Raw genomic sequence first — 128,390 nt, forward strand, 5'->3', positions numbered from 1 at the left:
CCAGGCCACGGTGGACGAATTATTGTAATGTGTGTCCCGTCACTGGACATTCCTGCGATCGCCATGGAATTTACTTTGATCTTGTGTAATTGGCGATTGTCCAAAGGCAACTGGATAAACTGTTGGATGATGTGGGGTCTACAGTGCGTTGATAGTTTGATGAATTAAACGGCTGACTGATGATTCCCAGTGTCGTCATTTGCGTTTTCCGCAAAGCCAAATAGGCTATCTTTATGTTTCCAAACATTTTACTTCGGGACACATCATTGTTTAAAGGCGTCATTGCATCCCGCGCTAATTCTACGACAATATTAATACCTTCACGGTTTAAGCAATGTCTGTTATCAATTCCAAGTTGGCTGCAGCCATCTTACGATATTTTGTGAATAGGTCTTAGTGATTTAGGAGTCCTCATGAGGAGTTTTAAGCTGTCCTAGACTTAGGTGCTACTTTTAGGGATAAAATATTTTGTGAATTGCTCTTAGTAAAAAAAATTAGGAGTCCTACATTTAAGACTGACACGCCCATTATTTTTAGGAGTTTCTCCTAAATTCGCCACTTATGAGCTACTTTTAGCCCTAAGATTCTTTGTGAATACGGCCCCTGACCTCCAGAGGACATTTTTGGCCTCAGTCATGAACACCAACGCTATGTTCCATTTTCCCTACCTACCGTACCTACACAGTACACAGTACACACTCACTAGGTACGCAGATTCTCAGCAGGTGAGTGCTGTTCCAAATCTAATACTCCGTGGCGCACTTAGCGGAAATTACGATCGCGACAAGCCCCGCGTTCGTCTTTTTCGAGCTGAGCGGCTCTGCCTGGGTCCGCCTCTTCCGCTACGTTGACAAGATGGTGGCCGTTGAGTGTGGAAAGTGTACCCTGGTTCCACACTCAGCGTTTTGACCGTTATGAGTACAGATACGGGTCCTTTGGGTATACTTCTTTTCGACGCGGAAATGAGAAATCGGAAAACGGAACACCCTACATACTCAAACTAAGGATGGTAGGTACGGAGGGTATGGACAACGGAACAGAGCGCAAGAATAGCGTAATCATTGTCAAACATTTTTTAATGTGTTTATATAGAATTTTGTTTCGATTTCGAAAAAATTATCTTTGTTCTCTCTTAGAGAATGGAGAGTTTTACGAATTTTGCAAAGCTTAAGACTAGCGACATCATCACATTCAAGATGACTGTGAACCGTGATAGTCTTGGTAAGCATGGTTTCTATAATGATAAAAATATCAAATACATACAGATATGATATGAACAATTATGTACAGTAATGCAAGGTAGGACTGGAAACAAAACATTCTTAACAAGTTTTACTAGGTAAAGGTGTTTCTGCAACGACTGGCTGGGATAAGTTTCAATCCAAAAAGCAGTCATGTAAGTCTTGAGGTACCTAATCACCTGGGCTAGATATGTGCAGCAGAACTGTTATATCATATTATACAGCAGTGATTTGCTTCTGAATTGCAGTTCTGTATTGCTCGCTGAATCGTTTTTGGGTGGGTAGACACACCAGATCCCCTGATCTACAGATGTAGTTGTAGCACAGAGTGGACAGTCTTGAGGCTATGTGCTAATACTGGCCAGTTCCAATAGGGGGAGCTCCAGAGACCCGTACCCGGTCAATGTGTTCTGTGAAGGGTCAATGCCATGCACTAACTGCTGGGGGCCCGTGAAGTTGGTCAGTTGAGACATTTTCAGAACACCAAATGCTGTGAAAAGAATTTAGAAAGCCAATGCAATACTTCAACCCATATTTAAAAGCACAGATACTACTGTACATACATTGCTGTTAAAAAAAGGGTGTGAAATTCAAATATTGTAGTGTTTGCTAAACCCCAGGCTTTTACTTTGGCTCTAGAAAATAGAAACATTTTAATTACACCCTGATAATGGCCTAAACAACACGGACAGAGGTACTACTGACTAGTTTGAGCTACAACCACCTTCCAAATCTATGTGTTAGAAGCAAAGTAGTACAATTTTCATAACAAGTTTCAGTCATTCATACCTAGGCTTTCATATCATCATTATTATTAATATTATCATGTCACTGATATGCACATACACTGCTCAGAGTATATTATCACAGCCATAAGGTATGAGTAAAAGTTGTGTGCCAGCAGTGCACACCCTTTTCCTGTGGATTTCTGCCAAGAGATGAGAAACTGGACTGGACTACTGCAATTCACTGTTCACTGGGATCACTAGCAGGAACATCCAAAAGCTGCAGTACATCCAGAACAGCACTGCCAGGATCCTGATGAGAGTCAGGAAATACAACCACATAACCCCCATTTTACACTCACTGCACTGGCTCCCTGTCTCATCCCGCATTGACTACAAAGTCCTCCTACTCCCCCACCAATGCATAAACGGTCATGTCCCCCCTTACCTGCAAGAACTCATCACTCCTCAAATATCAAACCGCCCCCTCAGATCCAATAACAGTTTGTCCCTGCAGATCCCAAACACCAGGCTACGCACCATGGACGACCTTCTCCGCTGCAGCCCCGCGACTGTGGAACAGCCTCTCGGACCACTTAAGGGCAACACAGACACTAGACTGTTTTAAGACTGGCCTAAAAACCTTTTTATTCATAAAGGCATTTCCTACTTTTTAAAAAATGTTTACATTTTCTTAAACTGTCCTTTTGTCCTTTAGCACTCTGAGATTCTGCTTGAATAAAGAGTGCTCAACAAATAAAAAAAAAAACTGCATTGTGTCTGCTATGACTTCTACACGGTTTTACATTTTGACCACTGTAAGTAGATTATGTTTGAATCTCATTATATATATCATGTGGTCAGCACCCCAACCATCCTGTCTAATACCTATTCATCAGCTGGCTGGTGTGTGCCAGCTGGTGGATAACACCAAATATATGCAGATCTGAATGTTAAATGCAGAAATAAACTTGGTAAAACATACACATTAATGAGTTCCAAGCACACTTACAGCATTTTTTTTTTTACTTTACATAAGTTTAATTCCTTCGTACTTAGAACCTCAACCTTTTCCGGGAAAGAGCTGTGAGAGTTGATGTTTTATCACTGACACAATCTACTGTTTGGTCACACCTCACTGAGTGTGTCTATATTCACTGGAAATGTATGAGAGTAAGCTGTGACTGCCTACTTCATGTTTGATTTCCTGACAGTGATACATTTGTGCTGCGATACTGAACTGCTCTAATATCTGTGCTAGAATCACTTTTGAGTCAATGAAGGTAAGACAAACTCTACTCTTTACTAAACCTGTGGTCCAGCAACAATGCTGAATGCCTACAATTCTACATTCAAATATTAGTTTACAGTATTGATAATTATCACACTGGCAGTAATGGTAGTAAATCTTCTATACAGTGCCAGGGTGTGCTGAGGAAATTGTTTTACTCCTGTGTCATTCTTTAGGTTCAGCCGAATGCAGACAATATCTCCATGCCTTTGACAAGCTCCTCTACATTTAAGTGACCCATCTGGGGACCTCCTGAATACAAACCCTTTGACTACCACGACCATGTCTTCCAACATGTCTGATACGGTCTCTAACACTACAATTGAAGCTCTAAGAAAGGCAGACATTATTGTGCAAAGTCTCATATTTTCCATAGGTATACCTGCAGTGAGCTTGGCATGTTACATGATAATACGATTAGTCAGGGTTGATCATACCACCCCTGTCTATGTCATTAACCTCCTTGTATCAGACTTTCTTCAGCTGTTGATCAGACCCCTGCTCATAAAACGTGTCCTGGAGAGAACAGACAAAAATCTCAGTGTCAGACATTTTGTGTTTCTGCTGGGAGTGTTTGGTAGCATTGGATTCATGCTGTGCATAACAGTAGAGAGATATGTGGCAGTGGCACGTCCTCTTTGGTACCAGCAAAGGCACACAATCAAATGCTCTATCCTGATCTGTCTTGTTGTATGGATTTTGACACTGACTTTAACTTTGCTGAATGAATTTCTCATGTTCCCACAACAGTTGAATATCAGAGTGTATTTTATGAATGCTGTCTTCTCCCTCCTGCTGTTTGTGTGTCTTGTTATTTGCTACTTAAGAACACAGAGAGCAGTAAGGTCAGTTCGATCTCTACCTGACGAGGAGAAGAAAAGGATTATGAACTTGTTGGGAATGGTTGTGGGAACATATGGAGTGCTTTTCTTACCACTGTGCATCCTAAGTTTTTACATTTACATTGTTAAACATTTTTTCTTTATTCCCATGTATTTTGCAAGTCTTCTTGTTCAGCTGAATCCCATGGTGGATCCTTTCTTGTACATTTTCATCCGAAGGGATGTGAATGTGAGAGGTCATTGTTGTGTGACATCCTAGTCTAACAGAGGAGCCAAGGGAGGACAGAACAACTAGTAGAAAGCATTGGTAAGACAAATGGCTGGAATTTAAGTTGCTGATACTGAACCGATTGAGAAATATAGTTAGATTAGGAGAACACAGTGTCATTCACTGAGGTAATTTTATTATCAAATGCGGTTTCATTTGTCGATAGTCAGACGTATGTGTTGATAGTCAGACGATAGTCAGATGTATTAGCAAGTACAGTCTGTCAATTTCTGTGAAAAATGCTTTTGTATGAGCTGTTCTGGTACTGTTGTACTACATACAGTATATACGGTTGTGTTTGATGATGAATGTATTTTTTACTTGTCTTTTTTTCATTCTGGATGTCATGGCACTCCTACCTGTTTCTGTTATTGATGTTGTTGTTTGATTGTTTTGAGGAATGGAAGAAGTTCTATAAAAATGTTATGAATCGTCAACTTCTTTAGGGAACTCCTCTCTTGACACATGTATGTCCAACAAAACGCAGCTTCTATAATATCTTGCAATTAAAAAATAGATTTGATGTTTATAATCTCTGTGTGTATTTACTTTGGGGTTATCAACAGAAACAGTAGGAATCAAACTTTAAGTGAACATTGCTATTGCTGCTATATTGCTTATACACTGTGGACGTAGTTCATTTAGGCATCATCCTCTATAAGCAAATGCATGCCCTTTATGGAGAACCCTTAAGCTACATTCCAGTATGCATTTTTATCAGAGTTTCTTTTTTGATCCACTGAATGCCTTTCGTAGTCTTAAAATGTCACCTCTTAACATGTGACAGTTAATACATGGTGACTTCCATGATCATCCTGCATGATAACAACATTACAAAACAAACTACTTTTAAAATATAATTTTATTATACACAAAAAATACAATGTTTCAACCCACTTTTAAAAACAGTAGCTATGGTACTAACTGCCTTTTTCTATATCTCACTGCACTCTGATTGGGATGTCACAATCCAAAAGAACGACAGAATGGAATACAAAATATACATTGAAATTAAACACTGTATCTCATGTGCCATGTATCATGTCCTTGAAAAGAAGCAATATAGCATGTTATATCTTTTAAGGTTTTGCTACTGTACTGTATTTGATGTTGAGAAGAAGCAAATCTCAGAGCACAGACTGACAGTGACAGAAACACAGATCAAAATTATTTTACAATATGAGTCAGTGTTCCCGCCATGATCTCACACATCTAGCTTTATAGATCCGTAACGTGCATTCAGTCAAAAAGATGGCACTATTACATTGCAAATCAACACATCTTTCAACATCTCCACGGTGTAGCAGGAAACATCTGTTATTCCAAATCTCAAGTTGTTATCAGTCAGTGCTTTGTTATGGGCAAAAAATGTTATGAAATGTACCGAACACTTTTTGATATCTGGGTATTTATACATCATCTTACTATTACTGATATTGAACAATAGACACTAATGGTGTGAGGTACATAGTAATAACAGAGAACTATCTAGTTGTTATAGGCCTATCCCCTTACATGGAGCTGTTTTTCCCAGACATGAGAAATCAGTGAATAACACAATGTGTTTGTCCATGTGACTGCCACAGACTGATGTAGGCATGACAACTTGGAAGTGTAGCTGTTTAGTATCTTGGATCATTTAACATTGCCAAAATGTACCTTTTAGTTCCTTTTCTTATCACTTTAAGTCCTAATTTAACCCCCTGTATGAAATGCATATGTTGCATATACAGTTGACTTCCTTAATATTTTACAACAAATACCACTTAGGACGTTTGGTATGTTCAAGTACTTTAACATGGGATATATCAAGCTCCCTTGCTGTGCAGAAAAATATGCTTAAAAGCACTCAAGATATATTTTTGAAGGATTCTTAATCCAAATCCCAGCACAGGCACCATCATTTAAAACAACATATTCCCATGATTACATGTAACATGAGAGTATCCTTTCCAATGCAATGTAGTTACTTTCACCTTGACCTGAATATATTTTGTATTGTATTGTATTGTATTGTATCACAACCCCCAAAATTCGAAATGGGTTTATTAATGGGTTAATTCTATTAGTTCTGCAGAGTGAAGTGGCGAATAATGCACAAGTTTGATCACCTCATGCAGCTCACAGTATGGGGCAATTCTGCCCACACCTAAGCTGCAGTGACTCTGTGGAGTCCTCTTCCCGCAGGGTTCTACCTCCAATGCTCCGAGACCGAGCTGGTCGCTCCACTGCAGCGCCCCCTTCTGGATGAATCTTTCCATCTGGAAGCTTGAACTCCACTGAGGCAAATGAGGAGAAACTGCTGTGCTTTCTTGCCCATGTTTTTGAAGGTTCTTCTTGTGGAGAGACCCTGTTCCCCCTCATGATGTCTCCTTGCCTATTTCCATTGCTGCTCTGGTCGTCTCGGAAGGGGTCTGAGTCACTACTGTGTGGTATGGCGAAATATGTGCATTTGGGTGTTGGTGGTTTTGCCATCTCCTCTAGCTCTGATGAAGATATGACAGCGAGCGAGGGCTGATGGTTCAGATATTGTGAAGAAGATGCATATTCACTTATGTTGTCCGGACCTGAGTCTGCAGAGGACGTGTCCATTTCACCATACATCCCCATGGACAAAGGAGGAGATTTTCGAATGAGGTGGTTTTCCTTCAGCAGCCACCTGCCTTTGTCAATTAGCACACCTTCACGGAGGTCTGTTTGAGAATATAAAGATAAGCACTGCACAGATTCTGAATCTCCGTTAAATGTACCTGATGTGTTTAAGTGTGCACTATCCTGGTGTGAGGCTCTCGATATACTGTCTTGATTAGAGTTAAGGCTACACATACTCTTAAGATCAGACTTTGGGGAAAAATTCGATTTTTTAACATAGGGAGATGTTACAGATTCATTCTCAGTAATGGAACTGTTTTTGCCATATGACATTTCACTATTTTGATCTACATGACTTTGTGAGGTTGACACCCTGTCTGCCTCTTCCTCTCCTACATCTGAAGAAATGTTAAAAGACACCTGTGACTTACGTTCCACACTGTCTGCTGTGTCAGGTCTGTAGTCAGTCAGGTCTGAGGTGTTTGGGCTTGGCAGTCGTTTAAGACCATACTGACTCTCTATGTTTGTTTTACCTGGAAATGTTTCTCTAACAGAATTTGCTTCACCTATTGGCTGTATTTTCAAAATACCATTGGAGTCATAGGTGAATGTCAAAGAGGATGAGAGCAGAGCGTTGTTGACGAAGTCCAGCAGCTCCTGAGATAACTCCACAGGTTGGAGCAGACTATGGTAGCCTTGTGTATCTGGTTGCTCGTCCTCCATCTCATCAGGATGGATGCTATTTTCACTATGAGAATCCTGACCCTCACATGAACCAGAACCCTTAAGTGAGTCTTTCTGTCCTTCCACAAAGCTAACCACTTGTGCAAGACTATCAGCCTGCTCTTCATGACAGATTTCCTCTTCTGCAAGGCCATGGACATCTTCTGTTTTACCAAGGTCATCCGACTGTTGCGCATATCCACCTTCCTCCTCTGCGGCAACATCTTCATGTATACTTTCACATTTGGCTTCTTCTGACTGATGCTCTTTACAAGACTCTGACTGATGGTCTGTGTCGTGACCTTTACAAGACTCTGACTGATGGTCTGTGTCGTGACCTTTCCAGGACTCTGGCTGATGGTCTGTGTCGTGACCTTTCCAAGACTCTGACTGATTGTCTGTGTCGTGACCTTTCCAGGACTCTGACTGATGGTCTGTGTCGTGACCTTTCCAAGACTCTGACTGATGGTCTGTGTCGTGACCTTTCCAGGACTCTGTCTGATGGTCTGTGTCGTGACCTTTCCAGGACTCTGACTGATGGTCTGTGTCGTGACCTTTCCAAGACTCTGACTGATGGTCTGTGTCGTGACCTTTCCAAGACTCTGACTGATGGTCTGTTTCGTGACCTTTCCGGGACTCTAACTGATGGTCTGTGTCATGACTTTTACAAGACTCTGAGTCCCTGTCCATGTCTTTCGGCTCAGACTCTGTCACAGGTGTGAGAAACCGTTCAGAATCCATATCTTCTGATTCTGCTGTTCGGGATCCTGTTTCTTCACATTTAATACTTCCTGCTTCATTACTACTAGCAAGACTTATTTCTTCTTCTGTAGTCTCTCGACGTGAAGCTTCTTCAGTGGTCCTTGTGGGTAGTTCTGCTGCATCATGATAGGTAATCTCCCCCTCAACAAGAGATGATAGCTCCTGTCGCAATTCTTCAGTCATGCTCAGCTCTTCCATCAGCTGTTCAATCCCAAATGGAGGATCTTTGCTTTGGTCACCTGCCTCTGAATGGACATCTAGTCCGAACTCCTGCTCCAAATTCTTTGGTGATGGTAGGGGATTATCATCGATGTCATACTTCTCTTGGAAATCTCTCCAACTCTCCTGGAAAGTGGGAGATGTAGAGTTACGTAGATCTGAAAGACTGGCCTTGAGCTCTTTCTCATCCTCTGTGTTAGTAAGCTTTTCAAGAGACTGCATCACCTTTAGGGCCTCTGGGGAGCTGCTTCTCCCACCCATCAGTGAAAGCTGTGATCCTTGGCTGGATGAGCCATCCTTCAGTGTCATGACTGACAGGAACGAGAGGAGTTTAGTAGAAGAAGCACCAAAAACAGAGGCCACCTGGCCAGAGAAGTCAGGGAGGCTGTGGGTTTTCTCCAAGGGTACCGGCCGTGTAGGGCTAACGGCCAGTCTGATGGATTTCAGGGATAAACATAGCTGGTGTAAAACTGGTTTCATACCTCCCTGAGAGTTTGACTCAATATCCTGTGATGGCTGACTATCAAGAGGAAAAAGGGCTTCAGTTGACTTGTGCGTTTTCGTGTGCCAGTCCTGATCAGCAGGTTGAATCCGAACAGTTGGCATAGATCTACAAAAGCTTCTCATTCTTTGTGTTCTGTCTTCAACCAGCTCTCTATCACATTTGATCAGTATGAGTGGTGCAGGTCGTTGTCTTTCATCAGCATTTTCATCAACAGATAAACCCTCTTCATCAGGATAAACATTTCCAGAAGCCCTCATTTCCTCAGACCCCTCTGATGAGGAGGTGCCGATTTGAAACACTGCCATTTTCTCTGGTGGGGTTATCTCCTCCATATAGGGAACTGACTCAGGGTGGGTATTTTCAAGCCAACTACCTACATACTGATGGACATCAGAGGGAGGAGCACAGAGGAAAGGCGTTGAAACACTTTCTTTTAGGTTTTGTTCAGGGGATTTCAGTCTGTCCCCATTTACAGACTTTGACTTTGTCGTAATTTTTTTGATTCTACCTGGAGTAATTTGTGTCAGTGGCTTCCTTACTTGAGGCACAGATCCCTGTGAATCTGCAGTTTTTACTTTAGGCGATGAGTTTCTGGATGTGGCCACTCCCAAATGGAGTGCCTCAGTAGATGATAAAACGTTCCTTTTAACAGTGTGTAAAGATGTGCTGCTTTTAATGGAAGACTTTTTACTTCTGTTGCCATTTCTTTCTGTCTTTGATTTGTTTGTCGTCTGACTCTTAGCACTCTCTGCCGAACTAATTTTTTCAGAAATAACACCACAAGAGCTTTCTGCTTCCTTTGTCTGAGCCACACTTTCCAGGTCAAGGTCCTGGCAATTGCAAAACTCAGATTCTTCCTGCACTGACTCCATAATCTTAGATTCTGAAACTAGACTCTGATGACATGAAGAATCTGTGTCATGAGGAACATCCTCTCCATCTTCCTCTTCACTTCGGCTTGGCAAGCCCTCTGCACAATTGCGATCCTCCCGATCAGCTAAGCTAAGCTGTTCTTCGTTCTCTGTGTCGTGGCTTGGGAGTTCTTCCCCACTGTTGCATTCCTCATCAGCAGATAAACTGTGTGGATCGTTTGTATGGCTTCCATCTTCATGTGTGGAAGCCGCCCCCTCAGGTTCTGATTTGGGAACGCTGCACAAAGAGTCATCATTTGCCACATCACTGGTCTTTAGATCAGGTGAGTTTGAACAAGATGAGGCAGCTTGTGTAGTCACAGAATCGTCCTCTTTTAGTTGTGAACCTTCCTCCGCAGGGCTTCCTGCAGGAGACTTAATACATTCTTCAGAATGCTCTGACTTTAATTGTGTGGCTTCACAATAACTAATTTCTCTAATTGTCTCTTGAATCTCTGTAGAATCATAATCACTACCTAAGCTGCACTCCTCCCCTGGCGGGCTTCCTTTGTTTTCCTCCTTTAATGTGTGCTCCTTGCACTGATAATCCACCTCATATCCTTCTTTCATATTAGCTATAGACATCATTTCCACTACCTCACTGTCCTCTATAACATTGGCCCTAATAATTGTGCTTCCGTCTGCAGTCTCTGGATGTGAAGCTTCCTCAGTGCTCCCTGTAAGTAGGTCTGTTGCATCATGATACATCATCTCTCCCTCAGCTAGAGATGATAGCTCCTGTCTCAACTCTTCAGACATGCTCAGCTCCTCCATCAGCTGCTCAATCCCAAATGGGGGATCTTTGCTTTGGTCACCTGCCTCTGAATATACATCCAATATAAATTCCTGCTCTGAAGTCTTTGGTGATGGTAGGGGATTATCATCGATGTCATACTTCTCTTGGAAATCTCTCCAACTCTCCTGGAAAGTGGGAGATGTAGAGTTACATAGATCTGAAAGACTGGCCTTGAGCTCTTTTTCATCCTCTGTGTTAGTAAGCTTTTCAAGAGACTGCATCACCTTTAGGGCCTCTGGGGAGCTGCTTCTCCCACCCATCAGTGAAAGCTGTGATCCTTGGCTGGATGAGCCATCCTTCAGTGTCATGACCGACAGGAACGAGAGGAGTTTAGTAGAAGAAGCACCAAAAACGGAGGCCACCTGGCCAGAGAAGTCAGGGAGGCTGTGGGTTTTCTCCAAGGGGGCGGGCCGTGTAGGGCTAACAGCCTGTCTGATGGATTTCAGGGATAAACATAGTTGGTGTAAAATTGGCTTCATACCTCCCTGAGAGTTTGACTCAATATCCTGTGATGGCTGACTATCCTGAGGAAAAAGGGCTTCAGTTGACTTGTGCGTTTTCGTGTGCCAATCTTGATCAGCAGGTTGAATCCGAACACTTGGCATTGATCTACAAAAGCTTCTCATTCTTTCTGTTCTGTCTTCAACCAGCTCTCTATCACATTTGATCAGTATGAGTGGTGCAGGTCGTTGTCTTTCATCAGCATTTTCGTCAACAGATAAACCCTCTTCGTCAGGATAAACATTTCCAGAAGCCCTCATTTCCTCAGACCCCTCTGATGAGGAGGTGCCGATTTGAAACACTGCCATTTTCTCTGGTGAGGTTATCTCCTCCATATAGGGAACTGACTCAGGGTGCGTATTTTCAAGCCAACTACCTACATACTGATGGACATCAGAGGGAGGAGCACAGAGGAAAGGCGTTGAAACACTTTCTTTTAGGTTTTGTTCAGGGGAATTCAGTATGTCCCCATTTACAGACTTTGACTTTGTCGTAACTTTTTTGATACCACCTGGAGTCATTGGTGTCAGTTGCTTCCTCACTTGAGGCAAAGATCCCTGTGAATCTGCAGTTTTTACTTTAGGTGACGAGTTTCTGGATGTGGCCACTCCCAAATGGAGTGCCTCAGTAGATGATAAAACTTTTCTTTTCCCAGTGTGTGAAGATGTGCTGCTTTTAATTGAGGACTTTTTATTTCTGTTGCCATTTCTTTCTGTCTTTGATTTGTTTGTCTTCTGACTCTTAGCACTCTCTGCCGAACTCATTTTTTCAGAAATAACACCACAAGAGCTTTCTGCTTCCTTTGTCTGAGCCACACTTTCCAGGTCAAGGTCCTGGCAATTGCAAAACTCAGATTCTTCCTGCACTGACTCCATAATCTTAGATTCTGAAACTAGACTCTGATGACATGAAGAATCTGTGTCATGAGGAACATCCTCTCCATCTTCCTCTTCACTTCGGCTTGGCAAGCCCTCTGCACAATTGCGATCTTCCCGATCAGCTAAACTAAGCTGTTCTTCGTTCTCTGTGTCGTGGCTTGGGAGTTCTTCCCCACTGTTGCATTCCTCATCAGCAGATAAACTGTGTGGATCGTTTGTATGGCTTCCATCTTCATGTGTGGAAGCCGCCCCCTCCTGTTCTGATTTGGGAACGCTGCACACAGAGTCATCATTTGCCACATCACTGGTCTTAAGATCAGGTGAGTTTGCACACGGTGAAGCAGCTTGTGTAGTCACAGAATCCTCCTCTTTTAGTTGTGAACCTTCCTTCGCAGGGCTTCCTCTAGAAGACTTAATACATTCTTCAGAATGCTCTGACTTTAATTCTGTGGCTTCACAATAACTAATTTCTCTAATTGTCTCTTGAATCTCTGTAGAATCATAATCACTAGCTAAGCTACACCTCTCCCCTGGAGGGCTTCCTTTGTTTTCCTCCTTTAATGTGTGCTCCTTGCATTGATAATCCACCTCATATCCTTCTTTCATATTAGCTATAGACATAATTTCCACTACCTCACTGTCCTCTATTACATTGGCCCTAATAATTGTGCTTGCGTCTGCAGTCTCTGGATGTGAAGCTTCCTCAGTGCTCCCTGTAAGTAGGTCTGTTGCATCATGATACATCATCTCTCCCTCAGCTAGAGATGATAGCTCCTGTCTCAACTCTTCAGACATGCTCAGCTCCTCCATCAGCTGCTCAATCCCAAATGGAGGATCTTTGCTTTGGTCACCTGCCTCTGAATATACATCCAATATAAATTCCTGCTCTGAAGTTTTTGGTGATGGTAGGGGATTATCATCGATATCATACTTCTCTTGGAAATCTCTCCAACTCTCCTGGAATGTGGGAGATGTAGAGTTACATAGATCTGAAAGACTGGCCTTGAGCTCTTTCTCATCCTCTGTGTTAGTAAGCTTTTCAAGAGACTGCATCACCTTAAGGGCCTCTGGGGAGTTGCTTCTCCCACCCATTAGTGAAAGCTGTGATCCTTGGCTGGATGAACCATCCTTCAGTGTCATGACCGACAGGAACGAGAGGAGTTTAGTAGAAGAAGCACCAAAAACCGAGGCCACCTGGTCAGAGAAGTCGGGGAGGCTGTGGGCTCTCTCCAAGGTCTCAGTATGGGTTGGGATAACCACCCGTCTTATGGACCGCAGGGATAAACATAGCTGCTCTAAAACTGGCCTCATGCCACCCTTGGAGTTTGCCTCAATATCCTGTGATGGCTGACTGTCAAGTGGGAAAAGAACTTCAGTTGATTTATGCATTCTGGTTTGCCAATCTTGATCAGCAGGGTTGATCCGAACACTTGGCATCGATCTACAAAAGCCTCGTATTTCTTGTGGTTCGTCATCAAGCAGCTCCCCTTCGCATCGTACCTCAATTGGTGGTTGTTGCACTAACCTCTCCACAGAATGATCTTCTTCGGGCAAATTCTCCTCTTCCTCACTAAGTATTTCTGAAGCACTCTTTTCCTCAGACCCTTTTGATAAATCATTACCCTCTTGCAACATAGCATCCACAGTCTCTGTTAGGTTCAACTCCTCCATATAGGGAACTGAGTCTGATATTTGTTGAAGCCAGGTGTTCACGTACTGTTCCACAGAAGGAGGGGAGCAAAGCAAAGGCATTGAAATACTCTCACTCAGTTCCCTATTTTGTTTAGGTAATTTAAGCCCCTCATTACTCATGGACTTTTGCTTTAGAAATGTGTTTTTGGTGCAACCTGGAGAGAGAGATGTTAAGACATTCTGGACATTTTTTCGGTGTATTTTCTCTGGCTTCTCAGATTCAGGTTTGTTCAGATTATGAGACAAATCTCTGACTGCAATCTCATCTGAATTTAGCTTGTGTTCTGCGGATAATGCTGAGATGTTGGTTTTACTGGCAGTCACTTTCCTTCCATCATCCTTTTCACTCTTTTTCACTATGCCCATTTTTTTACTTAGAGCACTTCCTGCTGAACTCCCCGTTTTTTCAAGATTGTCAGATGAATTCATTATTTTGATGGTCTTTGAGGATTCTGTCAATATAGTCCTTTGTCCTTTGTCTGACCCAGAAGACAGAGGAGATGCATCCTTCTTTGTTCTAGACATGACTGTTCTCTTTTTCTTTCTGCCAGGACTTTTATTCCTAGTGTTCTCGTTTGCAGATGAGGATTCATGTGCAGTGTTCCCACTACTGCCTGTTGCTAGTTTGGATCTAGATTTTCTTCGAGGAGACGTGCTTTCTGATGACAGCGAGAACATCTCATCTTTCTTTCCATTGAGAGATTCTGATGCTGTCGACATTCGAGTAAAATCTACATCACAGTCATTATTTGACGAACAAGGCCCTGAATCTGTGGAACCTGGTTTACTATGTGGCAGGGGTGAATTAATATGACTGGGTGTCTTTTGTGAGACATGCTGAGGATTTGCAAGATAGTTGTCAAAGCTACCCTGTGGTTGGGAATCATATATATGCATGACAGTCTCTCTAACCTCAAGACCGCTATTCTCGATCTGGAGGACCTCTGCGACTCCTGAAGCTTTGAGTGAAGAATGTAATGTGCTTTTGTTGCCATCTGCAGATCCCGTTTTTCTGGGTTTTGGTACAGGTTTGATGTTGCTGGTACTGCTCCGACTGACGACACAGTACCCTTCAGTAACTTCTCCCTCTGATGTACGCTCCATGTAAGAGTATGAACCAACAGTGCTCTCTTGAACCTCTGTTTCAGTTACTGTAGTTGCGCTCTCCACCGACGCGCTATTGCTTTTCACACGTGCCGGCCCTGGTGTCGGGGTCCTTCTACTGGTCCTCGGGTTTTTGGAAGTCTCAGCAATGGTGCTGCTGCAGTAACCCCCTCCCCGCTCCTTGAAAGCAACTGTCCTCTCAGCTGAGGTACGATGGTGACTCCCTTCGGGTGCCCTTTCTGAGCTGTGGCCTCCAGCATTTTTGGATGAATCATCGTTGACATCTGGAGAACTAGGACCTGACAAGGGCTGCGAGGCACACACTTCCATCTGTTGGCCGGTGACACTTGTGCGGCTTAGTGTAGTAGTCCAGTGTATCATCTCCTCCTGTTTTAATGTGAGCCGTACTTTCATTTCAACTGTCATGCTGCCATCCTGGTTTACACGAAAGGATTTTTCTATGTCATCCTCTGTTGGCATTGTTGGACAATGCCTTTCAGCAACACCTGCCATGATGTCACAGGGCTCCATGTCAACAGATTCTGAAGGTCGGTTTAGCTCAGTCTCTAAAGATCCGGAGTGGTGACTTTCATGCTCAGACAAACTTTCACTGAGGGACTTCTTTATCTGACTCACAAAGTATCTTTCTGATGACAGTGAGAATTTCCTTGATCCTGTGCTGCTGGTGGGAGATTTGTTTTTATCTTGATGTATAAGTTGAATGTTTGCCCATGCAGCCCAATTCCCGGAAAGAGAGGACAGCAAAAAGGCAAGAGAATAAAGGGAAAGAAGTTTTAAAATACAAATATGAATCCAGCACAAATTACAAATCAATTGATGGAATGTGCAAATTTGTTTTGCAGAATCAATAAAGTCTACCATATGGTATTTGGTATTGCTGATTTTCAATAGCATGTGCAAAGATGAATGAATGTATAATATGTTGGCTGATTATGCTTTGTATATTGACATTAGCATAGTAATCATGATTTGCATTAGAACTGTGAATCTATTGACAATATGCAAAATATGATTCGGCTGAGTATATGACAATACAGTCAAAAATATTAGTCGAAAAAAAAAAATAGTATCTTTAAATATTAAGATCGACTGCATCCTTACATATTTGAGGTTGGGCTCTGGTACGTTCCGTTGACAAGCCTGACTGAGTCGGAGGTGGACCTCCTGAGAAGTTGAAGCTTGATAGCTTGAAGGGTTCGTTACCAGCAGCTACAACAACACCAGAGCACAGTATGAGGCCAGCAAGGCCCTCAACCTGTTGGATGAAGAAAGAACGACATGTTTAGTTATGGTAATGAACATTGAACACAAACTACAGCTTTAAATGGAAAACATAGGAATAGGAACGATAGTATTTTCCAATATTTCCCAGTATTGTGTGCAATCTTTCTTTAGGGTATTTATATGTATTAATGTTAGTTGATAGGGATAGAGAAATGTGGTCAGGTTTCTGATAACACACAGGAATATTCTGACAAGTGTGTTGTTACCAAGCCTTCTGGATGAGATAATTGTTTTGGATAGTCCAGAAACTTTTGTAAAAAACGTTTGTGAAAAAAAAAAAAAAAAACTACTGGAAATGGGAAATGCACTGAAAATGATGATCATGGTAATATTAAATCCAGTATTAAACCCTGACACGTGCATGGATCCTGTGCCCACAGTCCTGTGCCACAGCCAAAGCAAGGCAGATGGTGACTATATAAATCTCAGTGTACTTAGTGCCACATAGGTGTGCGTGACTGTATGACAGAACGGAAAGAGCTCAACATCAGTAATGTGAACAGCACTATTCTGATGTCCTGCATACTGTTGGCTACTAAAAATATGACACAAACTTCTACAAGACAAGACTACAAATATTGGGCATGCACAACATATTTTTACAGATTATGAGAACATGACCAGTGTTCAATTTTTCAAGTCTAATTTACGTTTTTGCAGAAAGATGTAATGAAAATGTTAATAAAGAAGTTTTGATGTAAATATGATGAACTTGTCTTTGATTCAGAAATGTCAGTGGTAATACAAAGTTGTTTAATTTTTTTACCCGTCTCCCATCTGCACTGAACAGCTTCACAACTGGGAACTGCATAACCTGAGAAAGATAATCCAAAAGTGCATCAAAAGATGGGGCAGTCCTCCTTTGCAACACCACTATGCGTTTCACAGTCGGATCCTTATTCTTGTAAACTACTAGTCTTTTTGGTGTCCGCACTGCAACTGTTCTATTAATCATTCTTTCTGCCCTGATGCCAAAATCAGTCCTCCTGGGTATTTGTCTCATGTTTCCTCTACGTTTAGCACTGATGGGTCTGGTGGTATTCCAGGGGACCTGTCTCAGGTTGGCCTTCTCGAGGTTCAGAGGTTTGACTCGCTTCTTGTCTGTGCACACGTAGGAGCCCCCATCCTGAAGTTCCTCCAAGGCACGAATAGAGTTTGTCCCCCTTGGTGTGGTGATAGTGCGCACCCCAAATGGGAGAGGCACTTTCTTGGAGAGGCCATCCAGCAGGGCATCAAAGGTTTTAAATGTGCGTCCATTGATTACCATGCGCAGGCCACCAAACTGTGGGTCTCCGCTCTTGTAGAAGCAGACCCGTTTAGAAGTCAAAGGGTTGGAGGTGGGGGGAGGCCATAACCGGGAGGCCAGTGTCTGCACACTCCCTGGGGACACCCCAAGCTGCAGCAGGTCTGGGTTGGGCACACTCCCCGGGGACACCCCCGCCTGCGGCAGGTCTGGGTGGGGAGTGGTGCTCATGGTGCTGGTGGTTTGCTAGGAGGCAGAAAGGTAGAGTTTACTGAGAAGATAAGGAACATGTCTGAAACCGACAGTTATGCAAGCTGACGGTATCAGCCCTCATAAACAGAGATTTGAATTCTTGTTGAGGACATAAGATAAAAAAAATAGTTTTTACCACTCTTACAATTCTGTCACCTATCATACATTTTGACAGCTAAACTGAAAGACAGAAAGTATGATACAAATAGGACACTTTCAAAGGTGTTTTAATGTTTAAAAAAAGACACTATGCATTCAAACCCCAGAAGAGAATCCCTGTTAAACAAAGCATTGAGCAACTGTAACTTTCATCTCAAGACAAATATTGATTTAAGAAAAAGAGCATAACTTTAGACTTCAGAAACTTAAGTCCTTAAAATGGATTGTTCATTTTAAGTCAGTCCAGCATTACGTTTAGCCACTGCATTTCTTGTTGCCACTTGTAGCAACTTCATACATAGCAGTCTTGAAGTAACAGCTATTCTTGTTGAATACAGCTCAGTTCAACCGTAAATAAAAACAGATGTTTAAAACCAAATGTCTACAAAATACCTTATCATACCTGATTTCACATTTTGAAGAAGGCAGTTTCTTCGAATAAGGTTAAATAGCACGGCTGATTCCCATAGCCCAGCTAGTGAAAAGCTGATCAACAATGAATGCAGGGCTATTTTGGGATGGGCGGCGTCAGAGTCAATTTGCATAATCTATGGTCGTGGTTAATCAGCATTTCATAGTGTTATTGTATAGAGAATGTAACAGACAAAACAGACTGTATTTTGGAGCAGTTTGTCTTCACTCAGACATATGACATAACCATTATTATAATCTTTTTCAGGAAATACAGTCTTTGAGAAATGAGAAGGTGGAGCCGAGTGTGTGCATTTGTGTGTGTGGGTGTGGGGGGGGGGACGACGACCAGAGAGGGATTATTCTGTTATCAGCACCTCCATGGCATGTTGTATATTTACGAAACTCACTTAGTGAATCAGATACATTAATTGTTTTCTCAAACATAAAGCCTGGCATTTCTTCCTGCTTTCGTGCAAACCCTGTGACATCATGGTGGTTAAAACAGATTCTAATTTTCTAGCAGAGATGTAAGTAGGTTTAAAGAGTCTTTGGCTAATAGGGATTACATGAGAGGTTTTACCCCATGACTGACTGCGAGGGAAAGGGAAGTGTACTGGGGGGGAAGCATCTGCTTCTCGGCAGGAGGGAACAGACACATCCCTGGGTCAGTGCAGGTACATGGTGGTGGCCACAGAGTCACAGTACAGACATCACAGTTCCTCTGAGCACAGAACAGGGGATGAAGACTGTGTGATGGCACACATATAAAGCCAATCACCTCTCAGTAAGATGTGTTGCTGCCTCCTATTGGCTCCCAGTCACAGCTTAGATGTCTGGAAAGAATGCTACTGGATTTCTAGAGGCATGCTAAATATACGCTCAGCAGTATTACATTTAATTGTATTTATTTATTTATTTGACAGAAGGTTATTATAAAAACAAACTCATGTTAAGTGGTATGCAGAAATGCTGACCTGCTTCTTCCCATGATGTGTCTGAAAGTAATGAAGATGTAATTAGGTTGTACTTTTATGGTTGTAAAAGGATTAGTCTGTCAGTGATGCATTTGAGTGTGAGACAAGGGCACAGTTCACAGAAAGGGCACTGAAAGAGAGAGGCAAGAGAGTATTCCTTTAACAACTTCTGCATTTTAAGACTTACTAGATTTGCAGATAAAATATTGTTCCGTGCTCAAGGGGAAAGCACAGATAAAATGATATCTGTTCATTCAAGTTTTACCGTGTGGGGTTTTTCAGTCAGTATTCATCCGTTTAAGATATCAGCTACAGGTTTCATAGAATGTTGACTTAGCGTCAACCAACACGCTACCAAGTATTTCATGGTTATTTAAACAGGCAGAAACACGTTTAGTTCCTCTCAGTCGTGTGCACGTGTCAGACGAGTACATGCTTAATTCAGTTTACACTTATTATTTAGTTATTTAGTGTCTGCGGTAGAGTTGTTAGAAAGGGCGCAAGCACAGCCCCTTGCATTATCAGATGGCAGCAGCTGGTGATGTGTTTAAACTGGCACCATCCACTTCGGCAAGACAAAACAACGGTCATCATGCCATTATCAATAACAAACTTTCAAAACAGTAACCTGGTACAGCATCTGGAGTAAAGGGAATTGTACAAAACATTTTTTATTTATGTTTGTGTGTGTAATAATACTTACACTATACTTATTATTAGACAGCTGTGTCTGTCCCTTAATGTCTCTGCATCTACTATATCATATATGGGGAAGACAAAACATTGGAAAATAAATAGCTGGTATCTGATTACAAACAGGCCCCAAAACTTTTTATGTATATGATGGAGATAATTTCCAAGCAATGTTAATGACTTAAGAATATATGAATCAAGTGCCTTAAGTGTATTAATATATTCCTTGTATGAATCATGTGCTTATGAAAGCAGAAACATGGCTTTTCTGTGTTTCTGTGTGAGTGAGTGTAACTCGTGTAACGAGTGCTGGGAGTGAGCCCGATTGCTATTTTTCTTTGTCTAATAAAAGTACTTAAATGCAGCTCCGGAGTCCTGAGGTAACTAGGGTGAATTTTCACCTAACAGTATGTATAAATGTTGAAGCATTTTCTTAGGCTGGAGAGAAACGCACCCCACAGTCAAGTTCAACGACCGGCCTCTTTGCCTCAGCAGCCGACTGGCAGCTGAAAGTAGATCTGGGCAAGCAGCTGTGCTTTCCAGGGCACATCGCCTCGACAAGACTGCGTCCAGACATGGTCATCTTTTCGAATTCCACCAAACAGGTGATCATGATGGAACATGATGGGAAGAGTGCATGGATGAGTGCATGATGGGATGAGTGCATGGATGAAGCTCAAGAGCGTAAACGTGCCAAGTACCAGGAGTTGACAGAGGAGTGCAGGAGGCAGGGCTGGATCACTCGCTGTGAGCCTATTGAGATGGGATGTCGGGGCTTTTCAGGCCAGTCCCTCTGCAGAGTTCTGACTAAGTTATTGATGCCACAGAGAGAGCCACTAAGTGGCTCTGGCTGAAAAGGGAGGCCCAGTGGTCAAATGCTGCTGGGATGCAAGCTGCTGATCACTCCTGGCTGGGTCGCCTGGGGAAGGGTGTCTGATGTTCGAATAGACCCGAAACACCCAATGACCTCAGGATACATCACTGAGGATGCATCCCAACGCTTCCACAGGAAGTATTCTACAAGTTAGCAGTTCTTTAAAGGATAAAGGAGGTGGAAATCTATTTTCCCATGGTCCAGAATTCCCCATGAAGGTTCAGTTATATTTAGACCTGGTGATTGTAAAGGCATTTCATTTTGTTCAAGGAGTCATAACCATTGTTTTAGCAATGTGTCTAGGGGATAATTACATTGGAATATGGGGGACTAATGTTTGCACCATAGGGTGTCCTGGTCCTTGCAAAATATTTTCTAACTGGTGCCTGAGAGAAATACAAGAAGATCCCAAGGTACTGTTGTTTTGAGTAAGATATGGACTGATTTAATTCTTAAGTGATTTTTAGACCTATAGTCCATTGGTTATTAACAACCAATTGTCCTTCTCTAAGAACTCTGACTTTTCTTCATTTGTGTGGTTGCTGTGTTTTGGTGTTGGTCTTATTCAGTCATATTTTTGACACTGTTCCCCTTGACATTTTTGGTCACTAAAATAATGGAAATGTAGGCAACACCAGCTATTTGGTCCCTTTGGCACTCTTACCTCATCTTGCTTGGGAGACCTAACCCTCTTTTAAACAGACATATGCTGCTAATCAAATACAAATGAGTAGGATGAAATATTTCATATTTTGACAATTTCCCAGAATTGTTTTCGTTAAAACGTTAGTACGTTAAAACAAGGCCTCTTGTATAGTCTAAAATGAACAAGAATACTTCTGCTCTCTCTAGTGGAAGCTAGTAGCTAGTGCAAGCAGTACCATGGTAGGCTATGCTTAGGCAGAGGAAACCGGACTGGACCATAACAAATAACCAAAGTTACTCTTTCCTAGAATCGATCAAAAGTTATAAGAAGAAAAATAATTAAAGAAAGAAATAGAATAGAAACAATAACTAACTATAAAACACCAGTTGGCGTAGTGCTGCATGGTTTAAATGCTTGTATCTAGGCACTCTCATCACCTGAACATTCATCATAAACAATTTTTTGCAAACACCCCAACAGCCGAGTTGTCGAGCTGTGAAAGCTCTGCTTACATTCTCGCGAGGGGTAGCCAGAAATATCACAGAACTATAGTGCATAGTCTGGACAGCTAGTGGGAAACGGAAAAATGGGCAAATTGTTCGACACAACCGATTTCCTTCTTTAGGAAAAGGTTGCCTGATTGTCAACCCAACACCTGGTCTGCAGCCATGACCAAATGGCCTGAAATGACAAATCAATCATCGCGTGACCTCGGCAGAATGAGGCGTGGTTATCTAATGTGGCCACCATCAGCGGAAATAATAGCATTATAAATTCATAATTACATTATAAAATGCATTATAAGTCCATTGCATTTAATTTTTTCAGTGCATTTTATCTGATGAGCCATGAGCCACTTAGTTGCTGACCTCGTGGATGGAACTGAAAAGGAACTCATGAATTCTTATCCAATATCCAGGGGCTTTAAATGACTCCTGTCTCCATCCATACCCACACACTTCCTCAAAAATGTCAAACTCAGACACTTATGACCAGAGTTCCACCGAGAGTAATGTAAGAGCACAGCACACTCGACTCAGAGATATACCAACTCTTAAACATATTTAAACAAATTGAGGGCTAGTAAGAAGGTATCTGTTTATTGACCAGCCAGGCAGTGAGTGGAAGAGCTACTTCATCGATGTATTACTCTGTTCGGTAAGCGATTAGACTGGTCTGATAAATTAGTGTACGTCATGCGCTGCAGCTTAGCTCTCGGCAGCCCGCCGGTGGTTTGTTGTGTGGGTGCGAGACACCATCGTCGTTTAATCTGTTTTAATTTACGCCTTTATTAGCATACACAATGGGTAAAAAGGAAGAAGATGACATCGTTAGGATTGCGAAGAAGATTGATAAAATGGCGCAGAAGAAAAGTGTGGTGAGGTTTTTGACATGATTGAATGAATGCGTCTCCTCTGTCCCAGACAAGGCAGGATGCTAACATTGGCTATCATTGCATAGTTATCGAACGCTAGCCCTGTGATGTTGGGTGTAGCATAACATGTATCTTCTACACGTAAATACATTGCTAACATGCTAGCTATGCGGGATTGTTGACAAAATATCTAGCGACTGAGCAAAATACACCCTCGTCGGGTTGGCTCTTATAATCAGTAGCATTACAGACACGGAATAAGCTGCTAAAAAATAGCGGGAATTTTCCCAGCCAGCTGTTCTTGGAGAAAACGTGTGGACAATCCACATTGCTAGCCACTTGCGTTAGCCAGTCACCGAAGCCATTATGAAGGCTGGGTTAGATGACCCTTTCCCGCGAATTCACATGTTTTGGGGCAGAATATCGTTGGTCATTATACACGGTTGTAAATGTCTTCACATGTTAACTGTGTTCCACGTCTACTTTTAAAAAACTCAAGCAGACTGTCTCCGTTAGCAAATCTTAGCCACCACATGCTAGCTAGTTAGCAGTGTTGTTAGAATAGCCTCCGTTTACAACCATCATCCAGTTAGATGGCCTCGATAGACTTCTGGCGCGTGAGGTTGTGTTACCTGGCGAGAGACGCGAAGGTTGCTGGACATGCACCTACTACAAGTGCTAGACCTGCCAAGCGAGTGCTGGTGTACCTTGAAACAAATAAGGTTATAGTATCATACGAAATGTAGACCGATCTCTGGTGGCGTACTATGACAATTACCTCGTTTAAGCAATGTGGCTATCCGAGTAAGTTCTGAACTTGTCTCGTGTCTTAATTCTCGCAGCGTAAACTGACTATGGTAATGTGCAATCACACGCATCCTCCAGTGACCGAGGTTGTGTACTGAAGCTTGCTTTTATCTCAAAACGTCCCCTAACTCTTTAAATGCATCGTTTTCTTCAGTCTGGTGCATTGGATCTCCTGAAGGAGTTGAAAAGCATCTCCATGACGCTGGAGTTACTTCAGGTAATGTTAGGCCTGGTTATTATGTTCCAACCTTTTGTTGTCTGTGCTCGGACAACCTATCCTGACGAGGTCATACTCATAATTCTAGTCAGAATATGAACTTCGAGACATCAAATGTTGTGGGCGGGGATCAGTTTGGTTTGGTATCCAGGCTACGGACAACCGGTAAGCAGCCGTCTGTTTTTTCCCCTGCAGTCGACCCGAATTGGAATGTCCGTTAATGCAATTCGCAAACAGAGCACTGACGATGAAGTAACATCGCTCGCCAAATCCCTCATCAAATCCTGGAAGAAACTCTTGGGTAAGCTAAAGTGATTGATAAAGTGAAGTGTTTTCAGGCAAGTCTCTGGCCCAGGATGCTCATAAGTTATTTCAACTACTGATCGAGGTTGTGTGATTCCACAGATGAACCCGGTGGTGGTGACAAGTCATCTGACGAGAAACGGAAGGAGCCCACAACACCCACAGTCACATCACAGGGCAGCCCTGAGCCCCACGAAGAGAGGTATTAAAGCAAAGATTTTATTTCCTGTTTTGTCTTTTAGCTGTTATTCTCTCCTTATCTGCCTCCATGTACAGTACATGATGCATCTGTGTATACAGTGTCCTTATATATTCTAATATGGCTCTTCCCTATATTTGTTCCTTTATTCTCTGTCTGTGTCAGAAGCTCGAGCAGTAATTCCAGCAAGAGTGATCTCGCGGAGGCCACCCCCAACACGCTTATTGCCACCTTCCCACGAGCGCCTTCCACCTCTGACTCAGTCCGCCTCAAGTGCAGGGAGCTGATGTCCACTGCCCTGCAGACTGGAGGCAAGCCTCTCAACGCTTACACTGCACTTGACATGCATAGATCAAAAACTCAGTAAAGCGATTGTAATTTAGTCCCAAATAGGCAGGCCAAGTACGTGGTATATATTCGGGCTGGGCAATGTGGATCAAAAATCATATCTGTTTTTTTAGGCTGAACGGCGATGCACGATATAGAAGTTTGCTAAATGTTCACTTGTGAGTCAAAGCCACATATGAGGTGTCACAAGACCCAAGTGAAGCTCTAGATCACTGCTGTTAATTCCCGGGAATTTTTAGATGAAAGCTTAAATTTGATCACTTGGCATGATTTAACTGCATGAATAGTGCATTCATATTTTGATTTAAAAAAACCATGGAAATTTTATCGGCATTGACATTAGATACATAATATGATTTAAAATTTACCACACTATTCTTGAAGTATCAGAAGCACGAGAGAGCAGAGAAAAGTGATATAGTTTACTGTTAAAAAGCTATGCCATTATAGACCTGTGTGATTATAATGTGCCATCAAACACATAAAACCTTTATTCACCTTACCACCGGTAAACTTGCTGTAAGGCAAATATAAGGTCAGCACTGCAATCGGCAATAAGCTAAGTACATTTCTGCAGATTTTATGCGATCCCTAGTTGCCTACAAAAAACACAACGGGAAGTGCCAGTTTTTTTTTTTTTTCTTTAGGTGTATAAATACAAGTCCTGAATATGGTTTACAACTCTTTACATTCGTGGAAACATACCAGCCATTGATTTACCTCAAAAGGTTTATATACCGCCCAGCCCTAGTATATGTTATGCCAATGTTGTTGAAAGTTATCAACGCAGGAGAATCGCTAGTCATTGCTGACATAGTTCAATTCAGAAAATACTGAAACAGTTACCACTTTTAGCTAGAAGTTACATGTGTGTTTATGTCTCCCATCAGATGATCACATTGCCATCGGCGCAGACTGTGATGAGCTTGGAGCCCAGATTGAGGAAAATATCCTTTGAAGGCACAATGTGGTGTTCCATTGTTTTAACATTTATGTCTTTCAATTAGCAAAACGAGTGTGTTCCTTAACAAGCTGGCACGCATCTTTTTAGAGTTTAATCGCACAGATCCGAAATACAAGAACCGTATTCGGAGCCGAATTGCAAATCTAAAGGACACCAAGAATCCTAACCTGCGAAGGAATGTGCTGTGTGGGAACGTGTCACCGGAGCGCATGGCCAAAATGACTGCTGAGGTAAGGACAGTGGCGAGCACTGCTCACTTTTCATTTCTCTCAAAGTCACCTGAGCACCACGCTATTGAGGTGGCCTGTGGTTAAATTTGGGTCATCCTGTGTCACAGTTTTTTGTTTTCCTTCTTTTTTACCTTGGGGAGCTGCTTGAATGTTACGGTCAGGTTTTAGCTGTAACGGACATGCCCTTGCCACCCCTTCTGTATTCCAAAAAAAGAGGGCACTATCATGGCAAAAAAAAAAATGTCTATGTTGTTAGATGCTGGAAGAACTACTAAACGAGTGTTTGACCAGCACATCTGCAGCAAATACAGTATTGCATTGTGTTCAGAACGCAGGTCCGAGGACTCTAAACTCGTAAAGAGTTTGGTGCATTGGTTAGAGGGAAGGTGGTGGTGGTGGTGGTTGTTTTGTGTGAAATTTGGATACATTTCATCAGCCAATGAAAACTGAAAGATGATTCTCTTAAAGATGCTAGATTTAGCTCCATAGATGCACAGGGCTCTCAACTGGCTGTTGTAGGTTTGGAATTCAGTGCTATATATTAATGGTAGGGGTGTAAAAAATAACCGATACGTATCGATATTAGTTTTTAGCGTGTAAGATACGACTACATCGATGCGTGAAGTCCCGTATCGTTTTTAAAATGTCGTTGCCCGAATTTAAAAGTTATGAATCGGTTCAAAAGCATTTGTCCCCATGTCGTTTTTTTTTTTTTTTTAAACCCAAAACATTCGCTGGCCTGTTGCATTTTATCTCAGTCAGAATAATGACAGCCTGTCATTGGCCAAAGCCCGCTTAGCATAAACCAATCAGGCTGTATTCTCAGTATTAATGCAAGGACCTGGAGAGAATGACAGATTCTCAACAATGCTATGCTAGCTTCGCTATTCATTTTTAATGGCCGATGCTATGCTAGCTACTTCAGCCAAGGAAGATACATCGTTGTTGATTGCGTGTTTCTACAGACATCCTCGGATTTAAATAATTGATAACGACTCCCTGATGCCCGCAAATTTCTTAATCTCTCGGAACCAAGAGCGAGCGAACAAGACTGCGCACACGAGACAGACGTGGTCCAAACCGCGTTAGCATTTGTGTAGCGCGTGCACGACAGAGCGTGAGGGACCTACAAATTGTGCGTGTGTGTGTGAGGCAGTGTGCGTGTGTGCCTCATGAGCATCCTGATTAGCCTGTTTCGGTAAGTCAACCAATCAATTTTAAGAGTGGACAGGCTTTTATTTCTTCTGCCGAACCGAATTAATCAGTTCAGTGTATCTAGGAGCAGAGGCACCATGGCACAGGGACAGTGCCCCCCAAAAAGAAAATATAAGACATTTTACAACAGACTATACAAAGGTGTACTCCTGTCTTATAAAAGTAAATCACAATGACCGTCTTGCACGCTGTACTATCTGTTACAGTGATTTCAGCATTGCCCATGGTGGGTTAAATTACTCCAATAGACATGTTGAGGTGAGTTCAACAAGTATTATTTCATGTGCATATTATTCATGCCAGCTAGTTGCTAGGGCTACATGAAAACAACAAGCTCCTTAGACTTGTTTAAAGTTGCAATGGAATACAAATAAAAGCAGTTAACATAAATAGGATAGTATTAGCAGCATATAATAAATAGTAAAAGTAATCTACATATTTAAACATAATTTACAAAGAATTACATAGGACTATAGCCTATAGAATGATATTATGCTTTTATAACTTTTAGGGACCACAACAGAAATACGTAGGCCTAGGGGGGGAATACCTCCCTGAAATGATTTTTTGCAGGTTGGGATGTCTGACTTAATTTTTTCAATAATTGAACGGCATCGAATCGCATCGTATCGTACTGAATCGTTTTTTTATCAACGTGCATCTTTTGTCGTATCGTATCGTGCTCATGTATCGAGATACGAATCGAATCGTTTTTGTCATGAGAGATTTACACCCCTAATTAATGGGCTGTCTATTCATGTTCCTTTGTCCAGGAAATGGCAAGCGATGAGCTGAGGGAGATGCGCAAGAACCTGACCAAAGAGGCCATCAGGGACCACCAAATAGCCCAGACTGGTGGCACTGAAACTGACCTGTTTACCTGTGGGAAGTGCAAAAAGAAGTGCTGCACCTACACACAGGTAAGTCCACTGTGGTTTCCTACTGCATTGATTTTAACACATTTTCTATCTTGTTTTACTCATGTTTAATTGGCATGGTGTAAATCAACTTGCAAATCATTTGTCACATGGGTGTTCGATTTACTAATTTGAATGGGAAAGACAGTTGGTAAAGGCTGTGTGACTTCTCAGTGGAAAACCAGCTGAACTTTTTAGTTCAGTGTAATGTGTAATGTGACGGGCAGAGCACCAGATTTTTCCTCTACTAATATGTTCTCCTAAATATCCATCAGGTTCAGACTCGCAGTGCTGATGAGCCAATGACCACATTTGTCTTCTGCAATGCGTGCGGAAATAGGTGGAAGGTAAGAATATGTCTTCTGCACCGTATTGCATGGACTGTTGCCTGATCTCATTTTACCGTCTACGATTTGTTCTTACCTAAATACAATGGGCCTCATTCTCGACCTTTTTCTGTAATTCTTCAGAAATGTTTCTTACACGACTTCGCAAAAACAACGTAAGAGAAACGCTTCCGCTGCATTCCCGCACGCTTGAAAATGTGTTCATAAGCAGCCGAAGTCTTCTCAGCCGGGTTCCTTCCGATTAGCTTCTTAGATTGATGCGCGTTCTCGTGAAAGTGGATTTGCATACATACACGCCCTGCCAGCTCCTTATTAGGAGACGCAATTTTAGAAACGTCGCAATCTCCCGAATCCACCTCGTAACAGGTGTTCATTAATAAGGTGGAGATATTGTATAACGTTGAACGTCCGAAGTCCGTAAAACACATTTAAGTAGGCACTTTCTTTTTTTAATCGAAAAATAGGCACCATAGGTGTGAAGACCGGTCCCAAGTATGACTATAAATTGTAGTCCGTCCTGTCGTTCGAAATGGCCACCATAGGGGTGAAGACTGGCTACCAGTAGTAGTATAAATTGCAATAAATGCATGCCTTAGTTTTTAGAGATTGAGCTTAGTGTTTATTTATTTATTCACTTACATTTGCAGTGTTCATGTCATTCACAATCAGTCTCTTAGCAGACGCGGCCTTTGTCCAAAGTGACGTACAAGGGAGAGAACAGTCAAGCTACGAGCCATATAGACCTAGTGTAACAATAAACACTACCTCGTATAATTATGACTATAAATGTAAAACGTAATTGTTAATGATACAAATATTCTCGTATTTATTATTATCATAATTATTTTAATCCGAGGATGTCTGTAGAGTTGACGTGAACGCAATCACCAACGGGTTCTCACAAATTCGCCCGATAACCCTTTTACTGTAATACGGAGTTTTTTCAAATGTCATTCCTCAACGCGATTCCTCAAATAACCACAAGATGGCCCGTGGAATCCCATTTGAGAAGATTCCGGTAGAGTTACGACTGCTATTTCGAGTTCTGAAAGTTGTCTGAAGTTCAGAAGAAAGCACAGAAGAAAAAAATAACGAGAATGCAAATGTTTTCATAAATGTTTCCGAAGTGGAGTTCCTTCTGAAATCCTTCGGAAAGTCTTCCCAACTGCTGTCGAGAATGAGGCCCAATGATCTCATATGTATGTGGCGGTTAGATTTTGTAAACATCTAATTGTTGTGAAATTTAAAGGGCATTGAGCTCCAACTAACTTTTCAATGTTTATTTTTCATCCTTTATTTTTCCTGCAGTTTTGCTGAAGATTGAAGGAATGTCTTCAGCTTGCAGAGGTAGCTTAATTCCCAGACCAGGAGTCTGAATCGGTTACAGATAAGAACTACTACATCAGTGGTACCTGGTGCACAAATATTGCCCAAAAAAACACTGAATGTTCTTTTCCTTTGGTCACAGAACTTTCCCATGTTTTTATCTTGACATGAAAATCGGCTCAGCTCTCAGACTCAATGTTGTTGTGTCTCTCCGTTTATCTACCATCACTTTTTATATGTAGTTTTAACTTTTTGACAACGTTGATCACATTTACCTTTTTTTTTTGTTGCTCTAATGAGGACTTGTCACATTAATTTAAAACGGGAATGCAATGTTCCTTGAAATAAATGAAAAATGATAAACGTCCATGTCGTGTCTGTCTCTCTTGTCCGGCCAGTATAGTAATTGCCATTAACATGACTTCCAAAATTCCACGGGTTCAAGCTCTTTTCTTGGAGTTGCACAGTTGTGGTACTATCAGAAGAGGGCACTACAAGAGGCTGGCAGAGACGGGGCCATAATCAGGGTTTGAATATTAGCAAGATCTGGTGTCAAGAATTTCGCCCAAAATGGACCCTACAAAATTAACCCATTTTTATGCGCTATATAGATATGAACCCCGAGATTGATTGAGACAGCCATTGCTGTACTTGTGAATAAGATCCATCTATCATCTTTGTCTCTTGTGTGTATGCTTTCTGCAGTTTTTTTCTTTTATTTATTTGTTTTCTTAAGAGCCTGATTTTTCACTTGCCATATGCTGTAGTTCTACTTCAATAAAAGCTGAGCACAGCTGCACCTCTCTCACAAACAAAGGGCACTAAATACAACAAAGACCTGTTTTAAACAATTATGAACGCATACACTCAAAGGAGCTGTAGCTTCAATTTTGTTTCCTCGAAACAAAAAAAAGAAAAATAATTCAGGGTCCTGGCTGGCTATGGCCATGGGCAGATCGTGGGATGAAGCCCTGCTGTGTTTGGGCTGAGGGAGCATGCGAAGAGGATGTGCCTCTCCACTTCCCAGTTGAAGTGGCTGCAGCTGTAGACCACACAAAAGCAACATGCAGTAAAGCTCCATGTCGACAGTTAATGGAGTTCTGAGCTCAGCCATCATATTTTACTGAGAAGTTCAGGTCTCGTAGCTATTATGTGTTTTATTACTATTCAGCACTATGGCAGATTCATGCGTTTAGATTTAAGATGCCGGGCCTCTCGCAGATGGTGAGAAGCTTTGCCCAGGAGTATTTGCATGTGGACAAGAACTGAATAAAACTGACATGAATAGGACCACACTGCGTTTGATGTTCAAATGAGATACATGATGAAAAGGTGCAAAGATCACTTTGCATCAAGTGGGCTGTAGAACCAAAGAAGGGAACCCTTATTCCCAATTCTGAGATTATATTTATTGTATGATAACATTGTCAGAAACATGAGCAGAGAATGCAATACTCCCTTTTCAGCAACTGCTATAAGAGCTGTCGTATACATGTTTTGTACATAAGCTCTGATGTAGAAGCCCGTGCCATTCTGCTGTGGTTTGGAGATACATGGGAGTTGTACTTAGAAAGAGTGCACAGCAGCTGCAATGCCCCTGTGTCCCCATATAGGATCTGTCACAGATCAAATGTGATTTTTCTGTGCTTGATTTGAGGTTTTGCTAATGATATGCAGTCTGACAGCAGTAGGGATCATACCATTCCAGAATTATGTTTGTGGTATTTCCCTGCCTGCACACTGCCAGGTGGTGCTAGTACCAACAGACTGGAATTGTGTCTAGTTCCTCTTGTTAAGAACTGTCAACCTGTGACCATTAATGCAAGCATCAACCTTTTTCATCTTCTCATGCATACAGTTAAAACTGGTCCTGACAGGGTGTAGCCCATTAAGGATTGTAGTTGGTCTGCAACAATGGTTAGGTGGCATTCGTGAAATTGATGCCCACATGAATGGTTGGTTTCCTAGCTAACACAGATGCGAGTTCATTTACAAACAAAAATACTTTGCAAACTAAAGATTTTACTTTAGAGAAATGTATTCTCCTAACAGCTCAGTTTCTATGCCAATGTAGCCTAATATCGATTATCTAGGCTAATATTAAAATGACAGGTAGCCTTCAGTAAAATTAAACAAAATAGGCAGAAAGACTTCAGACAATACAATTTTATTTTACAACAGGCCTAGTTTTAAAAGGCAAGTGCTAGCCTACTTTCAACATGAGGGGGAATTCCACTGTTCTATCAGTTTTTGGTGTAATGTTAGACCTGTAAATCAAACAAAAAAGACGCTCATCAGTCATTATTAACATTAGGAATGGTTAGAGAAGCTCTTGTACCTTGTTGCATTTCATAATTTGGACCATTGACTGTATAAAGAGGCTCAACCCATTTTCTAGTGCATGTTGAAACTGCTGGACACGACGGTTAGAAGAGTAACGACTGTTATTTTGTTTTTATTGTTACAGCTCAAATTATGAAACAACTGAGTTAAAATGACCCAGCCGCTGGTTAGAGTATGTTACATGTGGTGCAGGAGAGGAGGAGGAACATGACCCAACAGCCTCAACCCAGAGTTTGAGTTGAAAAAACAACCCAGTACAATAACCCAGAGTGTCATAAAAAGGTTCTCATTGGACCAGGTAACCTTCTTCCATAGCTCTGAGGTCCAGTTTGGATTCCTGACTGCTCATTGCCAGCTCCGAGGTCCAATTCTGATTCCTGACTGCTCTTTGCAGACAATTTTTCATGGTGCACAGGAGTCAGAATGGATAGACTGCACTGGGTCTATGTAGCCTTGTATGCATCAAGGTTTGATTCACTGTGTGTAGTGACATATCCCATCATTCAAATGTTCTACAACTTTTGCCACAGTATCCCTTTTATTGACCTGGACCATGTCGACTAGCCTTCGTAGCCCTCACCTGTAATGAGCCTTGGGTTTCTCGCAAGCCTGTTGCTGGTTTGGGGTTTGTCCCCCTTGGTCCACTGTCATTAGACATTCACTACTGCTGCACTCTATAAGCCTCGCCATTTCAGCTCTTTTTAAAAACAGCCCTTTGCATTAGCGACTGAAAGATGTGAAATCCATGGCTGTCAGTTGAGCCTTGAGACCTCAAAAGTGACGCAGATACAATACAATGCACAATACAATACAGTGTAAAGTTGGCCAAACCAATGTTTCTGTCATAATGGCTCAGCTCTGTCCAACAATGCCAATGCAATATTGTATTCAGACCCTATCTCGAAGCTCATACATGCTATTCCATCATACTGTGGGCTGAGTTACAAGGCATTATGTTTTCAAGTACCTGGAAGAACTGGAGCTCATCATCCAACTTTTCTAATTTTATAGGTTTAAGATTAAGCTGTTTACAGCTTTATGTGTGTGTAGTATATGACCTAGTGAAAGAACACCTACTACTGTGCTAAACACTGACCTACTGCAATGCATTTAGTGGTCGAAATGACCATGCAGGTGAAATGCTTTCTCTGTTCAAATGTTCTTTTATATGCATGCTAGTGGGCTCTAATGTAATGTAATGCTGAGATGGGACCCTTGTGACACCATTCAAATTGTATTCATGGGTGAAAGGACCATCCAGAAAGAGAGCAGTAGAACAATGGTTGAGATCTGTTCCGGCAAAATTCCAGAGAAAAGTGTCTGATGTTTCCCCCTCCACATTTCATTTCCCCAAGGATGGCAGGTTAGCATACCAAGAGAAACCAGATACACAGCTACCTGGGCAAAAGTAATACTTGGTAGTGTCACAAAAGGTCCCTGATATAGTTAACATTTGTATGTTAAAGTCCCTAGAGTATGCTGGGATTAAGCTCCACATTTCTAGGGAGTATTAAAGAAACAGATGTAAAATCATTGTGCTTTATTTTATCTTCAAGAATCCAAAATGCCCACAAATCATTGTTTATGTTGGTTTGACAAAGATGAAAAAAAAAAAAACATAAATATTCACTGTAAACATTGATGTTATTCACCATATTGTAAACTCAAGTAACACATTTCTTTTTTTACAACGAATAGAAAGAAAAATGAACACAAAATTATTGGCAGTATCACTCTAAACCATTGGCTTAGATTGAAGTTTATCTGCATGGTGAATCCATCAGCTTAAATTGCACATAAAGTAAATTTACCCCAAGACAAGAAGTACCACCATGAAGTTCATATTTGATGACAGACAACTGGTTTCAATCAACCTGCTTTATGAATTGTCCTGAGCTCTGATATTACATAAATACAATGATATATTAAAATACCTCTTAGCTTATTACCTGTTGATGTAAAACATGTACTGAGATTTAAAAAAAATAAAATAAATAAATAATCAATTAAATAAAGAAATACACATATCAACTACTTTATTTCAGTCAATATGCAGGACAAATCACTTAGTACATTGATTGAAGGCCCAGAGTCCATCCACAGGATCTGTCCAAGAAATGGAAGCACTTTGGTTAAATAGGGACAAAGTAAACAGGCCAGTTGCATGAACTTGGTGTGGGCCCTGAGATCAAGAACATTTGGAGTCGCAACAAGAATGCCAGGGTTGCTTATATTGCTAACCTTCAAAGAGGGGCGATGTGATTCAATGACCAATCAGCTTGCTTGCATTTAACATAGCTTTCACAGCCCTGCACTTCCAGACACACCCATTGGTCTTCCATATAATTAGAAGAGTTTATATAATATATATATGAGAAGAAAGGTGTTTGAAATCCTGACGGCCTCCTGTGAACTACAGCCTACAGTTGGGGTCTTGTGCCAAACTATTCATTACATGTAACAGTGCAGACTTGCTCGTTCAGCTATTCTTACATGCAATGGACAAACAAGCAGCGGGGGATATGCTATGACCTGATGAATCATCTCTTACCTTCCCTCAAATGCTCTGGATGTAAGGCCCAGCACCTTAGAAATTGGTGCTTCCAATTTTTTGTCAGATCCTGCACATGACAAGGTTTGAACCAACTATTGCCATGAATGTGATGACAGAAAATGTTATATCAAGGCACTTCCTCTAATGAGGTTCTTGTCTTTTAGTGACGTGTACGCCAGGCAACAACATAATTAATCTACCATTAAAATGAGCTCTGAAAAAAAACACAGTTAATCAAATACTTAACAGTGGCATGAATTGAAAGGAATGATATCCATAGTAATAATAGCCAGTGCTAGTTTGGTCTCAGAACTCAAGGAAGGCTCACTTGACCTGTAAGTAGGAGAGTATCTTAAAAAAACACTGCCCTCCTAGCTTTGACTCCTGGTCACATCAAACTATTTCCTTTTTCTCCAACACAACAATAGCACTCAAACAAAGTTCACCACAGAGATCATCCAATCAATATGATAAAAAATACTGAGTGATTTCTGATGATGTTGACAACAGAATCCATATATGAACATGATTGTGTGATTACCTTTGCATTCCATTGTCTACCACTTTCTGCCATTTACTTGGTTGATTCTCAAAATACTGTAGAATTTGGTGACATCTCCTCCAGGCACCTCAGGGATCATGGTCACCTTAATATGTCAATTTCAACACTTTCTGTTAAGATCAAGCCATGCTTACAGATACAAATGGTGAAATAGGCAAACATAGAAGAGGATGCAAGGTCTACAGACACAGCAAACCCAAAAGAGCTGCCTATGGATAGACTGTTGCATTAAATAGAGCTTTGATTCTCATACACACTACACACATCTTGGCACTTCCATGCGCCCACAGTTCCCTTTCCTTTTAAATTATACTGTATAACAAGAAGTAATTCTAACAATTCTTCACATATTACAATTTTCATAAAGATATAGAACTATATAAATATGGCCCGGACAGGGCATTACATTTTCTCCTTTGAACAATAATAGAAACAAAATATTTGATCGATTAACATTAAATAAGGAGTTGAACACCCACACCCCACCCCACACACACACAAAAAAACGGCATAAATTCCCCGTGTCCATCCAAGCTGATCTGTAGCAGTACATGTTGTGGCGAGCCCTCGAGATGTTTGAGACCGTTTTTAATCCAGAAGCTTGGAGACCTGAGTGTGTTTTCCTTTCAGGTGCACATCAGTTTAGCATTAAATCCATGGAAGGAACCCGCTGAAGGTCTTCTGAAATATACCCTAAAGTTTCTCTAAGGAATGTTACCAACAACAAGAAGACCAGAATAAAAGGGAAGGGGCAAAATCAACAATGATCACAGAGACCTAAGATTCTGGCGACTGCTCAGCGAGTGTATTGAGCAGGTTTTTGTAGAATGGGGAGCTCAAGAAGCGAGGATATGAGTCTCTTTGCATTAGTGTGTAGATCTGTAGCTGAGCATCATCAAATGTATGCAAGTTGGGTTCCAGCATGTTGTGATTAATCACATCTCGAACTCGCGAGTCAAGGCTCACCTAGGGGAGAGGGAAATGAATCAGAACATCTCAGAAATGGAAAGCAGATAGTTAACCAAAGACACGTGCAGATATTCATAAGGGAATGGAAACTAAACTAAATACGCATACCTCTTTGGGTGAGAGGATGGAGATATAATCCTCATAGATAAGTCGGGCCTTCTCCTCGATGGCGCCCTTGTTGGTCTCCTTGATGAACTCATTGCAAGCAAGCCAAAAGAGCATGTTCTCCTCGCTGAATTCTGTTCGCAGAAATTGCCGGAATGCGCTCCTCCCAGCAGGGCAACACATCAGCTTGTCAAAAGACTGGCCCCATGAGCGTGCCTCCTCCACAGTGGGCTTTGGGCTGTCAGGGCAACAGGGTAATTCAAGGATTTTAGTCCCAGCTGAGGAGCTATTAATAATTTTGAGTGTAATGGTTTTAATTTCACATACTGCATATCTACATATGTTACACTGCCTGGCAAGTAAGTGTAAGAACCATTTTGATTATTCTTTATTACTTCTCAACAAATAACAGTGAAGGAAAGTGACTAACACACATATGTGCAGGACATTAAATATATCGTAGTATGTGTACGTGGCAAAGTGTTCTCATACTGACATTACATGGATGGCTATGTAGATGGCTGTGTGCACATCCAGTGTTCGTTCCATCTTGTAGTTGTGTGAATGTGCATGCATTAGTTGGTGTGTTTGAGGGAGAGAGATGGAGAGGACGGATTTTTTATGAATGTGCATAGGAGTGAGATTCTGTCTATTTGTAAAAGTGCTTTAAAATAGACATGTGTGTGAAGATTGATTGTTGGTGTGGATGTGTGTGTGTGTGTGTGACAGAGAGAGGGAGAGAGAGAGAGAGAGAGAGAGAGAGAGAGAGAAAGAGAGAGAGAGAGAAACAGAGCATTAACGTAAGTTACTAATGTAACACACTGACCTCTCCTCACAGTCTCCATCCTCCTCTGTTTTCAAGTCATAGGAGGCTCTGCTGTTCTTTCCCTCTTTGTCTTCATTCCTAACAGTGAGACTGCAAGGTGGTAAACAGATCATGATCCTAACACACTTTGTTCCATACTAAAACATGAAGGGCATCAGGCAGAGACTATGGGTCGAACAGGCTGACACAGTCAGTGTAGGAATTTTTACTGTCTGATGGGTTTGGTTTGGTGATGTTTACTGAATGGTGCGCACTGAATTTAATTACGTAAAAGATGAATTGTACCTCTACCAGAAGATATTTACATAGTAAATAGTTAGTTAACAATGAGTAGTTATAACTTTGAGAGATTCATAAACAACAGGATCACAGGTTACCCTTGAGGGAATGAAAAGAGATCATGAGGGCTTGTTCTCTGGAGATATGGATGATTCATTTTTAAGGTAAATGTAAGCACACTGAACCTCAATCCTAGCGACAAAACCCCTCAGTGCTTGGCTATACCTAGCAGAGGCCATTTGGGACTGGGTTCAACTCAGAGTTGAGTGATATACTGCAGAAATGGAGTAGGTGAAGTGACCTGGTGGGCCCCACAAAAGGAGAAGGAATGAGTGAATGAGCGCCTACCACGAGCAGCTGCAGCAGCAGCACCAGCAGAAGCAGCATGCGTTGGAGCCTCGGTTGCCCTGGTCTGGCTGCTCCTGCTGCGGCGGTGCAGCTCCACCCGCCACCGGCTCCTGTTGCACCGACATCTGCCTCTTTCGCATCTCCATCCGCTCTGAACCCATGGGCTGTGACAGGAGAGACACCACTCGTTCATAATAAAAATAATAATAATAACATAATAATAATAATGATACCTTAGACTTATATAGTGCAATCTAAGTGCCCAAAGACGCTTTATGGGACGCCTCTCTCAACCAACGTGCAGTGGCCACAGTCGACACGTAAGGGTTTTCGGAATGTTGCACTACATCACCTACTATGAATGCATTAAAATCCGCAGGGCAAATTTACTGTTATTTCACAACATCTAAGGGGAGCTGATATAGTTCATGTATGTTACGCAAAAGTTGATTAACTGTGTTAATCTGAAACTGAGTATCATGTTCAAGCTTGCCCTTAAGAACATCAACATGTTCAGGCATGGAATCTGCAGGTTTTGAAGACATAACATCACACTGCATCAGTCTCGATTACATTTGTGGAGAATACTGTAGTAGATTGAATTGCAGTTGGAATTGTGTGGAAATATGAATTTTTTCATCATCCCACTGAAAGCGATTGGGGAGCAACCTTCTAACAATGCACATAGAGTAATGAGCTTAAAAAATGACCTTTCCACCTGCCAAACATCTTACTTACATAAATCATTACATATTGCAAAGTTCTTTTGATTTCTTCCTTAAAACCCATTTCACAGTTCTCTCAATTTGGCTATTTCAGGTCAGCAAAGTATACAAATATAACACACATACACATTCACATGCACACACAGGCCAGATGGTTTGGCCCCTTGCTTCAATGTGGCTGATCTATTGTCATTTGTATGTTACTACAATGCTCATGAGCATTTACTCTAGCTTATTGATAGCAATGTTCATATTAAATTAATTAATATAAAAACAGCGTCCAGTAGCCAGTACACTTTACCATTATGCATAATATGGCCTTAATATTTTAAATTACACGTTTCATAAAGTACGGTAACCAAATAAATGATCATGCTCATTTAAATAAATAGCAAGCTCAAGGAAAGCATTGAGATAATGAGGATTATTATCAGTTGATATAAATAGAGTTACTTTTCCACATTAAGCAACGCGGATTTCAGACCATGGGTAGTACTAGCTGTTCCTGTAATAAAAACCGATCCAAGGCAAGATGTATTTCATATGGCGAGGGCGCAAAAGGGCGCAGCAGGCATTCAACTGCGGTAGCATCAAAGTATCAAAGCCATCCAGATCACATGAATTCATTAATCCCTCCATGAAATACCCCATACCCTTTGGCAAAGCGACGTGTAAACTACTCCCCCTTTCCTATTTTGAAGAGACGTTTATGTTCGAGACGTAATAGTAAATACCTATAAGCAGTCATACATTACCAACATTGCTCACGTACTAGGATGAAAAATGGGAGATTCCCACATTGGAAATTACTAGTGATTACGCCACACATAATGACACAAAGGCTAACTACAGAGGAGGACAGCTGTACAAAATCACATGTAGTATTATCTAAAGAAAAACGGAATTATATAACGTAATTGACACACATTCTTAATTCAGAAAGTGCCAGGATGAAGAGCGACTACTGCTTCTTCGCCTTGGACTACCACGAAAAAGACATTTCGGTTAGAGCCACCATGTACCTCAATCCTGACATGCCGCTTTGTTTTCATTTAAATAGATGCTATTCCAAATGTTAATCACAAAATATCCGCTAAGGTTACCCAAGTTCATTCCAATACTTACAATTTCACCATGTATGCCCAAAGACAAGAGGTAATTCTTTGCCTTTATTACATCCGTTGGTATAAGGATTTTTTAGACCGGCTGCTCAGTGTCGATGCGCATGCGTTTTCTTGCAAGTTGTGGCAGCCAGTGTAAGCGTAAAACCTCTGAATGTCACAGATTTTTCATGCGCTTATAACTATTCCCCCGCATTTCTCGGCTGCACGACGCGCTAAAACCCACGTCTTCATTACAGGGATAAGTAAGCGCTGTCCTTGCATTTGTCTAGAATGTCAAACCATTAACGCTCATATGGATGTGTCTACAATAAAAAAAGATTTAGTGTCTTTCTACCAGGACAATGCTGCACTAGTAAATCATCAACCCCCCACCAAATCAGCGTTATCAAGAGACCATGTTTGAGTTTTTTTTATTTTGCCAATTTAACTCGAATTGGAATATTGTGTGAAACTGAATTAATACTTTATTTTTGGGATGCAGATGCATGACGACGGCCGACTGTATAGTGCGTTCGAGGGGGTACATCAGCGGGGGAATGGCAACGGGAACGCTCCCCTCCCTTTACTACAATCTCACGGGAGTTCCCCTGTCTGTTGTGATGCAAGGATTTCCCTTTACGAAGACGTGAAAACACTTCACAAATACCCTACGTACAACGGATATATGGACAAAATCAATGGGGTATCGCTATTCGCTATAGAAGGATAGGATACATAATTTAGTTGTTCAAAGCCCATTGTATCACCTATATATACCTACGTCCTCAACATTTTAGTACACTTTGAGCATTTCCTCATATTGCGTAAAGTAGCTGTCATACTGACAACGCGCAGAGGCATCAATCATAAACTGGATGCCGTAGGGCGCGTTGGCATTGTTTGATCAATCAGTGTGCAAATCAAATCACCTAAAAATATACCACTTTTCATGAATTTTCGCATAAATCGTAAAAATATATATAATTGTGGGGGCAAAACATAAAGTAGGCAGATTTGGGTAACGGTGGTTAACCACTCAAAACACTAAATACATGCGTGTCAAAAGTTCCAGTTGCACAACGTAGGCCTAATAGGCTGGACTAATAATTTGATCATAAATCCATATGACTACGAAAAATGCTGACATATACAGGAACCGATGTGTGTCGCATAATCGCATTAGTAAGGCATATGTAGCCTTACATGTAAATATGTTTTAGATAACATATAGATGTTTCTGTTATGTAATGACCGACAAGCTCCTGTTTTCATTATGTTCCTCATAGAAAGCAACATCATCTAGCTTTGCGGGCATACACTAGATGGCAGTGTGGTGTCATAGTAGTTTATTAAGATGTAATCATTGATATTGGCAGTCTTCTGCTGACATGGTGGTAATACATCTTAAAAAAAAAAAAAACAGAAATTGCTGAATTCAAATGTAGCCTACCCTGGCAGGCGACTAAAATCTTACTCTACTTTCATTTTAAACAAGCAAACTATTGTAAATCTTTCCGTGTTGGTTTTCCTGGTTCCAAAACGATAAAGAAATAAACGTCATGTCGGAAAGAAACTTAAATGATATGGAGTAGGAGTAGGGCCTAGCCTACGTGCGAATAGCCAGAAATAGACCTGCAATAGGACTATATTGTCTACTATATTGAACTGAATCGATTGGTTTAAGCCTTCATTTATATAAAGCACATTAAATACAACACTGGTATTCAGTTACTACAGAAATAGAAAAGTTGTTGTCAATAACTGGCACTACGTGTTACTGTTTGGTTAGGCCTAGCTTGGATTATGATGCTTACTCATCTGAATCTTCCATACAAGAAGTATCCTATTTTCACAGGCTTGACAATTGTCAAGAGACAAAAAAAGCTACCACAAATACCACCACCTAAGCTTGGATAAACTATTTACATAAATATCATGAAACAATTGTTTCTATATCGGTCTGGAAATATCTTTATATAAAATATAACATATCTTGCATCTGCAAAATATTGTAACGTGCAAGGGGTTAGTGAAGCGTTTGCATTGTGTAGGGTAAGAGATGCTCGGTAATCCCAGCATGTAATGCAGTTGCAAAGTTGGTAGGGAATGGGAAAGTGTTTTAAATTAGAATAATGTGTTTCATGCTTCCCTTTTGTGTCCAGTGTTAGTGTGTGATATAATGGCATGTGCCATGTATTGAACAGTCATGTTTCCTCAATTGGGCCAAACCCAGACAACCTTAGTGCGTGGCCGGGCCTGCTGTGTCCTTGATCTTGCCCTCTCCAGGTTACCTTAGGGTTTACAGCCAGGGCATTTCGGCCCGACGATTGCTCTCTGGCTTGGGTGCTTGAGGCGTGTCAAGGTGAAAGGCAGGGTTAGCAGAGTCAGGTAAGAGAGGTTCAGCGCCAGAAGTTAACTAGTCAGTATCAAATAACCTACACGCTACCAAATTACTGCGGAATTAGGTCTCTGGTTAATATTTGGGCTTATAAAAATGTGCAGTGGTAGCTTAATCAACACGATTGTAACACCTTTGATAGGTGTCGTTCTGACTCATCAATTCCAACCATGCAAAACACTGCAGACTCAAGTTAACACAATATGTAGGCCATCAATAATAAGTACCATCTTATTCAGATTGGATGATCATTAACGCTAATTTATTGCAAGGAAGGGTCAGCTGGCCTGTCACTGGGGGAGCACTGCTTCAGCAGTTCGGCCAGCGGAGCTTTGCCAACAGTGCCAGTGATAAACTGTTTGCCCGCCACCAGAAAACAAAACACAGCCTGGGCACCTATGCCATTGATCATTGAAGTCAGCAACTTTTCCCCAGACACTGGAGTTTTACCCCAGAATGGAAATGCACTCATAGATGACCTCCTTGTTCACGCTGCAGGCGCCCTGGTTAACCTGAGTGACGTTTTCAATGCCATTCGCCAATCTGGTCTATGTCTGCACCCAAAGAAGTGTCATCTGTTCTGAAGAGTGACATCTTTCCTAGGCTATGTTGTAGGCACACCGGGGGGGGGGGGGGGGGGCTAGCTGCGGTGAGACTGGCCCACTCCCTGCAATGTCAGCACTTCACCAAGTCAGAGACTTCACCATCATCGCCAGCTCATTGCGACTGACACAGAAGGGGCAACCATTCCAGTGAAGTGGGGACTGCATTGCTGCCTTCGCTCGACTCGCGGGTCAGCGCTCATCGAGGCTTGTGTTTCCAAACCCACAGCGACTGTTCATCTTAGACACCGCTGCTATCAACTTGGGTCTCTTGGGAGGTGAGCAGCTCGTCGCCTACTTCAGCCGTTCCTTCATCCAACCAGATCAGAACTACTTCATCACCCACCCAACTACTTGGGAATTCACCACTTTTAGAGCCTACCTCGGCAAAAAGCGGTTTCTCCTGCGCACTGATCATGCTTCTCTAAACTTCAAAGACTCGGCAGGACAGCTGGCTCAGTGATGAGAGACTCTGTTGGACTACGACTTCAATATTCGACACTAAGCTGGCCGTCTTTACGCCAACGCAGGTGCTCTGACCCAACAGCATTATTAGGACAGGTGCTGGCATTGTCAGTGCATCGAGGACCAGGATGCAGAGACTTCAGTGAAGGCGGTTCTCCGCCTCTGCAGGCAACAGTGAGAGCAAACTCTGGGCTCGAGTAGCAGCAGTCATTAGTGACAGCAGGCTTCAGTAGCAGCAGTCAGCAATGGATGGAAATTCATTGACCCTCAGCAGCTTTAACGAGACCAGTGCCAATTGTGAATTGCTATGTCATCATGGACTATTTTACTAAGTGGCCAGAGGCGAATTATATGGGGTACCCGACCAGACTGGTGCAACCACCGCTAAGCACCTGGTCAGCAAAATGTTCTGGACTTTGTATATAAGGTGTGACTGTTCAAATGGAAGAAGGTGGTTGTTCTCCACCGTGACCAGCTCACACCCTACTGACCCAACCGACAGGTACACACTACACAGAGACTGAGGCTTCGCCTCCTACCCTACCTACTGGGCTTTCTCAGTGGCAGCTTCCCCAACACTTGCTAGACTTTGTTCTAAATACTTTTGGACAAGAAACCCCCTAGGTGGGGACTGTGTAACGCACACGGGGACAGAGAAGTTTCTGCATTGCCTAGGTAAGAGAGACTGAGTGATCCCAGCATGCTATATGGTAGCTCAGTTGTTAGGGAATGGAAAAGTGTTGTTAGTGCAGAATGAGACCTGTCTCCCGTTTTCCATGTTATTAATATTTTCATGCCTGTATGCTTTTTAAGTAAAAGCTTAAGGATACTACGCTTTCCACTTGTCTTTTTCAAAGAACTCGCCAATGATAACTCACTGCAGTATGGAAACTATACAGAGTGCATAGCTTTAAAGTGATACTACAGACAATGCATTTATTCTGCCTTTCAATCCATCTTTGCTGCCTCTCAATCCATCTTTGTAATCAAGTCAGACGAGAAATCTTCCTTGTTACTATAAAGCTTGACTTTCCAGCAGTATTTCAAAACAACAGCACCCTCACTCTTTAAAGGTTTTGAACAGAGTAAGAGTTTTGTCTGCTCCTTGTTCATTTGATCTGAGAATATGCTCACATTTGTCACATAGCAACAAGTGAATATAACCAAAGTAATTAAATCCTCTGAGAAAAAAAATCATGGTCAAGTACTCTTCGTTCTTAAATTAACTATAAATTAGAAATTCTACAACTGGCATTGTAAACACTGACGTTTACTGGCAGCCTTGATCATGTAGATGTCTATTTCCTAACATATTTCTTTTGATCGTACCTGAAAGGAGAGATCCTCATGGCTTCCTTGAGCTGAGTAGCCTTCATCGCGCCAGCAGGATAGGACTATTCGCTGTATCCAACCACACATCAGAGAGGGAGCACGGGGAACCCTTAGCCGCAGCAAACAAGAAGGCCTAAATGCCCAGCGTCTGAAAATCCTAGAGCACAGCATGTCCTGTTGGACACTGTCTCATTCTCTCTTTCACTTTCTCGATCCTCTCTAGTATTCTAGACGACATGTTTCCCGACAGCCCCATACTGCTTCAGTACTTGCTGTTGTCTCCCATTGCCAGGTCATGATGCAGGAAAATGGAGACGACACAACACTGAAACAACACTGTCTACAGTGGAGAGGGCAGGGGAGGATTATCGCCATGCTCCCATTCAGTCAAAGGCTGATCCTACTGTGGTTTATAGCATCTCACTAGCTTAGAGCAGATTAAGAGAGAAGGCTTGGGTATTTGTGTGCATGCGTATCAGATGAATCTCTGAGCATGCAAGAACATGAATGGCAAAGTAGGGAAAGAAAAATAAGCAACTGATATGGACACCTGATTTTGTTTCGTAATGTAAATTAGTCTGATATTCAGGCTAAAAATGATGATTTTTCTAAATTCTGTTTAATGTTAACACAAGTTTGTTAGTGTCAGGTTGTGTCAAATCTTGACAGGTAGCTAACTTTTACATTGCTGGCTGGCAAGCTCAAGTTTAACCGTCAAGCTAGCTAGCGTGGTTTTTAGGAAGAATAACAGAGCGTAAGTGTGAGTATAAGTATGATCTTTTCCCAGTTATAACTTCATTAATTAATATCTGTATGTATTTAATGTTGTGGAATATAAATGAATGCCATTTCAATGTAATTATTAAAAAAGCCAATACATTCATAATCATTCATTTGTATTCATATTTTCTCATTTTTCAGTAGCCAATAGCCTACACCTTTAATGATACTGATACACAGGAGAGTGCACAGATGGTTTTATAGTCCTCAACGGTAGTCTTGCACAGTGCCACATGCAGGGATTATATCAACCATACTCTGAGGTCTAAATAGTTTCAATGATTCTTAAAAGTAGAATTTTCGTGATTTTTGATTCAAAAAGGTAATATGATATGCTGTTTGTTCCGGGTAAAATGTGATGAGCAAATATATAATTTGGACCATACATATCATTACAGCTGGATCGGATCCTTAGATTGATAAACCTTCAAGGCGCACAATCTTACAGCCAACTGTGTTATCATTGATAAGGCTCCAACATACAGTCTTTGCCAGTAACAAATTGAGTTGATAACTAACAAGTGAGGTGTTGCAGTGTCATGACAGAACTTCAGCCAGCTTGTCAATCAGCCTGAGTGAAGGAAATGTATAGTTGACAAGTTCACAAAAGTTGGCTTGGTTAGGTGATAAATTGCACACAGATTATGCAGGTATCATACAGAGTTAGGTTTCTGAATATCCTGGCATTTGTCACAAAAGCAATGCAGGTAAATGCAGATCCAAGAAGACTAAAACCTAATGGACCTCAGTGAACCTCCAGAATTTCTCATTACAAGTTTGTCCTGATGCCAATGTTACCCAACATTTGAGTGACCATGTCGGCCTGTTGTATTGTAACAGTACTGTGACCATGTATGCATAGCGTACTAGAAAAAGTGCACCATGCACATGTGGCAAGTGACATTAGACTACACCTCCGTAGGGCTGCACCTTTACGCCACGCTTACCTGAGCTGTAAACCCAAAATACCCCCCTGCGGCGGTCATATAGCTTTAGTCGGAGTTTTTTTTTTTTTTTTTCAGTTTGCCGATTTTCTGTCAACGATTCCCGGGACACTGAAACACCGGGTGCACGAAATTTGGTGGGCATGTAGCCCCACTAGATTAGCGTGGAACCATTGATTTTCGTTTTGATCCGTTGCACCCCCGTCGGACTGGACCCCTTTTAAAGAGGGTGGGGCGATTCAGTTTTCTGTGAATAAGTCGAAATCCGTAGGGCCTAGGAGGACCACTTTTTTTTGTATGTTGGTCTTAAGAGGCCACGTCAACCATTCCACTACCACTTATTTCATGTATAGCGCCACCTAGTTACAAATGTTGTAAAAAAAATGGTAATTGTAAGTTGACAAGGTCAGAACAGCACAAAATCGAAGCTGTGGGATCATTAGGGGGGTATGCAATAAATTGATTTATGTAAGGAATAACGGCCTACGAGCTGTACAGTTCTACAAAGATAATGGACGATGCGGGGCTAAGAACTCAATGACGCGCAGTCCATTATCTTTGTAGAACTGTACAGCTAGAAGGCCGTTATCCCCCTTATCTCGCGTTTACAACATCCAAAAAGGTTTTTATTATTATTATTATTATTATTTAGAATTTCCTTTATCTTTAGGAAACTTAATATGCATAATAACCTGATGAATTCTTGATTTGAAGCCTAGTGCTCCCGTTAGAGAAGTCCTTAAAAAAAAAAAAAACCCTGTTACGTTGGTTGTCAATGGTAACCATTCAAGAGCATTGATATGGAACGGCGATTTAACTTTTCTACTGGGACTACGTCCAAGGTGTCTGGTTATACGAACTTAATGTACACCCCATTAGCCAATTAGAAAACAGTATTTCGTTCCAGAGGGAGATAAATAGTTATACACCAACTGGCCTGTATTTGGCGCGACACAGGTTTCTTCGAATATCCCGAGAACCGTAGGGCCTAGGAGGGCCAAATTATTCTTGCATGTTTGTGTTAAGGGGCCATGTCAACCCATACCATAACCAGTCATTACATGTATAGCACCACCTAGTTAAAATATTAAAAAGCAAAAATGAGGTGTTTTAATTGCATATATGTCAAAGTGCTCGAAAAATTACCAAAATTTGCCAGGGACATCAAGCCTGCAACCGTCCATCTCCGGTAGAGTTTTTGTCCATGGATGGAGCAAAATGGCTCTGTAGCACCCCCTAGAACATTGCAAAAAACCCTGCGCATTGGGGTTATTTTGGCGTAGCTTGACGGAATTCGGTACACGTCTTCATCATGCTTGGACGCACCAAAAAGTCTCTTGAGGCCATGGTGGCAGGTCCACAGGAAGTCAGCCACACACACACAGTTTTTTTCTTTTCTTAAACAAGTGTGCCAGACATCATCATGTATGGGCTTTAAATAATAAAGGTTTAAGTCGGAAGGTGTGGGCGTGGCAGACCCTCCAACTTTGCCAACTTGCCAGTGCTTGCCACAAAACACAAAGTCTCTTATAACTGTTGCGTACATTGTTTGATCCAGAGACAATGTCTTAGGGTGGACGCTGGATCCGGCCCGAGCGCGTACATATGCCTGACTGATATCACCTATAGCGCCACCTGTTGGTGGTTGGAAACTTCACTTTGTTTCCACACCTTGCATGTGATTGAACTCCTCCTACAGATTTAATGGTAATGCCTTCAAACGTGGCCAGGTTACTCTTCAGCAATGGGGAATTAAAAGTTATGAGAGTCTTTTACAAAGTTTGAAGGGTGTGGGCGTGGCAGACCCTCAAACTATGCACTCTTCACAACTCCAGTCACTTATAACTTATGCATATATTGTCGAAAGTGCACGAAATTGAAAGTGGTGGATCATTATGAGACCCTCTGAATGCATGCCACGTTTCGTGCAATTTTGTCCATGGGGGGCCATACAATATTTATTTTTTATGTGACTGTACACCAACTGGCCTGTAGGTGGCCTGAAACAGTTTTCTTCTAATATCCCGAGAACTGTAGGGCTTAGGAGGGCCACATGTTTTTTGTATGTTTGTCTTAAGGGGCCATGTCCACCCATCCCATAACCACTCATTTTATGTATAGCGCCACCTAGTTAAAAATGAAAAAGCAAACATGAGGTGATGTAATTGCAGGTATCTCTGGCTGACATGTTCAAAACTGCACCATATTGCACGGTCAAAACTGCAACAGATACACACACATACACAGTAGACATTCGTATGCACATACACACACACAGTAGACATATGAGTTTGGGTCAATTCAACTTTTCGAAACAACTTTATGTGACCTGTTATAAAGAACTACATTGCAAAAGAAAAATATACCAAAACAATCCACAAAAAAGTAGTACACAAAACATTACATAACCAAATCATCAAAATCTATCACAAATAATTCCTTTAATACATAAAAATGAAACACAAACCAATTTACACACACAAAACACATAAAAACATACAAACACACTGACAACCATGACTCATTCCGTGCCAAAACCTACTGAACAGTTTGGCGGTCATATTTTGTAACGCTTTGCGTTACGTCTAGTCAGGGGTGCAACTGCCCAGTGTCAGGGGGGTATGCAGCAACAATTTTGGCGCCCCCCCCCCCCCCCCCCCCCCCACACACACACACACAGTTTTTTCCTTTTCTTCTTCTTTCTGTGCCAGACATCATCATGTATGGGCTTTAAATAATAATGGTTTATTTTAAAGTATATCAGCCACTGCATGCCTACCATAATGGTAATGGTACGCTATGGTGCATACAGTATATACTGTACACACACACACACATATATATTAGTCTAGTTATAGATTATAGTTGTTTTCCGTGCAGAAAGTGCTACACTGGGTGATTTACGGTAAGCGGTGTAGCCCCATTCCATCACAGAAACGACCAGTCGAATACGGGAACTCACTCTCACATGTTTATGTCACATGATCATAGTCGTGACGTATTGTTTCGGACTGTCAGCTGAGAGGCAGCAGGTAAGGAACCAGTGTTTTTGTCGTGTAAAACCTCTTACTCAATTACAATTTATTGTACTTTCTCCTTATACAGCTTAAGGTGTAGGGGTTTAGGGGTTAGGACACTAGAATATGAGTCGAAATCAGAGCCAGTTCGCTTGATAGGGTTAGTTCGCCGTTTACACTAGCTAGCATGCGCTTACTACACTATGCTATGTTGCCTCACATTAAGTAGCATTGGCTCTTTTTCTAGATTTAGGGGCAACCGTTATATTCTATACAAGTAGGCTATTTGAGCTGACATTTAGTCAAGTAGTTAGTACAAGTATGCACGTTGTTGTTCAATGTCCTTGTCACAACTTAAACAGTGGTTGTACGAAGGTATATTCAAAGCTTGTCATTGCTTACTAGCTATACCAAGCTAGCAAATGTAAGATAGATTAACGGTAGGTGTCTTTCCAGAGAACGATTGTTCTTATTATTGTTTTATAAAACAATTTCTTGGTCTAGGTGTTTTGGATAAAACTCTGACTACTGTAAGTTCAAAATGGACATCCGAGGGGCTGTTGATGCTGCAGTTCCTACGAACATCATTGCAGCGAAAGCGGCCGAAGTGCGCGCTAACAAGGTCAACTGGCAGTCCTATCTCCAGTAAGTTGGAAATCCAAATAGTAAATATAACTTTCTTAATGCTTCAGTAATCTTGTTTGCTTAATCATTTAGACTTTGGGAATTTGTAATATCCATGTGATAATGTTGAGAAGAAATAGGCGATGTAACTAGCCTACGTCATGGGCCACAGTTCACCATTAAGCTAGCTATATGTACATATCCTATCTATCTACTACAGTTAAGAGACACTGGCCTTCATCAGACTTATTTTTTTTTTCAGACGTCTTGTATGTTGGTTACGTTTACCGAAATCGGTGTGTTTTTATAGTATTAAATGGCCTAGAAAATGTTTTACACCTTAAACATCAGTCTCTCAGATGTTATGCAGCATTATTTACATTTGCCTGGACATTTGTCTTGTAATACTGTAGTGTGTGGTTCATTTTTCTTTTTACAATGCATCTTTACTGTGACTTGACGCACAAAGTATGCCAGACATTTGTAGAGATAGTGCTATGGTTACTCAATCATCCTCTTCAATTAGGATCTGCATGCGAAAATCCAGACTCAGTTTAAGTTAGGTTATTACAGTATAGAAAGAACATAGTGAACAAAGCTTGGTTGATATTCTTACTCTACTTAGATAACATCCTCTTTTACATTAACAGTGGAAAATATAGAATGCTGTTATTTCCTCTGTGTCTACAACACTGGAATTTTTGAATATTCAGCAGTGACACACATGCCAGCTGTGTGTTAGTGGGGTTTTAAACTTCCTCATTTCTCTTAAAATTAGAAGCTCTCTCCCTTCCTTGATTTAAAACTCCAAGCTGAAACATGGAATCATGTTTGCATTTTTTAATTATAAACATGCTCATCGTTACATTTGTTGAAGTGATACTCCTCAAAATGCACCGCTCACTGTTCTCTCCTGGTATTAACATGTCTTTGATGATTCAATCACAAGTGGACAGCCCTAAGTGTTCACGACTGCCTTTAGAATGGATCTCACTTCCCTGCTCAGAACGAGATTTTCATTTCCATTTGCAAAGACCCCCCCAACTTCATTCACTTTTCCCCCTTGCGCTAAAAAAACCCCTCAAAGGGCTTTCATATTGATATTGGAAGACATCTAGCTTAAGAAAACCTGCCATGCATATAACATAACAATGCAACTTGAAGATTGATGAAAAGAGCATTAATGTTAGCCTAATAGGCCTATCACCTTGGGCCCAATGTAGTGTAGGTGAAACCGGGGTTATTACATTAGTTTAATTAAATCAGTCTCATGCAATTTAATAATCATTAAATTAAGTATTTACTATTTTATAATTAAATTACTAAAATAATGGATAGCTCTAGTTGTACCACTATGCTACAGTCTAAGTATGGTATCACAATACTATCGTACTACATCATCACTTCACTACAAAGTCTATCAAACTTCATGGAACAACTAGAGAAGTGAAGGCAATTGGAGTACTTGATGGCGGAAAATGGCTTTCAGTGGAATATTGGAACAACAACAGACAAGACAATTGTTTAAGTCTAAAACTATTTATTTAAAGTAACAGACAGTAATTAGTGGCTTATACTAGTCACATTAACAACTGATTATAACAATGATCAAGGCACAAAGTGGAGTTGGGAATACAGAGGAGGAGAGTGGAGAAAGGAGAGTGAGAGGGAGGCTATGCGCAAACGCACAGGCGATAGATTTTATGTGCTCTTGCTTAGCGTTAAACAGTGTTTTACGGAATTCCAAGGACAGCGCGGCACGCAGATCCGAGTGAGATATCCGTGTCCTTTTTCCTGCAACTCGTCAGTTGAACTCGCGGAGGCCTTGTTGGATGTCCGATAGGTTTAGAAGGATGTAAAGTTCTGTGTCGACGTGGAGAAACGAATAAGGGAAGCCGGTCGCCTTATCCTACTCAGAACACCACTGGGCTGCAGTATAATTCTACCGGTATAACTTAGGTTGCAAGTTGTTTTAAAGGGGAAATTGCGTCACCCTTTTATTACTTTGCTGTGACCAATACGGGGTCACTGAAATATAGATAAGGAATGAAATGTGATGAGGGAATTGTGGGTAATGTAGTCTATGTCCCATCCACTTACAGTTGTCAGATGATATGATGGTATGGTGTGATTTTCAGATATTCAAGCACTCTGGTGTTCAAATTAAATCTGGATTACTGTTAACCTTGTTTTTTCTTCTTATGAAACTGCTGATGTGCTGTGTGTCTTTTTAGCTACAGAAAGATAACATTAGTTTAGGATTTTTTTCTAACTAGCTAGCTCATCTTACATCTGAAATTTGATTAAACATTGAAAGAGACCATGCTTGGAGTCTATGGGATTTCTGTTTGTGTTTACTCACCCTATAGGCAACTAGGAAGCACAGGAGAGTGCTTAGAGCTACTAAAGCTTAATTCATAGTACTCCGATTCACGGAGTTGGAAACAGCCTCTCCGATTTTAACCGCTCTCTCGGAGCCCTCTCCGAGCACCTTGGAGAGGGTAGTATAAATTTAGTAGTATAAATTCCGCTTAAGACTCAACTTTTGATCGGATCACCCAAGAAGCATCTTGATGCCAGGCTTGTGATATGTGTTCTCTCAGGGGCCAGATGATTTCAGGGGAAGACTGTGAATTCATCAAGAAGTTTGAGGTGGCTGTCTCCGAGGAGAAACAGGCGATTCTCACCAATGAAGGCCATCAGGTAAAACACTGATGCTCAGTACCACACAAGGTTCTTAAGTAATGTAAGTAAGGTTTTTTGTGCCAAGTTTAAAAAAAGAAGAAAGCTTCTTCCACTTCATGTCAATGCAAAAAGTTGGACAAGAGAAATTAATTTGGTTCCAGTTGCGGTCTGTAGTGCCTTGAAAGTGCACTCCGTCACTCTCTGGCTCATTTGTCCCTTTTGGAGTCATTATATCATTAACCTGCACGATTGCTACCCATACTCTTACAAGATGTGCTTTCTTGCTTTTTGTGCATTTTGGTGCTGAAAATGTTATGTAGGGAATATACAATTATTATTTTTTTTTTTAATAAACTTACAACCCCATGAATACCACCAACCTCTGATTTTAGATTTCTCTGAGAATATAAAGAATATCTTTGTGGGCTTATTTGTAGTCATTCATCAAATCCTCTCCCTGTATACCACATAAAGTTATGGTTGCTGTGTCTGCTGTACATCTGTAGTGCCAGCTGGGCTGTTGTTGGTGTTTTGTAGGGTTTTTTCTTGTTTTCTTTAGCCCGCTAGATTTAGACCAAAACTCCATAACACTGCTTTAGGTATTCAAGTAGGCCATGGCCTACAGCAGGTTTAAACTAATCAGTTAAGATATACAACTTTCCCCCATGTTTTAGTGTGTGTGTGTGTGTGTGTCTCTCTCTCTCTCTCTCTCTCTCTCTCTCTCTCTCCCTCTCTCTCTCTCTCTCTCTCTCTCCCCCTCTCTCTCTCTCTCTCTCTCTTCTGTGCTCACCTCGACATGACATACAAATGGCATCTATGATTTTTACTTCAAAGTTTGCTGATAGATTATTGTTGCTAATGCTGGCAACTTGAGTTTGTTCCCTGCTTTTGGATTGATTCAGTTTGTTTTGATGTCTAGTGTGCAAAAACGTTCCTGAACCTAATGGCCCATATCTCAAAGGAACAGACGGTCCAGTACATCCTGACACTGATCGATGATACTCTGCAGGTAGGTTAAATGCAAGTGTATGTATGTATGCTGTGTATGTGTGTGTGTGTATATTAGTTAAACCATACTGGAAAGTGTGTCCTGTCTTGGTTTTGCCCTGGTTCTGGTCGAATTCGGAAGGCTCACCTCTTTCCATGAAAATCTGCAGTGTAATGTGTGAGTGTGAGTGTGTGTGTGTGTGTGTGTGTGTGTGTGTGTGTGTGTGTGTGTGTGTGTGTGTGTGTGTGTGTGTGTGTGTGTGTGTGTGTGTGTGTGTGTGTGTGTGTGTGTGTGTGTGTGTGTGTGTGTGTGTGTGTGTGTGTATGTGTGTATGTGTGTGTGTGTGTGTGTGTGTGTGTGTGTGTGTAAAATCCACTCTCGGGTGATGTTTGGCACAACTCTGTGAGGATGGTCCATGTAACCTAGTAACTGGTAGCATGTCAGCACAAAGGAAAAGACGCTATGAGAATCATGCTGAACCATTTTCTATGGCTGGTTTAAAAATCTAAAGCATTTAACTGTAACTGTCATGAGTGGCAGATCAGAATATGCTGCTGGGCAGAAATAATGGTTTATTTGTTGAACCTCAGGGAACATAGCTTTTAAATGGTGAAACTAATTACAAGGCTTATGAAAATCTGAGAAGGGAATAGGAAAATGTAAAAGATGTTGTAGCCTCCAACAGATTGCATTGTAAGGAGCCACATTATGTTTAGGGAATGGTTCTCAATTGTCATTAATGTTCAGGATGTACAAATTGATCAATTTTTAAAAGTTAATTAGCAAGTCATTAAGATAAGGGTTTGTACTCAAGGTGTCCTGCAAAAATTGTTACTGCAGTGTGAGATGACAAAAAAATAATTGGAATGATGATGTGTTGCTAAAAAAAAGTTCAGCGTAGGGGTTAACTGTGTGGAATGTAACAGCCATGTATTTACTTTTAACATTTTCAGATGTGACCGACTCAAATGTGCTCTGCAGCAGAAATGTTCTGACACCTAGTCATGAATGTTATGTCATAAGCAGGCAATCTAGGCTAGCCTGCTATCTTGGTTCTAAATCTCATATCCGGCCAGTTTCAATCTCAGAATTGCAGTTCTCTTATGAGCGCTAGTGTGTATACATCCTTGTAAGTCGCTTTGGATAAAAGCGTCTGTTAAATGACTAAATGTAAATGTACCTATGGATTGATCCTGTAAGATGGCTGTTTGGAATCGGCCATAAGTGTTGTCCAAGGATATTCGGTCTTCCTGCTGTTTTCTAACTTTAGCATGCATCTTCTCTTCTAAATCTTAGGAAAACCATCAGCGGGTGAACATCTTCTTTGACTATGCGAAGAAGACCAAGAACACTGCCTGGTCCTATTTTCTTCCTATGTTGAATCGCCAGGATCTTTTCACTGTTCACATGGTGAGTGGTTTTCCTTTTTTGGTAGATCATTAAAGCCTTTTTCATATTGCAGAGGTAACAGTCCTGAAACCGAAGTTTGATTTTGTTTTTAGTCCCTCATGCCTCTCTCTCATGCACTTCTTCTGGTCTGGTCCTGCCATCAACCGTCATACCATTGTTTCCTCCTTTACTACCAGAACACTTATGGGCGCTCATGATGGCTTAAAACAAACTGAATTAAACATAAAGACACTCTCTCTGAAGACCCTCTCCAGTCTAGGTCACCATGCTCTGTACCAACAAAGGGCCTCCGTGCCATCCTGGCACTAATTAAGTGTGGTTCCCTGCCAGACAGATAGTGTTGCAGGGGTGGTCAGGGACTCTTTGAGGTGACCTACTGCAACATTGTGTTGAAGATGACATCCGGGCAGAGGGGTTTGTGCACGTCCTAATTGAGGCCGATAAATCACTCCATCTGAGCTATGTAGAAGTCATGCAGTCAGAGCCTGTCCAGGCAGCATGTCGCCAGCTCTCAGTCCATGTAGCCTCAAGAGAGGAGGATTTTCAAGGGCAAACATCATGCAGATAGTTTTCAGCAACGGTGCAAATTGGTCCTGCAGTTTTTGCCTACTTAATGAAATGGAATAAATCTCTGGTATGCAGAGTGTCATCTGCCCAGAGACGGAGAGGTCCTGCCCCAGCTGTGGGGTGGGAGTGGGGAGGGAATACAAATGGGATGGCTGCAGATTTGCACACTGCTCACTTCCAGGCGTAAATGCACAGCGGGATTATACACACTAATAATACAGCTAAGGGACGCTTTAGATCCCAAATATCCCAAGGCTCAAACTCAGGAGGGAGGTAAGACTGGCTGGATGCCTTCATGAAAATCCATCTTAAAATATCCCCATCAGTCAAAGATGTCATTAAAATGAAAGTCAGCAGTCCAGTTGAGTCCAATGAGAAAAGCATTCATACTAATAATCAGCAACAATATTGCTTTATTTGAATAAACATTTGTGTCCATATCTACGAAAGGGTGAATAGCCTGCATTTTACTGGTTAGTGTTTAAGCCCTAAACACCTGTTAAACATGGCTTGTACGTGGCTGTTAGCTGGCCATGTCTAACTTGGCTCATCGCTCAACATGAATCACCCGCTGCATGAGCCCTTATTCTATTGGCTTAGCCAGATCTGTACGTTGTGGCCACATTATAGCTATATATATATATTAGGGATGGGAAGATTCACCGGTTCGCATCGATGCACCGGCATAAAAGCTCACGATGCGATGGCCCGGATCAAAAAAGTGTGCACCGGATACAATGTGGAATGAATCGCGATGCATCGTTTCTAACATTTTTGCATCGGTATAATCCGAATATAAGACCAATAATTTTATATTTAGATAGATTCTTCCTCTCTAACTGTTTCTTAAGCGCGCTCTCACCTCCACTGCTGTCAATGGCCGATTCTCGTGAAGTCTATAATTTTCTAAAATCTCTCTCTGCCTGCAATACCGCTCTCTGCCTCTACGCAACTTAATTAAGTGCAACTTCGGCGCTCTCACAGGCAAAGACAGTGGGATAAATTACTGTTAACGGTGTTTTTTGACTGGAAGTCTCCAGAAATCTGTTACCTTATTGAACGAAATTAAAAACAGTGAACGTGCCGTTCAGAGTCACCAGAATGAACACGTTCACAGTATCGTTCATCAGGCAGTAATACAGTAGCCTACGTTCAGTTCACGTTCACCAACATTATGAACGAGTTCAGACACAACTCTGGCGATTGATCCACGTTTCAAAAAACCTGACCTTCTTGGAAGACCACGGCACCAAGACAAGATATTCATTAAGATAATAGCAGAGGCGGTGATGATAGAGGAAGAGGTAGGATTATACTCCATATAGCCTTCCGTAGCTAAACTCTCTATTTGTTACTTGAATGTACCTGTATCTTCCTCAAATTGGAAAAGGAAATCTAGCAGCTAGTCTCCATTATACTGATTTTTGTCAGGACCAGGCAGATGAAACAGAATTTGACAGGAGCCCACACAAAAAGGAAGAGAGAGGTTTGTTCTGATAGGAACTGTGCCAAAAGTGATAAAACAATGCTTTCAGCCTAGGCAAAGAGCAACCTGTCCATCCCAGCAACAAGTGTTCCCTCTGAAAGAGTGTTCAGCACAACTGGTGACATAGTTACAGCACAGCACAGTTTGCTTTGTTTCATCCTGATCATGTGGATCAACTCATATTCCTAAAGAAAAACCTTAAAATAGGACAAATTAGTTAAATTTAGTGTGTGAGGCAGTTGATCCACTGGTTTAGGATGGAGAAAACTGTGTTGTGACTGGCAGGTATAGTTAAAAAAAAAAAATTACATTCAGAGACCACTAACACACACACATACACACATAGGTACATGTTATACTTTGTCAGAGACCTTGTTAATGATTTGTTGTATGACAAATAAATGAATCATTATGTACCATATTAAATTGCATAGAATTATATTATTTTGCATCGCATCTCGTTGAATCGCATCGTGTCGAATCGCACTGCATCGCAATAGGGGTGAATCGTATCGTATCGCATTAGTGGCTGCTTTTATGTATCTTGAATGTATCGGATCGTTGGCAGTGCATCGAGATGTGTATCGCATCGTCCTCAGTGATGAGAAGCACATCCCTAATATATATACAGTGTATATAGTCTGAAAAAAGCTATGGTCTTTGTGTTAGTCACATGCCTTGAATGCCTTGATCTATTGGATGTTCCTAAGAGTAAAATGTAGACGTGAGTGATGTGTGTGTAGATGCAGTTTCATTCTTTTTGTTGAAACAAAAGCTACTCATAGTCGCTGTACCAGAAAGACTTTCATCAGCCAAGCAATACAGTCCCACAGAGTTCTCATTACTTTCAAACAACCGTCTGAAACCGTCATGTTCCCACAATGATTACACCCCTCATGCTGCCTTTGCTTCTTTATACTGAACTTAACAGAGGTGGCATACTGATGCCCCAGTGGGCCCTTTTTCATAGCAATCTGGTGTGACATTTAACATAGCATCTAGCTTAATTTATAATGCCACACCACTTGGAACTCAGGTATTTTCAACTCACCAGATTGCACTAGAATAGCAATTGAAGTCATAGTTCTAACTCAGAAACTCTGAGAAAAACTATCTTCGGAGTCTGTGAGAAGCGCCATTTAATCTATTTGACCTTCTAACAGAAACTAACAAAGGCCAACAGATAGAAGGATAATCCATTGATGAGTTATGACCACATTAATGGGTTTGCATTTGACTTGAACACATTAAAGTCGGAGCTGGGAATTCCGAGTTGCCTCAAATGTGCCTTAACAATGCATTGAAAATAAACCTTTCATACTACTTAACAATGTTCAAACTCAAGCAAAGTTGGTGTGCATAATGTTCAATATGTTAATGCTTACAGGGCTCAAAATTAACTTTAAAAAGTAGTAAACTCTAAAAAGGCAATTCTGAGTTGTGAGAAGATCTTTGCTGTGATTTATGGCTAAGTGAGAATAGCAATACGTTATCGATTCTAGAGTGTTTACTTGTTACATTGTTCTGCCTCCTGTGGCTCCCTCCACTGCAGGCTTTTTTTTATACAAAATGGCGAGGCAGAATAACCTGAAAAACAATGTCTAAAAGCCTTCTAATGACTGCCTTGTGAGTTCATATGCTTAGCTTAGATTGTTTGTTTTGTTTGTTTCATTGGCCTTGTGTTTTGTTTTTTATTTCTATCTTAGGCTGCAAGGATCATTGCCAAGCTGGCAGCCTGGGGAAGAGATCTGATGGAAGGCAGTGACTTAAACTATTACTTCAACTGGATCAAGACTCAGCTTAGCTCACAGGTACAATATACGACTTTGATTTATCAAAAGTTCAGGTGATTTAATTTTATACCAGCCACCTGGATATTTATCTGGCTCACCTAGATGTATTCCTTTTGCCAAAGGATAGGTTCATATTCCCCAGAAATCCATTATTTAGTCAATCAAATGATGTTGCCTCTTTGTGATGATTTGAAGCACTTTCTGTGCCAAACATTGAAAAGGATTTGTCCTCAAAGAACACGAGGACTTTTAAACTTGCTTGTGTTTAGAAACCAACAGCTCTTCAGAGCTCACCTTGAACAGTTTCTTTCTCCTGAGGCAGCCTCTGTGGGAGAGCCCAGACACACTGCTGACTCTTTTATAACTACAGCCAGAGCCTTTAGAGCAAACCTTTGAGTATCACAATCTCCTTTGCACACTTTTCAGGACTGTGTTAATGGCTTTAAAGAAGCCTCAAAATAAGTGTCTTCATCCCTCTGAAACCCATTGCACCCACAGCTGTCACTGTCTGTGTAAAGTACTGTATATGTGAAGGTTGTCTTTTTGTGTTTGGAGACATTTGTGTGAAATGATGTGTGATAAGGGACATTGGTTCCAAATTTCCTGTCTGAATACTATGTGGGAGGGCTGTAGTCTGAGTGAGTATAATAGAGAAAGATTGCTAAAGGAATTACTCTTACAGCCCACCTCAGACGTAATCCCAGTCTTTTAAACTGATTACTTAAATTACTTAAATTGCACCAAAATGTGTCCTCTCCAGGGCCTGCTGAGGATGGGTAATAGCTTTTTAGGGGGAAAGAAATCTTTTATTTTTTTTATCTTTTCCGCTAGAAACTACATGGTACAGGTCCAGACACAGGAACAGGAACCATCTCCCCTAGTGAAGTGAGTAACTGCTCGGAGGCCTCGAAATGGCAGACAGGCCTCTGTGTGCCGGGATCACCTGTAAGATCTCAAGGAGCAAGTCTATCTGTTTCCTCTTCTGAGAAATGCTGCATTAACATTCACTCTCTCCAACGTGTCATTCTATTATATTTCCTGCCTGACTTTCTCTCACAGAAAAGTTACTAAAGCACTTGATTCCTCTTCTTTTACTCTGCAACAGTGACCCATGCTTGAAGCATTTGACTATGGCAAAGGAACTGACAAAACAACATTAATTTATACTATTGATACTTGTTCTGCTAGATATTTGACGCTCTTTTGCATACTGGGCCCACTTGTAATACCATGGTGCTTCTATCGCATGAGGGGAACAAAGGAAGCACAGCACCATAAAGAGACTTGTATCAGTCATACACATCTGCCACAAACCAGTTTGCTAGTTTTTATATTTTGCGAAATTGCTCCCATTTCATCACATCACTTGAGGTGTTTTTCTTACGCTGCTAATAGTGTATGGCACGTACTCCATGCCTCTCAAGAGACTTAGTTAGCAGTACTTCACCATCTGTGCCTCTGTTTTAGTTTTTTAGTTTTAGCACGCTCTAGGATTTCACCCATGTTTTGTTTCATCATCTTCCACTCCACTGCTAACAGATTACTTGGGTCCTCTCTCCTTTCCTGACTCTCAGCTACCCACCTGCTAAACCTCTCTAATAATAATGTTTCTCTTAGCATTTCATAGGGGCCTGTGCTTTCTCTGTGCTGTGGACTGCTTTCTCTGCTGTAGCATGTCTTTTCACTGTTAAGCTCCCGGGGATTGCTTGCACGCTGTTTAATGCACTCCCAGTGGATGCAGTTTGCATCAGGTTCTTTGTTCTTGCAGCTGTGTCCTTTTGGACTTTGATAGTTTTCACAAATGTTTGCCTGGTTGAATTGTGGCTGACGGCTCTGGCACACCTCACTCAAGTGTCCCCCCACTCACTGTATGTTTGTGTTCTGTCCTTAGAGCTCCCAGTATGTTCAGTGCGTTGCTGGGTGCCTTCAGTTGATGTTGAGGGTTAACGAGTACAGGTTTGCGTGGGTTGAAGCTGATGGTGTTAACTGGTGAGTTATAATGTATGGTACCATATTAATGGTTTTGCGTATCTGTACTTATATATGCGTGTCATAAATAAGCTTTTATAAATTATAATTCTCTTAGATTTGTGACTAATCAGTAGTGCAGTCATTCTGAATGTTTTTTTTATATATACTTATTTATATATAATTATATGAATTATACATGTTGCAGTTATGATAGCCATCCTTTTTAATTGCTTGAATTAATGATCCACATATTCAGAGTTGCTACTGAATAAACCAATACTTTTCGGCATACCTAGTTGAAATGAAAATTGAAATGAAAGACCTAGTGAAACAGAACATAACATCATTAGAATCCATTAAAGTGTGCAGAGTCAAGGCTTCACCTCTGGACTCCCAAGAAGAACCCAAGGTTTTGTTAAGTTTAATTTTCAGTTGGTTCTGAAACGGTTACTAAAGGTTTCTTGTCGGATTGCAGCTGTTGTCCTGAAGTGTTATTTAAACATCAGTGGCGTCCTATTTAAAGTAAATGTCTGGGGATATTTCCCATCGGTCAACGCTCTGCTCTTCCCCTTTCTACAGCATTACAGCGGTACTGAGCAACAAGTGTGGCTTCCAGCTGCAGTACCAGATGATCTTCTGCGTATGGCTGCTAGCCTTCAGCCCTCAGCTTTGCGAGCAGCTTCGCCGCTATAACGTGGTGCCCGCCCTCTCCGACATCCTCCAGGAGTCTGTCAAGGAGAAGGTGACGCGCATCATTTTGGCAGCTTTCAGGGTAAGTGGGACAGTCCTCGTCCATCACTGCGTGTCCACTTATTACAAACAAACATGGCATCCCTGACTTTATATGGTGGCCTCATATTTTTGTGGCAGAATAAATGAAAACATTATCTTAGGAAAACAAAGATGCAATTGAAAATGTGAATTATTGTTTGGAATTGGTATGATTCAAGTAAAAACTGTATGGCAAAATGAAGGACAAAACAATACCATCAGCTGAAAACAGGCATAACTGAGCTTTGCCAATAGGCCCAATCATTTTCACAGATGTTAAAATATCCTATTCTGTTTCCTATTTGCAATTTTGTTGTCTTGTCCATCTTAATAAATACTCCCAACATTCTCAAGACTTGAGGCTAAGCTTACCAACAGTTTTCCATTTTCCATTATAATCTGTAATGTGTCTATGTGGGTCACAAAAACATCACCTTTAGCAATGTTGATGGAGAGTGCTCATATGGAACACATTATGCACTGTGTGAGTTCACTGCTGCAGGCCCTTAAGCTGTTTTTGTTGAGGGGGCTTTTGAATGTACTTTTTGGCAGTTGGCGACCCTACTTAACATAAAAATGGTACGCTTCACCTATAAGCTGTGGTTGGGGACGAAAGGGGGAGAGAATTGCAGGAAAGTGGTATTCTTCACACCTCCAGATGAGAGCAGCTTATGAAACATGGAAGGGACGTCATTACCACTACTGTGCAGTACGTAGTCATTTCGTCTGGTCAACCACGTTTGTGTGGTTGAGTAATCATTGTCATCATCATGCCCAATGTTTGTTTTTGGGGGGGACAGCATGTTGTCTCCATGAAGGGAAGAAACCGCAGTTCTACCGCCCCTGATGGTGGGCTACAGTACAATGCTTAACTCCACCAATACCTATGTGTTCCAATGACAAAGTAGCCTATTGTCCACGTCTTTCCATCTACATTGTTTCCCTATGATGATATTTGCACAATGTTTGTTTCCGCCTAGGAATTAGTTGTTAAAACGTCATTCTTCTATATCGTAAGGTGGCATGGATGCACTTGGGAATTAAGTGATTTGACAGCTGGATTGAGACCAGCTGCAGTACCTGAATCACGCCCATTTTCGTATAGTGAAGCTGAGTTTACGGTATAGCGTCGTTTGCCAGGCAACTTAGTTTAACCTACCAGTGTTTTATAATTTCTTGTAACTGTTAAATTGAAAGTTTTGACAGGAAGGCCCTGTGGTGCTGTTGGTTGTACAACCCGACAATATTTTAGCCTTTATGTCAGATATAAGAATGAGAACAGGTGATGAGGAAAAGAAGGAATAGGAAAGCATGAGTGTTAATCAGGGCAGGAATTTCACCGGCGGCTCTTCTAGTTTAGACAATGCAATGCTATTTTGCATTCTTGTTAGTCAAATTAGGCTTGTTAATTCTAGTGCTTATGTTACCAATACGATAAATTATCCTAGTGTGAATGATATAAAGAGGTGTTCCGTCATCCAAACATTGCAGAATAAACATTGAGTCTATGTACACCTAGAATGTCATAAACGTTTCAAAAAAGCGCTGCACTTTGGCACATTACCTCCAGAGGTTTAAATAGTAGGAGAAGAGTGCAGTGAGTCAAACGCGCCTCTAGTGAAAGTATCACATGTCATGTCGCTATATTGATGTCGTAGTTCACATGCACAACGTCCAATACGTCAAGCATACCATCAGGGTTTTTCCTGGGTCAAAATGGCTCTTCGGTGCTCCCAAAAAAAAAATGTGCGCGCTATGCGCGCACAGTCTGTGTTTCCTATCAGCAGAAATCAATGTTTTGGTTTTTTTACATTTCATAAATGATGGAGGCTATGCTTGAGGTTATCATTTTGCTTCCACTTTAAATTAAAATAGATAGGCTAATATATTGACAATAGTCCAAGCCCCATGGTGCTATCATGTATGGTTCAAAGATTCAAGATCAAGGTTTACCTCGTATATGCAAACTACTGAAATCTATATCAATAGAATCTAGAACTAACCAGTGGTCAGAAATGGAACATACGAATTATGAAAGTCAAGTTTATCTATTATTACTATTCATGTTTATTATACAAACCTACATACCATTATTTTCACCAATGGAGGCTGCGTTGGAAATCAATACTCAAACTTTTGACAGTATTTTGAGTGGAAATTGAATGTGCATTTGTACAGGTGTATTCGTGTACGTCGGGCTGGCCCTCGCAGTGGAACGACAGTTTTCAACCGCACCGGTTTATCAATAATAATATTATTATATTCGAGATGCAACACAAACGAGTTGAGCTTTCAAAACCAATGCTGTTGTCTGCCTTCCCGAGGCCCCGCCGTTCTACTGGTACTCGTTTAAACGCGTAGACAAATCAAGTAATAGCCTACACCTGTGTAAGTTCTCAACATAGCAGATATTTTAATAAATTGAAAGCCATGAATATTGAAATCGCCGACTGATGAAGTCAGGATGCACCGCAGGTTGAGTAATTAAGTGATTGGCTCTGTCCATTCGCGCACCTCACAGAATAGATCAGACTTATCAACTCGATTACTATTGATCAAAACAGAACGAGAGTTCGGCTGTAGCCTACTTAAAACATACTATTCAGAACATATTCGCTGACGTGCATTGCATACGTGATGAATTGCTCACAAGTCTGCTTAAAACAACTAGTGAAGGTGTTTTAGGATAATATTTATGCCATATACAATAAGTGACTTTATGTAAACACCACTTATTAATGTTAGCTGCCTAATTATTTAGCACAATGGTAGCATGACTCTACCGTAATTCGATTTTGAACCAAGGTAGCCTATTGTAGGCTACCTATTGAGCCTGTTGATCGCGACCTGTTTACAAATCTGGTTAAAAAGATAAAGGTGAGCTGTTATTTATAGATACTAAATATTTCCCAGGCATCTAATGGCTTACAGCTACTAGTAAGCATCTAAACGTACAGAGTAAGGTAGGTTGACTGCTAAATCGGCAGCCACCAGTCTTTGGATAGCTCTCATAAATCAGTTATTGTACATATGGCATTAATATTAGTCTTACCATCACACATAGGATATATAGGTTCACGAACACACTGCTTAAATAAAACTTAAAGCCTACTATCAAAGTATTGTTTTTTTAAGATAATGTAGGCAACTGCTTGCTAGCTGCTTTATACCAAAAAAATCTAATTAAAGTGACTAATGTCTGGCGAATTTGGAGAAGCCTCTGTTCAATGATTGGCTGAGGGGGTAGGAGGCGGGATCTGCTGCTGCTGCTTGAATTCAACGTGAGCGCTTATAACACCATTAAGCTGAATTGGATGACAGTTTTTTTTTAATCGCAGACTTTTTTTTGCCTCTGGATTTTTCATAGGCGTTCGGGAAAACGGCTTAGGCGCGCGCCTACATTTTCTCTATGCAGGAAAAACCCTGACCATTGCCTTTAGTAGAGGGGCAAGAAGAAAGAAGTCTGCACATTTTGGTTGTCACACTGGAGTGACCTTGTGCTCCGGCAGGACAAATGTGACCATTCTGTTCACAGTCTGAAGCCCTGTCACTCATGTGTCACCTTCTTACGCAATTTCTTGAAGTGGTGAGACTGGTGGGAGAAGGGATTGTAGTGCAAATTAACTGATAATGGAAGGAACTGACTGTTACATCTAGGATGTGACCTTCACGCCCCCTGGGGCTATAGGAGAGATTACAGGATCATATCCCCGCAGAAATGTGCCCCCCGTCTTCACACCCCTTTCTCTCCCCAGACATAATTTTTTTTTCTTAAACCTGTAAACCTGAACACCACCATTTCTCTAGCAATCTAACATTTTTGAAGAGTCTAGCAGTCTCCACACGCCTTTCGAGAGGAGGGAAATGGATATGGACAGACCCTGTAGAAAGAGAGGCCAGCACTACCACTTGTCCCACACATCCACACTGTGATGTAGCCTCCTTCAGACATCTGCTTCTGTGATTTGGATGCAGCTGTGTCTTCCTCTCTGCGTGGAAAAATAAACTCACCTCATGAGGGACTCGCGCAGCCATCTATTAGTCTCCATGTTGCCCGTACTAGCACACTACTGCGGGCGCCTGCTGTATTTAATATTTAATTTGCTCCTAAAAAGCCATGCTCTGTTTTGACAGTGTTGCTGGCATGGTTGTTGGATAATGAATTCTTCCTGCGCGGTATTGAATTAGAGCTTGGCGGTGCATTCATATTATCCAACCTGAAGTGGCTTTTAACGTTACAGAGAACGAATTTGGTCTTTGTTTCACACTCGGTGTAATCATTCGGTACACATTCCCTCTGGCCTTTGACCAGGATTGCTTATAGGAAAGTGTGGTTTATATGGATTTAGGATTAGTTTCCAGTTGTGACTATGTTTCTCATTTCCATGTGCATCATCAGTGTGGTAAATTAAGAATGGGTTGTGTTGAATTACGAACCTTGAATCATTTTTTCAATCAACAGTGTACCCCCCTCATGGCTTACAGTTGCAACAGAGTTATTAACTGTAAGTGGGCTGCCTTTCAGCTGTATGGACATAAGGTACCATCCTCACATGGATGGCACCATAAATTAGTTTCATCAAATATAGCGAGGCTCTTTGGAGGTCTGAACAGTGGAGGTTGGCATTCTTATGCAACATTTAATATACCTGCCTTTATAATCAAAATAATAAAAAAAATGATATATAGTAAGACACACAATATGTTATCCAACTAAAGGGTAAGTGTGTGTGTGTGTGTTTGTGTCAGGGCTTTTTTCTTTTCTTTTTCTTCCGCAAGGGTTGCATTTCACAGTGAAAGTTAATTTTAAGTCACACAATGAACAAATTCATCTGTGGAGTCCCAATTCTACCTACACATTTATACAGGTGGGAAATTTGTATCTGCCATATTATCATGAAAATGTCTTTGTAAATGAATTGCTCTACATCGACAGGACAGGATAAGGCACACAACGGAAACACAAATAAAAAAAACTAAAAGACATCACGGCACCAAGAGTTTATTGGAAATTTCATACTCCAGCTTCAGCTAATCTGATTTAATGTTCTTTGTAGATGGTAATTACATGGCTACCTACTCTGTCCTTGCAGTTTCTCAGTGTTTCAGTGTATCCATTAGTGTTCTTCACATATTGTAATCGTTCTGTATTTCATTATTTCAACATTTAAGTTATGCCTTTCTATAAATAGCCTGTATGAATTTGGTCCTGCTACACCACATTTGCAGTTCGAACTGAGATCAAAACTAAACTAAATTCTTGAAATCTACAATACCCAAATGTATCAATGTAATAAAGTTAATGCATGACTTACAATATCTTAATTCATCATACAGTAAACCTTTGCAAAATATGTTTTAATCCTGAAGTGGATGTACATTTCAAGTTGGGCAATTTGTCTGTTTTCATTCTTCTTTCATTTTAGTGTCCTCTTTTGAGTCTCTACTGTGATGAGGTTACAGTGCTGCTGCTGCTGCTGCTGCTGCTGCTTTCAAACAGACTGTGAAGTCTGAAGCGACGGTGGAAGATTTAGTATGCCAGCATGGTAGATCACCCCTCAAAAACAAATTGGGGGCATAATTCAAAGGAACAGCTTTGTGCTCTATCAGCCTTTAGCTTGTGATGCCCAATATTGGCTCCTTCTTTGAACATAATCCCTGCTCTGATGAAAATCCTTCTTGCCCTTCACATTTGCTCCAGCATCACAGGATCTGAAGTAGCCATCATAATTGGTCAATTTCTGTAGAGCCCTCAGTGTGAACTAATGGAGCAGTTCAGCTAATTAAAAGCCATCAGGGAGTAATGAAGTATTGAATAATTGAGGCGCCATTATATCTTTTATGCTGTCTCGTCCCCAGTGTCTATAACTAGACATTACTTAACTAGGTACGTAACTAGGTCTGTGCTGTCTTTGGGCGCTTTGATGAATGGCCCTGGAAGCTTTTAAAAAAACCTGTTTTACCATTTACCCTCAGTGGACATCAGCAAAGACAAATTACAGAGCCCTTAAAGTGACATGCAGAGAAATAATTTTATCTTACATTTCATTCAAATTGTTTCATGTTCCCTCATGGAAAGGTGTCCTGCCCCTTTTCTACACATGTGCATTCACTGGCAGTGGTGTATGTATTGCGAGGGAATGCAAATACATTGCTAATACAGCCAGATACAGCAAAAGCATTGAGGGGACTCAAACATATTTTAGGAAAAAGAAATGTTCACTCTTTCCTTTCAGGTTGTCTATAACACAAGCACAGGAGTGGATCATTTAATTTGCTTGTTTTGAGGCCAAGCTCAAACAGCACAGTAGTGACCAGCGACTGCTCACTCTCTGTGCATGCAGAGATTGTGGAAACATAGTGGACTAAAGAGAATGTGTGAACTTGTGTGGTATGGCTTTTTTATTACCTATTATCCTAATATCGGAAGATGGGAGGGCAAGTGCCCATTATATTGAAGTGTTCTTGGTGCATCTCCTAGTTTTACTATTTTATGCCAAACATACACTTCACATGTGTAGATATAAGTGCCAAGCTTAAGTGAACCAGCATTTTAAAAGATTGCATCAGACTGCTTCTTTCAGTAAAGAATATATTCGGCTGTAATTGAATAACGTCAGGTTTGGTTTCCGTGCCTTTCTTCTTCTCTGTGCTCGTCCATGCACCTCCTGTAGTGCTTTTCCTAATGGAAACACACCTGGCAGCTGAGGTTTTCACAATAGCCATGATTTCACAGGTATGCTGCTGCTATTTTGAGATGCAGGAGGTGTGAGAGTGTTGTACATGAATCCACACGTCTTATATATATATATATATATATATATATATATATATATAACGGTATGTGCAGTTGAGAGTATTCAGTGTTCAGTGTAAAGTGAAGAAGAATGTTTTAAAATGTAGCTTTTCCATAGATCATTTTTCCTTTCTTGCGTGTTTACAAAGAGCTTTGAAAGAAAAAGGGCTATGTTGGTCTGTGTGTCTAGTACACTTTGGAAGTGGAAGTAAATTGACCTGGAAGGAAATCCATGGCAACAGTCATAAAAAATAATGTTGAATTACATGAATCGAATAAAAACACACAGCGAGAAACACACCACAGTTCCTGTAAGTTTTATCGTGGCTGTTTATGTCAATTTAAAACGTAAAAATTCCAGCTCCAATTATTAATAATATAACAATAAATTAATATTTCCCCCATAAATATTACATTTAAAAAATACTCACCTTCCAAATATATATACTTGTATTTAAATTAAATTTAATAATTATGCCCACTGTCTTTACCCCTACAAATTCAGTCTGCCAGATTTGAGTCGTTAACCTTTACCATCCATGTATCATGTTGCTCACTAACATAAAGTCCTGCTGCCACCTCCAACTGAGTATGTGCGTGGTGGGACTCTGCATTTGTAGTTTGGACGCAGAGTTGTTGTCAGGTCTCTAGTAACAGCACTTCAGTTAGATTCTTGTTGGCATGGCCCTGTTGTCAGGTGGGCACATGTGTAGACATGTAGAGTTGTTATTCACAGCCATTAGGAGATATTTATATCAGAATAGCTATTGAGTGCTGTGAAATTTACACATTTTTGAAGAGCTTGTCTGTGATTGCAGTAAATGGAAAATAATGTCAGAACTGATTGTGTTCTGTTATATTTCAACCAGCATCAAATCCTGTGTCATGCTTTGTATCACAAGGGCTTTATGTTGACAACTTGGTCAAACAGCAAGTTCAGTTATTCTTCCAAAGGTTTGGGAAAATGGCAACAGTGCCATTTATATCAGAGCTTGTTTGCATAACCACAGCATATTTACTAAGCAGTGAAAGAAAACCAGTAAAATTCACACAACCTGCTCATACTTCTGGGGGCTTCATAATTGTCCGTTGTGTCTGCAGAATCTCCTGGAGAAGTCTGCGGAGAAGGAGACTCGTCAGGAGTATGCACTTGCCATGATCCAGTGCAAGGTGCTCAAGCAGCTGGAGAACCTGGAACAGCAGAAGTATGACGACGAGGACATCACCGAGGACATCAAGTTCCTGCTGGATAGACTCGGAGAGAGTGTGCAGGACCTAAGGTGCTCACAAAGCAGGCATCAGGAATTCCACTCGCATCCTTTGGCTAGATCAGGGATTTGTGTTGGGTAGCAAGGTTAATTTATGCAGCAGATTTCAGGCAAATAGGGTTATCTCTAAGGGTCCTGTACACAAACATTGACGCGTGTGTAAGCGGTGTTACAAAATATACACCAAGAGACGGCAGTAATTTAACAAAATGAAAATAAAACAAAAATAATAAATAAAATGTTAATTAAAAAAAGTTTAATAAAATACAATATTATATTTCTAAATAAATAAAATAATATTTGATAGATCTTTGAAGCATCTGGCGACAGTACAATTAATTATAACACAAAGAAGTACCTACAGCTGTCGTTTTCTTTTATTAAGTGTAAGTTAAGTACAATGGTGTCACCCCTGCCATATGCCTATAACAAGAAAATCACTGCACCAGCAATTCAGTATCCAAATTAGCATTTTCTAACAACGGACATAAACATGTGACCAACAACATTAGACCCAAGAAAAGTCTGCAACCTCAAAGTCATACTGTAAGCGAATGGACACCATAGAAAATCAGACAAAAGTATCCGTGCACTGTTAAAATCAGTATTTATGACACATCTCAGTGAAAATATAAACGAAATGTGAAGTGTTTTGGGGGTAGATCAGTCAGAGTTTATTTTAAGATGTAAGGTATGTGCTGTGTATTTGAGAGATACCAAGTGCGAGTTAATTCAAATCAACGAGTGACATTTGCACTGTATTCATCTGTAGACAGAGCAGCTCCACCTGCAGCTGTGATGTACTCTTAACATGCAGCATTCTTTTCCAGACTGATTACAAAGCCCTCTCCTTCCCTCCACCTCTTTCCCCTCTGCCACAGCTCTTTCGATGAGTACAGCTCTGAACTCAAGTCTGGACGCTTGGAGTGGAGCCCAGTGCACAAATCGGAGAAGTTCTGGCGAGAAAACGCTGTGCGTCTGAATGAGAAGAACTATGAGCTCCTCAAGTAAGGCTGTGAAGACCCCAGGTTTGGGTCCTTGTAAAGAAAGAAATGGCCATTTCTGTCATATAAATTGACTTAGGACTAATGTGTTTTCTCTGCTGAGTGGGGCAAAAAGTACAAAATGTTTTCCTATGATTATTCTTCAAAGTTCTTCCTGTGTTCCTTTACTGGTTACGTGGATAATTGTAAGTCCATTTATACGTCCATGAAAAGTAGAATTGGTGGATGGAATGTTCTCTCAGAAGGATAATGTCAGCAGCAGAGCAGCCTGTAAACAACCCGTGGTACAGCTGACCTGCCTGTAGGCCACCAGTGGTACAGCTGTCTGTTCTCTTTCCCTTGCACACCTTTTAAAGGGCTTATTTGTCCTAATGGAGCTGAAGTGTGATCAGCAGTCCCTAAATTATACTCTAACAACACCTTGCAAGCACTTATGCGAGGTGATGGCCCGTCTGTAAACCCTCTCAGCAGAGCTCGCCTCGCCTCCCTTATCATCTTCTGGTCCCTATTGTCCCAACCAAATAACAGTACCATCCAGGGCTTTCAAACCAAAGATAAAAAGTGTCTTTAATTTTCCAATGTTGTCCTCAGTAGTATTCATCAGCGACGTCTTATGCTCTGATTCTTGAAATTTCTCTCTCAGGATTCTTACCAGGCTGCTGGAGGTGTCTGATGACCCTCAGGTGATTGCTGTGGCCGCTCATGATGTAGGAGAGTATGTGAGACACTACCCACGAGGGAAACGGTAAGGGTCCTCTCAACCCCGATTCCTGAGTATATCTGAACCTGTGCACGGTTTGAATTCTCCTCGATGCTTAAATGTCGTTCAGTTATCTAAGATTACTAATCTTGACTGTTTGCATTTCCACCATTCATAATAATAATAATAATAATGCATTTTATTTGTATAGCACACTTTCACATACAAAGATGTCTCAAGGTGCTTAACAGGGTCACAATAGCAATTTAAAACAGTGCATTCAAAACAACACAGAAAAGAAATAAAAGAAAAACAGAAACCAGGACTTTAGGAGAAGGCATATATAAAAAGATGGGTTTTGAGGTGGGATTTAAAAGAATTGATGGAGTCCAAAGCCCTAATGTTCTCCGGGAGCTTGTTCCAGAGTCGTGGCCCCAGCGAGGAGAAGGCACGATCTCCCATTCTGGACATATTTGTCCGGGGAACTGCCAGAAGGTTTGCTTGTCCAGACCTAAGAGTCCTTGGTGTGAGATGAGGGGTGAGGAGATCCTGGAGATAGGCCGGACCGGTGGTGTTTATGGCCTTGTGAACAAGAAGTAGGACTTTGAAGTTTATTCTCTGGTGGATTGGAAGCCAGTGGAGGGAGTGGAGGACTGGGGTGATGTGTTCGGATCTCCTTGTCTTGGTGAGAACCCGGGCAGCACTGTTTTGAACATACTGCAGCCTCTGGATGGTTTTTGCTGGAAGACCAGCCAGCAGAGAGTTGCAGTAGTCCAGACGGGAGCTGATGAATGCGTGCACCAGCTTTTCTGCAGCATGTTTGGGAAGAGAGGGTCTCAGCCTTGAGATGTTTCTTAGGTGGTAGAATGAAGTTTGGCAGATGGATTTGATGGGTGCATCAAAGGACAATGAAGAGTCCAGCTTGACACCAAGGTATGTGACGAGTGAGGAGAGAGGGGTGGGGTGGCCATTTATGGTGATTTGGTTGATACCAGCCTTTTTAATTTGGTGGGGCGTGCCAATAAGAATGGCTTCAGACTTGCCACCATTTAGCTGAAGTGAGTTGTTGCTCATCCAGTGCTGGATGTCATCCAGGCATTTGGTAGTCTGTGATAGTGCCTGTTGTTTGTCGGGTGAAGTTCGGATGTAGATTTGTGTGTCATCTGCATAGGAGTGAAATGGGATGTTATGACCTCGAAGTAGGTTTCCCAGGGGTAGCATGTAAATTAAGAAAAGCAGGGGCCCAAGGACTGACCCCTGGGGGACACCGGAGGTAACGCACCTAATGCTGGAGGTGATATTTCCAAGGGCAACATATTCCTGCCGTCCTGTGAGATAGGAATAAAAGGAGTCCAGGGCAGTGCCTGTAATTCCCACCTCCTGGAGGCGCCGAAACAGGATATTATGGTCCACTGTATCAAAAGCGGCGCTTAGATCCAGCAGGACTAGTAGGCTAGGTGAGCCAGAGTCTGATGACATTAGGAGGTAATTTACCACCCTCACGAGAGCAGTGTCGGTGCTATGGGAAGGTCTGAAACCAGACTGGAAGGATTCATAAAGCTGATGGGAGTGGAGATGGTTATGCAGCTGGAGGGAGACAACCTTTTCCAGGACCTTTGCTAGGAAGGGGAGGTTTGAGATGGGACGGTAGTTTGAGAGGTCCTCAGGGTCCAGATTGTGCCTTTTAAGCACAGGTTTGATGGCTGCCAGTTTGAGGGAGGGGGCAACTTCACCAGTAGATAGGGATCTGTTTATTATGTGGGTTGCAGTGGGGACAATGGCTGTGAGGCAAGCTTTCAATAGAGATGTAGGGATGGGATCCAAAGAGCTGGTGGAGGAGTTAATTTTTAAAACAATGCTGGACAGCTCAGCTTGGGTGACCTCAGCAAAATGATCAAGGGCCGGGCCATCACAGGGGGCAAGATCCAAGGGAGGATCAGATTGGTCCGGGGTGATGTTGCGCCTGATGTTATCAACCTTTGTTTTGAAAAAGTCCATGAAGCGGTTGCAGTCATCAGAGGAGGGAGTGTTGGTGGAGGAGCTGCAAGGTTTGAGCATCTGATTTATAGTGGAGAACAGGTGCCTTGGGTTACTATGGCCAGAGTCAATGAGAGTGGAGTAGTATGATGCCCTGGTAGCTCTAAGAGCAGAGGAATACATTTTCTGATGTTCTCTGAAGTACAGCTTGTGGACAGTTAAGCCAGTTCGCCTAAATCTGCGCTCAATTCTTCGACCCTCCGACTTAAGGGCTCTGTGATGGTCAGTGAACCAGGGGGCTGAACGCTGGAAGGACACCAGCCGCGTTCTTTCAGGGGCAAACCTGTCTAGGCCATCTTGAAGAGTGTGGTTGTAGCAGTGTACATTCTCTTCAAGTGAGAGTGCAGGATCAGGCTCAGTCAGGGCAGAAGAGAGAGCATTTGATAGCAGGGCATGGTCAATGTCCTTGATCTTACGGAAGGTGATGGAGCGCTTGCTGCTGGTGGCAGGTGGTGTAGCAAAAGTGTCCAGTAGTACCACACTGTGGTCAGATATGCCTAGCTCCATGACATGGGTGTTGGAAACTGAGACATCAGCAGTGATGGCAAGATCAAGGGTGTGGCCGTGTTTATGGGTAGGTCCTTGTACATGCTGAGTGAGCGGGAGGCAATCAAGAAGGTTGAGGAAGTCAACGGCCAGCGGGCACTTAGGGGCATCTATATGGATATTGAAATCACCAAGTACCACCATCCTGGAAAAGGTGGGGCACAGGGTTGTGAGGAGATTTGAGAAGTCTGATATAAAAGTAGGGTTAGCTCTGGGTGGTCTATAAATAGAAACAATTATCAGAGGTTGAGGGGTGAGGCTTCTGGCAGCTAAGCATTCAAAAGATGGGGAAACAGGGACCTGCAGTTCAACAAGGCCAAGAGTGTCCCGATAAAACACTGCCAGCCCCCCACCACGACCAGAGCTGCGTGCTTTTTCGATGTATTTATAGCCTGCAGGAGCCGCTTCATTTAAGGAGAGGTAGTCACCACTGTGATGCCAGGTTTCACTAAGACATAAAATGTCAATGTCATGGTCAGATACAAATTCATTCAATATTAGTGATTTGTTTGTGAGGGACTGGATGTTAAGGGAGGCAAATTTGAGAGCCTTCTGTTTTTGGGGGGAGGGTGCATGTTTTCTGAGAAGGCGGAGATTTTTTCTAGATCCGTGAGTGGTAGTGTTGGCACAGTGACTAGAATCCACTCCACGAAATTCATTCAGCAGCGAGTGCGAAGATCTCGGGGTGTTTCCCACATAGGAGTGCAGAGATCTCACGATACCTGTGTTGTTGTTGTTGTTGGCTGAGGCTACGGCGCTGTGATGGCGCGTCAGACGTGCGACAGGTGACCAGAGAGATGGGATGTTCGTCTCCGAGCAGCTTGGCTGATGGAAGATGAATTTTCTACCGGAGCCTCTGTGGATGTAGCGAGGGCGGCGAAGGAGTCCAAGTTCCTTGAGGATGGGGTTGTTTAGTCCAGGAGTGCTTGCGGGCTGAAGTCGGCAGAGTTGTGAGCTGGTATAGTTGAACACCATGGTGACCGATTAGGGGTGCTGCCTAGCCTCGCTAGCTACACTGAGGTGAGATGGAGGAAAGTTGTCTGGCGTCCAGTCGAGTATGATGGGTATGATGAGTATGATGGTTGCCCTTTCCCTTGGAGTCCTTTTCCAGGTGGGACGGACAATGTTAAGAGCAGGGCTTTGAACCAGAATTTTTTCCCAATTGGTTCGTTCCGAACAGAAACAGTATTTTAACGTTTCCGGTTTTCGTTTCAACCCTAAAATTGACGTTCCTGAACCGGTTAGAACAAAAAAATAAAGTTCCTGAACCGGTTAATAGCGTTCCATGTCAGCAGCGGTACATACAAATAAGTAGGCTGATCATTAGGACTTTAAAATGATCTTATATGTCTCTATCCTGTCATTAAACCTTAAAAAAGCACTATAGGCTACATTATGTAAGCGGCAGAACTGTAATTCTGACATTTTGTTAGTATTATACATGAGTTAAGACAAGGAAAATGTATGCTATGTTGTTGGGCAAACAAAAACAAAACAGCATTTGGCCAAACCTCGTCAGGGCCTAATCAGTGCATTTTTGTCAACAGAGACAATACAAATATTACAAAACTACAATGGTATCTACAAAGCTACCATTGTGAATATTTAACTCATTAACACATGCCCAAAACCTTATCAGGGCCCAGAGGGAAATGAAAAAAGGATTCTGCCTATACTGCAACAGAATCAGTGGCGGTCCGTGCATTTCACGTCTAGGCCTTCAGCGATGTCCTACACGATGTTAAACTGAGTGAATCCACCTCTTAATAACATCACTATGACGCCATGGCTCTCGAACCATATATTTATACAGAAAGGCAGTATAAGTGAGCATTGCATCACCTTAACATAGTCGAGTACAACAGACTGTATTAATATTTCCGGAGCATTTAAAATCAATACACCCGTATTAACAATACATTAAGAGTAGTAAACTCTCAGTTATATGATCGCTTGGCTATTACTGTCACAACTTAAAAATAAAAGGCGATTTTCAGAGATTAGTCTACAAAGTTTTATTAAGTCCAGCGAAAGTAGCCTATGTGAGCTTTAACAAGTTTGTCCACTAAACATCGCATTGTCCCACCTGCAAAGCAGTTTCATTAAACTTACCGGATTCTCACGATATCGAGTTTTTCTTGAAAGTTCCGTCTTGAAAATGTCGTTGTAATTGTATCAAAAACTGGAATTATCAAGTTGGTGTAAACTAGTTTATTTGAGTTGGTTAATGTAATTATATTTAGTCTTACCAATTGAAACAACTAGCATAATAAGCATTGAAACCGATGTACTTTTCGCATTAGCCAACTAAACTGAGCACTGAAGCACTGCGTCGGTCTGCCTCAGTATCCAATCACTTGATTAAGATTGAGTTCGAGAGACTGGTGGCTACAGCTTGTGCATAGATTTGATCCGATAAGGCTACTAGCTGGCGGTGTGCAGCAAGGTTCTCTATCTAAGTGAATCACCAATCATATTGCATTTGGGAATCTTGTGAAAGAACGAAAAAATAACGTTATTAACCGGTTACCATTATTTTAGGTAAACGATTCTGATCCGGAACATAATTTGTTTTAAAGTTTCTGGTTTCGTTTCTGTTCCTAGCAAAACATCAAACGTTTCTGGTTTTCGTTTTCGTTCCGTGAACCGGTTCAAAGCCTTGGTTAAGAGTCTTTCAAAAATGTCAGCGTCCTCGCCTCAATAAATAAAAACAAGTCTCCGGAATGTTGTTTTGGTAGCTGAACTAACGAAGACCCTTATAACATTGTTAAATTGATCAAAAAGTACATAAAAATCAATGGCTATATACAGCGATTTAACTTAACTACGCTATTATGTACAACAGAAGAACTTTTAGAATAATTTAGAATAAATTAAGATAACCGTAAAATCTGACAAAAACTGGGCTAGACAGAGCGCCGTTAGACTCGCCAGCGTCCCCGTAACCTAGCAACACCTTCATGTGGGAAGCGTCCCCGTTACCTAGCAACTTCATGTGGGAAATAAAAGAGAAACTGTGGGGGGACACAATGACGGGGAAACCAATTTCAGTTGTTATTACATGAAGCTGGTAGTTTTAATATGCCGCTGCTACCGAGGCTTCTGTCTTGTGCCGGCCCTTAATCCTGAATCTGTTTCAATAGAGGGGGAGGACCAGTCACCCCCACTCCCCCCCGCAAAGATTGCCCGGTTCTTCAGCACATTCAACGCCTCCGTGGTCATGGGGCCAACTGCTCTCAGCCGGGGAGCTAGTCGTGTGAATTACTGACAGGCCCCCTCACCCCGTCATCAAGCCACTCCAGAGCAATCGAACTAGCAACCTTCTGATTACATAACATCTCCTCTACCTCCTGAACCACTGTTGACTTAAGTTGTCTGTTCTTTTTTAATAACATGTTCCTTGAACTCCTCAGATGTCTTAAAGCATAGAAAGCCTATGTAAGTCTTCCCTCGTTTTTGCCCTTGTGTGAAATCTGAAAAAGGTATAATCATGCTTCTATCAAGTAGCCTACCATTGGCAGAGAATGACTAGTTCACTGTTCACCTCTGAAAAGAACCAGAAGAAAGTTTTTTTTGTCATATCCACGAAAAATAAGGTTACTTTTTGATTTGTGATGGATGGATCACTACTGTTATTGCCGGGTGCATCTGCACAAGAGACCAAACTACATTACATGTATATCAGGTGATTAAATAAGTTTTGACCCATTGTGCCTGTTCCCATCCAGTGGAAGTGTCATGTGTTACATAACAATATTTTGTCGGTTGACCATACCTTTTCTTAAAGTGGCTAAATTATTTAATATTCTTCTAATATTTTATAAGTAGTTAATGATAAACTAGCATATGTGTGTGTGGCTATGTTATTTTGTAGAATATCCTAAATATAATAATGTTAATGTGTTTTTTCCATGTGCATTTTACGTATTCAGGTGTCAAGTGTCAGACAGGATGTTTTAAGAGTGACAGGGCATCCTTAGCTTTTCAACTCTTTACTTGTGTCTGACTTCTGTGGCAGAGACATTAATAAAGACTTCATGCTGGCTGCAAAGTCACTTCGGCACTTCAGCTCCAGATGGCCCCTTAAAAGTCTCTTTTCATCTCATAGCTTATCATCTCTAGCCATGTCATGCTTGCAGGTTCTCAATTACCCCTCTCTTCATTTCAAAGGAGCACACAGGGACATGGTCGTCTTGACTCCGAGATAAGGGCAGGTTCACTCCAAACTTTAACTCTCTCTCTCTTTCTCTCTCTCTCTCTCTCTCTCTGCCTCTCCTCGCCCCCTCAGAGTGATTGAGCAGCTGGGCGGGAAGCAGCTGGTGATGAACCATATGCATCATGAGGACCAGCTTGTCAGATACAACGCCCTGCTTGCGGTGCAGAAGCTCATGGTGCACAACTGGTAAGAATGTTTCCTCTTGGCACTTTATGAAGATTAGTCTGAGGCTCACTTGGCCAAGAGAAGTGAATCTGGATTCTCAAGGTCTGCTGTCTGCCAGAGTTGAGTTGTGAAGTGGATCACACCTGATTTAGTCGAATCAAACCTGTAGGGCCATACGCTTGAATGGAGATGAATATTCCATTTATAATCTGATTGACAGCCCAGTTGGAATGAAATGGCATCGGCAATCCTAAGGAAAATGCAATCAGATTGAAACGGCATTTTACACATTTTGTAAAAAAGTATTAATTACTTATAGCCATGTAAATACACAATCCGAACAGCCATTTCATTACTTTGCGTGTATGGGTTTGGATTCAACTACCTACCCTGGCTTTGTTAGAAATCAGACATTTCTAGCAAATATTGCAGAACAACTGTTTTAGAGTTCAGAATTTGAACTGATAGTTTGAAAATAGTCAACGTGATGATGGCAGGAAGTCAGAGGCAGGTTTTATTATGTACGGTTGCTTTTTTTTCCTAGCACTGTACTTAATTTACTCTAGGATTGAAATGCAGCAAAATATCGCACTGTGCAGTCCCTTGACTTTGGTAAGCACAGCACATTTGCGCATGTAGATGTGCCACTGTTGTGTTACCATCCTGCTTCTGTTCACGTCTCTGGAACATGGTAACTCACTTTATCGGATGCTTCTAACTCTATGCAATCTCCCCACTGTTCTGTGATTGTTTAGTCTTTGAAACCAGCAGTGGAAACAGCCCTGCAATTTTACATTTCCTAGTCTATAAAAGGTAAATCTTATCATGCAGTATAATTTGGATCCTTACTCATTGGTTACTCCTCACATTTTAATCTAATTGAGCAGATCCAGAGCACGGTGAGTGCAGTTACTGTGGGTTTGGTAAAGCCAGGCTATGATAATGAAAAAGCACTCATTGAAAACTACAAATAGTTTCGCCTTTGGAAAGCATTCAACTCCAGAAAATCCTCAATGATGCATTGTAGATTGGTTTAGTGTGACGCACTTACAGGGCAACAGGTATTTTAGCATCTATATAGCCAGTCCATACACAGGCCTACTGTGCATGCAGTGTGGTGCAAACACCCAGGAACCTATAGAAAACAGATTGCTTGCTCAGTGGCTCTTAAAAAGGCTGAAGAGATGCGTTCTGGTCTACACTTTGACACTATGTCTGTGCTGGCTTTGATCTTTTAAGGTATAATTCATGTCTGGAGTCTTCTATTGTCTAGTATTTCCATATTCTCTCTGCCTCCTTTCTTGGAAGCAGCCTCAGATCCTCTTGCTCCCCTCTAGACCCTGAGCAGTGAATCGATCTCCGTGTGTTTAACAGTTCTCGTCAGATTATTCAGCCAGTTCTGTATGTTTTGGACTAATGTCTGGAACACTGCCACCGATGGTGTTTTGTCCAGCTACTGTGGAACCAGACTGTTGATTCAAATTACTTGTTTTTTCAGTTCACCATGTGGTAGCTTTAACCTAAAGCGATTTGTCTGGAAAATTAGAGTTCAGCGAGACATTTCCAAAGCCTTTGTTCAGGTGTATTGATCTAAGGTAAGACAGCAGAAGAGGCTATGGGAGAGGAGAGGAGAGGAGGAGAGGGGAAAGGAAAGGAAAGGAAAGGAAAGGAAAGGAAAGGAGAGTCTGTACTGTCTATGGTTTACTAAAAGAAAGAGCTGGTTTAATATGTGCTCTCCCTCTAATACAGCGTTTCAGACAGGGATAAAAGAAAGTATGCTGCCTGAACTGCAACAGGGATGGAGGTCTCAGGGACAGACCTCTTATGCATTGTGTGTATCTGCCTTTGTGGGCTTGACTAGATATTAGTCCATTAAATACATTAGATTTGTATTTGCTGCCATCTCTGCTCTAGCTTGTGTATATGTAGTTATATATTTTTTTTAAACAGGTTGCATTTGAATTTTGTCATTGAGATATCATAAAGTCTCCCATTCTATGCCTGAAATGTCAGCAGGAGCCCGTAACTGTCCCAGGTTGAGTGGCTATGTGGCAGAACGCAATCACTGATTTGAGAGGGAATGAAAAGCGAAAAGCGAGACCATCAACAGATTTCAAGCAACAGTCACTCCAGACTTTATGGATCGTGTCGTCAGAATAGCAAATTTGGTGCCTGTTTTACCTTGGGCTCATGGTGGAGGGAATGTGTCTCATCTGAGAACTGAGCTTCTGAAGTGCTTTTGATGGCACTAAAGGAGTAAGACCATTGTAATTCTCTCTCTCTCTCTCTCTCTCTCTCTTTCTTTTTTCTTTCTTTCTTTCTTTCTTTTTTTTTAGAAGCCTTTTACAGAGCGCATGGCTGTGTGAGTGCTTAAGAACCTGAGCCATGACCCTGTGCAGGCGCTGCCAAATAATGTCTTGGTAGAGTGCGGTTGAGTTTATTGTTCAAAAAGTATTGACACAGGCTGCACCCCGGTTGTGTGACCCTGTGGGACTTTTCAGTCATCTCGACATTCTTGCATTGTTTGGGTATATTAGTATGTACCTGGCAAGCACTCGAACATTGGGTTAATGCAGTTTCTCCATGGGTGGTTTGATAATGTCATGTGTGTTTCTGCCAGTTCTTCCAGATGGTGATGTCGGAGAATATTTAGGCAGGGTTTTCTTCCCTGAATACTGCTTTAGAACCATAGCAACACAGCCACACCAATACATGATGAACACACCTAGAACACTGACACTAACTGGTTGCCCTGGCAACAAACTCAAGGATGTTTGCAAGTTTGTTTTGATTTGAGTGCTCAAGGCTGAAGCCATGCTCTCTTCCCACTGGAGCTTGCTGCCCTGGAACAACCAGCTGGGCTTTCTGTTGTGGGCATTTGGAGCTGCTGTGATTATTTGAGAACAGCTTTATTGAAGACTCATATAATACTGGTGTCATTGAGCTCATTGGAGGTGTTTACAGCCCAGTGGAGCTTCTGTGCTGTAATGTCAACAGTGCTCTTGTGGCAAGCTGGCTCGGGAGTGCTGGAGATTTGTATGGGAGAGGAGAAGAGAGCGCTAATGAGTGTACTGCGTGAAGCATTCACTATCCTTAGGAAGACACGACTGCATACTGCTGGGATGAAGGAAATGCTAGGTCAGATGTGCGTATTTTAGTTCCCTTCACAGGAATGATGGAGATGAATAAATTAAGTGATGAATATGTAGGGATTTCCAATCAAGTACATTATTCGCAAAAAAAAAATCGTCCACTGTCAGAGTTTACCAAAAGGCCAAAACTGTCCTTAAATCTCTTTGAGTGAAGGCAGCTAAAAGCCAGGTGTTCCTCAGATACGTTGGCTTCTTTTTCTCTATTTTAATGCTATGACCTCTTTGCTAGAAAGGGGGGTTGTGAATGTGTCTGGCTGACAGGCTTTCACTAATGAAATGCGTTGCTGTAAAGAAGAAAGCATAGCTTCGGGGTTGTGGGGTGGGTGTGGACACCTAACCTGATGTGCTATTTTAAAAACACCACTGTGTTTGGTCCTGTCAGTCATAACCTTTATCTCTGCGGAGTGGCTGCTCCTCGCCATTCTGTGTTGCTAAGGACTACTGGCTCAAACAGATGGCGGAGTGCGAATGGTTTAAGGGGCGGGAAGGCAGAATGGGGGTGGGGTTGAGAAGCAGAATGGTGAAGCGCTCAGACGGATGGCAGGCCACATACGCTTGCTGAAGCCTGCCTAATTATGAGCCAGTATGAATCAATTATGCCTTTGTGGAAATCGGTTTGAATTGCAGTAACTGCTCTTAATGCTTTTTTCCCTGCGGTAATTGCCCCTTTGCAAAGAGTCTGTGGATCTTTTCCAACAGATTGTTGAAGAGGCGCAGATTGTAAATGTGTGTATTGATTACATTGATTTAAGATCATCAGTCAAGTAAGAACAAATCATTCACCAAGGCAAATCGGCTATGTCAAGTTGTTCTGTTGAGCATCGAGGATGTAGGAATGGAACTTTGCCGTCACAAAGCAACTGTGGCTCATGCTTTCTTTGTTCTCAAACGAGTTGAAATGCTAGCATTGGTGAGGCACCCATTTTCTCACCTCCAGAATGAATGATACTCTTTTTTTCTTTCTTCCTCCCCTTACTTACCTGTTTAGTGTTTATTTTCTAGGGTTCTGAACTGTGCCATATTTCTCCTCTCTTCTCAGGGAGTACCTCGGCAAACAGTTGCAGTCCACGGAGCAAGCCCCAGCCGCTGTCGCAGCCAGAAGCTGAGCTTCTCACACTCATTCCATCTCTAGCAACATGTTGCAACTATGTGTACACATCTCTATATAAGTGTGTGTGAGTGAGCGTGCGTCGACATGTTTGTGATTGCTTGTCTACTGTGTATGAACGTCAGCCCTCATGGATCTAAAACCTTTCATTACAGTGAGTCACTCACCCCCGACCCCCAACGAGCGTCCAGGAGCTGTGAAGTGTAATGCTGTGTTACTGTGCTTTTTGCTCCCTTCCCCTCACAATTTGAACATTGTGAGTTTTTGTTTTTGTTTTGTTGATCTAGCGAAAGTGAACATTGTAATGGAGTTGTGTGTGTGTGTTTGTATGTGTGTGTGTGTGTGAGGGGGGGAGGGGGTTTGGTGGGTATGTGTCTATGTACCACCACCCTGATATGTGTTTAATCTGGAAAAGTTAATGATGCAATTTATTTATGTCTTGGAGTATTAAAATAATATGACATGCATTCCAATAAAGACTACTAAGGAAAAGTTCCTCATGTTTTCTCCATTTTCTTTTGGTTGTTGTTGTTGTGAAATGACTTAAGAATGAGGCTATTTAATTAGATGTATGGCCATATTCAGAAGTGTCTAGTACATGGGGTGTGAAGAAACGTGCTGAAAATGCCATAGTGAAGAATACATTTTGTGCTTTTCACTGATATTTTGTAAGCATGGGGGGAATGGTATTCTGGAGCGTCTTGAAAAGCCATCCACCTGCACACATACACAATACACTTGTATTCTGCCCATAGTTCTTGTAAAATGCCTTTGGCTTCTTGGTACTTAGAGAGGAGCTACAGGGCTAGTAGACTGTGTGTATATATATATATCTGTACTGCTTTGTTTCTTAGATTGTATTTTAGGTTATTCTGAATCTGCATCTTCCCACTGTCTCTGTGTCAAGCTGGTTCCATTTAAGGACCAAGCAACTCCCACAGCAATCAGGGCACCTTTGTCTAAACATAATCTGGGTGTGCCTTCAGCCGGGTGCAATCAGTGAGTATGCTATTCCGATAGAGCTGTAGCTGAAGCGTCAGCGGAAGTCTCAGCCCTCATGCTCAGCCCTATTTGGGTAAAGACCTGCAAGTCTACCTGTGCAAGTCAAACAGGTATGCCTCCTTTGAATATCATGCAATTATGGTAACTGCTCCAGTAACAGCTTATGTGGTGGTCATCTACCGTCCACCAGGACAACTGGGTGACTTCGTTCATGAGCTGGACACCCTGCTCTCATCCATCCCTGAGCATGAGTGTCCGATGCTCATCCTTGGCAACATGAACATCCACCAACAATCCCAACTCAACTGAATTTCGGACCCTGGTTTACTCTTTCAACCTCCAACAGGTCCTCACTCCTCCAACTCACAAAGCAGGGAAAGAGCTCGACCTCATCCTTGCTTGGAACTGCCCCACGGACAAACTAATGGTAACCCCTCTGCATCCCTCAGATCACTTCTTCATTCGCTTCGATGTTCGGCTCATTGAGCAACCCTCTGTCCCCCCTCCGATGGTCTAGTTCCGGTGCAATCTCTGCAGCCTCTCTTCCACCAACTTCTCCTCTCTTGTTTCTTCTGCTTTTCCACCTTTAACCACTATCTCCTCACTAGGTATCAATGATGCCACAGAATCTCTCTGCTCCACTCTGAGCTCATGCCTGGACAGCTTGTGTCCACCTACCAACAGACCTGCTCGATCTACCCAGTCTCATTCATGGCTGAGTGATACCCTCCGACCGCAGCTCTCCAATCTCAGAGCAGCTAAGAGAAAGAGTTGCACAAATCTGCAGCACCGGACGATCTTGCAAGCTACAAGACCCTGCTGGCCTTCTCATCCAGCATCACTGCTGCTAAGAAGACTTTTTTCAATGACAAGATCAAAGGTTCAACTGATGCTCTAAAACTATTCTCCACCTTCAAAACTCTGCTCTAACCTGCTCCTCCTCCCCCAGCTACCAACCTCACTGCTGATACCTTTGCTTTCTTTTTTTACAGAGAAAGTTGAAGCCATTGGGAAACAATTCAACCAACTGTCTCCCCACAACCGTCAATGGCTCATTGTTTCCTTCTTTCATCCCTCTCACTCAGAGTGAGGTCTCCAAAAATCCTAACAGGGAGCCGTCCTACTACATGCCCCCTGGAGATGTGTTATGTTTGAGGGTGATGTAAATTAATTGTGAATGGATCCAGGAGGTGACTGTAGTCCAGCCTGCTGAGTGGAGTATCACTGGTGACAATGGGTGCAACGGCACCTGAGTAATTGGTTTTCTTCATCTCTTGCTCATGCTGGTTTTCCCTCTCACCCTTTCATACACCCCATCGATCTTTTCCTCAGCGACCTAAGGCTCAAAGGCTTTGCTCGTCATGATTTACTAATCAAGCAGGTGGATGGGATTGGCACTATCAGTTTAAAAAGGCATTCATTAATAGGCAGTTTCAAATTATGTTTGTCAGAGAGTTATTGTGTTGTTATTCTGATTTTTCTAGCTGTCTACTTAATTCTCCATATTTGCTGACATTGTGACATCATACAATGTATCAGAAACTTTTGTGTATTTCAGAGGTTTGATTTAAAAAATGTTGTTTGCTTCTACCAATTCAATATTACCATGTCTGTTTACATGAAGTAGTTTTAAGTAATTCATTTATGAAGACACTTGGAGGCTTCCATCTGTTCATCTTCTGTTCAAGCCTGGAGTGTTTTGGTTGAAAACACCACCCAGCCTATGGGATGATTCATTTGGTTCTGTTCTTCTCCACTGGGGTTCCCTGATTCATCTCCACAGATGTAATTAATGTCCTCGCATCTCATCGGTGGCCTAATCATTGAAGGAGCAGAGAGATTTACTCCATTGCACAAAAGACAAAGTCAATAATCCAGCAACGTCGCCTGGCAGCCTGGATCCTTGATATTTGAAATGGTTCAGACATCCTTATGTCATCCAGACACAGCTGGCTCTCTTGGTCCAGAATGGTTTTCTCCATGAACTTGCCGATAAAATACTCTCATGCAATGAAAAGACCAATACAAATATGTGCTGTGGACTCCTGTGGCATAAATATCTTTTGAATTTCAGCTTTATGTAATGCCATGACAATAAAATGAATTTCAACTGCTGGCCATTTTCTTTAGGTATGATTTTCGTGGTTTACAGACTTGCAGTGGTATAAAATAAAATAAAACAGCACTCCCTTTGTAAGTCATGGCACATCGGGGTGTTACTTGGGCAGCCTGGGGCGGTCATTAGGTGGCCCTTTATTGACTTCCGCTATTGACCAGGTTGCTCTTTGTTAGCACAGGACTTGGATTGAACGTTGACTTGGCAACCTTCTAAACGAGTAGGTGTAAGTGTATAACCTTTATGCCCTTCCCTCAAAGAGGTATTGAGGACTTACCAGGAGATTGCCAAATGACACGAGAGTCTTTCATAAAATCACGTGACAAATGAGAATAAAAGGATGGTAGATTTCTCAGAGCCATCTGCTTCATCCGTGAAGTGCTTCTCTTTTGTTTTGCGGTGTACTGAGCAAAAGCTGGTGCTTTAGGGTTTCGCTTCCAAAGTACCTCTGAGCAAGAGTTCCTTTGTCAAAGTTACTTGTAACCAGAACCCCCTCCACACCACCCCAAAAACACAGCACACAACACTTTGACGGTATGTAAATATTAATGAAATGTCTAGGTATGCTAATATTTCAGCTACACAACATCCATTTAGATTTGTTTGTTCGGGGCAGCAGAGTGAGTGGCAGTCAACCTATCTTAGTGTCCATGGTCGATAGCCGCTCAAAGATGAGTGATCCCTGTGGTGCAGTGGACACTGCTGGGTCGAGGTTGAAAAGGCCATCAGTCAAACAGCACAAGCAACAGTGAGCCCATAAAAACAGCTGTAGGATCCACGCACTTTGTTGTACTCATAATCTTTTTTGACTTATTGTATTGTATTGTTGTGTTGTTATGGGTTGTCCCTCGTGGCACCAACATGAGCAGCCGTTTCGTTGTATGCTAATACAATTACAAAAAAGGCTTTTCATTTGATTCCATTTCCATTGAATTTTCATTTCATTTATTCTTCACTGGGCCATGAATAGTTCTCTATTAATCGAACATCAGTGGAATGGCTTTAGCCATGGGACAAACAAGATGGTGACCCAGGTTAAACAGCCAGGGTAGCCACTTGTCAAATTCAGAATGATGCATAGAGTAGATGAGAGATGGACCTACACCTGTCAAAGAAAAGAGCCTTTCCATTGTCACAAATGTTTTGTGATATGAAAATATGTGTCTGCGTTGCCAGTCATGCAGAAGCAGGTATGGGAATGGAATGTAATTTAATGAAAAACCTGTAAGTATTGAATTACACTGTTTTAATTGATGCATCCCTTAAGCCTTTTAGATGCTGTTCACTATAGGGACACCTGGTTCCCCAACTAAGACTAATACAATGCCTTAATACTGTGAACATTCTGCTGAGTAATGTGCATACTTGCGCCATTTTCTCCTGTGGTGGTCATAAATACACTGAGTGGGAGTCTACTATTGAAACCCTTAGATGCACAGCCAACGAAGCCTTGAATCCTTCACTGCATTGTGTTTAATTGGAAGATCTTTTCCTCCAGGCAGTATTTTTCTGCGGAGGGTGGAGTTTATTTTTGCTATCCTCTACCATAGGCCACATCTTTCTCAGATCCTGTCACGTCCTTGGTCCTCTTTGGGTACATGTGTATGTGTGAGGGTATGTAGGTGTAATGTGCAAACTCTGTGTGTGAGTGAAAATATCTGAACATGCATACATTGTCTATTTTGTGTCACTTCTTTGAACCACAGCGCTGGCCATTACCTGTTTTTCTGTAAATCAGTGGTTTGACTTCGTTTTACGTGATCTTACTGATTTCAACTTCACGGCTCTTTTCTATTCCTCACAATGATGTTCTGCAGTGACGGCTTTCAACGTGTCTCTAAAGAAAATTCCGTTGCCATGGTTACTCCCCAGCCTCCTAACTTACTGCCATTCAGCTTGAAAAGTATCCTTTTATTCTTCAAGGTTATGGTGAAAGGCATCTATACTCCTCCCACCTTCTTCCCTCTTTCTCTTTGAGTTCTCCATCGTCCATCTCAACCATTCCCCAAAAGAGTCTGCGGAGCGAAAGGCACTGTCTGGATATTACTTTAAAGTGTTTATTTTTTTATTTTTTATGTATATCAAGTTTGTCTCAGATTACAACCTGCTCACTTTCAAGTATTTCTTTATTCACAGTCACTTGAAAATGGCTTGAAAACAGGTGGCTTTCTTTAGTTCATTGCTAGTGCAGTTCCTTTATCTACATTATGACTGTAGTTTGCCCATACGTAAGAAGAGCAATGTTCTGTAATCTGTCAATTTGTATGAGAATACTTTGTACAAACATATCCAAAGGCACTATAAAAAGGCTGAAAACAAAGGTCACCAAAAGCAATTCAGCAAGATAAACACAGAAGTAACACAGAAAAAGTGACAAAAAGGGAAAAGATGCTTGCAGTACTTCTCCAGCACACTTCTCTCTGATGGTGTTACTTAGCAACATGAAAGGTAATCCATGATGTTTGAGAGGTGATAAGAGAAAGCACACACCTTGATTAGATGTACAGAAGACACACAAGAAATATCTTTGAATTCTGTCAGTTACATCAGTTTTCTTTTGTTCATTATCCAACCATGCATGTACTATGAACAGACACTTAATGTCATTATTTATGGTGTTTGTCTTAACCAAAAATAAAATAAAGAATCAATCTTTACCCTTGAAGATACAAGCATTTGAAAATCATGATAGAAGGATACTGATGATACGGTGTGCTCCTATGTAGAATAGAACAGAATACTGTCCATTATGTATGTACTCCTTAGGCTTTTGTAGGGTTTGTTTATGTTAAATCAAATGTGTTGACATACATAAGAAGAACATAAAGAGTTCTCCCTAGCACTATTGTCCCTCAAGGATGACACTATTTAATTTTCAATAAAGAAAGCAATGCAAAATGGAGATGGACGATCATCTTCAGAATCTCATTAAATAATCTAAAAATCTGCATGTCTGGAACTTTTGTTCTTTTATACAGGAGATTACTCATAATCTTCCGTTGTAACGGTGCAGTTTGTGGGTTGTGTTGTTATTGTAATCTTGTACCCGGCACTATAGCCTATTTAGGTGCAGATGACAGCGTTAGGCATTTCAGCACCATGGACAGGGGCAGTAATCAAGCAGTTGGGTTTCAACGGTCTGTCGCATGTCTCAAAAAAATGGTGCTTGTTAAACAGAGTACACTTGGCTGAGGTGAAGAGAGCCGGAGTAACTGTAGTTCCAAATGTGTCTCTCTCAGTCACGTTCAGGGCAAGATTCCTTGGAAACGTGACTAGAATGGTTGGACAAAAGCACATGCAGGACCAGAACCACAGCTGTAACTCAACAAAATTGAGTGAACAGTATCTTCAAACTAGATGACAAGTGATGCTCAGCTATATTTGTATGTTTCAATTTAATTCCATTCTATAGGATACTGACAACCGCTGGGGTAAACATTAAGGCGGTTTGTCTTGATGGGACCACTCCATGAAAGACATTTCGATCTCTACCTCACATCAAGTAAGCATGGGTCCATGCGCTGTCAAAAAGAAAGTGTGAAATATAAAGTCTTTATCCATATATTCATATTTGAATTGAGCCTATTGTTTGCCCTTCATCATAAAATTAACAAATGATTGAGTCCATACAATTTAAAACTCTTTTTTTGATTGAGACCGTACGAATGCAAGGACAGGCATTCATAATCTCTGTGGCATGAAGTAATATATTTTCAACTGATTTGAGTGGTGGTGATGGAAGTCGGTCTGTGTGATATCTGTACGGTGTTTGTGCGCGCGCTCTTGTGTGTGTTGCCTTCTACAGCGCGGAGCTCTGTGATGTCATACCGGACAGGCAGTAGAAGCAGGGAGCGCCTGTGAGATGCTAGTCATCTGCGGAGTTACTGAAATTCGTGCAGCGTGGCAATCATATGCACCCAGGAATTTAAGAGTTTATGTATGTTTTTTAAATAGACAATTTCCTTAAAACTTTGCGAAGATCACAAAACAAGGTAAGCTGAGCCCATTTTGCCTTCTTCTTATGTGATCATGATAAGTTTATTGCGGTGTTAGGATTCTTAGCAGGTGAATGACATTTAGGCATCACAAGTACACCTATGCAGCATGCTATTGTACTATATATTTGACGGTCAAAATGCATGGAAGAAATAGCCTATACCATGCCTCTTTGAACATTTGATCTTGTGTACATTGTAACTTTTGCATATTGAGAATAATTTTCATGATGTGTTTCTTTTGTCTGTTGTGAAATACATTTGAAGAATGGGGAGCAAAGTGGTGCAGATATTTAAAGAGGACAAGTGTCAAACGATTCATTCTGAAGAGTGTTTGCCCAACTTCACATGGCAGCCTGATATCTACAATAACACCTCCAATGGAAGCTGGTCACCGGAGCAAGAGCCTATGTCTCCGATCATCCCTATAATAACTGCTCTCTACTCCCTAGTGTTCGTAGTGGGGTTAGTGGGAAATTGTCTTGTGATGTATGTCATCATCAGGTAAGATTGCTATAAGGGCGTATTTTAGTTTACTATAACTGTGACTGTAATATGTGTCTGACTGCAAAAATTGCCTATATGGCAACAACTGGGCAAACTAATGTATTCCTCACACAGGCAATAACAAAATCGAAGAAACGATAAATCCAAAGTACAAGGAAAATAAAGTGTTGTTCTTAAATTATTACAAATGTATGATGAGTTGTGTCGAAGCAACAATAACAAATCCGGGAACAAGCAAAATCTCTCCATAATTATCTACTTCAGTGCACTTGTAATTACTTTGGCGTCCCCGTGTGGATCGTTTGTAGTACAGGATGTACGGTAAACTGTTCTCATTTCATAGCGCGCTAGCAGTATGCATTGTTTATAATTTCCAATTAAGTCTCTCGTAGCTTATGATATGTAATTTTACCCGTATACATTCCACTGGCAGAACTTTAGTGCAAATGTCTATTCATTCTCAGATACACAAAGATGAAGACAGCCACCAATATCTACATCTTCAACCTGGCCATGGCAGATGCTCTGGTCACCACCACTATGCCCTTCCAGAGCACTGACTACTTGCTTAACTCATGGCCTTTCGGTGAAGTGGTCTGTAAAGTCTTCATTTCAATCGATTACTACAACATGTTCACCAGTATTTTCACTCTCACCATGATGAGTGTGGACCGCTATGTGGCAGTGTGCCACCCTGTGAAGGCCTTGGATTTCCGAACGCCTGTGAAGGCCAAGATCATCAACATCTTCATCTGGGTGCTCTCCTCAGCCGCAGGCATCCCAGCCTTGGTTTTGGGCAGCACTCAGACCAATAATGGTAGCTACTATATTTACTCTTCACACACACCTTTGTACAGCTATTTTATCCAATGCATTTAATGCATGGTTACGATTTGTATTCGGCAACTTCATTATTATGTACATGAATAAAATAATTACGTAAGCTCATTATTTATCTGTAACTTTCTCATTTACAATTCTTTGGTAACACGCTTCTGAGAGCGGTATCTGTAATTAAGAAAAAACAAATGTCTTCTCTATGACTTAAAGGACATGGCATTGATGGCCTTGCAGTTAATTTAATGCAACTGGTGCTGCCATCTTGTGATTCAATGAATGTTGAATGAATGTCAATGAATGTCACTCTTTCCAGGCACAACAGAGTGTGCCCTGCAGTTCCCCGACCCTTACATGTACTGGGACACCGTGATGAAAATCTGTGTCTTCATCTTTGGCTTTGTGGCACCCCTCTTAATCATCACTGTCTGCTACACGCTGATGGTGTTGCGTCTGAAGAGTGTGCGGATGCTGTCAGGCTCCCGGGAAAAGGACCGCAACCTGCGCCGCATCACGCGCCTGGTGCTGGTAGTGGTGGCCGTGTTCGTGGTCTGCTGGACGCCTATACACATCTTCATCCTTGTCAAGGCGCTCCTGCCCGGAGTGCCTGAGACCACTGATGTCATGGCTGCCTACTTCTTTTGTGTGGCGCTAGGCTACACCAACAGCAGCCTTAACCCCATCCTCTATGCCTTCCTGGATGAGAACTTCAAACGCTGCTTCCGTGACTTCTGTTGCCCAGGTGTTGGGAGGGCAGCGGGGGAGAGGTCGCGTGGCATGAGCCGGGTCAGGAGCACTCTGAGGGAGCACGCCTGCACTGGGGAAGGCCACGGCGGGGGAGGGGGGCAAGGCAGGCCGGTATGACTAGCTGTTGAGCTGGATTCCCTACAGTCCCATGGAGACAGAGAGGACTACAATGACCTGGGGTTGACACAGATCACTTCTGCCAACTGATGGCTTATAGAGGTGGGAGAGAGAGAGAGAGAGAGAGAGCGAGAGAGAGAGCGAGAGCGCGAGAGAGAGAGAGAGAGAGAGAGAGAGAGAGAGAGAGAGAGAGAGAGAGAGAGAGAGGGGGAGTTTATATTGATGAGGATTTCCAATCAGAGGCTGGTTCTCTGCGAAATATACCATGTGTATGAGAATAAACATTTGTTGATTTCATTTTATTTTATATCACCACCTGGTTTGAGACTTTGAAAGAATATCCAAATGCTAACGAACCAATGACTAAACACAATAAAGGGCAGCATGTGAACCTCTGTTTTCTGTGAGGTGTACTGCCTTGTGAAACCATAATATAGGACTATAAGGTAGCATGAATTGGGACGGAATCTTAGTATTGATAGAACAAATATCAGCCATAACAATATTTTCAAAATATAGGCCTTCAACAATGTTTTCTCGTGTATATTCACTGTCAGTGTAAAGGGAGGTGAGGCACTGTCGTAGAACAATGTATTATTGAAAGGTTCAGTTGGGTGTGACAATTCTCAGGAATCTTTGACCTGGTTGTATACTGTATGTACTGAAACATTAATGTTACACTATACTATACTATCTGCTTATTTCTTGTTTATTGTTGTGTCATGAGGTAACTTTAAGGATTCCTCCATCGTGGTAGAACAGGCATTATCCAGAGTGGATTCAAAACTGCTGTGAATATTGCATACAATATTTACTTACATTCTAATTATTGCTATACACTTCTTAAAGTATGCAGACATTGGTTTTATTTTCATTTTATTATGGAGGGGAAGGGTGTAAGACATTTTAAAGAAAATTCATAGAGAAAAAAGCAGCACCAATTTGTTTGTTATGTACTGCTACTTTTGCACTTTTGAAAAGACAGACAATATAAAGTATTTTGGGATGAATGACATTCATTAATGATTCACGCATGTAAATGAATGCAATGTGTAACAAGATTTTAAATTCTGCTTTTGCTGCTGTATGTGTGAAGGTGTACAATCTTCTTGTTTTGAAAAAATGAACTGTGCCAACATAGTACCAGTCATACCTCCACATATGTACACAGGCAACGTCCAGTCTAATCGTCACCATTAGTGATGTCATTACATAAATGTTGCCTTGTGTGCCTTTTAATTTATATTTGTTAATATTGGTTTATACTGTATATATCTGCTTTTAAGGAAGGAAGTGAATTGAGTTTCTAGTCTGAGGTGGATACTTCCAGGTGTATTTTATTTGAGCGTTGACTGATGTCTTTATATTTGTGATGTTCCAGAACAGTTTATTGATGCAATTTAGAATGTGTGCTGCTTTTAGGCAATCTTGTTGGATATGTGCCAAAACATAATTAATATAACCTGAAATATAACTACTGCATTTATCTGTGAATGTCCAAGCTGTTGTTAAATTGGATATTCAGCCTATTTTGAATATGATATGTCTCACTTTAACTAACAATAAACAGATGATATACTTCATGGGCCTATAATTAGCATAGTGTCATGTACTTAAATGCAGGAGTTCACAGCCTAATTATAGAAGTATCATTTCAATGAAAACAAATAGCAAAGTTCATACCACTACAATCCCACCAGAGTCCATCTTCTATGCATAGTAATATCACACCTAGGGTTTTAGATGTATGTATTTCCCAAATTAAACCCATACAATTTCACTGGTCTGGCCAAAAAAATGAAACATATCTTTAGGACTCTGCTGTGTCCTGTAACCACATCCAACATGGTTTAACTAAGTAATTAGGACACTTCCAGACAGACCCTGCCTACCTATATACTGTATTTGATCAAGTCCAACCACCACTGAAGGGTGACGTTGAGTGCCTAACATTGAGTGTTAAGTGGAAATATCAGACAAATGATAGATGTGATAAAATATGGTGATATAACTTTGATGGCAGATTTAAGAATGGAGTTTCCTCATAAAAATGCTCAACATTTTCACATAGGGCAGATTAGAATAATTCTATACCCCAAATTGTTTCCATGGATGTCTCCTTGCATTATTGGGTAGACTTGGAAAACTCATATGCCTGGAAGGGCTAAAAAATGGAAAGCAAAGGAAAAAGTCTTGAGGATCAACTGGATTGATTAGAGGGCATGGTGGTGGAAGCCATTGAGGTCCAGCATGCTGTATGTCACAGCTATGGGATGCCTGCTTGCACTTGTTGGAATTTCAGAGGTATGGGTATATCTTTTTATGCCTTACAATGCATTTTTTGTAATAGAGAGAGTTAATAAGATAATGGCAACTGGCAAAGCATGAGCAATGTCCGTTGTGCATTCAAGCTTGTTTAAAATCTTAGCAAAACCATTTAGCTGATTTATTACCATGAGCAGCGCAATGCTCCCCCACGATAGCACAGCAGACTTTCCCTGTTGCCCATCAATGAAATTAGGGCCCATGATCTCCTATTATTATCTATTCTGAATCTTATTATTATTATTTATTCTGATCATTAGCATCTTATGCTCTTGAGACCCATTTGGAAAAACTGACAACACCAGTTTCAGTCACATATTTGCAAACTCTACCATAGCCGTACCTATAACAGGATTTCAACATCCATGAACTGGTCTGCTCACCACACACCATGTGGAGAGAAGTGGGCCTCTCTGAGGCCTGAAGTCATGGCTCTTGGCTGCCAAGGAAACAAGACAGAGAAAATATCAGAGAGTGCATGCAAAACAGAACAATTCAGCAGATTGTGACGCGTTAGAAAAGAACATGTCAAACAGCTTGCATTCCAAAGGCATGCTGTTTCAGTGGATGGCAATAGAAAGCACTACTGCTTTAAGAAAGAGTATTTAAAATGTTCTCATTTTCACTTCATGTGTTTCTATTTATTTTTTGTGCTTCTAGGCTGTAGTCATGCTGTGAACATGCAGACAATTCTTCCAGAGCGTAAGACAGTGGTCCATTTGAGAGGATTTGAAAGGATGAAGAGGTGCCAGACCTCATGCAGAATACTCATCTGCCTACCAAGCATGTTGGGTTCATTGCTAAATGTTAACTAGTCTTGAATGAGACTGCTGTATTGTGATGTTTCCTTCACTCTTTTATTACCTGTCATAAGTACCTGCTAAAGGAATGTGTGGAAACTCTTTGGGCTGCTGCAAGGGAGACTTTTGGTGGCGGATCCAAGAACAAATGAGATGAGGAGGGACTGGAGGTGGCTGTCTGTCGCCACAGTGTGCTCCTAAAAAATGAAATATGTGCATGGGAGAAATCTTTGTGTACTCCCTGCAAAAATGGCCAGTCTGCCTTCCTTTTATCACTTGATCAGACAGTAATAAATAGTGACACCTGTAATAACAATGTAAGGACCATTATCAGTCATTCAACGATTTATACTTGGAGCACAGGCAGTTATGTGTTGGTATCAAGTTTCTTTGCTGATGGTCTCTTTACAATGAATGCAAGCACACCTAAGTAGAATCCCAAACCCAAAACATTAACTTTTCTTTGGGGAAAAATACAGAAAGCATTGCAGACCTTGGTGTGACCTTGGTGTGTTTAGATGCAGTGGATCAGTCCGTCTGTCCTTCCGTCCTCTCTATGGTCAAAATTTCAACTATTTAGGGGTTTCCTTAGGTTAATAGTATTGTCAGGTACCCTACCTGAAAGGTGATATGTAGGCTACATGATGGACATAGAGGTATCCACTCACTTTCAAGATGAATGAAAACGGAATGCAAAAGCAGCTTGACATGAACAAAGGGTGTTTATTCTTTCCATTGCATCCATTAGTTAATTAACGTAGGCCTATATTACTAATTTAAATATAAAGACTCACTTTAACAATGTGGGTCTCGGAAGACATTTTACTATAATTTCAGCTCAATTTCGGCAATGTTAAGGCGAAGAGGGCCCAAATAACGGTTGCTCGACGACCAAAAATAAAGATTTGTGAAAGCGCCCAGAAATGTAGATTTTTTTTTTCATGATATTTATTTCAGGTGTGGCAGGGTATAATTATGCATTGTGCTAATGAATGTTATGATATAACATAAACTTGCCATCACATATTTCCTTATCCATATAGGAATTATAGACACCGGCTGCCACATGGTCCTCGCATCGCAGATGCAGGCCAATCGAAGCACTAGCAATCTATACAATTTTTGACCAATGGTATCACATTGGTCCACTGTTTCCGGGTTACCAGATTTATGCTTTGATTGTCACTCTTGTTTCGGGTTTGTTGTTGATTTCTCAACTGCACAATGAATCGGATTTTCGGTAGGGGTAAACCGAAGGATCCCCCTCCAAATCTATCGGACTGCATTGGAAATGTAAATATGATTACGCTAAATGTATACGTTGATGACTGGCTGAATCAATGACATAGCCTACTTGACAGATGGCTGGCTACAAAGCTGCGTTAGCTTGCTAGCGTTAACGTCATAAAACCACATAACGGTAAAAATGGGGGATAGGATGCTTAAATTGAGGTATTGATATTAAGATGATACAATTAGGCAGGCAGTTCTATCGCAGGGGTTGCATGTCTGTGATGAGTTGAACGAGGCTGAGAAAAACATATCTCTTATCTTCATGTAAAAATAATTGTCACCTTAATGTTAATTTATCTATTAAGTTATTAATGTTTTTCTCTCTTTTAAAAAACCCTGTAATCCCAGACTTGCTTTATCTCTCTTTCTGCAGGTGGAGGCAAGGGCTGAATCTATTGACAAAAAGATAGCACGACTTGACACCGAGCTTGCGAAGTTCAAGGATCAGATGAAAAAGATGAGAGATGGCCCCGCCAAGGTGGGTATGGGCTGTCACTGTTTGTTATTGTATCTGAATGACTGGCTTTAAAGGTTTGTCGTTACGTGTAAGCTATCCGCACCCAAAGACCATGCAGTGGATTTTATTTACTGAATCAAAATGGGCAAAAGTGATGGTCACTAGAAATGAATTGGTTTTAGTGGTTTAATGAAATCAGGCTACCTTTGATCCCATAATAGCCTTATGATTTATGAATATTTATTGGGCTACTGAGTTTGACTGGAACCCAATATATGTTAAACTCTAACTTAACATGTTTTGATGATTTATGATAAAAATTAGCTTGAAATGAACAAATATTTTTTTCCCCCACACAGAACATGGTTAAACAGAAGGCTATGAGAGTACTGAAACAGAAGCGAATGTAAGTTGTTAGGTTTGGGATAAAGTAGCAAATCTGTGACTTAAATACTGATAGTGCAGTCCAGACACCCTATTGACACAGTACTTGTCTCTCTGTAATCTGTGTTCTTTTCTGTGTCAGGTATGAGGGCCAAAGAGACCAGCTTGGACAGCAGTCCTTTAATATGGAACAAGCCAACTACACCATTCAGTCATTGAAAGACACAAAAACAACAGTAAGGACTCTGATCATTATTATAATCCTCCTGTGTTCGTTATATAGTGTTAATAACCTTAATCAAAACTATGCTGAAATATGCTCATCGACTACCTTTTTTCCCCCATCAAAACGACAGGTGATATGCTTAGGCATTTGAGTTTGTTTAGAGGTTTGAAAGGAATCTGCACATGAAATTGACTCCTCTTCAGTTGAACACTGACTCGGTGGGGCGACTTCAGAATATAGCCATGTCTTTTCAATAATTTGTAGTAAATTAAACAAGTTGTGAAAACTAAGTCATATGTTGCAAATAGAATAAGCATTTTTATCTTGTGGTAGGCCTATCAGGTAGACTTCTGGGTACTGTTCGGCGTAGCTCGCTAAGCGGTTTAGCGAGCTAGATTCCAGGCTAAAAAAAGAAAACGCCCCTTTTTTGGGTTCGGCGAAACAACTTCTGATAAATTACCATAGTAACATATCACTTAGCACTAACCTGCTCCAGGGCAGGCTATAGAGATATTGTATTCCACTTTCTAGGTGGAGGCTATGAAGATTGGAGCAAAGGAAATGAAAAAGGCCTATAAGGAAGTGAAAATGGATGAAATTGAGGTATGTTAAATTCGTTCAATGATTTACCCCTTATACATTTGTGAATGCCAAATTAGATGGTATTGTGGGAGGTTGAAAAATCTATTGTGTGTTGTGCTTATGTTGAATCTGATACATTTGTGTTTCTGTGGTCCTCAGGACTTGCAGGACCAGCTGGAGGACATGATGGAGGATGCCAGCGAGGTCCAGGATGCCTTGAGCCGTAACTATGGCATGCCTGAGATTGACGACGATGACCTAGAAGCAGGTTGTTTTTGTAGCCAATGTGCCAATATTAGAGCAATGACGAACATTAACATTTTGAAATGCGGAAGAAAGAAATCGGTGAGCTCATATTTTGCAGTTCTGTTCTCAGAATTGGATGCTCTTGGAGATGAATTATTGTTAGACGATGACAGCTCGTACCTTGATGAAGCCTCTTCAGCACCTTCCATCCCAGAGGGAATGCCAAGTGACAGCAAAACCAACAAGGTTTTTACTGGGTCTTTGGCCACTGGACAGTTACCATTCACAATTTATAATATGTTATGCCTTCAACATGGTTATGCTTACATACATCTTTTTGTGCTTCTTTTCAGGATGGTGTGCTGGTTGATGAGTTTGGGCTCCCACAAATCCCTGCTACGTAAATGGTGTATTAATAAATACAAACTGTGTACATATATTTGTAGAGCAAAATTTGCATGATAATTTGACTGGTAACACTAAGGTGTAAACCTCTTGGTTTTAGTTTTGTTCCTACTGACATGCTGCATGTGGCCTTATAGGCCAGATGTATGATACCTCCCGTTACTCTCTGCCCCAACAAACCTTTTCAGTATTGATTGGACGTTTTTGTAGAGGATGGATTAATCATGTGCTCTGTTAAATAAGAATCGTGTTAATTTGCAATTTCCCTGTATATTATGGTGATGACTTTTACATTGATGTTATAAAATGTAGTTTTGAAAATAAGCCAGCTTTTTTTCAAGTTTCAAGTTCAAACTGAAACAGGTTTCCATCAGGGGTTTAACTAAGATATGGCTAACAAGCGCCATCCAGGTGTAGTGGTCCCTGGAGAATACTCTTAATTTAGATATTTTTTTTTTTTAAGCAGCCCATACAGCAAAGGATAAACGCCCTGTTTTGAGAGGTGGGTATACCTAATGCTGACTGAAAAATAAGTGGGTATACTCCGTATACCTGCGTACCCTGGACTACACCACTGGTGTCATCTACTTAAAATAATTATAAAGGTTTCTGGTGGAAAGCATGTGGCGTGGAGGGACGTGCGGTGCACCTGATGGTTGTCCGACCGAATTTGCCAAAAACAAGGGACTGAATGAATCAAAAGAAGGTCCCGCACAAAGAGGAAGAAAATTATGTAAAATGTATCCGCAGGATTATTTCCTGGTGACACTTTTTGAGTAGGCATCGAGTCATCCATGAGAGGTGATCATTTCCGGCACAACCAGGAAACACGTTGAATATTTTGATGTTAAACTAGCGTTTGGATCATCATCATCTGAATCTAATCACAAGCAATGGCAAGCGATTCGTTAACAGTTACAGTTGCATATGGTAAGTATCGAATGCGCAAACGTGCTTGATAACATTGAACTGTATGCCTCCTCATGTCCTTGTATATCCGATGTGAGGCTGGTGTGTAACTTGGCTAGTGCAAGCTAGCTTACGTTAACTGGTAGTAGCTAATAACTATAACGGTATCATTGGTTGCCTATTAGCAAGTTAGCTAATGTTAGCGGTAAGTTAACTAGCTACCGGAAAGGGAACACAAAGAAGAAATGTATCTGTAACTTAGAATCTGATAGCTTAATAATGTTTTTTGCCTTGTATCTTAGGTTAATGATCATTGCACACACAGGGCTAAACCGCAGACACAAGAACCCTTCATTTGTTATGTTGGTAGCTATAGTTATATGTTAACATATTGCCCCATCTTTCTCAGGCACAGCAAAGCATAGTATCACTTTAACAGGACAGGATGGCAATGAACCTCGGTTAAAAGATCTATCAGAGGCGCTGACTGAAGCTACTGGAGTACCAGGACCATCACAGAAAGTCATTTTCAAAGGTGGCTAATGTAGCTTACATGTACAACAGTGCAATTGGCCTGAAAGAATAACGTTAATTACACTTGGCTTACCTACTGTAATGAATAAAAACAATCACTGTGTGTGTTGATCATGCTTTACTACCATAGCTCATATCTATTCATGTTATTGGATGACAGGGAAATCATTGAAGGAAATGGACGAAACGCTTTCCAGCTATGGCGTTAAACAAGGCTGTAAAATTATGTTGATTGGGAAAAGGGTATTGTACATTTAATACATGCATATGCAAATTGGTTAAGATAATTCACAGCAACTGAAGTTGTACAAAGATCTAACATAATTTTGTTCCAACAGAATAGCCCAGAGGAAGACGCGGAACTACGAAAGCTTAAAGATATTGAGAAGTCAGTGGAACAGAATGCCAAAAAGTTGGACAAAGTAGATGGTGAACTTTCTGGGCTGAAGAATGTAAGTGTATTAAGTCCACATAATGGTCGATTAGTAAGTTTTTGAGGATCAATTTTAATTCATGCTTTTTACAGCAATAGTCAAATCTTCTTAGTTATTCTGTAGGGATTCCTTGCTAAAGATCTGCAAGCTGAAGCCCTCAACAAACTGGACCACAGGGTGAAAGTTGCTGCAGAACAGTTTATGAAGACATTGGAACAGATTGATTCTTTGGTAAGCTCTGCAAACTTCTATATATTAGCTGAAGTATTTATGAGTATTATAGATACTTTGACCACCACATGAATGTATCTGACGTCACAGTTTTCCTTCTGGACTCCGCAGAGTTTCCCAGACAACTTTAGTGACTGCAGGATGAAGAAAAAAGGTCTTGTGAAAACTGTCCAAGTGAGTAATTATGAACAGATCCATATGCCTATGAAATGCGCTATAGGAATAAAGTTTGATTTGATTTACCTTACAATTAATGCAATAAAACAATTTACGTGGTGGAAGTTGCTGAGCATCACCTTTACGCAGCCCTTTATGCACGATTGTGTATGTAAGGTCTTACATTAGTTATAACAATGATGTGACATATTTCTCTACACAGGGATTCTTGGCACAGTGTGACAGGATCGAAGCTGGTATATCAGATCATCTGGCCAAAATCCAATCCAAGAACCTCGCCTTGGCGGAGTAGAACTGAGAGACTTCCTCATCCCTACTGTCCTTACCTAGACCAGCCTTAGTCTCTGTATCTTGCTCTGTGAGCAATGGAAAGTGGCACTGCATTGATTTCTGGTTCATGAGCAGGTTCTATGTTACCGTGCCCTGCTCATTTAAGGCTTGCAAGAGTACATGTTTGGACAGTTTTGAACTTGAATGCTTAAGACATATCAAGAAACTTTGTAAACCTAATTATGGTATAATGAGTGTTGAATGTGGTTTTTCGTAATTTTCCTGCATTGTGTGAGGAAAGGTGTTGGCCCTCAGTTCCTCCTGTAGTGTTTTATTTGGAATAAACTATTTGGGCCCAAAAAAACCATCAGCTATGATTTGGCGTGTGCATATGGAATATTTTCACATTAGTGCCCGCTTTGTGTGCTTGGTTGATTGCTTAATCGTTTGGATTGTGCATTGCAGTCAAAGAATGGACAATGTTATGGCTCAAGGTCTAGAAGATCTCACATTTGTCATATTGAGAACTTACAGAATCAAGAAAGTCAGTCAAGAAAAGCCAGGAAATCATTTTTGGTAAGGCTTTATAAGCTTTAGTTTTATCTTTGACTTGAAAATGGCCTGTTTTAACCATAATGTTAAATGAGTTTTGTTACGATCATTGTCTTTCGGATTGTCCTTCAACTGGAGTATTGTGATTAATATTGATTGTCTAGGATGAAATATATGGAGATCTAAGACGCATACTTATCTTATGTAAAAACTAGATGGATTGTATGGAATTATTCATTCATGTGCAGTTGGACATGTATTCCATTGTTCCTCATCTCATGTCAAGTCAATAAAAAAACCTGCAGGATTTCTGTGTACCATCATTGCCTTAAATAGTTCATAGTTATTTATTTTCTGTATGAAGGTAAAGTGTGAGTGCTTTTGTCTTGTATGACATTACAGACCATGGGCCTCATTTATAAAAAGCTGCGTAGAAACCATCCTAGATTTTGTCTAAGACATTTTCTGAAATGAGCGTAAGTGAGTTCCACAGAAAACGGACGTACACAAAAAAAACACGTGTACGCCAATCCTTCGGTTATAAATCACAAATGGTCGTGGAATTGTGCGCAACTTAAATGAATTACCATATTATCAATGCACAAACAGCGCATCCTCAATGCACAAACTCTGCCACAATGGCAGGCACTAAAGAAACATGTAAACAGACATATTATAGTGAGGCTGTCATCGACGTCCTGTTGATGGAAGAGCATATGTATGTGACAAAAACCCTTTCTCCCCTTATTGCGCAGTTGGCAACGCCAATGCAGCCATACCTCCTACTGAAAACTAAGCCACTATTAGACTTTTTATAGGCTATAGATTGAGCGAAATGTTTTACTCTTGTACTCTTGTGACAAGTCTCCGAAGCACCAGAAGCCGCATCTGCTCCAGCATCGGGGCCTCGCCGGCCATCGCCACCTGCATGGCTTTGGTGCGCTCCACTACCGACCGCGCACAGGCATGTTCTGTATTGAAGTGGGCTTTCTGTCTGAGTGTGTGCGCAATCTGGATGAGAATACATTGGGAACCCTGTTTTACGCAGGAAATCCTCTTTCACATTTTGCTGTTCCTGGGCACTGTAAGGAAACCAATTGCGCGCATATAGAGGGATAATACTGTGAAGAACATCGGGCAAAATTCGACTGGTCTCCAATTTCTCGTCGGAACGTTCCTGTAGCCAGGAATCCAAGAACAGACAAAACCTGAACGTGTATGGCCTGGTTGCATTTGGTGCGCCTCTATAGACGAGAGGCCTTTTGGGCACAACCCAGCAAACATGTCCATGTGGGGCCCACATGGGCTTCACTTGGGTTAGTTGGGTGGATTTGATCGCACGCACAGTCTAAGATCAATTCTGTGCGTAAGTACGTTTTATAAATGAGGCCCCATGTCAGAGCACACCCATGCAAGCCTCAAGCAGTTCCTTTAGTTTCAGCGTCCTCTACAAAACTCTCAGGTCAACACATTTTCATGATTTAATGAGAGGAATGGCAAATACTGCAGTGAAGTGGCAAGATAAGTCTGATAGCGTCAGCCAACATTGTTCCATAGGCAGCTATTTATTGCTTTCAAAATCAAGGTAACGTTAACTTTTGCCGGCTTGTCCCAACAGAGTAACGTTAAGGTTTATCTCAAGAGGTACCAGGTTACTTATTATAAATTACCTATGCTACAGTTAGCAAACACTTTTTCGTAGAAAAAACCACTGCCTTGTTGTCTTTTTGAACAACTATTTTGGAAATGTATCCACTTAAAGGTATGAATGTACATCTTTTTAACATATCAACGAAACATACCTGGTCTAAACCGTGCCTCGAAGTTGTGTCTCTTAACGGCAGCACCCCTCCCCCAGGTGACTCCACAGAGCCCCCCCCTCCCCCCTACCATCACGGCTAAACAAGTCACAGGAGAGCTGAGGAGACTGCGCCCCAGGAAGGCAGCTGGCCCTGATGGAGTCTGTCCAAGACTTCTCAAGGCATGCGCTGTGGAACTGGGTGAGCCTCTGCAGCATCTCTTCAACCAGAGCCTCCAACAGGGGAAGGTCCCTGCTCTGTGGAAAACATCCTGCCTCATCCCTGTTCCAAAGGAGCCACACCCCAGGGAGCTGAACGACTACAGGCCAGTCGCCCTAACATCACACATCTGCAAGACCATGGAACGACTGCTACTGCACATCATCAGACCCCAGGTACGCCATGCACTTGACCTGCTGCAGTTTGCCTACCAGGAGAAGGTGGGCGTGAAAGATGCCATCATCTACCTTATTCACGGAGCACACACTCATCTGGACAAGGGGAAGGGTGCTGTGAGAATCATGTTCTTTGATTTCTCCAGTGCCTTCAACACCATCCAGCCCCTCTGTCTGAGTGACAAGCTCGTGCAGATGGGTGTGAACGCCCCCCTTGTATCCTGGGTCACGGACTACCTGACGGAGAGGCCGCAGTTTGTCAGGCTGAAAGACTGCGTATCTGAGACTGTGTTGTGCAGCACCGGCGCTCCACAGGGGACTGTACTCTCACCAATGCTGTTCACCCTGTACACATCAGACTTCACTTACAAGACAGAGTCGTGCCACATCCTGAAGTTCCCTGATGACTCTGCTGTTGTGGGGTGTATCAGGGATGGACAGGAGGGTGAGTACAGGAGCCTGGTGGACAACTTTGTGCAGTGGTGTAGGAATAACCACCTGCAGCTGAACACCTCCAAGACCAAGGAGATGGTGGTAGACTTTAGGAGGTCTCAGCCTCCTCTGCTACCAATCTCCATAGAGGGTGTCAGTGTGGAGGTGGTCAGCACCTACAAGTACTTAGGAGTTCACCTGGACAATAAACTGGACTGGTCAGCTAACATAGATGCCCTATACAGGAAGGGCCAGAGCCGACTCTACTTCTTGAGGAGGCTGAGGTCCTTCAATGTCTGCAACAAACTCCTGCGTATGTTTTACCGGTCTGTTGTTGCCAGCGTCCTTTTCTATGCTGTGGTATGCTGGGGAGGCAGCACAAAGAAGAGGGATGCTGGGCGACTGGACAGGCTGGTGAGAAAGGCAGGAGCTGTTGTTTGCACCGATCTGGACTGCATAACAACAGTGGCGGAGAGTAGGACCCTGAGCAGGCTGCTAACCATCATGGACAATGACCAACACCCACTGTACAGTACTTTTAATGGACAGAGGAGCATCTTCAATGGCAGACTCCTGTCACTGTCATGCTCATCAGACAGGCTGAGGAAGTCCTTTGTCCCCAGGGCCATTCAGCTCTACAACGCCACAGAGAAGGGGAGGGGGAGGGAGATGGACTTCTCTGCATGAGTCTACCTCAGTCTGCCCTCCTCTTCTCATCACACTTTATTCCATCCCACTGCCCATCCTTTTTCCATCCTTTCGTACATTTTTCTAAATTTTTTCTACTTTTTTTTACTGGCTACCAGTGTTGGGCAAGTTACTGAAAATTAGTACTTAGTTACAGTTACTAGTTACTTCTTTTAAAGGTAATTGAATTACTTCCCAGTTACTGTATATCAAAAGTAATTAGTTACTAGGGAAAGTAACTTTTAAGTTACTTTTATATCTGCGTTTAATATAATGAATATGAACAGTACTGAACAGTCAAACCCAATAAACATATATTTTTTTACCTATTTATTTTAAACAACAGGGCAACATGCCTTCAAATCAAGCAGTAGTAAAAAAGTCCCTTTTAACACTTAACTTAATACAAAATAACTGTCTCAGTCATTTAACAGTGTTTTTTTTTACTACATTAGGCCCAATGAAGTTAAAGTGATTGGCTCAACACCATATAAAAAGTAGGGGGATACAAAATAATCAATTAGTGGTTCAGTTCACAAAATACCCTGAAACACCCACACAGTATTCACAATATGCTAAATATATAATTAGAATAATATATTTCTAATAGGCCCTACATCCTAATCGCTGGCAATCCCCACCCTGATTAAGGTAGGAACTGTTTATAAGTTCCCACTGGTCCCGGTGGCGCTTCTTTCGCAGTTGCCCCGACAGTCAAGATTAGTGATGGGAATTTCGATTCACTTAGAAGATTCATAGTCCTTTGAGTGAATCACTAAAAAGATCCGAATCTTTTGAGTCCTTTGAATCTGAATCAGTCGAAATTTTGTCGCTGAATGAGCCCAGCAGCCCACTCCCTAGTGCCTAATGCGCACGCTCACAGCAAACCACTGTAATGCAGTTTTGAGGATATCCAGGGGAAATACACACACACACACACACACACACACACACACACACACACACACACACACACACAGTAAGCCTAGATACATTGAACAAATTGTAACATGATAGGCTTGGCTGGTAAGGCAGCTTATCAGAATTAAATAGCCTATGAAATTTCGTAAATTATGAATAGATACTTATTTTTTATTTTTACTTAATTTAATTGTCATGTTTAAAATAAACATATTTCAAGAAAATTGGTTCAGACGAGTTACAGTCGATTTTGACTGAAAGAAGTCATCAAATGATTTAAGTCAGCTTATCTACCTTACCTTACACGTTAAACACGGCCTGAAAGTAGCATTAATGCTGTTACAAACGTAGAAAATGAATCTGACGACGGGCCTGCTTGCTGTATCAATCAATTGAGGTTGGGTGAAAGACTTACTCAAACGACTGTGAAATGGGTCGGACTCGTAGGCTATCCGGTTGGGTGAAAGACTAACTCAAAGGATTCAGGTGAAATGGGTCGGACTCGTATCCGGCTGGGTGAAAGACTAACTCAAAAGACTCAGGGGAAATGGGTCGGACTCGTATCCTGTTGAGTGAAAGACTTACTCAAATGACTCAGGTGAAATGGGTCGGACTCGTATCCGGTTGAGTGAAAGACTAACTCAAAGGACTCATATTGAATGGGTCGGACATATTTTAATATTAAAAAGGATGCAAACATCGGAGATGTCGCCAACGTGCCTATCAGTCTCAGATAGAAGTCACGTTGGCGACATCTCCGATGTTTGCATCCTTTTTAATTTCACCTGAGTCCTTTGAGTTAGTCTTTCACCCAGCCGGATACGAGTCCGACCCATTTCACCTGAATCCTTTGAGTAGGCTAAGTCTTTCACTCAACCGGATACGAGTCCGACCCATTTCCCCTGAGTCTTTTGAGTTAGTCTTTCACCCAGCCGGATACGAGTCCGACCCATTTCACCCGAATCCTTTGAGTTAGTCTTTCACTCAACCGGATACGAATCCGACCCATGAATTCGCTCAGTCTATGGATCTGGATCTGTGTACAGCTCTGTCTACAGGAAGTTCTTATTCACACGCAGCTGGCAGCTCCGGGTCCGTATATCAATATGCTTAATCTAAGTTACTATGCAGATGAAAAACGGATGTGTTAATGTTGTTATAGACCTACAGTTTGATGACATTCGTGCATTGTTTTAATAATGTCGTCCGTAGCAGCGAGAACCGAAAGATTCGGGTTAATTGAGACCACGGACTCGTGACTCATGGGTGAATGTAAGGATTCGGATCTTTGAATCCGATTGACTCAGATTCAACCACCACTAGTCAAGATGACTGAGGATACGAACACCCTAAACAGTTGGTAATAGATTCCACGCGTTTTCTGGTTAAACAATAAATGTTGGAAACCACGATCGGTGTCCTAGCCTTCTTTCCATATGTATGCGAGATTGTATACAAGTGCAATTCATGTGTGTTAGCGGCCGTGGAGAATGGGAGAAATAATTGCGGTTGTATATCCGTGTGTGCGTGCGTGATTGTATGCAAGTGCAATGTGTGTGTGTGTGTGTGTGTGTGTGTGTGTGTGTTAGCAGTCCTGGAAAATGGGAGAAACAGTTGCGTACAGCCTTGTGTGTGTGTGTGTGTGTGTGTGTGTGTGCATGCGTGCATGATTGTATGCAGGTGCAATGTGTGTGTGTCTGTGTGTGTTTGTGTGTGTATAAGCGGTCGTGGATCTGGGTAGCAGAGTGTCTTTCATGTGCGGTCGCATTGGTCCTGCACTCAGATCAGAAGAAGCTAAAGTAGGTCTATCTTGTCTTCTTGTCTGCAAGTGTTCATTTTCCACAAAAGATAGTAGCCTAACGCGGGTAACGAAGTCATTTAGATTTCAGTAACTGTAACTGCGTTACTCGATTTAAACAAATACTTAGTTACATGCTCGTTACCGCTAAAAGTAGTGGAATTACAGCGTTACTCCCAACACTGGCTACACTAGCCCTTGGACTGTCTTTCCTTTATTATACATACATGTATATACTGTATCACTTTACACTATCCCCACACACACAAGCACGGGACTCTTTGCACTATCCACACATGTACAGGAACGCTTTTGCACTACTTTCCACTACTTGCAGCCCTGTCACATGTAAAGCACAATGTTATATATATATATGTTCTATGTAAACACCCCACCCCCATGTGTAGGCTACATGTTCTCCCTATGTGTATTGTTTTTGTTTTTGTATTTATTGTGATTTTTGTATTTATTGTGATAATGATTCATGTTTGTTTGTAAGTGTAAGCTACTTGATGACCTTAATTTCCCTCGGGATCAATAAAGTATCCATCTATCTATCTAGTTGTGGCTTCTAACGCCCCCTAAGGGTATAATCAAAGAATAAGAATCCTAAAAGACCACAATCCCGGTTGGACTGGAACATTCTATCAGTATACCTAACAGCGGTGGTTAAATGGGCTAGGTAAAACATGCAATCCAGACATTTTAAAGCGCTACCATGCAAAGTCTTATATTCAACTGACGAATCCAGCGAAGTCTCTAAAGGCCATAATAGAAAAAAAATCTGAAGATTGGGACAAAACATTAACCTGTTGAGTTTGATATTTTAGCACGTGAGCTATGACTTTCTTTTAAAATATTTGAAAGAGTATAATACAGTGTTTGGTTATACACGTGGGCTTTCCTTGTTATGATTAGTATGCAAGCGTGCGTGTGCTGTAGTTGTCCACTAGGGGCTCAAGTATTCTTTGTGCACCGCATTCTCATTTAGTATGGAGGAAAAAAACAGTGATGAGAAGCAAGTGTCAACAGGGAAGTGTAGCTATCAAACGTAACCAAGAATTTCACCCGGTTGTACCCTTACGGAGAAGTGAGGTAGTGGTTAAGATTTATTAAGATGTTAAAATTGAATGTTAAGATTTAATGCTATTACAAGATCAATAACTATCTGTAAGGCCTCAGTGAAATACCTAATTTGCCTCACAAAATGCATTAACGCTAACGTTAGGTTTGCTATCGGTAACCAAGTTTGCTATCGGTAGCTCCAATTATGAAAAGAGGGAGAAGAATATCATAGGCAAGACGTCTTGTTAATTAGTTCAGACATCCATGATTGCAGCATCTCAACATTGTGGATCTAACGTTAACGATTCTCTGAACCTTCCAGTCAGTGTTCCACTATTAGCTCTATAGCTGGCTAGCTGAGTAGCGAGCTAGCTAACGTGTATGTTCATTACACGAATCTGCGTCGAGAGGCCTGTTTTGTTTTCAGCAAATCGACTGAAGGCCCTTTACATTAGTTCGTGGAGGTATATAGAGATACATATCAACGACAACGTAGAGGTAAATATCTATTATTTTATTAGATGGCGACTATGATTCAGTCTGGAAACGCCAAGGTTCCTATTAGCTGAGTTAAGAGCGAAGTGGTTAAGGCATCCTCCAATCAAGTCCATTTTCTGGTCGTAATTAAAAGATGACCAGCAAGAGTGCATATCACACAGCGTCAACATTATGGCGTGAGAAACCGACGGTCTTAAAGTTGAATGCAACCCCCATGATAAAGCCTTGATTAAAACTTAACCTAGCCTGCTAGTCAACCTGACTGTAATTAACCTTAGCTAGCTTTCGAGCCTCCAACCCACTTGCAGAGTGTGTTCCACGTGAAGTAGAACAATAGAACGTAGATCTGCTACTATTTGTGGAACCGACAAGTTGCAAGTTATGCATGGCTACAGCTGTTTTAGTGAGAAGAAGTTTAAGTGTAATGAAGGTGTATCATTTTCCGGAGCTCAGTGTTTTGGGAAACAGACAGTTACGAGATAAACGAACTGAGATAGGCGATTTCTGTCATCCCCTTACTGTTTGACTATTATTAGTTAACTTAGTTGGCTAGCTTTCCTATGTGTCACAACTAGTTGAGGCGATCTGTGAACTCTTACTCTTCTGTCAACTGGGAATATGTAATACATCAGATTATGTATTTGCTCTTATGTTTAGTAAAAGTGAGATATTAAGCAAACGGTCTTATCAAGTCAACTTCCATAGATATCCTGCAGTGGCCGGGAATCGAACACGGGTCAGCCGCCTGAAAGCCGTTGCACTTACCATTGTCCGAAAAACAATAGTCAAACGAAGATATAATCAATTATCAAAGTGATTCTATTTTAGGAAGTAGCTAATCATAATTTTATTTTTGGGACTTTTCAGGGCCAGTTGATACTTTGTCTGATGTGTTGAATTTTGTTATGTCCCTTTCTAGTGAGGTTGCTGAGATGAACCCAGTAAATGCCACCAGTCTTTACCTGTCTGCTTGTCGGTCGGTGCTGCAGTGTGATGTGGGGGATCCAGAGACATATGCTGAACTTTACAGAGTCCTTCCTTTTTTTAGGGATTCTCTTTGCTGCCTTGCGTGCGGTAAGTGCACAAGATAAAACCATACTCAGGTTAAATAAAAGTGTTATGCAGAGTGGTTAGTAGTAATTTCCTCAAATACCCAAGACTACAGGTTAGTGAATATTGCTAACACCTCAAAACCTCTGAGGTACTTTGTCTTTGCTTGTAAGTCCTCAGTGATATTTGTCATAGGGGAAACATACAGTTGTTGAAGTAGTAAGTGTGCCTTGTTCAGTTAAGCTTTACTGAAATGATGTTCATGTATTCTGCCCTACAAAGGCAAAGAGCAGTATGTGCATTTTTTCAAAAAAAATTTTTTTGCAGAAATTGAAAGTGCAGGGTCAGCTCTTCAATCTGTGAAAATTTTATGTTGATCAATAAACTGTTTCATGTAAATATTTGCAATTTAAATTTGCAGTGTGTATAGAAAAGTAGAGTAAAACCAAGCCAAGTGCAGTATATGTCTTTACTGCAGTTTGCCTGGGTTCCAGTCATATTTGCTGCAGTCTGCCTTGGTTCAACTTGCCCTTGCTGCGGTCTGCCTTGGTTTTATTATATTTAAATAATCTCTGACATTATGATGCAAAAATATAATTTTGCCTCATTTTTACACTAATGTTTATAAAATACACATTTGTTCCATTGCTTAGGCATCAAGGAACATTTTTACATCAAAAATATTGTGAGTTTTTTTCCATAAAAAGAGTGATTATGGTCATCTTACTGCAATACCTTAATGTATGCGTGTGAAATTTTAAGCAGTAATACAAAGGCAAAACGCAGTATAGCCTATAAAATTACCAGATTTTGCAAAAATGTAAAAAAAACTTAAAGGGTGGTGTTCACCTCACTTTAATCTATCTAATTATACATTTTGTTGTTAAATATAATTTAAAACTTTTACTTGGTGGAAAAAAAAACACAAAAAGCAGTTTTTCTCAGTTTGGGGTTTTTGCACTTACTGCTCTTTGGCTTTGTAGGGCAGAATTGTTCTACTGAAAGATTTCTTTGTTTACTTATGTTTTTCTCTCTTACACTAGGGAACTTGCTTCAGGATCCGATTGCACCCACCAGTTCCACATGCCAGCACTATGTCTGCAAAGCCTGCAAAGGCAAAAAGATGTCAATAAAACCTTCTTGCAGCTGGTGCAAAGACTATGAACAATTTGTTGAGAACAAACAGCTTGGCACCCTGGTGGAGTGCTACAGAAAGCTCTGTGAGTACATCTCTGAGTCGCCCTTGGTGGAGCAGATCGCCAGCACGGCAGGAGGCTCCCCTGAGATCATGTTCATGCTGGAGGACGTTCTGGGAATGAAACTGGAGCAGGAAAGTTCCAGCGTCCTGGACATGCCCAGCCTGATGCTGCCCTTGTCCCCAGCTGCGTCTGAGGGGCTCCCATCCAGCTCTCAGCTGACTGAGAAGGCTGCATCCTCACTGGATGGTGGCGGGGCTCTGAAGGATGAGCCACTCGACCATGTTCCCCAAGCTAAGGCCAAAGCAACAGCTGTTGTAGAGGTTTGTAGTTCAGAGCTGCCTATGACCATAGACTTTGTCACTGTACAGGAACCAACAGTTCCCAGACATCCAAGCTCTGGGAGCTTTAGCAGTTTTAGTGACGCAAAGTGCAACCACGAGCCAGTTTTGTTCAGTGTTGACGAGGCACTGGAGAACCTTGAGTCGGGTTGTATGGGCGAGGACATTCACGATGGGTTGAGGCGGGACCTGCCTATGTCCGTCAGCATGGTCTCAGGACAGAGTGAGCCTCGGGCCTGTTCACAACAAGAGTCCTGGTCTATCACTTCCAGTCACTCCCAGAAACCACTCTTCGGAATCTCCTGCTCAGCTGCAACGCCAAGAACGGCGCGGCTTAACCGCAAGCGCTCCCACTCAGAGAGCGACAGTGAGAAGGTCAAGCCCCTGCCTATCGCCAGCTTCATTGAGGAACCCGCAGTGGCATCTCCAGCCCCTCTTACAGTAACACACGAACCAATGGACACCGTCCAGCCCTTTGCAAAAGTCCCCAGTGATCGAGTGCTCCAAGTCAACAAGGCACTTCTGGACACCAGTAAAAACATACAACAAAATCTCGAGCAGAGTGTCAAGAAGGTCTGCACAAAGACCACTAAAACAAATAGGCCCAAGGACAAAACAAAGGATAGGCCTATCTCTGGTAGTGTTACTCCAGGAAACCCAACCAAAGTTTACAAGAAGGCCAAGGAAAAAAAAGGATGCAAATGTGGCCGGGCCACTCAAAATCCAAGTGTTCTTACGTGCCGTGGCCAACGGTGTCCCTGCTACTCAACTCGCAAAGCCTGCTTGGATTGTATCTGCAGAGGCTGCCAGAACTCGTACATGGCCAATGGAGAGAAGAAGTTAGAAGCGTTTGCTGTGCCAGAGAAGGCCCTCGAGCAGACTCGGTTAACGTTGGGCATCAACTACACAAGCATTGCGGTCAGGAATGTTGGGGCCAATGCAGGTGTGCTCAGTCTTTCAGCTGACTCCCCCATAGCATCTTTTCTTGTTGCCAGCTCTCACGATGGATCACAACATCGAAAGAAAATTTAAAAAGCGGTTTTGTGGACTTGTGCAAACTGTTACCTTGCAGTGATTAACACTCACAAGGCAGCTATGTTGTTGTGCTAGATTGTCTTAAATGAAACAGTTTGCCAAAACACCTGCCTTGAAATTAATGTGTGTGATAAGTATGACTCCGAACACAGCAACAAGTTAGGAAGTTTTAAACACAGTTTGTAGTTTGCAGTCACAAGGAACGTTGACTTAATTACTGCGTGTTATGTTTTGTGAGTAATTATATGTGAATCAGGTTATTAAGGCACAATTAAATGTAAGGAGATGTAACTATTTTGCATATAGGGCAGCTTAAGTTCTGTCTTTTGGCTGACACATAGATGTATATCTTAATGAAGTCCAAAGTAAAATATGTAGTCGTGACTTGCTCCATCATCAAATTACCCAATGTGTTTCTGTTAGACTAATGTCCAAATTCAAGTACTCTTTCACTATAAAGCTGTTGTCTGTGTTCAGAGGAGATGTCAGTTTTAGAGATGCAAAACCTCTCAAATGACTCTTCCCATACGTAAGTTGTGCAGATCATCCTGTAATGAGTCCCTTGCTGACATTTTAGTTTACTTATGTAATGTGCACCATTCTGACCATTTCTTTTTTTCTTGAGAGAGAGAGAGAGAGCTCAGCACTTCACATGACAGCACTTAGTTTGACTGGTTATTCTCTTAGTTTTATCATAGGCATCAGTGATGGCATACACACTGACTTAACATATCACTCTTATCTTGTATTTAATCATCAGGGTGGTACCTGAGAGATTTTTTTGTGGACATTAAAAGTTGTTTGAATTAACTTTATCATAACTCAAATGTAACCTCCCCTTGTGGGTTATTTATTGCTCCAAGACGACTCGGTGTGAGAGAACCTTATGAATCAACTTGAAGCTTTTCCTCCAAGAGGAATAGTGATATTTCTCGTCCTCACACAATCTTGTTTGAAGCAACTGTTGTCATGGGGTGAGAGCTGCAGTGTGCCAACTCTCTTGTTTTGTCTTACACATGGTACGACCATCTCTCGTTAAACACAGACTGAATCAGCTCTGATCATTCAAACGGACTCCATTTATTAAACAATTCATTTGTATCAAGGGTCTTCAGGAAGCTAGGGATCAGTGCTTAAACTGTAGCATGAAATATAAGGTGATGTTTAAAAACATGTTCAGGTAGTGTTGAATAAGCCATAAAAGGTTTCAGGCAATGCCATTTGTGTCTAAATGTTTTGGTTTACTGTGTTGCCACTGAAAGTCCATTTATTTTTGATAAACCATGAGAAGGCTTCAGTGATTCCACCCCCCTGTCACAACCCCACACCCAGCACCTTGCACCATACATACCTCAGCATGTTGTTTTTTTCTTATTTACATTGATGTATTTCTACTGTGATTTGCTGTTAACCTGACCAAACACAGTTAAAATCACTAAGAGAAACAGTACTCTTTCTGTTTACTGTCACAGTGTGCTGTTTCAAGATGTCTCTTTGCAGTGTATGCAATGCGTCATTTATTGTGATCAAATCAATTTTAAATACTTGATAACACTATTACTAGGCCTCTTACCAAATATTGAAACTAAGTCTGTATCATGAAACACACAGTAGTACAAACATAGGCTGTTTGACTTGCTGTTGAATGTACCACTCCATTTGTTGATTTTTGTTTGTTTGTTTTGAGCCTTGGTTGTTTACATGAAATGTGTTTGGTTTCTAGAGTTTTTCTTGTGTTTCCAGTTTATGCGGGTTAATTCACTGCCACATTTGGAAAATTGTAATACAACAATAAACAAATAATAGTTTTCTACTTGCTTTTCAGCCACTCAATATCCGATTTCCTCACTGTCACTGTATTGAGATATATGGCATAGACGATTATATCCACTGTTATGTACAAGGTAATCACTTGCTCGAAACATTTTCTTTTCTTCCGTTGCCCATGGAGCATTTGCCCTTCATCCAGCACAGATCACTTCCTGAATGAGGCCTATTGTGAATTGATAAGTATTGATAATTAAAATATCAAGTGAGTGTGGGCGATGTTTCCGTGGAGATCACTCGGTAACACTTGTACACCTTATGTAAGGATAACAGGACAAATTCCATCACCCTGCGTCTCTTATTTGGTTTTTTGATTTGTATCTTTTTGTCTGTTCATAAGTTACTCTCATTGCAGAACCATAAGAGGAAACCTCCCATGCACAAACCTTTTAAGGCAAATGCTCAGCAGTTATACTTTGTCTAAACCCACAAGCCAATCGCTCGTTCCATCAGTACTGGCTCTGATCAAGTAACCAGAAAGGCCCCAAAGAAACTCGACCTTTCGTCCATGTCTAAGGTGCTGATATTGCTGACTGTCACAAACACCCGGTCACCAGCACCAAGCGGGATGACACCCGCCTGATAGATGGAGTAGAGGCCGTAGTCTTGATCCCTGGACCAACAAGTGGTCCTTGCGTTCCTCATTAAAAGGATGGGCACAGGATAAGAGCTCATCTTCTGGTAGATGTACTGGATCACCTGTCCGTTCCCAGACTCTTCCTCTCTTGCCTCTGATTCCTGCTGAGAGAGCCTGAAGTAGGTCTGGGAGTAGATGTAGTAGAGACCAGCTTGGGGGAAGATCAGCTCCCCGTTGCTCATATCCACATTGTTCTGGAAAGCAAGGCCTCTCCGTGACTCCCAGGCCTCAATCTTTTGGCCCAGGACTTTTGAGTTGATGGGTGGACCTGGGAAAGCAAAAGCCAACAGGATTTCACAAACAGGTTCTTCACAATGACAGGAAACTGGCTACCCTGATGAGAAAGACATAACTTCTGCACATCTGCATTTTTAGTTAACTTCTGGAATGCATTCATATATCATGCCATGCCTATTTCAATTACACACATTTTCGTATTCTCACTCACGTTCCAATTGTCTCTCCTCTTTTGTCAAGAACTTGGCTGTAAGGTGGGCTGCAATTTGAGGGCGATGACCATAGTCGTGATTCTCGTCTGTCGTAGGTGAATTCCATTCAAACTGACCTTCGACAAAAGATGAGTTATTACCCAAAGGTTTTTAATTCGGCTGACCTGTATTAATTTGAATATTGTAAAAAGTATTCTACCTCTCACAGCAGAGACGAATTCCTTCTTAAACATAGTCTGTTAATTAAATAAACATATTCATCTTCCGTTCTCAAAGGGGAAATTCAATATTAAATGCATCTATTTATATTCAGGGTCACATACCTTTTCCATTCGATACTGTAGTTGTTGCATTATTTGCCAGCAGGGGTCATGCTTTCTTTCTTCTGTGTTCATATTTGTTCCCATCAGACACGAAACGCTGCTCCTCGAAAAAGCTTGTTTTACCTGATATATTAAAATAATGCAAGGCGTGAGAGTCGCGTGACAGCGCTTGGTTTAACTTCTCTGTTTAAGTCCTTGTCCACGAAAAATAAAAAAGCTTTATACCGTTGCGTTTGAAGTAGCGTGCTCTTAAAACGGTATTGAATTATACATATTGCTGATGACAATTTAAGGATTTAATTAAAACCTCTCTTTTTTAGTTTATTTGTTATTCGTAGTTTTCTTACCGTGCTGAGAGCATGGTTGAAGTACAGAAAGCTGACAGCCACAGCAACTGTCTGAAGAAGCACTGCAACAAGGACAATAAGTCCAAGATACAAGGAGTGAGAGCTTTCCATTGTTGTTAGAAGCCAACACTTCAAATGGGAGCTACAGCAGTGGGTATGCGCCTTAAACTCCTTGGAGCTGCAACAATAGGCGTGGTTGGCCTTGACAGTGAAAGTTGGCAGATTCGCTGTTGCTGTTTGCTGCCTCCCTCAGTGAAAAGTTTGAAAACCCATCTTGAGAGAATTCTCCCCATACATATTCGTACATAAACATATCATATACACCTCCTAATTTTATTGACGAGCTATCACTGTAAGTGAGACAAAAATGACACCAGACAAGTTCAAACTAACTGTCACCCATACGAAAGTTTCACTTCAAATGTAACTTGAATTAAGCTGTTATAGATCATAAGCTTTTTGTGCACTCTCAGGTAGGAAGGGGAGTGAAATATCTTAGAACCTGTTGGCAGAGGTTATCGTGTTTCAACACCTGCAGCACTTTGAGTGATGTACTGTGTTTTACAAACCCTGAATTCCCATGCATTCTCATGGATTAGCGTCTTGAGAGACATCCTGTAGCCAACAGCTATTACTGAAGGCACATAAACACATTGCCGCACCAAGGGGCGTTTTTGCAGTGCTGAAAATCATGTGTGATTTGTATGCGATTGAGAAATAGTGATTGACGTAAATCATGCTTTTGGACACATTCCTTCCTACAGTTTAAACATTATTTTCTCAGTGATAGGGCTAAAATGTTCGTTATAGGAAAGTTCATGTAATGAAAAATGATTCAATATGTACTGTAAGTGCAGGACTTTAATGTCTCAGGAGTTGTTCAGATGAAACAACACAATGATGAACCATCTTGCGGAATATTGCTAAAATATAATTCATCATACTTTCCCACGGAGGTCCCATGATCTGTGAGCTTCATCACCTCGGGCTACTGAGAAGCTATTTTCACTCAGAGGCATGTTAGGTCCTTACGAAGAAAGAGGTCAGAGTTGACTGATCCTTGGATAAGGTTAAATGTGTTACGTGGGCGGAGGATCAAGCGCTAGTTATTTTAAAGAATAGTTTTCTATCAGCAATCAGATATTTTAATGACATTTTTTAATGGATATTTTACATGTTTGGCAGTTGTTAAGATCATAAACTGCCCTTTAATAATGATTTATTTGGACCATTTGCCCTTATTAGTTGATACATGACAACTATACAGTTGCATCTCTGAACTGGTTTTATATCTTGAAACTCTACAATATAGTTCAGATAAGTAGTACACACTACTATATTTGTGCCACAAAGTAAAATCAATATATGCAAAGATAAAACAAAAAAAGAATTACTGTTATTGTGCCCATTATCTTATCTTAATGTAGTACTTAATAGACAAAATGTACAAAATGACTGCCATATGGCCTGACATTTGTTAGATTCCAAGGTATGACCAGCTGATATTGTAGGATAGCAACTGACAAGCAAAATACTGAAACTGTAGTGAGGTGGATTTCAGAACAATCTGCACACAAACTCGATGAACAATCCCATCTTGTGTAATAAATACCAATCTGTAACAGCAGCAACACTACATACATACAAAAACAAACCACACTGTTTTTAGTGGTTCTCCTATATACAAATTAAATGATTTGATCAATATTTCTCTCTGCATGTATGGGGTTGACTTGTGAGTGAGCTAGAATAGAATGTCAGTTCTCCATTTGCTATCTGGACTCAGGGACATGAGGCTTGCTATGTGGACTTTTCATCAGTGTGCACTTCTGAATTCGCCTGTCATCAGAAAGTAATTCATCATGGCATCACTGCCCAAGCTTGAAGATTGGAGACAGAGGAGGTTATATCGGGCATGCCAGTGTTTGTAGAAACCACGCTGAAATGCACAGAAGAGCAGTGTTTGCCTTTTTAAATTATATTTGTATACTTTGTTATTATTCAGGCTTGTATATTAACCCCTCTGTTGGTGACAAACTGATCTTAAGACTGGCACGGAGCTAAATTAGATTTTGAATGGGTCATGAGCTATATCAAATCTAATTGTCAGTCAGTGTTGCAGTTATTTACTGAAATGTAAATAGAATATTAGTGGATAATGAGAGGAATACTTTTGGAAGTGAAATGTCAAACTTGGTATCTGTGTGACTGTTTCTGGTGATCTGGTGATCTAGATGTAACTGAAATAGTAACAGCCATTTTATCTTTTGCTTTTGCAATGCATCTTTGTCTTCAGTAAAATATGACCTAAAAAGTACTTTAAAAAAATATGAACACTAAAAGCTGAAAGTAAGGAGCAGTCCGCAAAGTTGCTCTTTGTGGGTTTAGTAAGGGTATTGAAAAAAATGATGACAAATGAAAGTAAAGTGTCATGATGTACCTCTAACACAAAGACTACAAATGGACATTGAGCCAAGAGATGTAGTTTCGCACAGCTCTCTCTCCCACCGAGAAGTTTATGGGCCCGAAGGCAAAATTAAAGATGCCGTGGAAGCCATCGGTGTAGTGATCGCTGGTGACGGTCACCCCGGCCTGCTCCAGGCGACGGGCATACATCAGACCGTCATCCCGCAGGACATCGTGCTCGCAGGTCAGGATGTAGGCCTGTGGCGTCCTGTTTAGAACCTCTTCTTCTGCCAGCAGGGGCGCTGCGCGCACATCTAGCAGTGCCGGAACCTTCTTTAGAATCTTAGGTGACCCCTTGAGCTGCACAACGGGCTTGTAGTTTTTCTGGAAGTCTGGGCTGAGGAGGGCGGTCCAGTCATACTTGGCTCGATGTTTGGACAGCACCTTCTGGTTTTTGGCAGTGTGGTTATTTATAAGCATAGGATGGATTAAGGTCTGGTCCGCATCTAGATACTCCAGCCAGAATGAGACCATAGATGAACGGTAAAGAATGGGCACGTTGTGATTCTGCTGGTATGAAGGGGTGTTGAAGTCCAGGGCTTGGAGCACAGGATATATCAAGGCCTGCACTTTGAACTTGACTGAAATGCTGTCATCCACGCTGATCTGAAACAAGAGAAATATAATCCCCAGACGGTATATCACACTGGGTTACACTAGGTTGGTATATTACACTAGGTAACATTAGGTTGGTATATGACACTGGGTAACATTAGGTTGATATATACACTGTGTTACACTAGGCTGGTATATTACACTGTGGTACATTAGGCTGGTATATAACACTGTGTTAAACTAGGCTGGTATATTACACTGGGTTACACTAGGTTGGTATATTACACTAGGTTACACTGGGTTACACTAGGCTGATATATTACACTGGGTTACACTAGGTTGATATTTTACACTGGGCTACACTAGGTTGCAATGAAAAGCAAATAGTTTAGTTTTAGGATTTAATTTATTATTATTATATTATTTATTAAAACATAACCATATGTTGCTTTGAAATTTCAGATCATGTCAGACACAAATGCCTCAGCTCGTGTACCTGTTGAGCCACAGCTGCTGCCAAGTTTCCTCCAGCACTGTCTCCTGATACCCCGACATGTCCAGGATCCACTGAGTAGAGAGCCAGCACTTCAGGCTTCAGGAAGTGCTTGGTGGCCTCAAGGCAGTCGTCGTACTGCGTTGGGAAGTGGACCTCGGGGGCCAGGCGGTATCTGTGAAGCACAGAATTTTTCAACTAATTCCGAGTGAATGCTTGTGTGAATTTATCAAAATAGCGATTTGTGCTCCATGTGTGTTTCTCATTAGTTTCTGCTCTGAGGAAATATGCTTACTCCACGGATACAATGACTGCTTTCAGCTCGTCTGCCATCTTCCTGCAGAGGATGTCATAGGACAGCTCCTCTGAAGGCCAAGAGAAACAGAGACACATTTAAGCGCATGCAGTCCCTGGAAAATACTGCAGAAATTAATTATAAATTGAGAAAAGGAATAGACTGCAATGATAGCATAAGAAAATGCATTATGTGTGCATAGTGTCATTCTCTCTCTCCCTGTCCTCACACTCACTCAATGTCTCTCTTTTTATCCATACTCATATGTATGTACCTCATATATGTATGATTGCAGCCAGCTAGTAGAGACGTTTGGGCACATACTTGTACTTCCTATAGCCCAGCCACCGCCATGGAGAAAGACCAGTCCTCTCCTCAGCCTGTCCTTGTCCTCTTTACTGGTCTCATACACTCGGACCTGCACACCAGCAAAGGTGGTCTCCTGGACCTCAGGACCTCCAATGGGCAGAGGTGCAAGTCCTTGCATGCTCTCTTGTATGTACCGTATAGTTTTAACATGATGGCAGACACCTAAGGACTCGAAAAGGTCTCCCTATAAAGCAGTAATTTGTTAAATTGTTAAGGTTGTCCATTGACAGAATCATTCTGCAACACATCTGCAGTTGAAAAGCCTGTTACATGAAACTTGACTGATTTTATGAAATCAAGGTAAAGGTCAACCCAACATAGACTGGCAGTGGTTTGCGTAATCCCAGGGTACAAGAGCCAAGTTGGTCAGTGTTTAGCACACAAAATATATTTAGAGCAAAAATAGATCAAAATATATTTAGAGCAAAATGTTTGACCTTAACTGAAAGTATATTGAAGAAATATACTATGAAAACATAAATACAAAACACAAAAGGTAATTGGGCCTCTGGCATAGCACAGCTTTTCACTGTAATGTAAGCAAAAGTTAAAAAAAGGCAGTGGTCTGCTAAAATTTAGATTTTCAAACTTTCCTGCCCAACCGCTGCATAATAACCAAGCATATTTTTTTTCTCCATACAATTACGCTTACTGACATTATGATGAAACATTGGTCTTACTTACCACAGAGAACATAGAGCGAATGGCTGCATCCAGAATCATGAGTTTCCATGGTTCTGAAACGGTTTCAGGCAGTGGGGTATAGATGTAATATGCAACAGCGACCGATAGTAACAACGTAACACAACAGAACAGCTTCATCACGACTCTTTTACCTCAAGCTGTCCCTGTCACCTCATCTGACTGACTTTGGGGAGGATTGACAAAGACCGTTTGTCGATGTGATTTCCAAGAATGGTTCTGTCAGAAAGGATCACTGGATATGTAGGTCACTTGAGGTAACGCCCCTAGTCAGGCTGAACTTTGCACCACCATATCACTCCCCTGGGTGTTGGAAATGTTACATCCACATCAGGGTTAGATTAAAAGAGCTACGCCCCAGTGAGAATAAAAGTCAAACAGGAGAACAAAACTCCTACATTGAAATAAATTAATACAAAGACACTGTATGCAACGTTTTATCAACCTCACTTCATAGACAAAGGGATCCAAATCCAATATGACATGGTCACTTTTTTTGTTCAACACAGAGATTCAGGATACGGAGTTCAGGAAGAGTTTGCAGAGTTCAGTTCTGCAAGTTCTATGTGGTTTACTGTTCTATGCTAACACCTTCCTTAGTTTACCCCCAAATCACAGTTGCTCTTAGCTAGGCACATAATAGCAGTACCAAAAGGAAGTCACAGTAATTCTAAAATGTACTGAAATGTAAGCATTCCACATGCCTGAAATCTCTCTGGGTTACACACAAAGTAAATATGGATAGTTTTGGAGGCAGAAATAACTGCGGTTCAAAGTTTTCTTTACGAACACAAGGTGGCATTGTTGACTAGAAAACACTGTCCGGCTCGGATTGCCACTCAGTTCAAGATTAAACAACAGAGAATGCCTGCTGCCTGTGCTGAAATCACTGGAGTGCACTTCAGAGGTAATTTCCATGCAAACAGAGATACAGTACACAGTAGACATGTCTTTTACAGACCTAAAGAGGGGGTGTTGTGTTGTCTGACAAATCCTTTTAATAATTTAACGAAGATATTCATCAGAGTTTCTTCATTCATTTCTCAGTATTATTAAGATATAATGATAGAAAGTGTCGTTTTTTTTTAAATCCAGTTGGATACAAATATTTTTTCCTTGTCAATTTAAATGAAGACCCAAGAAATGCAGACCAAATGTTTAATCCCAATCACAGGCATCGCCCCTGATGAAAGCCATCAAGTCCATTCTCAAGTCCACAGACTGCACTTCCACTTCTCCACTAGAGGGCTACACTGCTGTGGCACAAACTCTAACCATGGTGACTGCTAAAAAGGTAGGCTGCAGCCTAGGTGGAATGCAGATTGTTTTGTTTGGCTTCTACATCAGAGGCTTCCCTTTGTGTGATTATACCCAGAATACGTGGTCATTGTTTTGAGAATTTTGAAGGCCAAATTTGGCATATCATTTATGGCTTTAGATTGTCCACAGTTCTTTGCGTGCATCAAACCTCTTTATATAATAATGCATAATAATCTGTGCCAATTTGCCTGGAGCAGCAGAATTCATCTGGGAACACATCCGATTAATTCCAAGAAAAACAGAAAAGCATACGACATAACGCCCAAGAGTGGGAACATTGTTGAAATGATTAAAGGTTATGTCAGGCAGGTTGGTGATACCGACCTTTTCAGATCCACTGTTTTTCAACAGTTAATCAGGTTGGAGATTGTGAAAGCGTGTCCTGTGCATACTGAGGTGGATCCATCCAGGCCAGGTGGCTGCTGATTACTGCTGCTGCCTATTTTGTGGCTAGATATGTCCTGCACTGTTATTAATCACGTTTACAGACTGAAACTTTATGTGAATATTTTCTCCCATTTATTTTTTCTGTCCTGAGCTTTCTCAACTGAGCCTTCTCCAGTAGAGCTCTGCAGCTTTGATCAGAAACACGTGATCCCAACCGTCTTTGGATCCTCTCAGTTTGTCCTTAATGAAGAATCAACAGTCATTGTCATCTGCAGTGCACGTGCACCGAGGCCTGCAGATAGAGCAGTGGGATCTGGTGAGATGCACGTGCACCGAGGCCTGCAGATAGAGCAGTGGGATCTGGTGAGATGCACGTGCACTGAGGCCTGCAAATAGAGCAGTGGGATCTGGTGAGATGCACGTGCACCGAGGCCTGCAGATAGAGCAGTGGGATCTGGTGAGATGCACGTGCACCGAGGCCTGCAGATAGAGCAGTGGGATCTGGTGAGATGCACGTGCACTCATGCCTGCAGATAGAGCAGTGGGATCTGGTGAGATGCACGTGCACTGAGGCCTGCAGATAGAGCAGTGGGATGTGGTGGGATTTCACGGGCAAGGGATGTGCATGCTGGCCTTCATGTGGGCTCTCCATCAGGCCTGGCCATCTGCGCCAGCCGGCTGGTGCTGGTGACATAAGTGAGTGCAGCTGGAGCTGCGGGCTAATCACGCTGAACTAGCGACTCCTCTGCTTTGGCTCTCATTTGGATCACTGTCATCTGGGGAGCCGGCCACATCACACCCCCCGCCCCCAAAAGCCTGATCAGAGCAGTGTCTCCGACCAATGTGCTCCCCCAGTCACGACGGAATGCATAACCGTGGTGAGCACATTAACACATGGGCACATTAACTCGAGCTGATTTGCAGATTCATTAATTTAGGCTCCACATGATTTAAAAGCACTAACTCTCACCACAATCCCACTTTAGTGCAGAGTACGCAGTGTTAAAGATATGGTTGGATTTTTTCAAGTTTCCCACACTCAACACGGTGGCCATGTTGATTGTTTTAAGCCTCTTGAAGACGTCTACACTTTCCAGCAGTTAGTAGTGACTGTTATTATAGTTTGTTATTACTGCTTGTAGAGAAGACTCTCAAATGCTGTAATTACCCAGTTTCTTTATCGTATAATTACAGTAACCCAATCTCTCAGCATTCTTACCATATCCAACACTATTTTCTTTTTTTTGCCAAATTGGCTACACCATCTCATGAATTTGTTGTTATGCACTGAATAATATGCATCCTCTGTTGTTGTTAGGTGTCAGGTATAGTAAGAGATGAATGATCACCAATATGTAGTGTGTATGACTGCGTGTGTGAGCATGTGTGTCCTTGCATGTGTATATTTACGTAGTTGTGTTTGCTGTGGACATTGGGATTTTGCCAGTGACCACACAAGATAATGATACTGTTGTTTGACCAACGTCTGCCAAAAGTACTTTTACAATTTAAGCATGTGTTGGTAAAATAATGTATTTGTAATATAGTTCACTAGAACAACACAGTCTGCTGTGGAGCTGGCCATGATAGTAAACTATGTGCTTGTTTAAACTCAGCAAGAAGAGATACTTTTAGCACAGGGTCCAGAGCCTCTGGGAAATCATAATAACAGAGATACACAGCTGGCCCATGCACTTTAAATGATTCAATATTATGGTAATGGTAAACAAAGGGACAGAGTATTTGTCAGGGTGGATTTTGGCAGAAAAATTGCATACAGGTGGTTGGAATTATGCAGGTCAATAAAATGTATTGCAAGATGTAAGTGGTAATGCTTATTACATCAGTGTAATAGTGTTACCTGATGGACCATACATTGAAAGTAATATTCCTGTTATTTAGGTGATTAGGTGAACATAGAAATAGAAGCCTGTTTATCATCTCAGTGAACTTGTGTTGCTTGTGTTTACAGGAATCGAGGCATGGGGAATAATAAAATAAAATGAATAGCTTTGGTTGATTTTCCTTCCCTAGGCATCTATGTTTAATCAGAGATTTAGAACACAGAACACAAAACCCCCACAGTTCCCAAGGAGACTAACAAAGTCAGGCTACCCTACAGGCTAGACAGAGTATGAAATGCCCCTCCAAAGGGGGGAAACCAGCTGAGAAATGTTAAATGCTCAGAAAAAGACACAGAATGTCAGCAACATTTTTGAAAAGCTATGTTGTTCCTCCACACAGCAAAATGTCTACTGAGAAATGACTGGTGAATTTGTAACCACCTTCATTGTAAAGATACACCTCCAAGTCTAGGGCTGCATGGCTTTATGACCATGGCTTGTTTATGGGTTAATGTTCAATAAGACAGCCTGTTTTGTTTGGCGTGTTGAGCATTGAAAATGAATTACTTTTGGTCTGGCCCAAATATCTGTATGAAATCTGTGAAGAAAAAAATACTTCCTTCAATGAAACCATCTGTGATGTGGAAATGGTTACAGAGAGACCAATGGCTTCCTGAGGCTGGATTACTTTGAATTATGAAAGGCTGAAGATGGGATATCATCATGGCACAGATGTTGTCCATGTCAGACTAGCTCAAGAGCCACTCTGGGAAACATGGTGACACCTTTGTCTGTGAGCCAGAGGCAGCATATGCTTACACAAACGTTGACTCAAATCATTTCATAGCCATCAAATGTCCAAAGACATCACTTGCAGATCATGATGATTTCATATGCACGTGAACTGACACTGTCTTGCAAGAGCAGACCTTCATAAATGTTTATGTGACAAACAACCTTCACACATGGTATTAGCATGTCTCTGTGGACACAAGCCTCTGGACAGCCATATTTACTTTCCGTTACCCTTCCAACACTGCAAATCGTAGGGCAGTCTTCGAGGTGAAGACAGTGCACAGTGGGAACTGATTTGTTTGACAGTTCAATGGGCTTTGAAGGAAGTCATATGTCTATGAAACCAGACCATCACAGTTTGACGTGGCACTCCCTTAATGCCATCGTCAGCCATCCATCAAATTCCTCTGCACACATATATACATGTGTCTTCTTTAAGAACTGTCCCAGGCTGCTGGCAGGCAGTGTGACCTCGCTTTGATATTAATATTGCAGAAGGGGACAGTGAGACACACGCTCAGAGCTCTCTCATTATTCTCAGACTCTCGAGGTAATGCTCATTAGTCTCACGCCAATGCATGGTTCTTGTGGTTGCAGCCATACCCATTCCTGAGGGATTTTTACAGTGGGACAGAGGGCTCATCCAGATGGAATTCAGGGGCTAAGGTATAGGCTAAAGGGCTAAAGGGCTAACATTTAGTCCACGTCAGCAGAATTTGACCTCAGCATGACTCCGTGTTACCAGGCACTTCTTCTAAGCAAGCCAAAGTTTCATGCGGAGGGAGGACGATTACTTTTGGAAGAAACGCTGTGAAGACAGCGGAGCATATAATCGGCGGCCATCTCCCTTCCGTGCAAGGCATCTACAACACAAGATTCCTGAGAAAAGCACGGAACATCATAAAGGACCACAGCCACCCAGGCTATGGAATACTCACACTGCTGTCGTCTGGTAGCATCCGGAGCATCCGAGCACAGACTACCAGACTCACAAACAGCTTTTTCCCCCAGGCCGTAAGGCTTCTGAATCAGCAACATGGACCCACTGAATAGTCGCCATAGCCATGTCCATTCTGTTACCCCACTCATACAACTCCACTCACTACATGCAGATATTTTTTTATTTAATTTAATATTCCTCACTCCTTCCCCCTGTATACTGCTGCTAGCCCTTCTTTTAATTAAAAAAAATTGGTGCATGTGACAATAAACACTTTGACTTTGAATTTCTTCCTCCAAAAAAATTCCTTGATTTCTTGGGAGGATTGGCTTTCTGGGTCACAAGAGGTGTGGATGTGTCTGAAACCTTGGGGTTTCAGGTTTTCTCTTCCCCCCACCCCTGCTGAATGGGTCACTGGGTTTAGGCCGGTGACATGGTCTCTTAAGTCAACTGCTGAAACCTACCTCTGCTGCGGACAGCCTGACCCACTTCCCCTGCCATGTCTGACCATGAGTCTTAAATCTGTGGGCATTGTGTCAGCCAGCCTTATTTAAGGCAAACTGACCATCCAGGGTTTGATGGTTGTATACAAGTTCACTGTGTCCAGAAATAACACACTGCCCAAAACACAAAGAAGTAATTTGCAAACTATGCCTCTGTTACCATCTTGTTCAGCTCGCTTTGTCTGTTGGTCAACAAACAGTATTGTGGAAAAAATGCAAGGTCTTAAATGTATACGCCATAGAGCACAACCACAATGCAAATACATGTCATTAGTCTACTGCAAGTTATTAATGGTAAAATTGGTAGAAAGGTTATATTATTACCAAGCTGATCTTGCTGAGCTGATCAGAGCTGGTAATCTGGAGAATCCCTCGTGGTAAAATGTCTGAAATATAATTCCAGGAAGTAAAGGAGAAAAAGGAAAGAAAAACTTTTGTTCACTTCATCAGTTAAAGTGAAAATCAAGTTTTTCACCTGAAGTCTATATGATATTTTATATATGATACGCCACAAGTGAAATAAGCAGTCAATGTCATGACTGAGTATTTCCACCTTGGAACTGCAGTGTATCACTACATATATTTCATACTTCACATACTTAAGGAACCAATTCCCACAACTTGCGGAACAGAGATGAGTTTTTAGGGGTTGAATCAATCATCCCATCTATTTTGAGACCCAAGAGTATAGTAACATACACGTATAAAAGCTGAGCAAATATGGTTTTCATTTGTATAGGCCATTTTCAAAACCGCTGACAGACAGTATCTTCATGATCAACACTTCAGTGGTTGGTTTCAATTAACATGGCGACAGACTACATACATTTGGCAAACAACAGCAGTTTGTACCCCAGTCGTCATAAAATCACACTTCTTGGAACCTTTAGCTGTTTACATTTGAGCAATTATAGGATTTCTGCTATTCACTGCTTTGACGTAAATATTTACTTGATGAATAGCAATCCAAACTGTTGTGTGCTTGAACTGTTCTCTTAAAATTGCCTCAATTTTGTTTTCATTGCTTTGCTGGTGTCACACCCTTTAGGGGACTTTGTAAAGTCTGCATGTAAAATCTCCCCAAAACCACACATTAGTCTGCAGAAGTGAGCAGGGCGTGCTGTCCTTAGCCTCAGCCCAGAGTTTCATAATCACCGCGAATGGAGTCTGGAGGAAGACACTGGAGGCCTGGCCAATGGAAACACCCACTGGCTGAATGAACAAGACGGGAGAAAATCACAAAGATAAATAATCTGCTTTTCAGGCCCCTGACTTGGA

General features: G+C 41.5%; 9 protein-coding genes across 10 annotated transcripts; 6 read left to right on the top strand and 3 right to left on the bottom strand.

Moving 5' to 3' along the window:
- The first annotated feature begins 22,846 nt into the window (after positions 1-22,846).
- On the top strand, positions 22,847-30,225 carry tcea1 (transcription elongation factor A (SII), 1). 2 transcript variants are annotated; one of them, XM_080836570.1, is made up of 10 exons: positions 22,847-22,988; positions 23,947-24,009; positions 24,205-24,310; positions 24,415-24,514; positions 24,677-24,822; positions 25,750-25,806; positions 25,899-26,053; positions 28,042-28,188; positions 28,461-28,532; positions 29,841-30,225. In XM_080836570.1, exons 1-10 carry the CDS (start codon positions 22,914-22,916, stop codon positions 29,847-29,849), a joined length of 930 nt encoding a protein of 309 aa, XP_080692696.1. In that variant the 5' UTR covers positions 22,847-22,913; the 3' UTR covers positions 29,850-30,225. The 2 variants fall into 2 exon arrangements, with proteins under 2 accessions (XP_080692696.1, XP_080692697.1); XM_080836571.1 differs by having other exon boundaries at positions 24,680-24,822.
- Positions 30,226-36,094: 5,869 nt separating this feature from the next.
- On the bottom strand, positions 36,095-44,640 carry rgs20 (regulator of G protein signaling 20; the record flags this gene model as incomplete). Its single annotated transcript, XM_080837859.1, has 5 exons — positions 36,095-36,283; positions 36,395-36,629; positions 37,218-37,307; positions 37,845-38,008; positions 44,467-44,640. The coding sequence occupies 5 exons, from the start codon at positions 44,638-44,640 to the stop codon at positions 36,095-36,097; spliced, it is 852 nt and encodes a 283-aa protein (XP_080693985.1).
- Positions 44,641-49,135: 4,495 nt separating this feature from the next.
- Positions 49,136-82,953, top strand: atp6v1h (ATPase H+ transporting V1 subunit H). The gene is made up of 14 exons (XM_080837856.1): positions 49,136-49,225; positions 49,715-49,855; positions 52,438-52,537; positions 53,439-53,528; positions 54,804-54,917; positions 58,677-58,781; positions 59,595-59,648; positions 60,655-60,752; positions 61,314-61,506; positions 69,403-69,581; positions 70,451-70,576; positions 71,217-71,318; positions 78,145-78,258; positions 82,429-82,953. Exons 2-14 carry the CDS (start codon positions 49,752-49,754, stop codon positions 82,493-82,495), a joined length of 1,446 nt encoding a protein of 481 aa, XP_080693982.1. The 5' UTR covers positions 49,136-49,225; positions 49,715-49,751; the 3' UTR covers positions 82,496-82,953.
- A 6,925-nt stretch (positions 82,954-89,878) lies between these two features.
- On the top strand, positions 89,879-91,818 carry oprk1 (opioid receptor, kappa 1; the record flags this gene model as incomplete). The annotated part of the gene is made up of 3 exons (XM_080837858.1): positions 89,879-90,114; positions 90,582-90,934; positions 91,271-91,818. The coding sequence occupies 3 exons, from the start codon at positions 89,879-89,881 to the stop codon at positions 91,816-91,818; spliced, it is 1,137 nt and encodes a 378-aa protein (XP_080693984.1).
- A 4,349-nt stretch (positions 91,819-96,167) lies between these two features.
- Positions 96,168-98,535, top strand: LOC308364659 (charged multivesicular body protein 5-like; the record flags this gene model as incomplete). Its single annotated transcript, XM_080837861.1, has 8 exons — positions 96,168-96,236; positions 96,610-96,714; positions 97,053-97,099; positions 97,220-97,313; positions 97,835-97,906; positions 98,045-98,153; positions 98,262-98,377; positions 98,485-98,535. 8 exons carry the CDS (start codon positions 96,168-96,170, stop codon positions 98,533-98,535), a joined length of 663 nt encoding a protein of 220 aa, XP_080693987.1.
- Positions 98,536-99,349: 814 nt separating this feature from the next.
- On the top strand, positions 99,350-101,923 carry bag1 (BCL2 associated athanogene 1). The gene is made up of 7 exons (XM_080837860.1): positions 99,350-99,466; positions 99,855-99,980; positions 100,140-100,222; positions 100,318-100,431; positions 100,537-100,644; positions 100,756-100,818; positions 101,024-101,923. Exons 1-7 carry the CDS (start codon positions 99,430-99,432, stop codon positions 101,111-101,113), a joined length of 621 nt encoding a protein of 206 aa, XP_080693986.1. The 5' UTR covers positions 99,350-99,429; the 3' UTR covers positions 101,114-101,923.
- An 8,247-nt stretch (positions 101,924-110,170) lies between these two features.
- Positions 110,171-113,139, top strand: msl2a (MSL complex subunit 2a; the record flags this gene model as incomplete). Its single annotated transcript, XM_080837855.1, has 2 exons — positions 110,171-110,312; positions 111,332-113,139. 2 exons carry the CDS (start codon positions 110,171-110,173, stop codon positions 112,855-112,857), a joined length of 1,668 nt encoding a protein of 555 aa, XP_080693981.1. The 3' UTR covers positions 112,858-113,139.
- A 1,411-nt stretch (positions 113,140-114,550) lies between these two features.
- LOC308364660 (tumor necrosis factor ligand superfamily member 10-like) lies at positions 114,551-116,573 on the bottom strand. Its single transcript, XM_080837862.1, has 5 exons — positions 116,444-116,573; positions 116,097-116,219; positions 115,973-116,009; positions 115,773-115,889; positions 114,551-115,592 (listed from the first exon to the last, which is right to left on the bottom strand). Exons 1-5 carry the CDS (start codon positions 116,552-116,554, stop codon positions 115,153-115,155), a joined length of 828 nt encoding a protein of 275 aa, XP_080693988.1. The 5' UTR covers positions 116,555-116,573; the 3' UTR covers positions 114,551-115,152.
- A 788-nt stretch (positions 116,574-117,361) lies between these two features.
- Positions 117,362-121,515, bottom strand: nceh1a (neutral cholesterol ester hydrolase 1a). Its single transcript, XM_080837857.1, has 5 exons — positions 121,306-121,515; positions 120,577-120,805; positions 120,253-120,322; positions 119,961-120,132; positions 117,362-119,515 (listed from the first exon to the last, which is right to left on the bottom strand). Exons 1-5 carry the CDS (start codon positions 121,441-121,443, stop codon positions 118,898-118,900), a joined length of 1,227 nt encoding a protein of 408 aa, XP_080693983.1. The 5' UTR covers positions 121,444-121,515; the 3' UTR covers positions 117,362-118,897.
- Between the last annotated feature and the right edge of the window lie 6,875 nt (positions 121,516-128,390).

Source organism: Sprattus sprattus, assembly GCF_963457725.1.
Source record: "Sprattus sprattus genome assembly, chromosome: 4".
Lineage (NCBI taxonomy): Eukaryota > Metazoa > Chordata > Actinopteri > Clupeiformes > Clupeidae > Sprattus > Sprattus sprattus.

Excerpts from the sequence above, each read along its gene's own strand:
- tcea1 (XM_080836570.1), top strand. The coding sequence starts at position 22,914 with ATGGGTAAAAAGGAAGAAGATGACATCGTTAGGATTGCGAAGAAGATT. Across the intron at positions 25,807-25,898 it reads TGGAGCCCAGATTGAGGAAA|GCATCTTTTTAGAGTTTAAT; the intron begins ATATCCTTTGAA and ends ACAAGCTGGCAC. Across the intron at positions 28,189-28,460 it reads AGTGCTGCACCTACACACAG|GTTCAGACTCGCAGTGCTGA; the intron begins GTAAGTCCACTG and ends AATATCCATCAG.
- atp6v1h (XM_080837856.1), top strand. The coding sequence starts at position 49,752 with ATGGACATCCGAGGGGCTGTTGATGCTGCAGTTCCTACGAACATCATT. Across the intron at positions 58,782-59,594 it reads AGACTCAGCTTAGCTCACAG|AAACTACATGGTACAGGTCC; the intron begins GTACAATATACG and ends CTTTTCCGCTAG. Across the intron at positions 59,649-60,654 it reads GAACCATCTCCCCTAGTGAA|AGCTCCCAGTATGTTCAGTG; the intron begins GTGAGTAACTGC and ends TTCTGTCCTTAG.
- bag1 (XM_080837860.1), top strand. The coding sequence starts at position 99,430 with ATGGCAAGCGATTCGTTAACAGTTACAGTTGCATATG. Across the intron at positions 99,981-100,139 it reads ACAGAAAGTCATTTTCAAAG|GGAAATCATTGAAGGAAATG; the intron begins GTGGCTAATGTA and ends ATTGGATGACAG. Across the intron at positions 100,819-101,023 it reads GTCTTGTGAAAACTGTCCAA|GGATTCTTGGCACAGTGTGA; the intron begins GTGAGTAATTAT and ends TTCTCTACACAG.
- LOC308364660 (XM_080837862.1), bottom strand. The coding sequence starts at position 116,554 with ATGGAAAGCTCTCACTCCTTGTATCTTGGACTTATTGTCCTTGTTGCA. Across the intron at positions 115,890-115,972 it reads ATTCGTCTCTGCTGTGAGAG|GTCAGTTTGAATGGAATTCA; the intron begins GTAGAATACTTT and ends CTTTTGTCGAAG. Across the intron at positions 115,593-115,772 it reads AGAGGAGAGACAATTGGAAC|GTCCACCCATCAACTCAAAA; the intron begins GTGAGTGAGAAT and ends TTGCTTTCCCAG.
- nceh1a (XM_080837857.1), bottom strand. The coding sequence starts at position 121,443 with ATGAAGCTGTTCTGTTGTGTTACGTTGTTACTATCGGTCGCTGTTGCA. Across the intron at positions 120,806-121,305 it reads TTCGCTCTATGTTCTCTGTG|GGAGACCTTTTCGAGTCCTT; the intron begins GTAAGTAAGACC and ends ACTGCTTTATAG. Across the intron at positions 120,133-120,252 it reads GCAGTCATTGTATCCGTGGA|ATACCGCCTGGCCCCCGAGG; the intron begins GTAAGCATATTT and ends TGTGCTTCACAG.